A 144,179-nucleotide genomic window follows, 5' to 3' on the forward strand; every position below is an offset into this window, starting at 1 on the left:
TTTTCCACTTTCTTTGTGGTCAAAGTTTTCCTCCTGACTTCCTACACTCAGGAATCAGAATCTATTAGAAGACCACTAATGTTCCCGACTATCAGGTCATTGATAACGTCCATATCAGAGACCCTGCGTCACAACAGTGATTCTAACAGAATTAATGGGCAGTGATTTGGTAATGAAGCTGAAACGGCACCATTCCAGTCAATTTAACCGAAGCACCGTCCCTCCATTTGCATTGTGATCACGTAAACTGCAGAACAAACCTTGTAGCTCTTCCCCAAAACTCAGAGTTTGTGCTGTGAAATGTGCCGGACACGATCCTGAATTACACTGTGTGTCCCTAACCAAGACAAACCAGGCCATGCTCGGTGCTCACGACGGCTCTCTCACGGCCAAATGAGCTGCTTTTCCTCTTTTTGTCTCTTCACCTATTACAGGAAGGGCTTGTGCTAAATGATCCAGTTACTTTCTGCAGCTGACTTGTCTCATGTGACGTCTTCCTGCTCTCTTATGCTCCCTGTGTATTTGTGGTTGGAACAACGTCGACCAGGCGTTATTGGTATTCCCCACACGGTGAAATACCTACTGATCGAACAGCCCATCTCTCTCTGTGGCTGGCATACACACACACACACACACACACACACACACACACACACACACACACACACACACACACACACACACACACACACACACACACACACACACACACACACACACACACACACACACACACACACACACACACACACACACACGGACATACATACATACATACATACATACATACATACATACATACATACATACATATCTGCAGGGTCTCCCTGACTGCTGGCCCACCTGTCTGAACACCTGACTGCCAGACAATTTTCTAAATGTCTGCCTTTCTGTCTAAAAAGCTGGCGGTTTGGATTCCTGCCAGAAGGCAGAGAGAGCCGCGGGCCGTCGGTCTCACAGCTCCACTCCCCAAAGTGCTTCAATATTTGACTAGTTGACTCTGAACACCTCGTCTCTCTCCTCCGGCCCGCTCGTCTCATCAGCAGCTTCCCTCCTCCAGGACGTAAAGTGAATCGCGAAGGAGCAGCTACGATTGTATTTTATTTACGCATCTTGAAATCTGAAAGCCGACACTGAGTGAAGGGCAGGATTCGCTCTGGGCCGGTCCCGGTGCATCACAGGGCAAAAACAAACACGATATTGTGCTTTTATTCACACCTATGCTCAATTTAGAGACCTTTAGTAGAGACATAGAGACACTTCTTTGGACTCTGGAATGCAGCCAGAGCAACCACACACACACACAGAGAACTTTCAAGCTCCACAAGCCCGAGAGTTCATGTTCTGGCTGTGTGTTAACTACGGTGGCCCCGAAGGGTCAACGCAACTGCAAACGCCACAACGCAACAAATAGGTTTTTGCACACAGAAAAAGTCTTACATCTTTGAATTCAGCTCATGAAAAACAGGAGCAAAAATAAAAAGGGGTGCATTCAGCGTATTAAAACAAGGTTGTAGATATCAAGAGCTACACTTAGAAGAAACACATTCAACAAATTATATAAAAGAGAATTGGGAGAAGGAACTTAATGTGGAAATGACAGAAGACGATTGGCTTAATATGTGTGAGACACACCAAACAGCCACTAGTTCAGTGATCCAGAGGGAGAAAACCTGTCACGTTACTTTATCACACTAAAGTTGAACAAACATTTTGGCGAGAATGTGAAGAATCAGATGTGGATCATTCACATTTCTTCTGGAATTGTCAGGAATTAACTGTGTTTTGGCCAAAGCTGCAAGGAATACTGGGTTAAAAGATGCCAATGTGCTGCAGTGTACCATGTATGTGCAATTTCACTGAAAAGATAGTCGTTTGACATGATAGATATTTGATTCAATTATTACTAGCGGCATGTAAAAAAGCTATTACAAGGAACTGGGGGGAGATTAAACACCCACAAAGGACCAATAGATGAAGATCCTTAAAGAAATCTATACAATGGACAAACTGACCCACCAAGAAGCAAGTGGAAATAAATGGACTGAAAGCAAGACTGGAACTGGTGGAAGTAATGATTAGTATATCCCATCGTAATGTTGATACCAAGAAATACCATTTTTGTTCTATGTATGTTTATAAAAGCCAAATAAAAATTGTATGGCAAAAACAAAAAACAAAACAAGGTCATAGAGTAAAAAAAAGCCGCCATTGTTTTTTTTTAACACCAGTAACTTTGGTAAATGTTTGAAACTTATAGTTTTCTATAGACTCCTGTGTCCTCGGTTTTCTTAAACCGGCTTTTAACGGCTTTTTCTGAACAAAGTCCAGCACCTGAAGCGGGTTTCTCTCTCCCTGATGTTAGACCTGGAGTTTGACCGGAGGCTCCTCCTGCTGCTGTGATGCTGCAGTCAGCATGGAACTGGCTGCTGAACATTACATATAAGGTGGTCTGGGTTTTTTTAGGATCTATTTCCAGGAGGGTTAATAGAAATGGTAAAAATCTTAAAGTGCTATCATGTGAACAGCCACACATAAACACCTGTAAGGTCTTGTTCGCGCTGCAGGGACATGTGACCCAATTCAGATTTTTTTATTCAGTGACTCATATCCCACTGCTTTTGTTTTCATGTTAAAGTTCCAATTCAGACGTTTTCCCAGCAGACCCAGGCCTCGTTCACACGTGGCACCAATTAGGATATTTTTCTCCATGTGGCTGCTTCGTCATTGACGCGTGACTGACGTCACGGATCGGCTCCGGAGGAAGTGGCTCCGTCAAAATAAAAGCTGTGCTATCTTTTTATCATTTTTTATCATTCTCCTTCTTATTTCCTTTGTCCTGCTGTCGAGATTTTGGCAGCTCATATTTAACAACCACTTGAAAATGAACCTACACGCTGACCAGCGTTGCCAGATATGGTGGTATCCCCCAATTGGGGAGCCAAACTCTTTTACCTTTTTAACTTTGTTTATTTCCTGCATTTGTGTGTTTATGGTGTGTTCTTTATTACATATACTAATTCACTGAAGTGTGTGAGTTTTTCCTTGTTTGGGCTGGAAACAGTGAGTCACATCTGGCAACCCTGGTGCTGACTATGCGTAAATAGCGTGCTCTGCGTGACTTCACGTCGTCTTCTGGGGCCCGAAAACATCCGGTCCGATCATGATCAGGCACAAAAATTGGAACCCAGCAAGACGTGCAGGTTGTGACGCAGCCTCAGTCTGACTTCTGTCACTGAAGTCTTTTTGTTACTTTGACCATTTTTCATCGCTTACAGAATCAAGATCACCTCACAGCTTTCTTTCCGACTGAGCCATCGTTTTAATTTGAAGAAGAGTCTGACACAAACGCCTGCAACGTGGATATTCAAGGTTAAAACATCGGCACCGCTGTGATGATCAGAGGTGGAGGAACAGGCCACAGCAAGACCTGAAATGGATCTCTTGCCAGGGGGGAAAAAAATGGCACTTGGTGCATTATTATCATTCTATTAGGTCAAAATGCTTTGTAAAGTATTTGAAGCGAGAGATAGAAGCAGGCAGAATTCCTCCCTGGGATCATGTCCAGCAGAGCGATTTCCCTCCCGCATGTCATTTCCATAAATATCCGGCGCTCCGGAGCAGAGGTCGCGAGGAGCAGAAGATGTTCAAACAGCGTTTCACTGGCATGTTGCAGAAGGTCGACAGAGGTCGTGTTCAGACGCCATTTCTTCTGGACAAGATACTGGACTCTTTTTAACAACTCACACGTTTTCTAAACCGCCCATCTAATTTGTTTTCCTCAACTTTATCTTTTTAAAGGCGATGTAGGTAAATGCTAAATGTGCCATGGCCTCCAGGGGAAATCGGGAAAAGATTCAGATTCGATGCAATTATATTAAAAATAGTTATAAATTTTATTTGTTGATGCAAATATAAAGCAATGCCCGATTCATTATATCACTTTTTGTATTTAGTTTTTTCATTCAGTATTTGTAGTTATTACATAATTTTAATATTGCGAATGTATAATTATTGTGTTTTAGCAGTGTGGTTATTCAAAGTTTGATGTTGATTGTTGTCTTTTTTTCACTATTTTTATTTTATTCGGTTATTTACAAGAGTCCTATTTTGTGATTTCTTTGTTGTATTTTAGTTTGGTTTTTTTTATTTGTAATTTGCGAGGCAACACAAGTAGTGTCCTGCAACCAAAGCCAAAGGATTAGGTGGCCTAACCTAGTCAAAATCAATACACACCATCCATCCCATCACAAATGTACTCCAGATAAAGCCATTGCTTCTTCAGTCCAACAGTGAAAACATTTTGTTGTATTGTGTGTAAATCAACGTTGGTCCTGCAGGGAGCAGAGGAGCAGAAAATCCACCAGATAATGTTGTTTCGTCGCGACCGTGTGTTTCAGCAACACGATCCTATCTGCCATTTATCTCTCTATTTGTTTTAGAATGTCCGCCACTGACCATCAGATAAAAATCTACACCCTTCATCCCGACGTGCTTCCTTTATTCCCCGCTCTGTCCCTCTTTTGTCCCTCCATCACTCACCTTTTTTCATCTCCGCTATCTGCCCTCTGAAAGGCCCGGCCCATTCAATTAGCCATCTGCTAGCCCGGCCGGCGGTGGCGGCAGTGTGACGAGTCGGTTTGATAGCGCGACCTCTGGGATCAGGACAGGTGAATGGTCTGCAATCAGCCACTCTGATTACTGCCTTAACCACTGCAGAGCGGCCGACTTACCACAGGGTTACCCCTGAACCTATTAACCTGTTAGCCCACACAGCCGCTGCCAGGAAATTGGATGCTGCCGGCAGGATGTAATGTGTTGTTTTCTAATGGAAATCATGTAACGCGCGCCCTCGGGTGACGCTAAAATAACACCGTGGGCTGATTTGTGTGCATGCGATACCTGGTTTTCCGGGACTACGGTCATCAGATGTGTAATCAGGAAAAAGGTCATCATTAAAATGTATGTCGCTGATGTCAAACACCACTCCGGCATCTTTACGTTCAGTTTCCTCCCCGCAGGCCTTCACTCACACCCTTGTTTCTCCAGACAATTGAACCTCGATAGATCGGGGACTCGTTACTATGCAATATGCAGCACGATGCAAAACACATGAGATTAAGTGGAGATAAAAACAAGATCACCTCCATGTGTCAGTGTGTGGTTGACCTTGGTCCTCTGAACTGATGATGACATTAATAAAACTGCATAGTGACCCACATAGGGGCACTGAGGGGAGAAACACTGGCCTCATACATGCTTCAAGCTAAAGTTTAGGTACCACTAAGTTAATGCACTATCTGACCAACATTGGTTGCATTTCCACTGCAAGTCTTGATACTCAGATCAGACATGTACTGTATTTGATCTGATTCTCAGGATGTGCACATGACCGCCACGCCAGAAACGCTGGACAAGCAACAAATTTCAGGCTACCGCAATTTGCGGCGTATAAGCCGCTACTCTTTTCACACGCTTTGAACCCTGCGGCTTAAACAATGACTTCATTTAGGGATTTTTACGAGTTAACGAGCTTCATACCGCTGTTAAATGAGTGATGCGTTCAGGTGCATCACGTAACTCCGACCTGCTGCGCTCCTCAGAATCACAATCAGCAAATAACTGAGAGAATACTTTATTAACAGATATAAAAACAATAAGTGTATTTTTGCTGTAATTCACTTGCCCCTCTCTCTCTCTCTCTCTCTCTCTCTCTCTCTCTCTCTCTCTCTCTCTCTTCGTCTGCTCCCCCACTATGGAAGCTGCGATTCAAACTTGTTATTTCTTAACAAAAAAACAACAACAAAAACGCAATCCCCATAATCCCACAGTGAAATTCTTGCCCTACTACATTGTGGACACCTGCGACTGTGTATATGTGTGTATAGCAGTGTATATGTGTAAATGTTATTTATTTATCTATTTACTTACTTAACTTTAATTTGGTGGGTGTGGCTTCAAGTGTGCTCAACAGCCTCAAAAGTATGGTATTTATACAGTATATTTATATTTTTTCTATTTATTTATGCGCAAAAAAGAAAAACAAACTACAAACAAATAAACAAATAAAATTGACACTCATCCAAATGAGTGCATGAGTTGCATGTTAAAAATGGGGTAGGAAGATGTATAACTTTTTTAATCCTACTCCTTTATCCCTTTTATCATTGCAAATCACACAAAAGATATAGAAAGTTTGCCTCATTAACTTGCAGCGTCCTGTTAATGAGTCATATATATATATATATATATATATATATATATATAGAGAGAGAGAGAGAGAGTTTTTTATACCCCCCCCAAAAAACTTGAGATGAATCAAACACTAACTCCAAAGCTCACAATAAATACATAGACGATGAAATGTTTAATGCCAATGTCGCAGTGCCTGAGATGTTTGGCCAGGATTTTCAGGCAGAGAAGCAGGAAAAGAGCCATTATTTCTCCTCGAACACTGAGAAGTCATGTGACCTCCTCATCTCATCTCTGTCAGATAACCTACATAATCTGATTAGTCTGGTTACACGGCGTTGCAATGGCACATACGTGACACACGTCTGATTTGTTTCCACATATGAATGAGAGAGAGAGGGGGGGGGGGGACTACAAGGTCAGACACAACAGAACAGACACTAATTAGAAAACATTGAGCCCGTCCCAGCAATTATGCTAATAATTCTCTATTTCCATGACTGTGTTTGCGATCCTTTTTCTTTACGTGTTTGGAGGATTATTCCCACATTCCCAGCTAATTACAACAATTAAACATATTTCCTACATCCCCTCGTGGCGTTCCGGAGCTGGTACATGTTCATTATTGCCGTCGAGGAGAAACACTGCAAACATAACTGTTCTCATGTTATGAAGCGAAACAATACACAGCAATCATTTATAAAGGACTCCTTAACAACTGCACGTTGTCAGGAGAAGCTCACATCAGGGAGTCGCTCCAACAGTAATGAAAAAGAAAAATGCAGTAATGTGGAAGAGGAAAAACAAGAAGATTTTCTCCTCTTTATTAAGCTGTAAGAGCAGAAATTGTGGCGCTACTGTGAACAATTCCAACTCCACTTTGTGCTTGAAGTCAATTACATAAAGCGACACTCCAATGGGATAAATGAGCCCATTGGAGAAGAAAAGGATGTTGGCGGAGGGACGGGGAAATGAAGCTCTGGATCTGCCGGTTGTATTAACACAGATGATTGTCGGTTCACTGCTGTGTCAGTTTCTGCTGAAAACCAGATAAGCTGTGATTGTGTGTTTAACAAAGAAATAACAAAATCCTGTTATACCCTTCTAGAAAAAACAGAGGAATTTTGGGAGACAAGCACAGTAACTGAAACATCAAGTGTTATTTTGAGGCCGGGCAGCACGACACGGCGTCATGTTGCTGTGATGGAAGGAAGAAACCAAGCGATAACATCCAACTCAACAAAAAAGGGTCTGGAATCAGGAATAATCTCACCGAGAGTGCCAATGCAACCCAGTTTAAACTTGTGTTAGATTACGCTGAAACATGAGGGCTGTTTTGTGGTTAAAGGCTCTTTAAAGTTGAGGTGATAAGACTTTATTGCACCTTGACTCTTGGTGGTTTGGCCGGATTGGAGTCCCTTTCCATGCCGGTTTTGGCCCACAGGCCTTTTGTTTGACACTCCTCGGGGGGATATGGTCTAAAAATATTCTTTATGACTTTGGTTTTTCTTTTTTTTAAGAAAAATTTGAGTTTCGATTCAAGACTCAAAGACTGCAGCCATCAGATATATTGTCAAATGTGCACCTTTATTGCTGTGATTGTCCTCAGAGTTAAAAAATGCAAATAAACTCCCAAAATAAAACGTAAATGAGGCTCCGTCACTCAATAAATTAAACTTTAACCAGGTTCAACAGCAACTACGGAAACCCACAAGGAATGGTAGAACTGAATGCGAAAAATTACAAAAAACTTTGTGGGGGGGGGGGGGTGGAAGGGACATGGGAAAAAAAAAAGAAGAGGAAAAAAAAAACCTATCTTCAAAATCTTTAAACTTTAAAATTACACAACAAAATTCTAAGAAGAAGCTCTTTAAAGTTCATAGAGCATTGAGAGTATTTTTGTGGTTTCCATTTACAATACATCGATCGCAATGTTCTGTGTGGTATTTTTGGAATGTGACTTCTTGTGATTAAAATATATGTGAGGTCAGATGTGTTTCTGTCAAGAAATGTGTGCCAAGCGATCAATCGGATGGTTAACGATGAAGAATCTATGAAGAAATGAAGAAATGCTGCTCATCAGTTACAGTAACTTGCCCACTAGCAGGGCTTCACGGTCCTGTTTTCTGCAAATGTATTAGTCATAATATTCTCATCATCATAAAACTCCTAACTGAGTGTGTTTGGCTTTTCTTAAAGAAACGAGGCACAACTTTTACATTTGACTCATTAAACAATATGTTAATTAGTCGAAGTTACTTTGGGAAGATGGTTTGATTTAGTTCATCACTGTTGAACAGAGATGAATCGACAGTTTTGATTTGGGCTAAGGTGAAATTAAACTCAAAAATATACGTCATTGTCAAAATAACCAATTAAATCTCATCCGACTTTTCCAAATTTCCCTTTAAATAAATCTCTTTAATCGCTGCGACTGTGAATTCAGCAGTAACTGTCGAGGTCACCAGCAGGTAATCCTCCTGTCTCACACAAAGTAGATCAGACCCGCCTCCTGAACGTTCCCCCACACACAAAATATCTTAGAAAGTTTGCTTCATTAACTTGCAGTGTCCTGTTATCTATCTATCTATCTATCTATCTATCTATCTATCTATCTATCTATATGTATATATATATATATATATATATGCTTCTGTTTCAGACGGACTCTATCGACTCTATGCATGTCATGAATCCAGAAGTGCCTCTAATTTGGAAGGAAGAAAGGAGCGTGGCGGCAAGGTGACCCCGGCTGTGTTCCTAATCATCAGCTGGTCTGGATGAGGTTAAGAATGGAAATTGGTTTGGCTCTGTAGTGAATCTATTATCATATCTCCTCACCCTTCTTTGTTTCTCATCTCTGCGAGACACCATTTCGTCTCCTGTTCGTCATTCACTCTCTTTCTCTGTGATGTTAAAAACTGTCTCAGCATATTGATAATGAGTTTTATTTAAATGGCCCTCCTTTAAGCGAAGGACGTTCACTCTGACATCTGTGGTGATTATATTGAATCGTGTCGCTGGTTCTCCCACTGGTCTGTAGGACCTGCCATACACTCGACATTTTTATCATTCTCATCTTCGTCAATCAGCTTTCAGCAGCTGTACGTTAAGAAAAAGCAGCTCCACCCATTCGGTCCACCTCTGGAATGAGATTTCCTTTCAACAAAAACACTTGTTTATTCATTAGGAGACTTACTGACTGACTGAGTTGTTAGGCTGATTAAACCATCACGTCTAATGAGTGGCTGTACAACGCCTCAGCAACCGCAGCGTCGCAGAGATAGAGGATCCACGGCGAGTGTTAAAACGTCCATGTCTGTTTGCCATGCCAGCTCCGCTACTGTCTCCGCAACTCACTCCACTTCCTACAAACGCTGAGTGAATAAAAAAAAAATTATAATGAATAACTCTGGTGCCTGTCGTGGCAGCAACCCCCAAATGCGGTGGTAGAAACCGGAAGTAAGGGATGCCGTCAGCTTGAAGAAGGAGTCCTATCGGGCACTGTTAGCTCATAGGACTCATGAGGCAATCGACAGGTACCGGCAGGCCAAGCGAGCTGCAGCCCGGACTGTGGTGGAGGCAAAAACTCGGGTCTGGGAGGAGTTCGGAGAGGCCATGGACGAGGACTTTTGGTCGGCCTCGAGGAAATTCTGGCAAACCGTCCGGCGCCTCAGGTGGGGGAAGCAGTTCTCTACCAACACTGTTTACAGTGGAAGTGGGGAGCTGTTGACCTCAACTGGGGACATTGTCGGACGGTGAAAGGAATACTTCGAGGACCTCCTCAATCCCACCACCACGTCTTCCATTGAGGAAGCAGAGGCTGGGTTCTCAGAGGTGGACTCGTCCATTTCCCAAGCTGAAGTCACCGAGGTTGTTGTGAAGCTCCTCGGTGGCAAGGCACCGGGAGTGGATGAGATTCGCCCAGAGTTCCTTAAGTCTCTGGATGTGCAGGGACTGTCGTGGCGGACTCGTCTCTGCAACATTGCGTGGCGGGCGGGGACAGTACCTCTGGACTGGCAGACCGGGGTGGTGGTCCCTCTCTTTAAGAAGGGGGATCGGAGGGTGTGTTCCAACTACAGAGGGATCACACTCCTCAGCCTCCCCGGGAAAGTCTATTCCAGGGTACTGGAGAGGAGGGTCCGGCCGTTAGTCGAACCTCGGATCCAAGAGGAACAATGCGGTTTTCGTCCTGGTCGTGGAACACTGGACCAGCTCTATACCCTCCACCAGGTTCTCCTGATGGTGGAACACTGGACCAGCTCTATACCCTCCACCAGGTTCTCCTGATGGTGGAACACTGGACCAGCTCTATACCCTCCACCAGGTTCTCCTGGTGGTGGAACACTGGACCAGCTCTATACCCTCCACCAGGTGCTTGAGGGTTCGTGGGAGTTCGCCCAACCAGTCCACATGTGTTTTGTGGATCTGGAGAAGGCGTTCGACCGCGTCCCCCGAGATGTCCTGTGGGGGGTGCTCTGGGAGTATGGAGTCCGGGGTCCCTTGTTAAGGGCTGTTCGGTCCTTGTATTCCCGGAGTAGGAGTTTGGTTCGCATTGTTGGCAGTAAGTCGGACCTGTTCCCAGTGCATGTTGGTCTCCAGTAGGGCTGTCCTTTGTCACTGGCCGTCTGCAACGTTTTCAGAACATGTTGTTTTCAAGGTGTTTACCTTGGCAGCCATTCCTTTAAAAGTTGTGGTTTCACTTGAAATTGTTGCTGCATAAACAGGTCTTGACTGATCACCTAAATCCTAAAGTGCAGTTAATTTGGGAAATAGAAAAACTGTGGAATGAATTGATATGTTGATAAATACAACCAAGTCTACCATCAGCAGAGGAGTTGATACTTGTGGCACCACATTATGTAATAATGTAAGACATTTTTGACTCATTATGTAATAATCTGCTGCCTTTAGTAATGCAATTCTTGAACACATTTTCGAACATACCTTTCCACATTTTGTATTAACTTGTTATATATATTGTAACAGTTATAACAAAATGTGGGTGTTCTACATTTTTCTAAGGAATAATTTGGTGCATTATGCAATACATTTTGTTTTTCATCCATATACATGGTTCTATGTTTAATAATGAGAAGAAAATGAAGAGGATGCTCCTGTCCTGCCAACATAGCAGATCATAACAGCTCTAATTCAGGTTGAACCTTTTAGATCAGCTGCCATTGTGGCTGCTAGATTTTTAAAGTTACAAGACAATCAGTATTTCTTCTAGACATTTCTATTTTCTTGAAGAAAAGAAACCACAATGTAAATGAAACCAAATTGTAAAGTGCCACTGAGTGCATTCAATCATTTAACCCGCATTTTGTAATAACTGTTGCAATATGTCATGAGTTTTTACAAAGTGAATGTCAAGAATTGTATTACACAATGCGGCGTTATTACATAATGAGTTGAAAATGTACAACATTATTATATATTACACCATTATTGCATAATGCGGTGGTACAATGCTGGAAACCCAAAAGACTTGTGTCATCATCTCTTCCTCTGTTTCTACTGTGAGCCGAAGATAAACCACAACAAACACGATAAAATACACAACTTCTCGTATCCTTCCAGCGTTAACGGGTTCAGATGCTCATTCCTGCCAGAAATGGTCAGCCGCTCACAGAAACTAGGATACATTGGGAGGATTTTAATACCTGAAATTTTTCACCAATCACCCCCAAAAAATGACAGTTAATGTGTTGTTGGACTAACTGCTTAATCACCTTAATCACTGCAGCTCTGCCGTCTTACACATTCCTGATGATTCACCGACTCGATGCTCAGCCACCAATATGAGGAAACCAAACAAGTGTCTGAAGGGTTGGAACTCCGGCATGTTTGTTTGGAAAAGCTTGAGATAAAGTGTTTGTGCAGAGTCTGTTTCTTCGGCTCTGTCCGAACTCATGTTGTCACATTAGGATGCACATCTAATATCACAGAGATGCTCTCTGCTCTCGCTTTCTGGAGACGTTTGTTTTCTGTTTTTCTAAGGGTTTTTTTTCTCTCACCCCCCCAGAACTTGTTTCTCCACTCGACACTCCGGGATGTGATGTTCACCTGAGAGGACGTTTTCAGAGTCCACATCTGTGGCGCATCAGCCCTGCAGGGTCTCAGTTGTGAGGCAGGAAGTGAGTGTAGTGCAGAGAAATGTTCATGGTGTCAAGCTGAGGCCACATTCTATGTTAACCTCTTATTTCCTCCAGAAGCAGAATTCTGTGAGGTGAAAAGGTTAGAAACTAAAATGCAGTTGGTGCACACAGTCACAATCATGAGTGTTGTTTCATACTGAAAAGGTCTTTGTTTTTCTTCATGTTGAGTCCTTAAGATTGCTGGTAACGAGTTTATATGAATCCATTCATGAACATTATTGTTTGCATTCTTCGTCAACGCACACTTTAGCCAAAGGCTCAACTGCTGGACGGACTGACATTTTTAAAACATTCACATCAGCCCTTTGTGGCTCAGCAATGCAACACAAATCCGTCTATAATTAAGTAACCACCAATGAAATTAGATTTCAGAATACTGTTGTAAATATAAAAGGATTTTTTTTTAACACTTTGCCGTTTTTTTCGTTACCTCAATATTTGAACAGTAACGACTGAGCCTAAAACTGCAAATAAGTAAATAAATAATATTCGATTGGGGGAAAACTTAGATTTTTTTTTACATTGACAGCCACAAACTTGAGTAATGAAAAGTTTTCCCAACTTAGAAAACAAATCCATTTAGTACATGTACCAACCAATGCACACATTTGTCCCAGAAAACACATTTATATGCAACAAGAGATTCCCAGGTGTTTTTGTACGTTTGTATTGCCACAGCAGCAAATACAACAAATATATAATTCAACTCTACATTCTCGTTAATGTTATGACTGGCTCAGCAAAAGGTTGTTTCGTGCATTATTTCACTCGGTTCATGCATCACTGTGATATCAGGAGTTACTGCAAACTATTGTGACCTTTGTGGATCTCATTATGTAGATGTGATGTGAGTTTGACCACGTCACCATATGTTCCCGCTGTGAACGATGGGATCAACTTTTCACTTGAGGTCCATTCGTCTCCCGCAGAGCTCGCCGGGGACAGAAACGCACATGACAAATCCCAAAATAGCCGTTTGTGAATAACAGGAGCCGTCAAGAAAGTGAAGCGACGTTGATGAAACTCCGACTGCACTGATGAATTTGCTCTCAAAGGAGAAATTGTTTCGATAAAGGAATGACTGGATGATTAAACAACACTTCATTTGGAACGAGGAGATACAGCTGTCGATTACAAAACTAGTTAATTAGAAGGCAGCTTTATCTTTTATCATTTTACTTTCCATTAATATATTAATAAAATGTAATTCATCAAGACAGTCCAAATGGCAGCATGACTAAAGAAGGTAAATGCAGAGCGTATTTTAAATGCCCTCAATATGTGGATGAAGCAGTTTCTAACATTATTATGTGAAAAATTAAGGTTTCATATACATTTCTTTTAGTTTTGATATTTTATCCATATTTTGTTCGATATTATTTCCGACATAGATCCTTCTGCTTTGAGTGCATTTGTATGGAGGCACATTACAGTCACATGGAAAATAAAAATTGACTCTTCTTCAGAATTAATGAGACATCCATCTGATAATTATGAGAAAAAATTATCATAAAAGAATTCAGCTAGTAATTTCTGAATTTATGAGATAATTATGATAATTTATGAAATTCTATATTTATACTATACAAAATTCTGAAAAACAGAACCAAATTCAAAATCATGCGATAATTACTCTAATTCAGAAAAAGAGAACCAATTTTTTATAATATATTTTTCTCTCATAATTATGAGATCATTATCTCATTAGTTAGAAAAAAAACAGAGCCATGTTTTTATTATATAATAATTTTTTGTCATAATGACATAATTATCTAATTAATTCAGAGCAAGAGCTGAATTTTTTTCTATATTGTTTTCTAGTAATTGAGATAATTATCTCATTAATTCAGAAAAACAGTCGATTTTTCCTTTTTCATATGGATGCAATACGCTTCTGTACATTTTGTTGTAATCAAACCACTTTTCTATTTTGATAAACCTCACATATTTCTTTTTCAGTCTGTTTTTGACGGGATCCAAAGAGCCAATCAAACTGACGCTTCACATTGTGCCGGAGTTTCATTCAAATGTGGAAAGTGAATGAGAAACACGATTGCAGCCAATTTCCTGCTTCCCTCTTCAGCGTGAGGTGACGGCGACAGAGTCGAGTCCAAATGACGCTCGGGGAGGAGGAACATCGGCACAACTTAAAACTGGGTTTTGAAAGACGGTTCTGAAGAGGAAAATGTTCCTGGAGTCGACCACATCCACGCCGCCGCACGGGAAAAAGTCTGAATGCCCCAAAATGATCACAATTAACCCATTCATGTCTAAACGACCACAAAATCTGCTTCATCAGTGCGTTTGATCCGAGGGGCTTTTTTCCCTCTCGGGGGCCAATTTCTCATTTTGTTAGCCTGCTAGCACGGCGGCTAAAGCTAATTAGTCCTGGTTGTAGAAAAAAAAGAGAAAAGCTTGAAAGCTTCCAGACTGATAATACAAACAGATGCTACAAGAAAGGAATCACATCCCAAACATCATTTGTGCACAATTTACTTGATTTCCCGCCACTGAATGATTTCTTCTTCTTTTTTTTTTTTCCGGTGAGGAGATATCAATAGGAGGAAATAACATGACTTACTGCGCTGTAATTATAGATTCAGTGAGATGAAAAGAGATTTGCTCTTTGACACAGGTCACCCACAGAGAAACACAACCACTATCAAAATGTCATCATCCGCCGCCTCGCGTGAGAACGTTTCAGTCGATTCATTATTTTCGTCTATTTTCATCCCGCTGCCATGAGAACTCTTTCAAAGGGACGTGACTCACAGAAGAAGAAGGATTGGGAAGTGAAGTTTAAAGCCACAGCCAAGTAAAGTGTTGATTTTTTTTTCCATTTATTTTTTTCCTTCTATCCGTCGCTCATCTGAAACAGGAAACAAACCGAGGCTTTATATTAATTTGCTCGCCGGTGATCATAAAGGGGGGTGACCTCTTTATTATATATGACAAAGTGGGAGATTGAAAACTATCAGCTGCTTCATCTCTCCTCCTCGGGCTCTCCGGCTGAAGCTCTCGGAGCACGGATCAGTCATTACCGCAGGTCGTCAACAATTTACCACAGCGGCCACGCCGTCTCGGACGCCAGCGCCACGGCGAGCATCGAGTCTCTGGGTGGAACGCGGCTGCGCACAAAGTCCCAAAGACACACAGTCGTCAATGTGACAGTAGATTACCTTTGTGGGAACACGACACACCAAATCATCATCATTTTGAAGAGCTCTTTACAGCCCAGTCAGCAAAGTGGTTTCTGTAAATATCTTCTTTTTTCTTTCTCGTTCTTATTCAAATAGTTTCCATGTAGAAGCAAAACAAACCTTTTCACTTCTTGCTACATAACAACATAAAATAACATAAATGACAATAACATAAAAGACTATTAAACCACTTGTGTTTTGGACATTGATGCATTTTTTTCTGCGTATTTATCAAGTGTGTATGATATGATATGATATGATATGATATGATATGATATGATGTTATATCAAACTAAAATTGAATTAAAACAAATCAAATTAAATCAAATTAAAATAAGTGCTGTTTGCAGAATCTCTGTCAATTGTCAGAAGCTCTTTGGAAATATTACATTACAGACGGCTAAACAACATGACAATCCATCATCACATGGCTAAGGTCATGCTGTAAGTCATTTCCTGTGCGATTTACACACACACACACACACACACACACACACACACACACACACACCCTTCATCGCCGTACTGTTAAATCTGATATATGGAAGCTGACAACAACATCAGTGTTTTTAATTATTAACGGGGGGAGAGTCCACAGCAGTCGTCTCTCGATCCTTCGCAGGAAGGTAATCAGATTATTTGTCGTGTTGGAGGCTCTCGTGCGCCGATTCACTCGACAAGCCTTCCCTCATGTCAAGTGGACGGGCGGCGGTAGCAGATGTAAGGAGGCTATTCTCGGTGATCCGGTGACATTGGCCCGCCTCACGGTAACCGCACTCACAGAGACACACACTTGAAACCCGATTTTATCTTTCAGCCGGTGCTACAAGTCAGTGACACTATTCCAGCGGCTGAAGGTCAACGGGCGACCCCGATTAAACTGCACATAGGCCGGAGTGAATTTAAAAAACACGCACACATTAAGAGGTTAAATGAAAAGGTTAAGTGACGGCGCCAGTGCTGGAACATCCCTCTGTGAAAGCCAACGTCAGCTAAGTCTTGTTTATTTCCATTTTGAAACTGTAAGTGCAGTTTTTCCTGCCCGGCTGCCCCACTGTGTTTATCATTCAGGGCATCTGTCCTGCTGCACGCGGGAGGCGGAGGCACGGTGCTCCAATCTGGGCTAATTACAACCCTCCTGTGAAGATACGGCGTGCTCTCCAGCCTTCTCGCCACTCCTCTTGCAGGACGGCAGGAGCCCAGAACAAATTAGTCTAATAGCTGGAAAGTGCCTTCTAAGCAGCGGCAGAGGTCAACTGGTCGGGGACGGGCTGGGCTGCAGCGCCAGGACACACAGACGCTTTAGGATGTGAAGTGGACGCCGCCGTCCCTCTGGACTGTAAAACTGGAGGCTGATCAGAGTCACAGCAGCTCCGTCCACAAGTTCCATGTGTTAAAATCAAAACAGGCTGGAACTGATACGACTTTCATCCGTCACACAGGTCTCTTTGAAATGTGTGATTTACGATCAAGTCAGATTATGTGATGCCGTCATGTTGGACCTTCATGTGTCCGGCGCTCGTGTTGAGCAACATCACACAATTAGTCAAAACAAATGTTTTAAATGTGAAATGGAAGACTATTCACTCCCCGTGTCCATGGAGATGGACGAAAATGTGGATGAAAACGTTGTATAAACAGAACCTATTGACATGGCAGCGCTGAGTTGTTGTTTTTAAAAAAATCAAACCCTTAAAACGCAGTGAAACTTTAGTATTTTCACTTGAAACCACTGCCGCGTAGACAAACCTTGAGCTGCTCTGCTGTGAAATGGTGGAAAACATCTGCAGTTGTTTGGTCTCTTCGTTGACCCAAACATCCAGAGGTGCTTATTTATCACCAGCTAATGATCCACGGAGGCAGTTTGCCCTTTAACATTTTTCAATCAGTAAGTTTTCACTTTTGAAGACATGAAGAAAGAAAAAAAATCCCATCTTCGGCTGCTGGATTCCACAGTTCTGTCTTCACACCACAAACTTTTTTTTTTTTTTTTTACACTTCAATACAACTTATTTTAAATTGAACTGCTTTTTCAGTTGATCCATGTTTCCATGCGGAGCTACAGTCAGACACATTTCAACACACGGCGCTGGAACTGCAGTAAAAATGTGAATATTTCCATTAAATTAACTCTCCTCGCGAATCCAGATGTTAACCTGAGTTTGAATGTCATTCCAGCTTAAAAAAAAAAAAATCTCATTTTGAGTGTGATGGCACATCAACAGGCAGGAAATCCATCTCTGTCCGTCTAAGATCACGTCTCTATCTATTTATTTATCCCCCCAAAAAAATGCATCAGCAAAGCAAATTAAAAGCCGTATCTGTGCGCTCCAGCTTTCCCAACATTACTTCCAATCAGGGAAGAGAATTATCCAGCGACGTGTGACGATCTATCTGTTTATAATTGGTGAAGGTTTATGGACGAGCAGTCGGGACTAGATTATCTATCTAATTGTGTTATTCATATTGAACATTCTGACTTATTTGACCTGTGGAAACGTGCGTCGCTCAGCAGGAGCAAAAACAACACGAGGACGGCGTTTGGATTAAAAGTCAAATCGATATCGATGAGCCGGGTTTTGGTTAAAGCCAAACATTGAAATGTTGGGTTGCGGCGGGAGGAGCAGCGGGTCGGATCATCCTTCCAGGCGGGTTTGCCAAACACCTCACAGTGGGCTCTACCTTTAATTAAATTTCTGCTGACAGAAAAATGTAGTCAGCGTGTGTCCACCACTTTATTATCAGGCTTTCCATTCACTCTTTTTGTTCTGAGCAGCTATGTTCAGCGAGGGGTGATTAGGTTGACATTGTGGGGTTTTTTTAATGGTGGTAATCGCTTCGCAAAAACTTTCCCTTTGGGAAACTTTTATGGATGTAAAAGTAATACTTTTTTTTTTTTTTAAGAGAGAAGAGGCTTTTTTTCATAATAGAGACTTAAATATTTAATCCTGACTCCATATAACACTGAGTTTAGTTACTCCTTCACTAACCCTGTTTTTTTGTTTTTTTTTATCATCACTTATTTCAGTCAACATGTCATCAAGATGCTTTATCAGAGTCACTTCTTGACCTTTAGTTCAGCTCCTACTCATCACATCTCCTTGAGCTACTGCATCAATCTCAGGCCTCGTTCACGCTGCGGGGAAATGCAAACCAATTCTGAGTTTTATTTTGTTTCTCTGACAAGTGACCTATATCCGACCTGTGTTGTGTTGTTTATGTGTGAGAGCTCCAATCCCCATGTTTTCCCAGCAGACCCAGGTCTCGTTCATACGTGGAACCAATTCTGATATTTTTCTACATGCGACTGTTCGTCATCGACGTGTGAATGATGTCACGGAGAAGCGGCCCCGCCACAATAAAAGCTGTGCACGCTGACCAGTATCCAGGTGTCCAATTGGCTGCCAGCAGAGCTCACCTCGAGGTTTGTATTTTTATTTTTGTCTCCCGCCAGTCTGGCAAACGAGTTTCTAAAAGTTACAAGACAATCAACATTTCCGTTGCTGTGACTTCTTTGTTAGGAAACTAGGCTATTATCTGAACGAGGTTGATTACTGTGAAACCGTTTACCCCCCAAAAATGAAATTTACAATCCCAAAATATTATTAGTCTAAAACTTTATTTTTATTTTTTCATGTTTGAATAATTATGAGTTGCCGGCCCTGCTCACCGTGGCTCCGCCCACTAAAGCAGTTCTTGAGGGACTTATTGACAGAACCAAAGTTGAGGAATCAGGGTTTTGTAAGGTTTTATTTAGGAAGAAAACAGTCTAGGGAGAAATATTTTTTTATACAGCTTTTATTGTGACAAGATCAGTTTAACCTGATTAGAAGGCGGTGGCGGGTGTCAGCGCCGCTCCGCAGCAAGCGAGCAGTGGTGTGCAGTCCGGAGCAGCAGGGATAGCACTGCTAGCCCTGTTGAAAAGGATTTTTCTTTTTTTTTTAATAATGAAAAAGTGATCCTGAAATCAGTGTCTGGAATCAATTAGTGACTTTAGCAACTTTATCCAGAAAACAACTGATTCTATTTTGTGGAGCTCAAATCTCCAATGTCCTCTAAACGCAGTGTTGAACTGCCGGCCCCGACTGAAACATGCCACTGCAAACAAGCGACAATAGTTTCTGCTGTAAATTAATTCTGACATTCATGTTTTTGCTGTCATGTTCATCACTCGGTGCCTTTCAGAGGTAGTAGGTCTCCTTTCATCTGCAAATGCCACCGTGGAGCATGTTGTCATCACGCTGTTCTTTATCCTGTGGCTTTTTTCTTCTCTTCTATCGGTAGCACGGGAAATAATGAACGGCCGAACAATGGACTTGCGGTCGACTCGGTTTGAGATCAGTCTCTACCTTTAGCTACAACACCCATAAACTTTTTTATTTTGTTTGTTTCCTGCACTAAGGCTAATGTTTTGAAAGGAAATGCCATCCACTCATAAGAAATATCAATTTCAAGCTTCTCAGTCAGCTGTGAGACATTTTCCTGTAACTCAATTTGTCTCTGCTCCACTCGGTGAGGACCGACAAACCAGCCTTCTTTTTTCCCATCAAATGAGTCGCAGGATTGTCTTTCCCCAGCAGTCCCATGGACGAGACATCATTGACTTTCAATTACCAAATATGGGCTGGAACAGGCCTAATATGGAAATCTAGTTAAACGTTTCACTGGGGGCAGCAGGATGGGATTCTGTGCTTGATGTGAACATTGGTTCCTCCAATCGTGAGGTAATGGAGGATATATCCTTCCACGTCTCCGGCAGACAAAGGGATTTGCTTTCACTTGAAAATCTCTCCAACCTTGTTCCGAACCCATTTGAAGGTATAAATTCAGCCCGCTCTGCTCTCACGAGTCAAATTTACCCCAAGTCCCTGGATAATTCCTTCCGATCCATTACCCAGCATGCCGACGTGTTGTGGCGTTCGCAGCTGTGTCTGCTGCTCAAACATACAATCAACCGGAGGCCGACCTAACAGACACAGAAGAATTTATTTGGTAAACAGCGGTTTTATTTGACTTCCTGTAGAGCGGCGGCGTGCCGCGGCACAAAAAAAACCCCACACGGCGTTCATTAGCTTGTGTGCATTAGCAAAGAGAATCTAATGGTTTATGCATACGGGGCGAACAGAGGAGCGCTCAGATGATTTAGGGTGATGCTTGTTTTATGGAAATCAAAGTTAAAAATAAGACTTGTGTCTGCATCCCTCCAGTTCTGCTTTTCCTCGTCCCTGTCAAGACAATCCAGCAGCTCCCCCTCCCACCCTGCTGTATCTTCTCCTGCTTCTGTCAGGAAGCATTAGGACGTCGCTAACGATGACTTAAATTAGGATCCCCCGCAGTCCCATCCAGGTGTGGGTAATGAGGTGGGAAGACGGGAGATTGGGGCTCCTCCTCCACTGCCTCACTCACTAAACAACTGATAACACAAATTGATCTTTTAGTCTCCAGCTACACTTCCACGAGGCAAAGCCAGCTAAAGTGAGTGGAAGCATGGTTTTAGGCAGCGAGCAGTCATTTGGACGGACAATTTTCGGAAAAGACGGCTGAAAAAATAAGGGACGTGTTGCTAGAAGCCTCTAAAATAAGTGTAGAATTGCCATCACTGTTTGTTGCCGTCTCATTTTGTCTAAATTCATCTTTTTTTTTGCTGAAGTATAGAGAATTATGGGTTTGTGTACATAACGCACAACTGACTCTGGGTTTTGTATTACGCCCAGTAAAGAGCAACGTGATTGGTCAGTTGACACCACGTGGACGACCTTTTGAAAGGCGGCGTCTGATTTGTTGGTAATTCTCTGACTCATCCTGATGTGTTCAAATGCTGAAACAGATAGGAAGAACTTCCTTTCCAAGATGCTGAGGCATTCTATCTGCAGAAGGGTGGGACTAATTCTATACGATCTCATCTCATTTCTAAAATGAGATGAGAAAAGGAAATATATTTTGGACCCCCCAAAACACCAATTTCTGCCTAAAACCAGGAGTGAAAGACACACGTTTGTCTGTAAACTGACAAACACCAACACCGACAGTGTTGGATTCCCGACAAGCGTTTATTTATCACACCTTGCTGTGGATTTATGAAAACGAGCAGGAGAAAAATCTCTGACGCAGACAAGTTTAATGATATGGAAATTGAAGTCGTAAGTTGGTGAAATGCAGCCGTGAGTTCTCCTCTCAAGGCCATCAGTTAGATCTGAGCCGCGGCGGCTGATGGGCTGTGATCTGTTATCGTCCCGGTGGCCTGGCCTCTCGCAGACGGGCTAAATAGGCAGTCTCCCTCCACTGGAGGTGGAAATGAATCTGGCCTCAGATCCCCCTCTCCTTTCTGCTCCCGCTTGTCTGCCCGTCTACCTATCTAGGCCATCTCACTTTGTTTGACGTGACGGGTGCAAACAGCAGGTGTGTGTGTGTGTGTGTTCTTTTTCCAACTTTTCCAAAACTACAGAATGATCAACTGCGCCGTGGTTTTATTGAATCCAATTACCTTCGATTCTTCCCTCGGCTGATCCGGCGCTCCGAAGCAGCCGAGTCAGCGTAACACTCAGGGACTCACACTCTTCCTGCTCTTTATCGCCGTCCATCAAGCCGCCGCGACTTTATCATGAACAACCGAGGCCTTGACAAGAGTCACGTCGTCACAAACCCACGGCCACGGTCGACCTTGCGTGAAAGTTTGAGGAAAAGTAATCTTATTACCATGTCTCCGCGCTGCCTCAGCAGGTTTGTGGGGCTTTGTGCTATTTAAGTCGGAGGAGAAGAAGAAGCAGAGACACGGATGTGGATTTTCCATATATATATATATATATACACATGCAGTAGGTTTCGCTGGTTGCCTCGTCTGTCAGCGGGCTTGTTAAGCCGTCACTCCAGACACAGCCTCCTCTCAGCCTCCACACGCTTTTAGAAAACCCAGCGCAGGACATCCAGCTGAGGATAATAAGGTTAAGTCAAGTCAGTCAGTGTCTTTGTCAGTAAAGCCGATGTCAAATAAACCCTGAATCTGAAGCTTGTGGATAAAATAAGAACGAACATACAAGAAAGTTTTCATGCCAGTGGAATGTTCTCCACAGTGTCCCTTTTCAGAGATTGTAGCTGGAGCACGACAGAGATGTGTAAAGAAGCTCTGTTCAAATTTTAAAGAGTAAAGAAAACCGGCTTGGTTCAAATATAGCAGAGAAAGTATTTGCATCACGAGAAGGTTGATTGTGTCTCACGCCAGCCTGAACTCGGCTCACGTTTCCTGTCAGTGGGTGAAAAATCCCGCCGTTCAATTCTGTTTCACAAGGTTTCTGAGCAGCTGAAGTTCACTTCTTTAAACTCACACGTCGAAAAATAATAAGTGACCTTTCAATATATTTAGCAAGTGTAAAAATACATTGCGTATGAATTATTAAGTCATAAAGTTACCAGTTCGATTAGTGTTCAAGGTTTTGGGCAATTTAGTTCTTTTATTTAATAGTGAAAGGACAAAAGGACAAAAACACAAACAAGCAGTTTAGTTATCAACGACCTTATTATTCAAATCAGACAATCACATTCTTCCTTTTTTTCCCACCACCATTTTGACATGAAGGTTGTAATCCCAGTTCTTCATCTGCTGCTGCTCTAAAGTTCAGACTCTAAAAGCTGAGAGAGAAAAAAAAAACCTTTATAGTATATCTACTTGGATTGTTATTACGGTGACTTTCAAAATAAAACTACTATTCATGATACGACGGGGGAAACATTATTGTTCTTGTCCATCGACTGAGCATGTGCAGAAGAAATATTTAAAATGGCCACGGTAGCAGCGTCTCCGCCGTCTACATGAAGATGAACCCCGAGCGTTTTCATAAAGTTGTGTTTTCTGTGACTCCAAGCACCGTTGTCATGTACACGCACATCCAAAACGCCACAAAGGTTTTGCATTTTCACTTGAAAAGTCGTTTAAACGGAGCCTAAGAGGAGTGTGAGTCACAAAACCGAATGTCCCAAACTGCTTTTCTTTCTTTCTTCATGAGTCTGAAGCGTCCTCCTCACTCACAAGTTCTTAAAAACCTTCCCGTCCACACAGAGACGTCTGCACGCACGCCACACCACGAGAACTATTCAAACCACGTAGGACACATGCCAGGTCTGTAGGTGGCGCTGTAACTCTGCCACACAAATGAAGATGACAAACCCGACATCTGATGACAGCGTCAGGAGCTCCTGCAGCACCTGGAGCAGCTCGTCCGCCATCTTGTTGTTGTTCAGTGACGGTGCGGAGGGGGTCGCGGAGTTACAGGTCAAGAGGGTGGAGCGATGACATCATTTTCAGCAAATCTTTTCTGCCCACGTTAAGGGCGAATTTAAAATGTCTATTTTAACAATAAAAGGTTTTGCAGGCTCCTGAACGCCGTGTGAACGATCGCCTGAAAACAATGAGGTCACGTGAACACAGATGTTGTTTTTACACCACCAGGGGGGAAAACAGACGCATCAATCCCTCCTCTGGGTTCATTCATGAACTTGAAAATCAAATGTGGACTTTGAAAGTCTGACTTGATGGAATGAATCCAACAAAGTGCTTCCGGATCCATCCGACATTAAAGGACTTGTCGGAGCGGCCTCGGCGGCTGACGGACTGATTGGACGACGTCCAGCATGTTGTCGTGCGGCGGACCAGCGCTCAGGCAGCACCTGCTGCTTTGTCTCCACTTTCAACGGCTTCCGTCTACCTTGTTGGCTCCCGTCCTGACACCAGCTCCCTCGTGGAAAAACACCGAAATGAATCGCTGTCTGTGTTTCTCTCAGGTACATCCTTCACCTCCCTCCCTCCTTCCCTCGCTCCACTCACCTCCTCCTCCTCCTCCTCCTCCAATCCACTGCCCACTCAAGCAGCTGTCAAGGTGAGGCAGTTTTACATGGTGAGGCTCCAATGCCCTTGTCCAATTTCACTTTAGAGTGAAGCTGGGCTGAACATGCCAATCCTGATATTACCAAACAAATTAAATCACGCGGTTGGGCGCAGAGGAGAGGGAGAGTGCTGAGGATGCTGGGATGAAGGAGGGGGTGGGGGGGTGGGGGGTCCGATCAGGACATCCAGGCAGGGGAATCAGTAGTTAGCTCGGGATGAAGGAGACCAGGAGCAATGTGGAAGCTGCCAGCCATTCAAAAAAAAGAAAGAAAAAACAACACAACGGCCAACGATTAAAAGCTTTATTATTGATGAAGCAACATTGGAGCCACTGAAAATGCTACTTTTTAGAAACGGCGGCCGAAATGGAACTTTTTGAAAATGGTCAGACTCCGTTGCCGTGTCAAATCTCAAAATATTGTATCGCCGACAACGTGCAAACAGGAAGGATGAAAACAAATGTATTGCTTTGTTTTATTTTGACACAGCAGCAACATCCCCTGAGCTCACGTCACAACACAAATCCATCCAAAATAAACCAACTGAGACATAAAGGAATGAAAAAATAAAAATAAAAAATGGAACACAATAACCAGAAATCTGAGCTACGACGCGTAACCATGGCAACGGGCGAACAAAGCCAAGGGAAGCGTTTCCCACAATCCCCTGCGGTCGCGACAACACCTTCCTCGGAGAACTTTATTATAGTTGTCTTGCGCTTCTGGATGGATAGAAGAGTGAATGGAGTCAAAGCAGGTGTGACCAAATGAAAAAAAGATTCATTAAATATTCCAAACTGATACAATAGAAACCTTGTGGAGGGCCTTACTATCTCTGAACTAAAACAACAAAACTCCAACCCTGACAAAAGTCAATTCAGGAAGGAACTTCCTTTCTGGTGTCCTTTTTTTTTATCAACACAACCTCACCTATGTGCTTCTACAATTATTTATCAATTTTGACTTACTGTATAAACACACTGTTCCTAAAATCGCAAAAACAAAACAATGGGAACATTTTTTTACTTTTTTTATATTTAGAGACAAGAGCATGCTTCTTTTCTGCTTCACAACTTAGACAACATGTGCAATTAGTTTATTTCACAAACTAATGTACAATATCGTAAAATAATATATAAATAAATACAACTCACTGTATTTCATTAATCTTCAGTTTACAACGAGTTGATTTTAGCGGCTCCATCAGAATTTTAAAAGACGAGGCCAAAGCAAACAAGTTATTAATGAAAATGATGAAAAATGAACGTGAAATGCAAAGTATGCGTAATACAGTCACCCGTATAGTGAAGATTAATAAAGTATCTGAAGGAAACAATGGAGCGCAGCAGTGAGGCGCCACCTGCTTTGACCCACAGCCTTTGTTGCATTTATTCCCAATTCCAGCAGAACTGCTTGCTCTGTCTCACGGAGCACAGGAAAAAAAACAAAAAAAAAAACAGCCGGATGGAACCAATTCCGGTTTGGAGTGCTCTGTTGTCGAGAGTGATTTTTTTTTTTTGAGTCCCCGACTTCAGTGGAAACCTTTAAGTCAGGTGAAGAAAAAACCTGTATTACGACACTTCATCACAAAATAACTCCTGGAATTGACCGATCACAGCAGGAAGCGTCGTGGCGGGACGCTTCTCACTTTCTTCTACCTCAATTTTCTTTTTTTCTATTTTGTGGAAGTCATAGTAAAATGGCCTTTCTGTGTGGAGTTTGCATGTTTCATTGGTTATTTTTCATTCTTCCCGTTTTAGGTTGGTAGTCACCCGTCTTGTGCGACTCTGTATACCTTTCATTCTGATTAGTGTCTAACGTGTCTCATCTGTCTCTTCATGTGTCCACATCATCTTTATATCTTAGTTATATTTACATGTATAATACTATTATTAATACAGATATATAATTATAGAATATAACTATTAAATATAGAAGAAGTGTGAATACTCAGTATTGGTAAACTTAAACATAGATTATATGTTTTGGATAACTGCATTTTAATCAATTTCATTATTTATTTTATTTTGTATATTTTGGGATATGTGTGTGTTTGTGTATATAGGGATATTGGTTACGTACGTGATCGCACAACATGTTTAAAAATATCACGATTGAGTGTTTCTGGACTTCTACATGTTTTTGGATTAATTTGTGGTCTTGTTTTATAAACCGTCACCTTTACTTCTTAGATAAACTCTTTAATTTGATCTGCCAGTATTCAAGGTTACGTCCACTCCAACCAGAACAATCTTTTTCCTTCTCCCGGCCCACACGGGAAACCTCTGCGTCCACACAACAAAATAAAAACTGCTGAAATGTTGTAGTGTACATGCCACGCCTGTAGGTGGCGCTGTGACTGCCACAGAAATACACCAAAGATAGTGAAGAAAACAGAGCATGCCAAATCTGAGAAGTCGACAAATTTAACCCCTCGCCATATTAAACCGAAGAGCATCAGCCACCTGGAGGCTTGGTGATGTCACAGAGAAGGAGGCGGGGCTATGGGGTTGACAGGTGGAGCGATGACATCTTCGTCTTTAGTAAATGTGCATCTTGCCCGCCGACACGTCAAAGCCGAGGCAGCGTTTTCAAATTTCTCAACTCTGGGATCCGTGTCCTACAAAAAATGTGTCAGGCTCCAGAAACGCTGCGCCGCGAGGACGATCGGATAAAAACCATGTGCTAGCATGAAACAGCGTTCTCGTCTGCTCTTGTCTTCACCGCTAACATCAGGGCAGTCAAACACCAACAACTCTCAGACTAAAATGTAGCATTTTTAGACTCATTTGGTGTAATAATCTTTTTTTTCAAAGATTTTCATCACATATATTCAATAAAACAACAATAAAACACTTTCAAATTAAAGGTTATTAATACACTATTTCACCGGTCCGGTCCACCACTTTTTTTTTGGACACTACAGCACTAAAGGATCTGTATGTGGGCGTTTGTGACGTGACGGGCTGGTGACCCGGCCCGGCTGGTGACCCGGCCCGGCCGGACCCCGTCTTCACACATTGTACACTGGAATTGGCACCAAGACGGAAGAAATAAAGATGGATGACAGTTTTCACTCGTCTCAAAAAGCTATTAAAATGATGTAATTCATTTCCAACACACTTGATATTGAGAACATGTGACATAAAGTTCTTATCTTATTACAACATGGCTCATTACCATGAACCATAATGAGAAGCTGCAGAGGGATAGTCATTTTTCCACATCACCTTCAGAATAAGAGTATGTAGTTTTAAGTCATGATCAACACTGAATCAAGTTATATTGGGAAAACTAAATTGCTGTTCTCCTGCACTGAGTCTTTATTTTGTAAGCGGCCTTGCCGGTTGGAGAGGCTCCTACTCGTTCACGCAACACCGACGGCGACCAGCTCGTCTCTAACTTTGTTCTGAATCGATGCGAGCAGCGGGAGCGGCGGGAGCGGCGTCCCACCGCACGCCCATCGATTCCCGGGGCGGACTGACGCACTAAATAGTGTTCGACATCAGGAATCATGTGAACACCACTCAGCCAGCCACTCGTGTGATTAGAACAGCGTTTGATTTAGGCAGGAAATAGGCTTTCTAATCATGGAAATTAACCCCTTCACTTCTCTTGTGCCGAAGAAACGCTGAGAGAAGAAGTGTTTTTTTATTCCTTTGCTGGATTGTGACAGTGGAATTAGAGGCTAAAACAACAAATGTGTTTTTTACAACAGAGACGAAGAACTGGTGGAAATATTACTGCAGACTGAGTGGGAAAGAAATGTGAAGGCATGAAACCAGGAGGAATCAGTAAGAGCAACTCCAGAGGAACGTTCCAGTGAGATTTATACACAAATGAAGGGTTTTAGTAGCTTTTTACATGACACTTATTCTGTAAAACTCCAGTTTTAGTTTAAAAAAAAGTAAACATCTCATCAATTCACCAAGAAAATAAATGCATATAATGCAATAGATACCAGTAAAAGGCAACACGTTCGTCTTTAACACCAACACAAAATTACAAAGTCAAACTCGTGCATTAATGTAAATGAACAAAAAGGTGTCTTTTTTTCCAATTTCAGGATTAATTATCAGATTAGCTAAACTACATATTTGCTGTAAAATAGCAAAATTATAATAACCAGTGTTGGAAATCAGGTCATAAAGTAGCACAGCTACATTTTTGCAGTATAGCACTAGTAATCAATAAATATTCAAAATATAAAAAATAGCGCCAGAAACCAGTATTGAGGTTTCTGTGAGCTTGTCAGTCAAGACCTTCAGGTGCTGTTTACACCACATTTCAAGTGAAAATGCATAGTTTGGGCGTTTTTGTTTCAGAAAAGCTTCACATTTACACAGCAACATTTTGAAAACAATGAAAGTTTTACATGGAGATGTGCAAAACACTGAAAATGATGGCATTTACATGCTGGGCCACAAAGTCCACAGACAGGCCTGCCTCAGGATTTGAACCCATGACATTTTCACTGTGAGGGAAGAACACTAACCACTGCTCCATTGTTCAGGCCTGCCTCATCAACCCCACAGTGAAATTCGTTGCAGTTGCTCCAAATGGAATAGAAAAAGAGTATATTAAAATATCAAAAAGGTAAAAAATAAAATATTAAATATGTAAATACTATATACAGAAGGAAATATTAATAATTATAAGGCAAAAAGTAAAGTAAATATATAAATATATACACACTGAAGGGCTGGACAGTAAAAAGTATTGACAAAGAAAGCGATCAGCAGATCGATGTAAACAACCAGCCTGATACAAACAGCAAAGCAGAGTAGAACTCGAAATCTGGAAGAAAGAAATTAAAAGTGATGAAAAAAGGTTTTGAGATGGTAAAAAGACTGCAGCAACAGGCAGCTTCTCCTCGTAGACCATGTGATGCACATTTCATTTAAGAATGTTAGTATAGTCTTGTCCAGTGTGCAAAATAGCAGCACAACATAAAAAGCATACACACAATACATTTTTGCAAATCCAATATTTGTAAAGCACTGAAATAGGAGGCTAAAGTTTGATGTATTGTGTTGCAAAATGCAGACAAGACAATAAACTGGTGCGAGTGGCTAATTTGCATTATGCTGGACTGACTCTTACCTTTAGTTGGAAATGAAGTTTATCTGCAGATGCGTCTGGGCAAAAACCCTTGAGATGTAGCCTCCTGCTCCGATTAAAGTCCAGAACATGCAAAGTTAGACTCTCTCCAGTGTCCACAGTGTCCATGCTGCAGGATGGTGAAGGATTGTGTAATCAGAAAGGCCAGAGTCCTTGAACGCCTCATTATCGCAGGTTAATTAGATTCAGCACATACATTAATAAATTAACAGCAGAGATTTAGGCAACATTAAATGTATGTTGTATTTTTCACCACATTAATTAATTAATCACTGTCACTAAGCTGAGAAATATATCGTTATGTTCTGTAGCATCCGGGGTTTAGTAACCCGCCTTCTTCTTCTTTGATTGGCTGTGGAACAAAAGCCTGTAATCTGATAGGCTGTAGCATACAACGGCATGACTGACAGGTTATTGATCCAATCAGGACAAAGCTACTCTCAGCCTGCGCTCCTATCGATTAAAAAAAGTGTCCTATTTTTATATTTATATTAAAACTAAAAACTCGAAATCAACAACATTCAGCTCAAGTCAAGTACCAAATGTTGAACTTCCAAGTCGAGTCTCAAAATTTTATTCAAGTCAAGTCATCAGAACTGGAGTCAAGGCCAAGTCACATGACTCAAGTCTCTCGCTATGAGAGGAGCACATGCAGTAGCAGTGTTTCAGAAAAGTGTTTCCATTTCCTTAAAATCGGAGGCATTTTCAAAAAGTTGTGTTTTCAGTGATGCCGAGGATTCTGAGTACCGTTGTTGTGTAAACAGGCCCTCAAAACACAATGAAACATGCAAATAAAATAGATATAAACAGCAGTGGGCCTGCTGGGCTTCCCTGTTGTTCTCCCTTTCTTCACACTAACAATAGTGAGAACGTGACTTTGTGACATCTGGCTGAATTATCCCCTAGTAATTCAAGCCACCTCCATGATTATTAAAACCACTTGTGCAGCTGACAATCGCAAGTAAAAGCAGATAAATGTAAGAGGTGTTGCCTCTCAAAGCTGATAAAAGCATGACTCTATCTGTACAGGAAGGGCTTCAGATACAAAGCAAAGTGGAAAAGAACTCTGGTCACCTGAAAGTATTAAAAGTCCCATATTATGCAAAATTCACTTGATAATGGTTTTCTAACATCCCTTCATGACATCATGAGGGGAAATAGCCACACCCTGGGCTAGTAGGTTCTCACTTTGACCCTCCCTCAGCAAGACGGAAACTGATTTTTTAACACATTACTGATCTACTGAATAAATTCAGTTTAATATGAAAGTAAGTAAGTCGCAGTTTAATTACTATGATGATTCAATAACTAACATCCTGTTTAAGGTCCAGAAAACACAAAATCAGCTTTTTCTGATCATCAGAAAAGCTCCAGTCGCTTCGGGCTCGTCACTGTAAACCTCTCGGCTGCCTCTCTGTACCAAGTGGAATCCAGCAAGTGTTTCTTTTGACGGGCTGCGTCACCGACACCGAGACAAAGGAGCCAACTTTGATTGTGTACGAAGCTGCTGTGTGTGCAGCTTGGCAATTAAAATCATAATGGCAGATTTCAGACACACAACTAATGAGCTCAACCCCTCTGAGTGGAAATGCCATTAGAAGTCCTAATGGGGCTCATCCTGCGAACAACAAAATAAATCTTCAGCTGTTAGATATGAGGCCCCCCCCCCCCCCCCCCCCCTCCTCCACCCCCCGGCTGGAGATCAACACCCTATCTTTTTAATAATACTGTTTGTTTGCAATGAGATGCAAAGGTCTTCCTCCACCACAACGCCTCACACAATGGGACGTGTAATTGGACATTGAAAAGTTGGTGCAATCCAGATGGGAATGATAAATTGTGAAAGGAATTCAAACAAACAGAAAAAAACAAAAAAACACTAACGGGGATTAGGGCTTTAATTCTTCTTCACTCTCCACACTACAGAACTACAGATCAGTCTTGTATTACAATATATTCCAAATGTGCCTCCTGGGAAATCTTAGTTGCAAAAAGAAAAAAATCTCTGTGGCTCCTCCTCCCCCCTCCTCCTCAGCCATCCACCAGGGGGACGAGGATCATTGGAGGGGGAAGATTTCATCATCTGGACCTGCCAGGATCTATTTCTGCTTTGGTGTGTCCTCAGAGATCTCTGCTCGGTGCCAGAGCTGATGATGATCCAGCAGCTGCACCGCCACTCCCACCGGAGCACATCAATCACCCCCACCGCTCCCACAGGCCCGCAGAGGGTGGGTGGGGGTGGCGGAGGGGGGGTGGGAGGAGGGTGACGTAAAAAGCCTTTGCCTCCACTTTTAGGAGGAGGAGAGGAGAGAAATAATAAGGAGGAGATAAAGGTGTGGCTGCTGCCGGCATCACCTGAAGTCTCTCTCTCTCTGTGTGTGTGTGTGTGTGTGTGTGTGTGTGTGTGTGTGTGTGTGTGTGTGTGTGTGTGTGTGTGTTTGCTCTCTGACATTGTGGATTTCATATTTCACCTAATCTCTCTCAAATCGGAACTGACACCTGAGGCGTGAAATAGATGCTCGAGAGTCGACAGGAGACCCCACAATTTCAAACACAGGCGCTTAAACTGGCCACCCGTCACCCCCCCCCCCCCCCCCCCCCCCCCCCCTACCTGGGGCCACAGATTTGACATGAATGTCATTCCTTGCGACCACGGAGGGATTTAGTTTCAGGTCGTGGCGTCAAGCTGCTTTCTTAACTGTTGTGCCAGAAAATAAAAAACAAAAAAGCTTTTCTTTTGTTTTTACTTCTTCACATTTCTATTTAAGGATCACGTGCCTTAAAGGTTTTAGTCTTTTCTCTGTCATTTATAAGCCATATTGTTCATTAAACTGCTGCCCGCTTCTCCTCAATAATTGGATGAACAGTATCTGATGCTTGTTTTTGGTTTTGTTTTTCTGTAAGAACACAAGATCATTTCCTCATATCGTTACACATTTACACAGCTTTTGTATCTGAAATGTTAACTCTCTGAACTAGGATTCGACTGAAGCCCTATTTAATCCGATCCTATAAATTCTATGGAAAAGGGTGAATGGATTTCACCTATATAGTTCTATAAGCATAATCAAAAACCAAACCAAACAGTAATGCCTCCTGTCCAATAAAAGGTTTACTAAACTGCTCGACTTGCATTAGAAGCAGTGTTTCTACGAGAGCTTATTAAGAAAAACTAAAAGAAACCGTGCAGAACCTGGTTTGATTGTTGATGGAATTAAATAGTGTGAATTTAAAAACATTGTGCCATGAGCCCCGTGTGGTGAACAGCAGGAAGAGGTCAGTCATGTGACCTGCTCAGCAATATGGGAACTCAAAGCTTTAGAAAATGTCATGGAATAATGTGATTTTATTCTTCTTTGTAAACTATTTCAACACAACTGGAGTTGGTTTCTATGCAAATATTGATTAATTGTGTGTTATTTTCTTTGTTTCTCGTCACAACTTCTCGTAACTTCAACATCTCAGGTTGTTACACAGTAATTAGTTACACTAGGTTACTTAAACAAACAGTGATCTTTTGAGTAAATATGACATCCAATCAGCTGCAGGTTGGAGAAAGAGGAGTTTCAGGATGCTGAGCTGGAGAATAAAACGTTTAAGACTGAAATATTTGACCTTGTACTCTTCACCTAGTTATTTTTTAATTGATTGAGAATCCATCCTAAATGTTCCTCCGTCCTGGTCCTGATGAATTCTCCTGGGGAACGTTCCAGTGAGTGAAGACTCTTCAGTTTGAGTCTGGCAGCAGGATGTGTGTCCAATAAGTCAGTGGGTGACAGGAGGTGAAACGTTCTACCGTGTGAAGAAGTAGTGACGACGTTGTTCCACACTTCAGCAGGTGACATCCCAACGGGTGAGGATTATTCATAATGGAAATGCCTTCAATTCTTCAAGACGTCTGCTCTTCGATCGTGTTCAACATTCAAGTGACACATTTGATCAGAAGTCAGAACCACGACGGCGACGCCCCGGTCAGGTTGGTTGGAACTCATCACATTCACCAAACAGGCCGTGTGTGAAACACGTTGGGAGGCCGGGACTGTGGCTGGTACGGAGGCAAACAGAGATATAACCTTTGTTTATGAGCGAAGGCGGGCGGGATGACAGCGTGCATAAGTCAAGTGAGGCCAGCGCACTCAGAGATCTGCTGGCACGCATTAATCAAGCAATGGGGTGAGGGGGGGTGGGGGGGGGGTTAACACACCTCTGCAGACCAGAGGTTATTGCGTCTCCACCAGACTCAGGGTGTGTTCTAATAGTCCCTCATATCTCCTTTCCTATCCACTTTTCCTTAACACCTGGAAGTGTTTAAATGGCAGCCATGACGAGGAGAGTGGGAATTGTCAATAAGCTGAGGAAAGGAAGCTCAATGCTTCCTTTAGAGCCTCCTTTAGCCTCGGAAACACTGATGCTTCCTTTAGAGCCTCCTTTAGCCTAGGAAACACTGATGCTTCCTTTAGCCTAGGAAACACTGATGCTTCCTTTAGAGCCTCCTTTAGCCTAGGAAACACTGATGCTTCCTTTAGCCTAGGAAACACTGATGCTTCCTTTAGAGCCTCCTTCAGCCTAGGAAACACTGATGCTTCCTTCAGAGCCTCCTTCAGCCTAGGAAACACTGATGCTTCCTTTAGCAACGGAGACCAGCTCATGCTGCCCCACAATTCCTTGCGGCGACAACATTTAAAGGGCCGGCTCATCAGCAGATCATGCAAGTCACCAAAACAACAAGAAGGCCGTTGCTTGGCTAATCCCCCGCCGGAGGGCTTTATATTTTCTCACAAAGCAGCTCTAAGGCAGCACACTTGGTACACTAGAGGGTGTTCCATGGGTCCTAGTAGATCATTATGTAGAATCTGAAAGGTCTTCTTCATAAGCTATGTCAAAATACGTCTCCAGAGCCCAAAAGGTGTTTTTATGCACTTAGTGACCATGTGACCTGATATGCAAATGAGGTCATGGTCACCATGGTGCCCCTTCTCCCCAGGTGGAGTGTCCATGTGTGAAGTTTGGTGACTGTGGGCCCAGGAACTGCTGAGAAATGAGGAGAAATGTTTATATGAAAATACATGTATTGTGCAACCATGACGAGCAAACTTCAGACCCTACCAATCTTCAAGGTCAAGGTCAAGGTCAAGGTCAGGTCACTTGGTGTACTGGAGGTTATCCCTGGAGTGTGTATCATGTGTGTATAACATTTCAGAGCCCTAGCTCAAAAACCTAGGCCTCCAGAGCCCAAAATGTGTTTTTAAGCACTTCGTGACCCTGTGACCTACTTAATATGCAAATTAGGTCAAGGTCACCATTGTATCCCTTCCCCCTCTGAGATGTATCAACATGTGAAGTTTGGTCACTGTGGGCCCAGGGGTTGCCGAGATATAGGTAGAAACGTTCGAACGGACGGACGGACAGAGACTGTTTCAAGATCCCCCTTCGGGGCCTATCAGCCACGGCGGGGGATAATAATCTGCCTGGAACAAGTTTAAATGATCTAGAACTCAGATCCAAGCAGGAATGTTCTGGATATTGTAGAACAAAACACAGTAAAGTCCAGGTTTTTCACCATGGCAGATTACTCCGTCTGATTATTATTACGCCACCTAGTGGAAGTGTGGTCCGACTGTCACAACGTGATCACCTTTCCTTAACTCCTTTAGGAAGCCTTCTAACATTTCCTTAACCTCGTGAGGTCATCCACAATGTTAAGGAAAGGTGGATAGGAAAGGAGGTAGGAGGGACTATTAGGAAGCAGCCTCTGATTAATCAACACGGCACCAAAGCACTTTTAAAAAAATGTTTCAATGGCTCATCTGGAGTCATTTCACAGCAGTTATCATGGGAATATACTACGGAATGCGTCCTTCAGGGAGTTTGGCTGGAGATGGCTATTGCTGCCGTTTTGCAAATTAAAAAAAAAATTTAAAACAGAAAAGCTAATTGTGAGCTTTGCTTGATGGCGATTGTGAGTTTCCCCCATAAATCTTTTCCAGTGTGAAGAGAGACAGCAGGAGATCAAGACAGGACTGCTTCTGTATTACAAAGGAGCACTTTATTACAATAAAATGCTTATTTACAAGACGAGACAATACAACTGCTGGAAAAGGCCGGTACCTTTAGAAAAAAAAGGAGGATTCCACATCCACGGCCGACCTGGGAATGACATCGTTGCGTTACAGTCGCCGTGGCTTTTATCACAGGACTGATTTTACAAACGCGAGTTAAAATGGCTTTTGAAAACATCCGCTCAAGCTGTAGATAAAACTAAAACTGAAGTGCATCAGACGCTAGATACAAAACAATATTCCTAAATTGTACAGGCGTCGTTAAAGAACGACACCATATCCTTTTTTTTTTTTTTTGTAAAAACAACTCTAGCAAAAAAAAAAAAAATCTAATTCTAAAAAACCAAACTTGATGGCAATGAAACAATAGAGACAAAATAAAGCAAAGAGATGATAAACTCCGATAAGTGTGAATAACTGGCTCTGTTTCATGAAAGAAAGGGCACGTTCCGGTATAAAAATAAATAGGAGCTGGAGGAGTCGTCCTTAAAATAATAATCTCAAACTAACGCCGTGACGTTTTGCTTCCCGCCACACTTCAGTGTATTTTTTTCATCCAGACGAAGTTCCGGCGCGTCCGTCGGGCTTCACAGTAACGAACGAGACGACGGTAAAAACCAGAGCGCGTGGGCGTGGCCTCGGCTTGTGTGGGCGTGGCCTCAGAGCCAGGGGTGCCACGCCGGGTCCATTCGACACAGGTTGTCCAGGCTGTTGGCGGCGGCCACCAGGGTGTTGACTTTGCTCTCGCCGCCCTCAAACTGCGCCAGGTTGTGCAGCCGCGTCATGATGGCCGTCACGGCCTTCTGCACCAGAGACACCAGCTGCTGAGAGTCCATGTTCTCGGGCTGGCCGGCCGGCGACAGCGGGATGCTCGTGTCCTCCTGGGTCTTCTTGTGCCACGCGATGATCTCGTCGCGGAGGACCGCCTTCAGGATGCCGTCCACCTGCGGGGCGGGAGGGAACCGGCGTTTAGCACACGCTCTTCCTGGTTCAACGCTATTTTGCAAATCCACGTCCCGTTTACAGGACAATCACAGAAATATAGTTTAACTTTTAACACTATATCTGATGTCTGCAATTATTTTTAAGTGCATTGAGAAAAATAAAATAATTAATAAATAAATATAAAAATGTCTTTTAAAAATCCAAACGGAGTTTGGTACCAACCCTTAAGCTGATACAGAGTACCCATAGGAGTACTTATCAAATGCCATAAAGCCTAATTTATAGTCCTGTATTCTAATGAATTCTCCAGCAGAGATCAAATCTTTCGTTTCACTCTGAATTAAACCAACTTATGCAAAAGATAAATAGCACATAAACTTTTAGCGGTACTGTAGTGTGACTTTATTTCTGGTGTCTGGAGTTTATGGCTGAAACCATAAAGTCCCTCTGAAGCTGCCGACGTCGTTACGCCGCCGTGGGAATGAGAGCAGTGAAACGTGACCAAACCCCACTTTCTATAAAGTCGCCGTGACGACCTGCAGCGCCGCCACGCAAAGCTTGTTATGGCCTCACCGAGCGGCGGTCACCCTGGCTCCGCCCCCTCCCTCCCGGCGGCCTGATGGCATTCATACGGTTTGAGTGGATGATTGTTACGTGTCGGTTGTGTTTAATTCTGTTTCCTTCTCCCTCTCCCTCCCTCCCTCTCTCCCTCTCTCCCTCCCTCCCTCCCTCCCTCACCGCAGGGTGCTCGGCCCTCGCTGGTTCACATGGTGGAATGTTTCTTCAGCGCTCCTCCAGGACGAGCCAGAGTTATACATAGACGCCGCACGCCTGTCATTACCGCTCCCCTCCACAGATTATGCAACGCTGTAGACATTCCCCCCTGCTTTTATTGCATTGTTTGGCCGTTGGGCCTCGGTGAACCCGGACCGGGTTCAGGTCTGGGTTCACCGGGAAGAGGCAGCTGACACGCTGAAATATCTCCTCTGGGCCCAACGTCTCACTGGCCTTAAAACCTGCCCTCAGGTCAACATCATCATGTGTCGCTGGACATCTTGCGTGTAAAATTGGACTTGATTTTTTTCTTTTACGGCCGGACTCGGCTGGTTTTATCGGATGTTTTAACGAGGGAGCAGCGTAGGAGGCCTGCTGTGGATTCACGGGTTGTAAAGGCGAAATAATGATTGAAAATACCTGCCAGGAGCAGTGAGGAACAGCAGCACCGGAAAATCTGTGCGTGTGTGTGTGTGTGTGTGTATGTGTGTGTGAAGCTAAACCGGGAAGCGTCATTCACTTCTTCCATCCATTTTCAGACAAACTTAATCAGATACACCTTTAAATGAAATAGCAGTTCTTTAAATTCTAAAACGTTTAAATATAATTTGGACTCAAGGCCTCGTTTACACGACAACGTTTCGAGTGAAAGGTTTTGGTTTTTAATTTCAGAAAAGAATTTCGTATTTACAACACAACGTGTTTTCACAGCAACAGCGGAAGCACTGAAAACAGCGTAGTATTCACATGAGGCCACTAGTGGGTGCTGTTGGTTTGTTTTTCCCTAATGAGATTATACGCATGCAGCAGTGACTAATATAGTATAAACACTAGAAACGGTGAGTCCGCAGACATTCTAGTGGACAGAGGATGAAACTACGATAAAACATCCAAGTCACCAAGACACCACGGAGACCGCCATTGTCGTGAGTGTCCATCTTATCATGCAAAACAACTATTTACAGGGTTGGTGGCATGCATGGACAGCAGCTGCATGACGGCGCTCCAGGACGGGTTCCAGAAAGCGGGACTGTTTACGGTTCACATGGCGACGGAGCCCGAGCGTTTCCAAAAACCCGCATTTTCAGTGACTCCGAGCACCGTTGCCGTAGAAACGGAAACCAAAGATGCAACTGAAGCTTTGCATTTTCAGTTGAGGCCCTTAATTCAACATGGATCCGTGTTTATACAAGTCTTGTTCATAAACGTGATACTTCCATCCACCTTTGCGTCACGCTGCAGATGCACAGGGAGTACATGCAGCAGGAGATAATCTCTATATGAGACATTGACTAAACATCAATATATTCTAAAATGCATCATGACAAATTATATATTTATATCGTCAATACTCGTTACTGGACAAACAATTTCAAATCTCTCATTGAGGGTGACAGCTTTTCCCATAATCCTCTGCTTCAGATCGGACTGATGTGTGTGTAAAAGAAACGCCGACAATTTCAATAACTTTCTCTGAAGAGTATTAGAAACGACTGCCACGACTTCCCGCCACCGTCGCTCTCTTTGTCGTCCCTCCGCTCGGCAGACGTTTACCTTGAAGTTTGGCTGAGCGAAGCACCGGGCCACGGCGATCATGGAGGCGGTGAGCGGGCCCGAGACGCCGATGGTGGTCAGGAACTCGGAGATGTTGGGCGTCAGGCGGAACGGGACGGGCCGGTTGGCGTCCAGGTCGCCCGTGGCGTCGTTGATGTCGAAGCGGAAGTAGGAGACGTTGAGCTTCCCCGTGTCCTGGGAGCAAAGAGCACAATGAAGTTGACCTCAAAAAGAAAACGGCGGTACGTTGCTCACAGCGGGAGAACAGGTAGAAAAGGTCTTTTCTGAGACAAGCCGCCCTCCGCGAAGTGACTGGAGCCCTAAAACAAGCTCATCCCTACAAAATGGCCGCCATTATTGATCCTCGTGTCCCAGACACAGCGACTCGCCAAACTATCTGCAGCGCAGCATCTTCAGCCCTCCACTCGCTCTCCCCCTGTTGCTCCCAGCCGACTTCAACGTACACAACCCAGTTTTCATCCTTTAAACCTGCGCCAGAGAATCGCGACACAAGCAGCCCCTTCCAGGAAAGATAAGCTCCCTTATATGAAAAAGTGAGCAGCTCTGACAGCTTTATAGCAGAGCAGCATTTCATTCCAGCCCCCCCCCCCCTCTCACCTACTGTCATTTGCTCCTCCGGGCCCCAGCAGAGGCCTAAAGGCAGTGGGCTGAGACTCCAGCAGCCCCCGGAGGGTCAGATAAGCCTGCAGACAGTTGGCTGAGGCGGCACTCAGAATGCTAAATGGGCCGACTGGAGGCCGGAGACGGCTTCATTTGAAGGCCGGCCCGAGTGGCGACGCATCGTAAGCCGCTCACATGAAGCACAGTGGTGAAGATGAGAAACAGAAAGGAAGTGATATGGATTGGGACGATGCCGGGTTGAGGAATCCACACCAGAACCTCGAGCACGTCGAGGACAGAGAAAGATTTGAATTCCTTGTTGGGAAATGAGTCTTTAAAAATGGATTCGTGGGCATCGCCTCATGTCTCGTCCCTGACTAAAATAAGGTCAAATGAAGGAAATATAGAATTATAGAAAATGCTGTACTGTTTATAGTAATGGGTGAAGTAGCATTAAGACCATCGGCTTGGTGGCTGCAGCTCTGATGTGGTAGTCAGCAGGACAGGAGTTCCTCAGGGTACTGTTCTCTCTCTTCTTCTGATAATACAACCATTGTTGGCCTGCCTGCCTAATACATTTAAACAGCATTTACTTTTAAATGCACACTTAAAGTACGTCATGTTTAGTGCTCTTTTAGAAAAGAAAACCTTTGAAGTTGAAATGCTGATTCTGTGTGTGACTTTGGTCACTTTCATTAAGTATAAGTAGCAAGAAATTAGTAACTCATACCGACTAACATTTTGAAGTTAAGAAATATCCCTCAACTACAAATATTCCATTTACACATTGAGTGCTGTATGAAAAGTTAAAGTCAAATCAAATTGAAAATTCATTTCTCGAGTTTTGGTCCAGTATTTTGTTGTTTCAGTGCTGATCTATGACTTTTCTATTGGTTTCAATGATCACTCAGCATCATTTCTCTTGGTATTTAAGGTTTCTTCCACTCATTTGGAATCTTCTTTTTACAACTTTATGAGCTCTTAATGGAAGCTGGAGTACTTCCACACACACACGAAAAACTAAAGTAGGCGATCTGTTTTCTTCTTCTTCAATGAATAGATTCATAATATCACATCAAACCGTGGCACAGTGCAGCTACCGTTTCATTCCACCTCATTAAAAATGATGTGACAAAGCAAAAGGCCAGATTAGCGTCACTGGATGATTGGTTTGCTTTGCAGGACGGAGCTGGCCCAAACCGGCTCCAACTTTTAATTCAACATTTGTCACAAATTTGCATCTCCGTCGGTATGAACGGTTCCGGTGCCAAGTATTCACAGGCAGGCGTTTCTGCGCCGTTTGTTTGTTGTGTCACGGTCGTCAGGCAATATGCTGGGAGCAGGTGTGTGTTTCTGTTGCTGCAGCGTGCAGCAAGAGTGTGGCGAGGATGAAGATGCCAATCAAGCAGTTTAAATATAACTTTGGGAATTATTGTAATTTATGGGCCTAAATGTTGTTGAATAACCTTCCTTGCGTCTTGATTTAAAATCGCTCAGATTTGGTGACTCCAGATCTCATCGCCATCTTCCTCACTGCCATCTAAAGCATTTTCAAGCCGTTAAGTTTTCAGACAAGCCAATCTTATATTCTGACCTACATATCAAATACTCCGTTCACATTTGAAACGTGGAAATTGACCCGAAACTCTTCACATTAAACAAACAGGCAGGAATAAGCACAGCTGTTTTTGTGATTTTCGACCAGATGGATTTTAATTGGAGCTGCAAAACACGGTAAATATAAAACTTTATTTACATGCTAAAACCACAGGTTGCATTCATGATGTTTCAGAGCTACAATTTAGATATAGTTTAGGGAAGCACTGATCCAGATTTTTTCATTTCCGATCCGATCCTGATACCCAAATTTGAATATCTGCTGATACCGATACTATTGCGATGCCAGAGCTGTGTTTGCTTTATTATTATTATTATTATTATTATTATCATTATAGTTGATTTTATATGAGGCTGTAATAACCTCGTCTCAACAGTAAAGTATGAAAAGTACAAATGTTTGCATGTTTTCTCTCTAAAGACAACTTGAGGTTAGTAGAAGGTGAGAAAAGGAAGCAGTGCAAAGTATTTTAGTTCCATGTGGACAACGTGAGGGTCTGCATGACGTCATCATCTCATAACAAACTAGTTATCATTAAAACCTCACAATCACTTTACTAATTGCTGGAGAAATTATTTATCAACGCAGCACCAACAGAATGTTTCCAGCTGTAATGCAAGACAAATGATTGGGACTATTTTCATGGAGTTTAGCGTGGAGGAGGACGCAGCTTCACAGAGGAGTGAATCTCCTGCCACTGCGGTCAGTGACGATCTCCAGGAGAGCTGGCGTTTTAAAACACTGACGCCTGGCGGCAGAGCTTCCACCTCGCTGTACAACGGCTTTGCAAACATCCATGTTGATACTTTGCGGTGGTTTGAGTGTAAAATCTGCCCAAACAGCAACATGTTGTCATGAAAAGTCGCTACTCCCCTAGCATGCTAAGCTGGCTGCAAACTGTGGAATGGATTTCCTGACTCATTACTCCTCATCTCATTGAGACCTTCCTCCGTTCAGGAAGTCCATTCCACATTTTGCAGCGAGCAGAGCAGAGCAGAGCAGAGCAGAGCAGAGCAGAGCAGAGCAGAGCAGAGCAGAACAGAACAGAACAGAACAGAACAGAGCAGAGCAGAACAGAACAGAACAGAGCAGAGCAGAGCAGAACAGAACAGAACAGAACAGAGCAGAGCAGAGCAGAACAGAACAGAACAGAACAGAACAGAACAGAACAGAACAGAACAGAACAGAACAGAACAGAGCAGAACAGAACAGAACAGAGCAGAGCAGAGCAGAGCAGAGCAGAACAGAACAGAACAGAACAGAACAGAACAGAGCAGAGCAGAGCAGAAACGTGGACTCATTTCAGTAGAAGCACAGATGAAGCTTCATGGATCTGCAGGTTGGATTGGAATTTTCCAATCTGTTAACTACATTCATATTGGAAACCGATACCGGATCGGCCCCATCCCTAATATAGCCGATAACGTTTTTGCTTGCTCTTTTTTCTCTTTTTAGTGACGCATTTTTTGAAATTCTGGCTGTTTTTGCCTTTATTGAACAATAGAGTCATTTTCAAACAACAGAATGCCAGCTAAATGTATATTTCTACAGGGATCTGTGGGTTGCAGGCCCGTGTTCTCAGCACAACTGGATACATCTGCAGCCTCTCGTCTGAGACGTGTGGCGCCAGCGAGCACAGCCATTACGCAGCACCGTCCACCGTGGTTCTCTTTATTAAATCACATGTAAACCGAACCAGGCTGCTAACAAAGTGACTCCAATCAATGGCGCACACGTCAGACTGCTCCGTCACTACCGGGGACGTTCTACTGTGGGAGATGCTGGATAAAGATGACTTCGTCAACATTTATTCCCATCACAAGTTCAATAAAAAGCCATCTCCCTCTGGCTGCTGATTTGTTCACGTCGTGCTGCTTTGCAGCCTCCAGAACATAGAAATTCATACACTTCCATTGACGGAGCCGGCTGTGATTTGGCCGAGCCACTCCGCAGCAGCGACATCGGTGATGTGACTGACCAACAGCGAATTTATTCAACGGCGAATAAATTCGCAGTGAACCCTGCAGGTTTTTTTGTAGTCGGCCTGGAGTCGGTGAGTCAGTCTCGCTGCTATGCACTCGTCGATGAGCAGTTAAAGTCGGGCCCTGCAACTGTCTGACGCATCCCACAAAGCAGTGTGTTTCTATTGACGCCTCCCAGCAGCACAAAGCACTCTAAGGGCCAACTTAAGGGAACATAAGGTCCCTACTTAGGCAGGGCGAGGCTCAATGTTCTGGTTGTGATGTCCTGTCCTTGCTCCCTATTTCTCTCACGCTGTGTGTGTGTGTGTGTGTGTGTGTGTGTGTGTGTGTGTGTGTGTGTGTGTGTGTGTGTGTGTGTGCGCGCGCTCTCCGCACCATAATCCTCCTGTGTCTAATGGGATCTGTGGAGTGGAACAGGCAGAGAGGGGGCTTAATACCAGCGCTTAGCTGCCCAGAGGAATGCCTGTCAGCAAAGGCCGATTAGGATCAGAGGGGAGGGGTGGCAACTGACACAATCATCTTTAATAATGACTTTGAGAAAGCTGTCTGCAGACCCCGAGCGGCAGACGGATGTGTGCTCGCCGCGGGGCAGGCGCACCAACACACAGCCGCAGACTCCTCCGATTGAAACGTCTTTGATAGCAGAGCAGAGGGGCTGAATGTAACACTCTGTCAAAACAGCCTTCGCATTGACGGCGCCTTGACTGACTGATAGGCCGAGCGTGAATGTCATGGGGGAGGACTGTAATTCATACAGCGGCGATAAGGAGAGTGTAATAGTGATCTCTTAATGCATCTATGAGTGTGTATTTATATTGAATTAGCCCCCGTCAAATGGATCCCATTTGCCCTTGACGGGAACTGTGATGGGTTCGTGAGCGCGGCCTACCTGTGCTATCTGCAGCATCTCGGGGTTGAGTCTGTTGAGGTGCAGCATGAACTCGGCCAGGCCGATGAGGGCCAGCTGGATGGTGAACATCTTGCGGAAGGTCCAGTAATCGGTGGCGTTGGGGAACGTGTGCAGGGCCCATTCCTTCAGCATGCTGCGGGGAACCATGTTCCCTTGCACCTCTTTCAGGATGTCCCTCAGCACCTAGCAGGAGGGAGCAAAGGTCGGGCGGACTTCAACTGACCAGAACCTAGTTTCATGCCCAACATGCAAGCATGGCAGCGACGTGGCAACCTCCGGTTGTGTTGGCCCCCGTGGGCACATTCTTTATGTACAGACTGTCCGCCCACCTGATGGCTGGCCTGCGTGCCTCGAGCTTGAACCGTGGCCAGGCGGTCGTAGTACCGTGAGATCGGGTTGTCGTGCTCGATGCCCTTCTTGGCGCAGCGCTGTTTGTAGATTTCCACCAGTGACAGAGACGACGGGTTGTCCTCAACCAGCCGCATCTGAGGCGACACCGCCACCACCCGGGGCACTAGAGAGGGAGAGAGTGAGGAAAGGACGGAAAGAAACGACAGAAGGGGCAGTGAAGTTCACAGAATGAAGGGAAGCCCAGGAGAATAACAGGAGTGGCGGAGAAGAACCACACCACCGACGCAGACGACTGTAAACATGCGGCTGCAGTTTGCTGGCAAACAAACTCAGTTCCACCGCAGTGTGAACCGCTGATCTAAACCTACATCCAAAATACTCTGGAGTCGGGAAAGAAAGCGGCCATTGGAGAAAAGTTGAGCGGGGTCACACAAGGTAACTTGATGTGAAAGCAGTGTAAACATTGACATTCTGGGCAAATCAAATCAGTACCAGTCAGTCTGAAGGAGGGACGGCTGGATTGTCCGACCAAATTCCCCCTTAAACAAACTATAAAGTGTATAAAAAGCAAAACATCTGGCAGGAGACCAACCACAAAACAATGATGAGAGGAAATGGTACGTGAAAGCAGACTAAAGAATGTTTTGGTGTGATCGCAGGATGTTTGCTCGGCACCTCCGTGACGGACGATGGTACGAAAAGAAGACTCTGTTCCCTTCAGAGTTTGGGAACATTTGCACTCCTCTCGTCCATACCGGTAAAGAAGAGATGGCGTTTGGTGGTTTCCTTTCTCTTCTCCAGACAGGGGTTGAGGAGGCGCAGCAGCTGCAGGACCCTCTCCTCTCGCCGCGACTCCGTCAGGCAGGCGTCGTTCATCACCAGGTACGGGTAGATCTTGCCGTTGTGGCCTCTGATGTAGAGACGCCGCGCCGCCGTGTTGTGCTTCTGAACGATTTCCACCCGGGGCATGAACCTGGGGAGGCGTGGGGTGAAGGAGGAACGGTGACCGGAGACGCCATCGGGAAATCTTATCACAAACGTTCAGCAGCTGACGTCGGCGGAGTGTGAAACCAGCAGCATCTCTACCTGGCGATCTTGATGTAGTAGTGCGTTGGTTTGGGCATGAGGAATTCCCCCGGGATCTCCACCTCCGCCGTCTGCGCCGAGAAATTGCTGAGGAAGCGACACTTCTCCTCGATGAGGAAGAACTTGGGCAACTGCTTGGTCTTGGCCTCCAAGATCTTGATCCACTTCTTCAGCTTGGAGATCAGGTTGTGGAGCTTCATGGAGCCCGGAACGCTGAAGTCGAAGTCTGGTGGCAGAGGGGGAGACAGAAGGAGAGGTGATTATCACAGAAATCTCCTGAAATCACAAGCGTGCACATTGGCCAACTCCTTGCAACACCATCTGCTATCCTTCCACCCATCCAGCCCCGTGACATCCACACTCGTCTGTATGTGATGCTAACAAATCAAAGTAGGAATAAAGGAAGACCAGATAGCTGATCACTTTGATAGGAGCGGCGTTTCACTACAGTAGCTCATGTGAACCAGAGGAAACCAGAAACACTCATGCAACCTGTGCAGTTGGGGATTTCTGCTTTCACTGTCTGCTGTGAGATTTGAACTGAAATTCAGTTTGTCTGCTTGATAACCATTTTCTGACTTGTTTAATTCCTCTTAAAAAAAAAAAAAAAAAGCCGAACACCTTTTGGTTGTCGGCTGTGCCACAGTATTGAGGGAAAAAAAAATCAGTCCAGCTTTTCTGAGTGATGAAAAGGTAACGAAAAAGTTAAAGATGTAATGAAGATGGGGAAAATATCCAAACTAATTAGTCAGGATAAAAAAACAACAAAAAGATACCATGTACGTGCGTTTGGTAAGTAACTAAATCAGAAATATATGCGACCCGTGGACCAAAACCAGCCAGCAGGAGGCGCCAAACATGCCCGCCAAAGCAAAAACATTGTTAAAATGTCCAAGAAAACATTGTCATTTAAAAAAATAAAACAAATCGAGCTGAGACATCAGTAATACTGCCACGAAAGATTGCAAACCAGCATGAGCCTCAAAGCCCTGCTGGCAGGGGGGAGTTTGTAAAAACATGCATCATGCAACAGCTACAAGAGAACATTTGTTGGATTTTGCATCAGGATTTCATGAACATTGGCTTAAGTTTGAGATCGTAGTAATTTTCTTTGGTAATTGTTTGATTTTGTGAAAATAGACCTTTTCATCGTGTATACTCGGCACCACAACAAAGACAAAAGTCTGAACTTAGAGGTTATTATGGCAGTATTTCACCGGTCCGGCCCACTCAGGACAGTCTGTGGCCCCGGAAATAAAATGTGGGTGACACCTGTGGTTTAAGTGGTTTTATTCAACCACTAACAAAATGTTGTGACGTGTATAACCTTCAATCTCGCTGCGGTAAAATGAACTTCTAAGCAAAGCAGCTTTCGTAGATCAGTAAAATCTCGATGTAAATGACATACTGTGGATTATAAGACCTTTTGTGTTGCTATTATTCTTCCCACCCGACGTGCATTATTCCACGTTTTAAACAGCGACAACCTTAAAGGTTTATCTGCTGAGCGTGCGTTATAAACATTGCGTTGCACGGCGGTGCCTTGCTTAAGGGAACTCCACAAGATCGGTTATTGGTGGCAGGCAGTCCGTTTTGAGGCGAGCCGTTTGCTCTGTCGACTTGAGGCCGGGAGCCGATTAAATTAGAGCAATAAAAATGAGAGACTTAAAGTATTAAATTCCTGTTTGGAGTCACAACTCATATTGCACATAACATATTGCGATGAGCTGCGGCAATAACAACGGAAGGAGGGAAAGTGAGACAAGCAGGTTTTCCATTTTAGAGTAAAGCCCTTAGGACATTTCTGCAACATGAACGTGCGCACACAGAGAAACACACACACACACACACACACTCCCATTTCAGTACACCCTGTTGTGCCGCCTGTTATAATGAATCCATGAAACTGCAAGGCCTTGCCATTTCAAACCTGTTCAATCTCTCCCCGAGTGAGACCTCCTAATACTTTAAATAAGCCCTTTAAAACAGCCAATGTTCTTTTCGGAGTGGCCCCATTTCGCCATCTATCCGCCTGCAATTCACCTGCCTCGATAGGAAAGGTAAAATTGAAACAGTCCTTGCAGCCAGACAACAATTCAGCACCATAAAAGTGTATAACGCGGACAAATAGAAAAGGCGAGACGCTCCACTCGATGCTGCAGAACAGCATAATATCACTCCGTCGTGATCTGATAAAACAAACACGTTTTAGCCGTTTAAATCTGGAGACTGCCTTGCAAGAGACATTTTTATCACAATTCAAAAAAATAAATATAAGACACTCGATATTTTAAGTCATTAAGCACATAAACACAGAACAAATGTCTTTTTGGACCAGTTAATCAATGAAACAACTCTTTTTTTTGATCATTCATACCAGCTGCAATATTTGCATTGTGAACAATAGATGAAGTGGCAAATTAAAGAGTGGGTGTGTTTGGGGGTGGGGTGTCCACAGACTGATGCCGCTATAAGAAGGTAAACATTGATCATGAATATAAAATCATGCTATGCAAAAGACTTTCTGTGAAATTGCCTCCATAAACCAAATCCAGAGACTTTTAGCTGCTAAAAATCTTTTTTCAGCAGGAAATCTTGCGGGAAATGAAACGACAGAATGAAGGACTGAAAGTGTCTTTGGTGGACGTTGAGTAAAATAAACACCCCCGCTTATTGACCCTCCTGGGCTACGGCAGATACACTTCATGAGCAAACGCTGCAGCAGTCATTCAATCTTTGCGCCCTTCAGTCCAACGTTAGGTCGTTATCTTAGTCCGTCTTTAATGCGCATCACGTTTGAGCATTTCACCTCAAGTTAAACAATAAAAAAGGACAGAGAAAGGATAAAACTTGCAGCAATTGACACCAAAAGAGTGACTTTCAGTCTCCCATAACTAGCTTCTGACCACTGTGGCATTTCACTAGGATGCAGGGAGAGGAGAAATGTGCAGTGTGGCGAGTGGTCAGTGTGCTCTCTGACCCGGGCCTGGGAACTGGACTTGTGTCCTGCCCTGTGTGGCCCGCATGACAGGCCGGGACAGCGGCTCCACACCAAATGATGGATTCCGGCTCGGGGAGGTGGGCCACCTCCGTGTAAAATGACCCGTCATTCCCCCGTGTACCGCCCGGGCCCTGGCTCGGTGTGGCCGTGTTTCCTGGACGTTCCCCTGCAGTCGCTGGGCGAGCTGCACTCCGGTGTCAGGGGTCGCCCGAGCAGCGTGACTGGAGGAAGCGGGATCTCTGTCGGAAAAGCGTCGCATTTAAACCTCCTCGCTGACGGTGCCAAGCCAAACCATTATATAGAATTACACTAACATTTCCCCCATGTTGAATGCAATTCTAGCATGTCAAATGACTGCTCAATAGGCAGGAAATGCAAAAGCCAGGAAATGCATGAATATTTTCATAAGAATCTCTCTCCTGACAAAAGTCTCTGAAATGGATCCACTGCTAAAAACAGTAACTCATGCAAATAGCATTCTCCGTAATTGGATTTGAATGCCTCCCTGCTGCCAAATGTTATATGTGCACACATAAACCCATATTTTCCGGCCCACAAACCCTGTGAAAGCGAGTGAGCCACTAACGTGGTGGGGGGAAACGGGAGCCTGGCTGCTCTGCAGCTCGGTAAACCCCGTTTGTTCCGCTCCGGAGGGCTTGTGCGCTCTGGGTCCCACTCCCACGTCGCCGTGGGGAAAGCCGCGGCGGTGGCGGGCCGGCCGGCACCCCGCGAGGCAGACGCCCCGGTGACGCCCAGCTGCGTGAGCACAGCTGGCACCGCAACATCTGGCAGGACTCGCCGGAAAGAGAGTCTCGCCGTTTATGTTGCTCGTTCAATCAAGTCTGCGTGAAATTCACATGGTTTGTTTTTTTCTCCTGCTCATGCCGCCACACCTGCCTTCAGGTTTCCTCTCAGACGCCGATTGTTTTAGAATTTTGCTTATTCTTATACTCCTCGACTCAACTTCGCTCACCATGTTTTTGGGGAGGCGTCTACCTTAGCCAGGGGATCTATTTTTGCAGACTCGCTGAGACTCCTCCTCTCTCACCACAACCAGCCGCTTTCAGGACGAGTGAAAAGAGAAAAGTACACAAGAGCCGGACGAGGAGCTGGCACCAGGTCGCTCACTGTGTCCGTGGTCGGAGTAACACATCTGTGTGGTGAAAAAGATTTATTTGCACACACAGAGCCGGGGGTCGGTACAGAGGGCACTTGTTAAAAAAGTGGGCAGACTGAACTGGAGTGCAACTCCCTTATGTAATGTAGGAAAACACACACATGGATTCCCAAAACAGAGGGATGATTGTTTTGTTTGGGGGGGGGGGGGGGGGGGGGGGAGTCTCCCAGGGGGCCTCGGCTAAACCAAAGCAGCACCTGTCCTGCTGGATTCCACAGCTTGCACATGAATGTGAACATGTGGGCCAAAATGCCTGCAGGCTTCATCACAGCTTCACAAGTGCACACGCGCACGCACGCACACACACACCTTGTCGTATTTAGCGTTGAAGTTGTGTCCGTCCAGAACGGGGGACTGGATCAGAGGACTGCCTCTCGTTGTCCAGCGTCTTCTGCCCAATGAGCCTAGTTGTCGTATGAAGATGCGACACCTCAACGTGAGATTGGGGGAAACACACAGGTTGCCGTCTTGATGATTCACACTGGGTTTTAGTCTGTTTTCACGCCGGTTGACATCCAGCAGCTACATCTCAAACTGCACTCCTCCAGTGCACAAACTGAGCTCACTTCCAGCTGACTGATCTCACTAGGTAGACTTCAATGAATCCACACAGCAGGTACTGGTTATTTATGTCTATAATTAGCCAAAAACTCTTCCCTGCCATAAAACATTTTGCCAGCAATGAGAACAAAGCACAGGAGTTTCATCTCCATTTGAATACATCTGCATGTGCCAACACCTTATGAGCCACTAAACAATGGCAGGGATAGCAGCGTGAAGTTTCACTTGTGTAGTGAGAGTTGGATGCCTTTCTTCCAGCAGTCCAGACTGGTGGAATGAAGCTACGAGTGTCTGTGTTGGAGGAGGAAGACCTGCAGGACGGGAGCGAGAGCAGCGAGGTTGTACGGAGGGAACACTGAGGGTGAACTGGAGGTGGCAGAGCTCTTCACTTCAAGTAAGCAGGATTAAAAACGGGTGCACTGGAGGGACAGCTCACGCCTCAGCATTAATAGATGTGCGAGTGTGTAATGTGGTCTTTGGTTTCTGTGGTCGATTGCAACGTCCATTGCTGAACAGGGATATCTTCCACCAAAGCCACTCCCACTGTGAGGGCGTCGTAGATCGTGTAAACTAAAATGTGTTCATAGATAAACTACTTGAAATACGATGAGGATTTCACTCATGTTTTGTCCTTCATCCTTTTTGCTTACTGTGCATTTCTTCACGTAGTGATTGTGATGACCTTCTCAATAGTGCATTTTTAAAACTTAGAAATGCTCACCTGAAGAGCAATACGCTGTTCAACATGGTGGCGTGCTTCATTTATGAAATAAATGACTCCGCACAGGTTCAGAGGCAAAAGCAACATAAGGCTTCGTCAGTTGAGGAAACCGTGAGCACGACGCTGCAGCAGCTAGAAACGCCGGTGACCCACGTGCAATCAAAACAATTGTGGGGGAGGACGTGCTCAACAGAGACAGACATGATATAAACGCCTATTTCTGACCAGCCACCGTCCCCGGGGCCTCCATTAAATCTAATCAAGTTGTCAGAGACTTTAATTACACACAACACCGGAGCTCCAGCTGCTCCAGTCGCCAGGCCGGCTTCCTGTTGCCACTGGTACAACTTCACTGGAGCTGCAGAGCTGCAGAAACACAAACTTCGGGGCGGCAAGCCGAGCCTCCACCATCTCAGCGGTACCAATGAAAAGACACACAGACCTGTGGTGAACTGTCCCTTCATCTTCTGGAACACCGGGTCCTGGGCGGTGGCCTGGGCGCGGCGGGCCAGCGACTCGGAGGCGGCGCTGGAGAACATGGTGGAGACGTTGGACACGTTCTCCAGGCCCACGCCGAAGGTGCTGACCAGCTTCTTGACGAAGTTGAGCGTGTGCGGCGTGATCTTGGCGTCCGACACGGCGCCGCTCTTCTCGAAGGCCACCGAGTAGCATTTGGCCAGGCCCTGCTGAAGCTGCCTCAGGACCTGCGGGGTGACGGGGGGGGGGGGGGAAGAATTGGTTTGTCGACGTCGTCAGGTCACATGACGGGCCGATCCACTCCCCCGCAGGAGCAGACTTCAGCAACAACAACACAAGGAAGCGGTGATATATTGAAAATTCTAAAGTAAAAAGTAGCCGACGGGTCAAGGGTTGAATCCTTAAGAGGAAAAAGACGGTAGTGCAAAGTCACGGTCATGGCCAAAGCGAGGGGGAGAGGGGAGGGGATGGCGGTGGAGTGGAGCGTCGCCCCATGTTGCCTGGTGGAATGAAGCAGAGAGCTTCCAGCTGCTGCAGAGTGCCCCGAATCATCACAGGCAATCTCACACACACACACACACCAACAAACCTCAAGCCCCAAATCCCTCGCCCCATCCCACACGCTCACTGCACCCATCCATCACTTGTCTCGCACTCCTTCTCTCCTGCAGCCTCTCCTTCTCCCAGACTTCCCCTGCTCCGCCGCTATTAGCTCTAGAAGCTGCCGAGCTCGGCTAAAACTATTTGCTCCGGCACCGAGTTCACGCTGAACTTTTAGAGCAGGAGTCCCTCCTGAAATGACAAAGTAACTTCCCGAATGAGATTCAAGTCCACGTAAATAAAGAGGATGTAGAATTATACGCACCGAAACTGTGTGAACTGAAAGGAGAATCTGCTTCGTGTGAAACTGCTTGAGAAGCGCCGACAATCAAAGACGACGACACCCAGCTCGTCATAGAAGCAACATTTTAACAATGATATCTGTGTTTAAATTGAATTTTCCCCATCTTGTTCTGGAGGAGGGTTTTCACATTCCATTTTCTCAAGAAAAAAGAACAAACCATCGATTTCAGAAAGTTTGGGACACGTCAAATAACAATTAAACCAGAATGCAAATCTAATGACCCCATATTGCATCCTTGGATAGAACACATCCATCATTTTAGAAGTTGAAACTGAGACACTGGAGCATTTTATCAAAAACTTTAGGTCTGTTTGAATTGGAAGTCTGCGACACATCAGAGAGGCTGGGACAGAAGAGAAGAGAATAGTTCATTCACTGCCTATGGTGTACCAACGTTTGTGGAATTGGTTTTGTATAATAAAGTGTAAAAAAAAAAAAAGAAATCTGGGGGGTCTGCTGGGTTTCTCACTGTAAAAAGCACCTGGAAATGTCTGTATTTGGTTAATTAATAATGTTGAATTGAGTTTTTCACCCTCTACAACTGTTATGAACTGAACTTTAAATCTAATAGTGTTTCTAATAGTATTTATAGTGTTCAGTTTGAAAAAAATCTTCAAAAATATTTTTTTTTTTTAAAGTTGTGTGTGTGTGTGTGTGTGGGGGGGGGGGGTCTAATAATTTTTGCTGTGAAAGTAAATCAGAAAAAAAGAAGCGTTATCTCTTTGACCAGGTTGCATGACACACTTGTACACAAGATGTTCGCTCTAATCGCCGTTCTCCCTGCCAGCTGCAGTATTTTCTCACCATCTGACGGAGTGAACACACACACACACACACACACACACACACACACACACACACACACACACACACACACACACACACAGTGTGGTCTCACCTCCTCGTGCCAGTTCTCTCTGAACCACACCATCTGGTCCACGATGCCCTCCAGGGAGGAGAGCAGGGTGGGGTGGAGCTCCCGCTGCATGTGCATGATCCGGCTGCAGCGCCACATCGGGGCGGTGGCTCGGATGGGCCCGGGGTCGGAGCCCCCCGAGTGAGGCTGGGCCCCCACCGAGCTGGGCTGTTGCTGGCCAGATGAGTCTGAGGGGTGAAAGAGGGCGGCGATGACGGGGGATATGAAAGCGTCGGTGTTTGCCATCATGAAAGCGAGATCATTTTGTCCGTCTTTGATTTAAAGAGCTGAACACTCTGGAGGAGCGTTGCAGGAAGCTATATGTCCCATATGTTAGAAATGAATTTTCTTCCCCTATAGGTGCTTTCAGACATAAGTGGCCTGATGGCAGGGGAAAAATAGCACCTAATGTTGAAAGTGTGGTAAAGAGGCAAAGCAGTACAGCCAAGCATGTTTACTCACCACTCTTGTAGCGCTCCCGCTGCTCGATCTTCAGAGTCAGGTAGAGGGTGCGGATTGGGAAGTAGACAGCCTGGGGGTACACTCGCCCCACCTAGCAGATAAAAGAGGGTCACAGATTACATTTCAAAGACTCTCCCTCGGGACCGCAATGGGGGGGGTGAGAGAGAGAGAGAGAGAGAGAGAGAGAGAGAGAGAAAGCAAAGGGAGGTAAAGGTGGAGGGGGAAGCGATGGGGTGTGGAAGGGAGAGAGAGAGAGAGAGACACTGTGTGTCAGAGTGAGCAGGAGATCACAGCGATACGGCCAAAGGCCTCTGCTGGAGCAGCAGGGAGTGTTTGAAGCCTGGAGTCCCGGGAGTGAGGGAAGTTAAAAACACGTCATGGCCAAATTACAAAACTGAATGTGACTTGATGATGAAATTGCCTTCAAGACTTCCAAGAAAAGTCACTGACAACACTGGAAGGCTTAATGGTTGAAGCCGGGACACAAGAGGTTTCAGCTTTTCTATACATTGCGAATTGGCCTCAAACTTGGCGCAGTGGAATCCCTTTGATTCAACCAATGCAGCAGGTGAGTGACTGGTAGCGAGGATCACAGTTCAATGTGACGGTGAAAATATGCAGCCACAGAACCAGTAGTTCAGCATCCGTCATAAAAATGATTCAATGTTTGCTGAAGAGATCAGACTCCAAGCTACAAAACCACGTCTCCATTCCATCCCTGTCAACACTAGGCTCCTGACTGCAGCCAGTACAAGAACAATGAAGTGTACACAGAAGCGGTAAACGCCGCGGATACATTTGTACGTGTGAAACCTCACTTTGCTGGCACAAAGTGGGAGCCTGAAGGTGGAACATGAGCTGTGACAAACACAGGTCTGCCATTAATACAAACAAAACCAACAAGCCAGGGTGAAACGCACTGTTCCACACATGCTGCTCATTGCTCATTGGTCTTGAGGCTTTCGACCCAATGGAAGTTGGTGGGGGGGCTAAACCACCAGGTTCTCTCAGGTGTCAGAACATAATTCCGTGGACTGAAATCACAAAGCCAGCCGAGTCCCCCGGACCCTCCGTACGCCTGCAGGGCAGGAAGAGATACCGCCGCGCCTCCACAACTGAACTGAGCTCCAAGAGATTCCAGGTGGTCAGTGATGGACGGTTGTGGAGGAATATACAGGACTGAACTAAAGAAAAGAAGCCTTTCTCCCTCCATAGTTTAACCTCCGGCTAAATTGATTCGGGAGCCTCTGAGGTTTGGCTCAAGACTTTTCAACGATTCTCAAGATGTACAAGACTTGGAGCAGATTGGCCCACGACTGACTGGAATAGAACTGTCGGTCTTTTTAGACTACGGAGAATACTAAAATAGCCGTTAGACAGTCAACATCTTGCAGACTCGGATCCCTGAAGACATTTATCTCAATAATCTGGTATCATGGGTTGAAAAGAGAAGACTGACTCACTGATGAAGGACCTCAAATGTGCTTTAGGATGCAAAATACAGTTTATCTGTGGTAATGAGTCTTCTTGAGTTGTCAAAAGTATTATATTAATATTTTGATTTGAAAAAAAAAGAACTGCAAGTCCAGATAATGTGTATTTTTATATTCTGTGCTTGCAATGCTCTTTTTATACGTGTATTTTCATAATTATGTTTGCAGTTTTCAAGATATGATTTTTCTTCAGTGTGTATTGCTGCTGACGAAATTGATTTTCTCCACTATGAGATAAATAAGTTCATATTTCATCTTGTATCATAATTTAATCTACTGTGTGAATATTAACCTCACATTGTAGATTCTTTCTCGGAGCGGTGCATTTGGGAATATTTCCCTCAACGTACATGAGACAAAGAAGCAAGAGAGAGACTTCAAATGAAAAATACAGTACGGCGATTGAAAGTGAGAAGAATTCAGGAGTACGTGGAAGAGGGAGCACTAAGTGGCAGCTAACAGCTGCATTAAACATGAAAGAGAAATGGAGGCCGAGAGGAAGAGGAGGAAGTGAGGATTGCTGCACTAATGGGAAGATAAGGAATGTCACATTTTGGCGAAGCTGAGAGTGCGGTTGGTCGACCTCTGTAAGGTGGAGGCAACGGAGGCGATGCGTGAGTGAGGAGGAGGAGGAGGAGGAGGAGGAGGAGGAGGAGGAGGAGGAGGAGGACGACTGAGATTCTTGACTAACTTCTGATTCATCTTCCCGCCTGCCCTTCACTGGCTCTTCTCACCTTCATCAATATTTCAACATACGTTTTCTTTCTCTCTCTTTTTTTTAAAACATCTCGCTACCGCAGAGAAACGCTGAATAATTCAAGCGAGCGAGAGGAATAAAGAATACCATGCATTAAAATGTAGGTTTTCTTCCGTTACATAAAGAGGCTGTGGTGACGAAGAACCTTTCGCTCCGCCATCGTTGCAGGATGAAGCAGTGGAACAAAGGAAGGGCTGGATCTCTCCAGAGCAGGACAATCCGTACAGTCACACATTAGCACTCATTTATATTCATACATAACAAGATTACTTGTTTAACTGTAGCTCAAAGGCAGCAACTGTGAAACATGCATTAGGTCCTAATATCTTTCAGAGAGAAGAAAAGATCAGAAGAATCAGTGACGTGAAAATGAGCCAAGTGCAGAAATAAGAAACTCCACAACACTGAGGCTGTGGAATGTTCCTTCTTTGCTCCAAAGCTAGAAATGATCCAATTTCATGATGCTGCTTCCTCTACCAAGAACACTGCTTGTACTGCTTCCACTCCTCCCTGTGCACTCGTTCTCCCACATGCCCTGTACAATATTCCTCCTCATCTGAGAGAACGGCTGTTTGTTAGAGCAGCCTTCTCTTTGAAGATCACCCTCTTCAAATTGTGCGGAAATAATACTCCATTAAGCAAAGCAAATTAGTCCTGGGTTTAATTACTAGCTCTGTTCCCGCAGTGCGGATGCGTGCAATATTAACTTTATAATCATTTCTTGAACAAATAATTTAAAAACCAATTCACCAAGGACTGGTGGAAGCCAATAAATTGCTGTAAAAGGGGACAGTGAAAGAATCTGGATGCTTGATTTTGTAAATACAAAGCAGGAGGGAGACCACTTCTGCGTGAACGCAATTAATTTATCTCGATTAGAAAGACGTGCATGAGGGCTAACGTTGACGAAAAATGTGATTGATGAGGGCCGGAGACATCCAGACACAAAACTGAAGATTATTTTAGAAAGCCCTTACGATAGACGGCATCACATTTCTAAATCTGATGGTGAAAAATAAACCCTTTGTGTCCGGACCACGCCACGGGGGATTTTCCCCAGACGCCTCACCTGGCTGATGAGGTTGAGCAGAGGTTTGCCCTCTGAGCCGACCAGGCAGGTGAGCAGCTGAGGGATCCAGGCCAGCCACTGGATGGGCGGGACTCCAATGCAGTACTTGTCCACCGCGTCTGCCAGCGTGTTCTTGTCGTCAAAGCTGAGCAGCCACAACACCTGCAGGGGAACAACAGCACGACGTGTGAGAAGCAAAAAAGACAAGTGGAAAGGCTAACAGGAGGAGAGAGTAGAAACTTTTATTTATTTTTTGGCCATTGTCGACAGATTAGGTTCATCCATTTCAAAACAACAAAACTTCAGTGTGACACCAAGTAGCGTGGAGCCCGAGCCAACGTGGAGGTGACCTCTCCTCCCCTGGGGTGTGGACCGACACTGTGATGAAGACATTAACCCCACTCGGCCTCCCCGGGCTCCCTTTTAGGAACCAGGCCGCGCACACAGATTGTGTATAATTACTGATAATGACTGGTCATCTCACTCCATCTATCAGGACGACGTGCTGCCAGCCTGGTTTGGCAGCACAAAGCCTGGGGGGGTCGGGTCAAGAGAAAAAACAAACGTGACACTGGTGAAAGCCGTCGACAAATAATACTAATGGCAGCCGCCAGATGAGGCATGAACTAGTATTTCTCATCGAATCAGCTTGAGACATCTCTGGCTAACAGAGTGAGCATGTTTGCAAGAGGGAGGTCCGCTTGTTAGGAAGGAGTCCATGTCCTTCAGTCTGAGTCCGCCCGCTGGAGGCCGAGCGGCTCACGCAGAGGGTCAGGAGACAGGGGAAGCCATTAGTCTGTTAACCCCCCAGCCTCCACTTCACCATCGATCTACTGTAGGGAGCCTTCCACACTGTCCACCACCACACTGCAATCCATCACATTACTAGTCTCTGCTTGTAGCCGTGGCAGTCTGGGTGGGTGGTGGGTGGTGGGGGGGGTCTTTCCATTCATCAGCACTATTAATGTTTTGTCCAGATGAGGTCAGGCAACGAGGGAATTTGCCTCGACCCTTTCTGAAAGAAGCCATGATTGGGGCAGCTGATTATAGAGAAACACAGGTTTCCCAGCAGGAAGGCTAATAATTGATCAACAGCAGAAAAGAAGACGTCAGCAAAAGACAGGGATTGTTCTCACAATCTGTTTTCCCACCACAGATTCACTTGGCCAATCACACAAATCACACTCCTTTGCGGTTCTCTCATCACCTTGGCCAGGTACTTGCGGGACTTGCTCTCGTTTTGGTGCCTGCATGCGTGGAGGTAGCAGGTGATGGCGGAGACCCCCAAGTGGAGCTGGCGCTCCTTGACAAAGATGTTCTCCAGGTAGTCGCCCCACATGGCCCAGGCCTTCACCAAGACGTCATGCATTTGGACCGCGGCTGAAAAGGCCTTGTTGGCCTCCTCTGACCTACGACACAGAGTTAGGGAGGAAAAAGTCCTGTGTTTCAGAGCGTGCTGCTTAAACAAACAGAGTAGCAGGGAATTCAGAAGGAAACTAGAATGACATAATATAAAGACCAACGTGTGTTAGGAAGTAGGTTTGTGCAGGTTTTACTGTGCGTCTTCATTCATCTCCTGATTTGTGATAAATAATTGTCACATCGGGCTTTTCCACCAGAAAGAAGCAGGAGCTGGTTCAGGACTGGCGCCAGGGCAGGTTCTTAAACAACTGCTTCTTTTTCCACAACGCAGTGTGCGGCTGCATTGTGCTCCACTATGAGACGCTCCATTAATATTTTCTAACCCACAGAACTTTATAATGAAGCGATACTTTTGGTTCATCAGCAACTAAAAAACAAACTACATACTACTGTAAATGAAAGCTGGAATTTTTGGAACTAGAAAACTTGCCTTTTAATGGTTTCATGTGATAGAGAATTTTAATCAGCGTGTGTTTACGTATGTTTCCATTATAAACGGTTGTAGAGCTGCGTTCTGTCATTCTACACCTCCATTCCTCCTGATGCTGATGCTTTTGATTCAGACAATCCAGAAATAAAGTGAAAGGAGCAGAAATCCACAAAGTAATGGCCAAATGTTGGAAAATAAGCACCGGGCTTATTCACATGTTTTTTTTCTTCTCTCTGGCCACTAAGGGGCTTCAGACTGAAATAAGACAGACGTGAAAAAACACCAATAGAGCAACGAGGAGACTCAATGTCTTCTGTCTCTTTGGTCTGCATGTAAGGTTCAGGACAGACTAGATGCAGTGACCCAGACCAAACAGATGAATACAGTCCGTCTCCTCATTCTTCTATGAGCGCTGTCAGTGCTGATCGGTGAGATCAGTGACGTATCACGTTTTGGAGTGATGGAATGACGTGGCTCTTGCTTGACTCTGTTAACAGTGGAAAAAGAACCAGTGCTCATTTAAGAACTGGTCCTGAACTGGAACCTGGTTCTTTCTGGTGGAAAAGCCCCATGTTTGGAGAAGGTGACAACAATGACGGGTTCCACAAGAGGTCAGAGGAACCGAGGAGGGAGGGAGGGAGGGAGAGCGAGAGAGAGAGCGAGAGCGAGAGCGAGAGCGAGAGAGAGAGAGAGAGAGAGACAGACACACACACACACACAGACACACACAGACACACGATTTAGAAAGTGTTAAACAGCCGGTGAAATAAATAGACAGGTGAAATCTGGCAAGACACCAAAGTTTTGACTGCACCATTTATGCTGACGACGGAATATATTTCGAATCATCAGCTATTTTCGCCGTGCCTGGCGCCTTCTAACCGCTCGTTGGCACGCAGTCTGAATAACTTTCACACACCTTTCAGCCTCTGATTAATAAATAAGATGCAGGAGGCACCGGAAGACGCAGCACCCCGCAGTCCAAACACCGAGAAAGGCCGGTCAATGAAAAACTCTCGCTGAGCTGCTTGGTAAATGGACCTCCATTTTAGGAACGCTTCCAAAACGACTCTCTCCCACTTACTTACAGCGAAATGTCTCCCAAGCCAATCAATTAAAATGTGTTATTATAAAAGGCATTTTGGCACGTGATTAAAAAATGTGAGCGTGATTGCAGTGGGGAGCCGAGGACCCTCCAGTAATGCTGAACGGGGTTTCCTCCGCCGCTTTGCCAGTGTTAAAGTACATTAACAGTTTCTACTACCCGACTCAACGGGAGCACAGGCACCCAACAGACTGTCAGATTCTTGACACCCGTTTAATTGAATGATCCCAAAATCCTAAGCACGTTTGGCGATACACACACACACACCCAAACCCCCACTCCACTGTTAATTCTCCCCCGGTGCAGGGGGAGCCTTAATGATTGCAATAAACCCTGCTGAGGTGGAGGCAAGTTGTGCTGATCCCAGAGATTTCTGCAAATTGCCTGGAGTTAATTATTGAGTTGCATATACATTTAATAAGCTTTCCTCAATTTGTCTTTCACCCCTCAGGACGGCGTGTCACGTCAAAAGTGACGGGCAGAGAGTGGATGCTGTTAAAGGGGAATTCGGCCCGGCGGTGGATTTGCTCCGCAGGCAAACCCTGGAGTCAGAGACAAATTACTAACACCGACACAGCCGGACACATCACACGGCCTGGCTGGCAACATAAACTTGGATGTGCTGAGCTACAGGGTAAACAAAGTGACAAAAATGATTGCGAGGCACTGAAAGATTAAAAAACCTACACATGATAAGGAGCTGCTGCTGAAATGTTACAAAAATAATAATTAACTCGAAAAGTCCAATGCAAAGTGAGAGACAAAGTGAATTATTTTACCAACGAGGATGTAAGAACTAATTCAAAATATTCATGGAAAACTTCTGAATCCAAACATGACTCTGCATTTATCTTCAGTATATGTGTTATTAATGTTCATTGTGAACCAATGGTTTCATATAAAAAGGGGAAGATTATGTAACTTCATTCTTCTTTCTGCTTTGGACGTTTGGAAAGTTTTGTTTTGCATTTAATTTTTTATTTCCTTTTTGCATTTGCCAATTAATGAAATGAACTAAACAACAAAAATGTGTTCAGTGCAGCAGTTAGCGTCTGAAAGGACAGGCTTTATGACCCACAGTGTTTCTTCAGTACTCTAAAGAGATTTTCTTACTCTGCCTGTTCAACTGCGAACGATTTACAACACGATCAGAAGTGAAAAGATATTGCTGGGCCTCATCCTGACGTGCACACTGATGAAAGGAGACTTGCTAAATAAACACGACAGTACTTCTGTGCTTTAAGGATTGAACACGGTTGTACATACTTGTTGATTTGAGCCAAGAACATGCCTTTGAGGGCGTAGAACTCAGCCGTCATCTCCTTGGTGAAGTACTTCAGGTTGGTGGACTCAATCACCTCAAGACCCTGGAGGGAAGAAAGCAGGGGTTTAAGCCCCACGCAACACAGCAGGCGGGAAAACGTCCTCGTGGACACTGGAGAAAGGAGAAGTGAGGCACAAAGCATGACATTCTGCTTGAGTCAAGACCATAATCACAGGTGAAAAACAAACAACCTGCTCAGTGTTCATTAAGAAGCCAGAAAGAGGCGTTAAGGGAACCAAACTTCCATTACAGCGAGCCTCAGATTAGGTGTCCCCTACGTACTGCTGTGACAAACGATGTGGAGCAGCAGAAAGAGACGGGGGGAACCAGAAATGAGATAGAAGAGAGGAAGAGAAAGAGCGAGGGAAGAGTGTCTACTGGCACTTTTAATGACTTGTGGTGCGCCGAACTACTTCTATTAATCAGAGCACTCCATGGGCTTAAGAGCGAGCGCCTGAGTTACTCTCTTATAAGTCCCGGTGCTATAACTTGTCACCTTGAGGCACCCCACACACTCCTTGGCCTCCCTTCTTCTACTCAATGTAACCCCAGCCACGCCTCCAGCTGTTGCTGACAGAAATCAACTCAAGTGCTCAAATCACTCCCAAGTTGTTTATGCAGAAGAGGTGGAGCGCAGCACAGGTGCACGGAAATGAATACATGGAAAGCCGACAGATCAGAGACGGGGAAGACGGCGTCCTGGGATCTTCCGTCTCACCTGCATACATTCATTCTTGCCCATGACGCCGGCCAGCTGCAGGTAACACTTGACCTGCTGCCTGATCTTCTGGAAGCAGTCCACGATGGGCACGGTGGGGATGGTGTGGATACGACTCAGGATGTCCAGAGCCACATTCACCAACCCCTGGAGACACAACAAAAGCAGAGTTTTATGCAAGTTCTTCTCCAAGTGTCTTGTTGAACATGAGCCGGTAAACAAAAGTAGAGACTATCTGGCACGTCACTCTGGCTCACTGTCGGGTCACAAGGTTTATTTGGAGGGTCTCAAGCAAAGATTCTGACAGGACAAGTCCCCTAAAATTGAGTTTGACCCCACAACTGAGACAGCGACCTCTAAAGACATAGTGTCAGACTTTGGTATTCAGACCACTCACCTTCCAAACATATTTTTGAAACTCAAACGCACCGGCTGCTGCGCCGCAACGTATTCAGTGAACCGATTACCAGTTCAAACACCCCAGCACAGATAAGAGGGGGAGAAAAAAAAAACTTTCACCTTTTAACTACACTATGTTACTATTTATTTGTGGCCATTGCTTATCGGTAAATACAGCCAGAACATTTTAAAAAGCCTAATTTGACACTCAATGGCACATTTATCCATTTTGCTGGGGAAAAAAAAAAATCTGTTTGTACTGAAACGCCAATCTTTTGACTACACAAATTCACTCATTCATCTTTTAATATACACAGCTTATTTTCCACAGTGCCGCCATGCTAGTGGCTGGATGCAGGAAAGGGCGTAAGCCTCATCACTTTCACAGGAGGAGACATGGGAAAAGCCCAAGAGTAGAAACAACTGAATGGGGTTGCTCGATGGTTTGCGTCGCTCGCTACAAGTTCGCAGCACTCGTGTCCCACGTTTGTTGGACTTCATGTGTTGAAGACACAGTTTTGTTTACCTGCTTGCGGGCGATCTTTCCGTACTGAATGATGGCGGAGGCCGAGGCGTGGACTCCCAACATGGCGTTGTTATTGTTTGGGTCATGTTGTGTGTTGGTCTCGTAGGCCGTCACGATGGCTGCGGACAGACAGGAAACGGCCATGAACATGACGCATCACCTTTTCAGAGTGTAACAGTTGACAGATTGCACCAAAAGAAAAAGAAAAAAGAAAGAAAAGAGGGGAGCTTAGAGCGCCGCGAGCAGCGGGGATCTTCTAGCGCTCTGAAAGCCCGGCTGTCATAACGCAGACGAGGGCACTGGGGACACCGAACGTATTGAACAGTAAATGAGCCATGGCGATGAATTTCATCAAGAAAACTCCATTTCACTAGAAGTTTGAAGGCTGTCACGTATAAATGAAGTGGATTTCATTGGCACGGTCCCGCAGAACCGGCGCCATCATTATTCCAGCTCCGAGCTCAAGTTGCTTGAGACATCACATTTTGCGGTGGCTGCCTTTCTGAGCGGTTTCAAAGTCACTGTGGGAAAGAGTTGAGCACTGGGCAAGGTAAACGTGTGTGTGTGTGTGTGTGTGTGCGCGCGCTGCTGTCAGAGGGAGCGAGTGCTTTAGTCAGCTGACATTTGGAAATGCACCCAGAGGGGGTTCGGCAAAGAGTGGCCTTTTAAAGAAGACCCCTTCGTGGAACAAAAGCAGCAATGTGAGGAGCGCGTGCATGATTGTGGCGTCCTGCAGCACGACGCCAACGCCTGAAATTACACGCTTCAATGTTGCCTTCAGAGTGCAGAGAGTCAGCGCATTAGTCATACCTTGGTAGTGGTGCTGGCGCCACATAAATATGCTGCTCCAGTGGGACAAGTCATCAGAGACGATGGGGAGGCGATTCCTCCAGGTCTTCACCACCGTCTTCATGTCATGGAGGCTGGTGTTGCGGCCCAGGTTCGTCGGTTGAAGCCCCGCGTTAATCTGGGCCGCTTCTTGCAGCTCGATGATCTGCTGTGCCGCCTGGAGAGCAATGATAATTAAAAATCTGCCCGTCGTCTGTTTTATCTTTCACACAGCACTGGCTATTATCTTCAGCGTATCCTCTTGACTCTTGGACTCCCAACTTCAAATTAAATCTTCCATTGTGCAAGCAAACCACACAATGGCGTGTCCAGCTGCAGCAGAGCTTCCCAGTCTGTCTGTTATTATTTGCACATTTCATTGTGCAGTAGACAATTGGCAAATGCGTCTCTCGCACAGGTTGACAAACTTGTTTTATTGAAAGTTTAAATGTTTGTGTTGCCAGGCCGGCTCCACAGACTCGGCCCAGGCAGCACAGCAGCTGAGCTTAATCTTGTTCATATTTTGTCTAAACATCTGAACAAATGCAAGCTTCTGTAAAAGACCTCCTGCTCAGTTTGCTCTGCGACGCACACATGGCGTCCATCTGCAGTCTGCTCATCTGTGATCACTTGATTTGAAGTGAAGGGGTGTAGATTGGCCGTTTTCTCACAACACATTTGGAAGCTTTCAAGAGCTGATCTGAAATGGACCAGACCTCGACACTCAATGGCACATTTATCCATTTTGCTGGAAGTGACCTTGACCTGTTTCCCCCCTGTTTTGCTCCATGTTCTTACAAACACACAAATACATTAGAAATATTAATGTGGTAGGTTAAATTTAATCTATAGTTCACCTTCACAGCTAAAACAAGCTGAAGATGTAGACTTTAACACAAATGTTACAGGAGCAAAACTTTGGTTTTTCCTTCAAAATATGACGCAAAGACGTTTTTCATGAACATTTTATGTCGTCCCACATTGTTTTGATAGCTGATCTGCTCTGATGCAGCTGGAGACAAAGGAGATGGGAAAATGTGAAAACGATCAGTGAGGGCTTCTACCTTATTCCGTGGTAAGAAGCCTCATTGATTGGCCCAAAGCAGCTTTGTGAACATATAATCAATCATTCCATTATAACTACTCATCAATCAATATTAATGCCAGCCCTCATGATCAATATTGCGGGTGATAATCCATTGATCGTCAGCCGCTGCTGAGAGCTGGGATTTGATGATAACTTGATTCAAATGGTATTTGAGCCCCGCTGTATTTGCAGAGTCTGGGCTTCTCGCTCTGCGAGGCTCAGAGTCGTGAATGTGAGATATAGAGTGTGGAATGGAGATTTACAACTGGCCGCTTGGTTGCGTGGAGGAATAAATAGCTTGTTTTCCCTCGGCCAGGGTAAATAATTGCACACACACACACACACACACACACACACACACACACACACACACACACACACACACACACACACACACACACACACACACACACACACACACACACACACACACACACACACACACACACACACACACACACACACACACACACACACACACACACACACACACACACACACAATTCAAATACCCATTTTGAAAAGATAAATGCAGTGAATCAGAGCAGTGCCGAAGACCCCCCCCCCCCCCCCCCCCCCCACCACCACCACACCTCACCCAAACCCCCTCCTATGGCTCCAAAATGAAATCTCCCAAAACAAAATAAATTAGGCAGTACAATATTTTTCACAATTATCTGTTAATATCGGCTGATGGCCCATTTCTAACCTTCATTCAGACCAACCCATTCATCATGTAAATGTAATTCTGCTACAGGTATTTAATCAAATAGTATCTGATGGCAGGGAAGTAATTACAGCCATTCTAAACTAAGTCTTTCTTTCCTCTTCTCCCCCTCTCTCTCTCTCTCTCTGTTCTACTCCATGTCCCCCAGTCTGTTCGCTCGGCACCTTTTCCAATTTTTATCGCCTTAGCGTGGCTTCTTATTCCATTCTGTTTTCATCTTTGCCCTGTCTATTGTAATCTCTTGTGGTGGAATCAAAGAAGGCTGAAAGGCTTTTTGATTTTTTTTTTTTTTTTTTTTAATCATCTGTCTCAATTTTACAAAATGGAGTGAGAGACTGCGACAGCAGCCATTATCAGCGTTACTCAACAGCACGTTGCCTCGGGGCGACTGGCGATCTCCTGCCATGCGTCTCTTTAAGTGCTTATCGCACCAACCTTTGCGACTGGTCCCGGCGTTCCGATTACTGCGTCCAAAACAAAGCCGGCGTTTGGTAATACTGACCTGCAGCAGCGGCGTGTGCACGTGGGAGACGATGTGAGGCAGCCTTCTCCACTCGCGGATGGCCAGGCTGGAGGCCATCTCCACCAGACGCTCGATGAAGTTGAGCTGCTGCTCCTCCGGGTGGCAGATGGCCAGGTAGCCCCGGTGCATGTTCACCTTCCATGCCATCTCCTTAGGACAGCTCCGCTCCACCTGGAAAAGTTTGCGGGATTTAAAAGCCAAGGATCCAGAACGCCACGGCAAAATGAGACGCGTTCTTAGATTCGTTTTCAGATCGGAAGCAAACAGAGTCGCCGCAAATTTGGCCGAGATGGGTTTAAAACAGGAATTTGGGCAACAACTGTGTCTGTCACCGACGACATGGCTGTTTCTTTTAACTCTTCGCGTTGAATGCAGAGCCGTTTTACGTAGGTTCCACTGAAAGTCTGCTAAGCGAACTACAGCCTGCTGCCAACAGAGTGGACTGGGACGGAGTGTTGTTGTTGGTCTTGGACAAGAATTCTGTCCTGATCTGCTCCGTTTGCGATGTCAGAGATTTGGAGTTATTGGTCCGGAGCAATCCTGGCCACACCACGAAGTGTCGATATTTCAGGACTTCTACAGGGTTCCTGGACTAAATCGTATCGATCTTGTCTGTTTGCGGTCATCCAGGACTACTCGGGATGGATTAATTGATAAATGACCAATAGGAGCCACGCACAAGGAGTCTCGTGAAATCACTCAACACTCTTCTCTCCGTTTGTGACAATCCCGGGAGACTATTTGTCCTGTCTGGTCCTACAGAATCCACTCTGTTCGAGGTTTACCTAAATTGAACTAGTTTCAGCTTGAAATTAGAAAAGGCTTTTTATGTTAAGAAACAATCTATCCTGCACAATCTACGTGGGCAACAAAACGCCACGGAATGCAAAATCAGCCAACGTCATTTTCACCGTCTTCCAACGCTCCTCGGGACAAAGCAGGAATACATGGGAACACACACAGATCGATGGTGAGGGCGGAGCTCACCATCGACTGAAAGCAGCTAAACAGAGCATTTGATTGAATTTCCAAACGGTGGCATATACCTCAGAAACTGACAGGAGTTTATAGAGGCGGGCTGTTGTTTGTCCCCATGATGTCGAGCATTGAAGCGCACACTCCTGGCAGTGCAGGGCGAGTGTGGCAGAGTTTAATTAAATGAAAAACATCTGAGGGGAAAAGGGCCGATGACATTTTTCTTGCATAATTTTAATACAAACACAGACACACTACGTTGCCGTCTGCGAGCTGCTCTTTGAATGGTTTCAGCAGGACTTTTCTACTAATGACTAATAAACCTGACGAGCCTGACACGGAGGCGGACAAGTGGAAAAGGCCCCGCTATTGATTAAAATGCTGAGTGCGTCAACAGTAAACAAATAATAGCCGCGGGGAGCGGCCGACGTCACACCTGGGGCTTGCTGTGTTTAAAAGTAAAACAAATAGTGAGAAGGCCAAGGACAGTGTGAAAAGAGCAAGAGGGCGAGGAGGAGGTGTGTGTGTGTGTGTGTGTGTGTGTGTGTGCGCTCTAACGATGCTGGGGAAAATTACAGTGATCGGTCAGAGCGCACTTATCGGGGGTGACACTTGATGAATATCCCCGAGACAGGGCCGCCCTTATCAAGAGCCGGCCTTTAATTGAAAGCGGGGACATTTGGAGTTCGCTCTGAGCTGGTGAGCAGTGGGCAGGAGGCAACTCGACGCCTTGCTCCTCTCTGCCACGATAAAACAAATCACCCTTCAGCAGATGCCGGGGTAATTATTCATGCACGTGGCTGTCGTAAATATTAACTGTTACAGCCAGAGCGGCGGAGTGAGGGATGAAGAGATGGGGAAGTGGAAAGCAGAGAGGCCAGTAGCACCAGAAAGCAGACTGAGTAATGGCTGCAAAGGCTGTGAAAATACCAAATGAAAGAAATAGAAATGAGAGCGCAGGGGACAGAGAGAGAGAAGGAAGGAAGGAAGGAAGGAAGGAAGGAAGGAGAGGATAGAGTGGCGCTGGTGTGGCCGGCCAGACGATTTAATTAGATGTCACCTCAGGACAGAGCAGCTCAATGGATTGGTTCCAAGTCTCCTTGAAAGAGCAAAGCAGGGGTATTTGTTATACGCCAGGTACTATCACACACTGGCCACACATCTGCACTTTGTTTTAGGAAACATGAGGCTAATAAATCCACAGACGAAACAGCTGAGCTGCATTTCCACAGCTTCTTGCTGCCTCCCTCATGTTCCCGGGGGGGGGGGGGGGGGGGGGGGGACTATGTGGGGTTATGAAGGGGCTGGACGGCACCAATATGAAGGTACCAACACGGGGCCTCGCCTTAATATACAGCACTGGGAATAAAGTGGGGGGAAAAAAACAAACAAGTAAATCATTGGAGTCTCTCTGCTTCAGTGGGTTAAAGCCTGCAGGCTCCGCTAAATCCAGAAACTTTGGCTTGTAGTTTCAACTTTCTGCTCAACTGTTATTGCCAAACTTGGGACCGAGTGAGAAAATGTGCGCCGAGGTTCCCAGACAGGTGTGTTTTTCAATACGTGTTGCTTGTGCAGTCCTCACCTGTTCCAGAGCCTCTTTCATTGCAGCCCAATTGGAAACCCTCCAAGCGCACTCGAGCACCAAATACGGGTTGGAGTGGCCTTTGGACTGGCCGTACTCAGTCAGCGGCTCCCACTGGTTTAATTCTTTGGAACAGCTGGAGGTGAAGGTACAGGAGAGGAAACAGATTGTATTTTCAAATGTGCCGCAGCTGCCGTCAACATGCTTTCATCCATAAACATGACTTTTCAGAAGCTTGCTTCACAGTACAGTGTGGTTGTTTTGTTTTGGTTTTTTTGGGGGGGGGGGAGTTCAATTATACCTTTATTTTATAAGAATACACATTGTAAAATATACAAAAATCTAAGCAAATTTCGATGAATCCCGGAGGGACTTTCGTCATCCTAAAGTGCAGCAAAACATTTCAATTATATGCAAGACAGAGAAAGTGAACTTTGTTGTAATACTCTTAGCTGTACAGAGGAAATGTGACGAGGGAAGTTTCATCAATTAAAAAAAAGTGTAATTCTGCAGCATATACAGAAGTTCCCACAGTTAGTTTGAGTAAACTATAGTGTGCTAGGAGGGGCCTTACCGTATCCAGTGGTCCTCCCAAAGCTGGTACTCTGGGAAAATGGCCGAGGAGACGTTGCTCCTCTCGTGCTCTTTCCTGGCCTTCTCCATTGCTTTCTCATAGCTTTCCTGAGCCTGGACACAAACATCACTCCCTTTCAGAGAAGGTTCTTTGGGATGAAAGGCTTTTTGTAGTTTGCATATAGAAGCGGTATAAATGCAAAAGGGACTAGCAAGTCCAACTAAAGCCCTCTCTTATTTGTACCTGTTCAAAGAAGCCGTGCTGCTCATAGGCAATGGCCGTCGCCGTATCGGGGAACTTGCACCTCTTCTGCCACAATCCCGCCCACATGTCCTCCTCTTGAAGCAGAGAGTAAAGCTCTGCAAGGGAGTCCAGAATCTCCTGTGCAGACAAGAGAAATTTGACAAACTCAAAAACCTTTTAAAAATATTTCAGAAAATGTCCTCATGAATGTCCCGCTGCAGCACGTGCGACAAAAACATGCCTCCAGTGTCGAGAAGAGCGTGAGATTTTTTTGGGGGGCAGTTTTAATAAAAGCGATCATTACCTGTTGAGGTGGTGTGATGCTCTCTTGTTCATAGAACTCGGTGCTCTGCTTGGGTTTACTGTGCAGACTCAGACCCTTTTCGAAGGCCTGCTGTTCGAGCATCAGGGTGGAGCGCAGCCAGAGGTTGTGTGTCTTGCCCAAGTACTTCAGCACGCAGGGTCGGATGGGAATAGGAGGCACACATTGGGACATGGCTTCCACAAAGCAGTTCAGGGCACTGGGCTGGCAGTCTCTCTGGGCCTGGTGGCTGCCGCTGCACAGGAAAGGACTCATTTCTCCAGACAAAGCCTTAAAAATAAATAAATAAATTTGAGATGAGAATATCTACTAGCTATTTCTACTTCAGATCACTGATGCAGCTTATTGATAAAGGCATTCAGTCCCATATACAGGATGCAACGCGATGCTATTTTCCAGTAAAAAAAAGCTGTTAAGAAGAAGGAAAAGAGGTGGAGGATAAAAAGTAAGATAACTGAGAAGGGACAAATGACAAAGTGCGCAGCCTTCCCGAGGAAACCACGCAAAACATCAGCAACATGTGCCTTGTTGTGATTCAGCAGATCCATATCTATATAATAGTCAGAAATGAAAAACATGAATAATGCAACGGTAACGCTACCATTCAGCTCTGACGGCTGAGTCTTCACGTCCTCTACCTATTCAAGTCCTCACAGTCTTTTCACCAATTGTACTTCAGTTAAAAGTCAATGTGAAATCTGTGAGAAATGTGCAGAACTGAAGCTCTTGACTCGTCTACAATCATCCTCCGCTGACCGTATTTGAACAGAAGAGCGCGATCGCAGGGTTGGCGCCCCGAAAATCATGACTGACACACACCCAGGCGTTAGTAATGAATATAATTTTCATTCTACATTGACAGAACGGAGTAATTTATGCTATGATGGTCACTTCAATTAGGCTGGTGGTGGAGAACGCCAATATTCCATCAAATCCCTTCCTAAGTAAAATATGCTTTTCCATCATTCGCATGTAAAAGTCAACCCAAAGATATAAAGCCTGAGTAGCAGTAATTGCTTCATTTTCTCAATAAATTGGTGTAATGGTGGCATGAAATGCAGAGATAAGACATGAGGCATCAAAATAAATACATTTGACAGATTTGTGACACGAGTCCCTTCATGTTGGAGACTCCACTATTATGAATCTTAATAGTGTCTGCATCTTTCAGATGTTTTAAATATCAATTGCTTTAAATCGAGTCTGAAATACTCTATATGCAACTGGTTCATTAAACTAATTACGGCTTCCCTCTCGCTGCTTTCTCGTTTCCATATTTAGCATAAATGAATCAGTCCCCATTAAACACAAATTACACATATTGCATCAAAATAGGAGACGGCTCGAGATGCCACTTGCTTTGCTTATGATAAAGCGGAAAAAGATGAGGTGAATGAAGGTGAAGATGATGTGCACCATCAAAAATTATGTAAATAAGTGTGTGTCACCGTCACAGTGGATCTTTTTAATAAAGAATAGAATCTGGATTTTGGAAAAAGGAAAACAAAGTAGTCACAAGAGAAATATGTCATGTTGAAAATATAACAACACTGGATGTGTCAATTGTTCCTGATGATTTAAACAATCATGGAGAACCAGATAAAAGCTTATGCATTAAACATGACCGTACAAGATCAGTTTACTTTATCACGCCCATAAATCACACGCCTATGTATGCATGTATGCGTTGGACGCAACACCAACGGACTGGAGTAAATGACACTCACATGCTGCTGCCTGTCGGAGAGAATCTTCCAGAGGCGAGGGAAGAGTTGAACCCAGGACCTTTCAGCCAGCGGAGTGGAGATGTGACAGAGCTGGACCAGGGCGTTCAGAAGAGCCCCCGTCTGAACACCAAGCACAGAACGATTGAAGAAACCGAGTGCTGACTCAGCAAAGCACCTTTTGACTTGACAGCTGATATGGCAATTAGCTAGTTTCTAATAATTCAAATATGAGTCCCTAAAGTCCCTATAATGAAAATAAATAAATGGTTAACTTGTCATGGTATTTAAATCTTGGCAGGACAATAAATTCTCAAATCCAAACAGGAAACTTGGACACTGGTGGACCAACCTCACCTTGACCTCCCGCAAAGAGTCCAGAAACTTGTCGTGACGGTTGGTGAGCATGTGCAGCTGGTTGCCGGTGTCTCTCTCGGCCTGCTCTTTCGTCTTGGGAATCGCAGTCTGGTCACCCGGTGCCAACTCGATGTCAATCTCCACATCCTGCCGGCGGATGAAACAAGAGAGAAGGAAACTATCATCTTCAAGAACAGCTTTGACATTTAATCTTCACTTCAGACAATGTGCTGCTTTGAAAAGCCTTTTCATGACATTAAAAATCAACAGCCTGTTGGTAATGGGCAGAAGATGAAAACACGAGGCTCATTTTGAAGACAAAGAGTGCAAGCCGAGAAGCAGGGCTTTAATCTCGCCTCAGATCCTCAGCATGGAACGCACTTCTTAAGGGATAATGTCCTAATTTATGCAAGATGCATTTCGAGCATTGTGTGTGTGCATTGGCTTTGGATGCTCCACCTCCTCCTTGGTCTCGCTGTTTTCCCGCTCGCGTGGCTCCTGCTTGACATGCGTTGCCATTGCGAAGGCGGCCCGATCGTGGCTGTCGGCCAGGTTGATGACGTTGGTGATCGACGGCAGCATGGATCCCTGGCAGCTGGTGCCGATGATGGTGTTTCGCTCGCACACGGCCAGCAGCAGCTATCAGACACAGGTGCAAAACGCAACACGGCGACTTAGACGGGAAACACGCACGACAAGTCCGGCCGAGGCCAAATATTTCTGAACAAAACGAGCACTTTTATCTGCATGTCAACGATACATTTTCTGGGAGGCAGGTCGACAAAGGCTTGGAGAGGCAGAGCCCTTTACCTCGATGCACTGCTTGATCCAGAAGTGGCTGCCCATGGCCTCCCAGTTCTGAGAACAGCAGATGTAGAGGAGCCTCTCGTAGACGCGCCGCTTCATGGAGCCATCAAACACCTCGAAAAACTTGGCTCTGATCAGTGGTTGAGTGCAGCGGAGCCCAGAGAGGAAAGCTGGCTCCAGTTTGGACGTGATGTCACTTCCTGAAAGGCTCTCATCCCTGAATTATATCATGGACAAAATATTTGAGAGACAGATGTTGGCTACTGGCCATTAGAGTCAGACAACAGGCGGGCAAAACACAAAATGTCATCAGTGGCAGGAGAGGCCACGAGGCAAGAGGAGCAGGTTGAAATGCTACTGCGGATCCCCGAGGCCTCGAACCCCCGACTACAGGAGTTAAGAAAATGTCAAATCAAGGTAGGCTAAGAGAGGATCAATGAATCGTCTAAAGCGGACAAAGAAGTGTCTTCACCACAATACAGCGGGCGATTGCAAAGTCAGTAATAACTCACTGTTAAGCACCTGAGAGGCATCTGATGTTGACAAAAGTCACATTCTCACACAAACACAGCCAAGGAGCGCTGGGAGCACGCTCTGCTCTGCTCTGTGGCACATTATTTGTTTTACACAGAGTCAAACAAAGGTGGCATAAAGCCACCCCAGAGTGCTGCGTTACACAACAAGTCTGCTTTCTCAGAGCCAAAGCAAATAACACAACGGCATCAGGTACAAGATCCGTGTACTGTACTCCAGATCTCCTGTTCTCCTGTGCAACTTGCCTCCGTTGTGTCCTCTGATGTCGGCGAGGAAGTGAAATGATAAATGACCTGGCGAGTGCTCCTGCTGTTGTTTTTCTATACAGCCGCACATTAGACTAAAAGGTGCAATATTCTGTATACAGCACAATAGAGAATATATCACCTTTAAAATAATGCTTGGAATTTAAATAAACTACTTGATTAGTAGCTCCGCAGTCCCAAACATTATACCGCCACTGCAATTTGTATTGAGAGCTCTATTTGGGCTGGTATTTAAGTGATGTGAGACTAAGTGACAAATATGGAACGCAAATAGAATTCAAAATTCACCGTGAGCAATCAAAACAACGCACCACGACATTTGACTTGAAAAAGTCTTGGGAGGACATCAGTAACATCAAATAATGGTTGAGTCCTGTAGCGGAAGCCGGTAAACGGTGAATATAGGCCAAACTTTCAACACGACCCTCCTGCGCTGGACAGACTTGGTGTGAATCGCTCACATACCAGAACGTGAAAAGGGGGCGAGGGAAGCGCCGCTGCCACAGCTGTGCAACGCTTGTATTTGTGCCGTTCTACTAATCGCACCGTTGTGGCACAGCTGCTTTATCATCCTATTATCATTACTCACTGTCCACGGTGGCGACGCCGCCCGTCTGAAATCTTTTGGCACGAGCAGCCGGTGGTGTGGGGTTGTGGACGCAATGATCTGATTAAATTGTGCGCGTGCGTGACGGAGAGATGGGACGGGAATGGAAGTCGGGGTTTTGATGAATAGCAGGCAGAACGACGGCGTCTCCCCTCTGACTGCCGCGTCATGAGCCGAGCGGATTCCACTGTAGCCCTGTGGACGCATCCTGGCACGTGATCGGTCTCAATAACTACCTGCTGGCTCTCCAACCACCTCCTCCTTTTACTGCCAGCCTCCTCCTCTCCACCTTTTTGTCTGTGTACAATGACTAATAATTAGCTCGTCCGCGCCGCAACTCTAATCATCCCCATCTTTAATTATGTAATCTCTCGACATCTTCGCCAACATCTGAAAGATGAACGGTACACCCCTCTCCATCTTTATTTTCCATTGCTCCCTGACCCAACCTGCCACGTGTCTCCATGCCTCAACCTCCCGACCTTCATCCATCCCCGTTAAGATGGATGCAAGGGCGGCGCGGCATCGGCGGCATGGCCATTTGGCCACGTGATGAATGGAGGTAATTACCTGTAGACGTAATTAACGAGGTCCAGGAACTGGGCGTTTAGCTCAAGTTCATCGGGGAAGCGCTTCTCTATGTAGGTCATCATCTTCACCAGCAAGATGGACTTTTCACGCAGGTTCGGCATCTGAGAGGGAAATCAATGTCAGCTGCAGCGATTATGAAAAGCAAACTGTCAAAAAGAGAGAAGAAAGCTTCCTATAATTCCTGTCACCCCGCCCACTTCAACTGTACGCTCTCCTTTTAACGACTTGAAATAAAATACACCTCTGTGGGTATTATACTAATAGAACATTGTTGGATTTAGAAAATGTGCTTTGCTTGCCGTTTTTTTTTCTTTCTCTCCCCCAAATGTTTTCCCACCTTTTCAAACTTTGCTGATTCAGTCTTCAATTCACACCTCAAACAATATTCTGCATCCTGCACGTTGTTTCTACACGTATCTGTGTCAGCCGACACTCTCACACCGTCAGCAGAGCTTCCCCCTCACCTGATTGGCAGCCATGGGAGAGTTGTTCTTCACCCACTCCTCCACGATCTTGACGACGGCCCGCAGGATCTTGGGGTCGGGCGACTTCTCGATCAGGGAGGTGAGGATGACCTGGATGAAGTTCTTCCTCATTTCCATGCTCATGACAGACAGGCGAGTCTTCACCAGGTCGAGGCTCAGCATCACCAGCTCACTGGTCACTGAGCAAACAAGTAGAAGGACTCCAGTGGTGACGGGAGCCGAAACGCAGCAAACAACCAGAGCGGTGGCGGGTAAATGTCTTTGTTTCCACAAGTAGTCATGTGGGACCCATTTAAAGCACCGATAGCATCTTACAACCATTACCTGCTGTCTGAGGAGAATCAACAAGAATTATGTACTGCCGGACTTGTATAAACCTCCCGTCGAGCTCAGAGAGGGAAAACAACAGAAAATCTTTATAAAATATGTCGCAATCACAACGTGAGCAATCGGCAATCCGCTTTTTATCCATATCGATAAACTCAGGATGGTAAGTTGTCAGGAGGCTTTGTGTCATGAAACGCCCATATTTCTACAGACTGACAGAGCTGAAGACAACACAAAGTGAGAATTCGTATGTTTTTCTCTGCGAATGCTCCAAAGCTCTGACTGTCATCTGGATCTTCCCCCGCCACAACACACAACTGACAACGCAGCGGAAACCCTTCATTACAACGTCTGATCAGTCCTGTAGCACCGACATACATGGAGCTCCGACTCAGGCAACGGATTAACGCGACCCTGAATAACAAGCAAAAGGAATTTACTTTCCTGAAAAAGAGAACGACTCTGGCCCTGTGCATTTAACCCTTTCAGAAACATGAGTCCCTGGGACAACTTGCAGTGCTGACTGATTCAGCTTTTCTCCACAACACACTCCCTGGTATTTCCCTACACTGAAACAGCTATGATGATGAGGCCCAACCCAAAAGGTTTTTCTTGTAGTTCGTTTAAGTGGTGGTTAGAATAATTCCCAGGCAAAGATCCCTTAAAAGCCGATGTATGACAACATGTCGTGTTGTAAAATACATTTTGGGTTGGTGAGTCCTCTGATTCCCTGCCCAGGTGCTGGTACCTGTGGTGGTTTCGGTGACGCCTGGATTGGCCGGCTGGGGCCCCAGGTGTTCTCGCACCATCTTCTGCAGTGAGCGCATGAACACGGAGATGAGGCGATCGATGTAGCTGGCATTGTAACTGCAGGCTGACTTCAGGATCATCAGCGTTCCTGTAAAGACGAGTGAAGAGGAGAGACGGGATGAGGGTCAGCAATCTGACACGCAAACAAACCTGTCAGGGGTCAGGGAGCAGAAATACACCAGCAGTCACCTTGTGTTCATTTACACAGTGTGTGTCTGTATGCCGCCTGATTTCTTTATTTTTTTTTCCCTTCCCAGTGTCACACAGCCAGGAATAAGAATGAGTAATGCCCCCTCTCTGTTACTGCTCCCTGGAGGGGAGGCAAACGTTACGATGTCAGCGCCTCACCTCACATCAATGCCACCTCTCAGAAAAAGCAGCGGGCGCTTCTTATTGACCACAAATGTAACTCTGAAAAACTGCATTGCGTTCTGTGAAACCGCATCATTGCTCTCCAAAAGTAATTTTTCACCTTGAGCACCCCATTTTTTAGAAATCTGTATATCACGTAGCCACAAAAAAAAGAAAAAGCATTATAAAATAAAATAACTGTCTCCCTTGAACATAATCTTGAATGTAAGGCTTTTCCATAAATTGTCTGACATCTGGATGGATAACAGTAATGTTTGAGCAGGGACTGTCCACTAAAGCAGCGATCCTTCCCGAGCCAATCTTTCCCACAACCGCTGGACTGTGGCCTCGGTTTAAACGGGCCAGATGTTAGCCGGAGCAGTGGGGCTGATCGGCTCGCATTTTAATCACCCACTCATGGGCTTAACTGCTAACAGGGACAGTGAAGCCCTTTGGTTTATTTGGGAAAAAGTAGGAGTGGAAAGGTTTTTTCCCCCTTGATTACAGGTGTTATAAGCAAAAAAAAGAAAGAAAGAAGTGAAAGTCACAAAAAACAAGTGGAATCTAAAGAGGGGGGGTACTTACCAAAGAGCTGTGTCGGGTTAGTGTTGCTTGTGGCTTTTTCATAGTTGGTAAGTCCTTCATAGATGACTTTTCCCACGGCAGCATACAGACACTCCAGTTCTTCATACTTTGACGCCACAGTCGATGTGCCTTGAAGCAATGATTTCAAAGAACAGAACAGTCGTCTTTCAACACTATCAATGATATGAATCCCTAACCCTTCACTTAAAAGAGCAATGGTGGAAACACTTCGTCAACCACTCCATCAACACAAGAGGAGGATAAAGACATGAAACACTTTCTTGCATTCAATAGAGAAGCACAGCTACTTGGCATCAGCAGCTTACTGGGCTCAGTGGGGAAGATGCTCATGAGGCGAGAGAGAAGGGAGTGGACGGCCCGCAGCACTTTGGTATTGCCGCAGGTCATGCATGCTGCAATGCCCCGCTGCAGCGGCTTGAAGTGGGCCAGGATGGCCGGCGACTGCAGCACCGGCAGCAGGAAGCAGAGGATCTCCAAGCCGGTGCAGATGTTGGAGATGTTGGCTTGTGCCGGCTGCTCCTGGGAAGTCAATGAGACGAACTCAAGGTCACTTTGAGGAACAGACGGATCATTCTCGGGTGTCAGTTAAGCATTAACTTGGAGGCAGCGGCTGGTTGATAGAGAACGTCTATTTGGGACAATTTCACCTCAACTGTCATGAAGAGCTTTGCCTGTCAGCACAAGAGAACTGCTGCTGAAGGGGGAACTCTGGTTCAGTTTCTGGCCCAAGGACCCGGGCATGAGGAGGACTCAAGTATCAACCTTTTATTAGAAGATGAGCAACTTAATGTGACAAGATTTTTTTTACAGTGAGTATTGATTGTGTGATTTTGCATCATTGCTGGATACTTTTTAACATGTGAGGTTCATACAGCTACTTCCTCCTTTCACAGACACTATTATAAAAAAAAAAAAAAAAAAAAAAAAGTAAAGTTGAGTTTCTTTTAGCAAGTTCATGTAGTGTGCAGATTAAAAACAAAGCAGCAGACTACCTGTAGGACAAATTCATCTTGTGATGTATTGACCAGTCCGTTTTTTTTTTTCATTTTTTTCAATACAAATTCTACAATTCAGAAATCCATATTCTATTCACAGAGGCCTTTCTCACAAAAACAAGGTACTGTGATGGTTGCTAAACTAAAAATCAATCTGCAACGTCGGGTTCTAATTCTGTCCAAATTGCAATCAGGGTTTTCAATGGCAGGACCAAGAGGATAATCGGGGGCAGATCCATGGCACTAATCTCACCTAATGAACAAGGTGACTCCGGTGATAAGGCTCCTGGTAGATATTAGGCTGGTATTGATCTGGCACTGTATTAGCAGAATGGGAACTCGTCTGTGGAGCGGTGCAGATAGGCCATATACATGCATGTGTGTGACTGTGCAATGTTTTGCGGGTCTGTCTTCACACTCCTCATTTGCCCTCTCACGCCCCCCCCCCCCCCCGACTCTTAATCACTGCCACTCCAGTACAATGAGGTGATAAAAGGTAATCGGATTAGGAGCATTGTTCATTAGCCGGAGTGAGGCAGGTAGAGCATGATCCCAGGGGAGGGCGGCCTGTGCATGTGCATCTGCATAAGACCGACAGAAAAGCCTTGTTTATTAGAGCGTGCCCGTGGAGATGCGGAGGGGCTGGTCTGTGTGAGCCGGCAGAGAGAAAGGCGCGGCCGATGCACTGATCCCAAAAGAGAGTGGCGGAAGTACGTGACAATTGCTGGCGCGCGGCGATAACCTTGTCTGAACGGCAACGGCGAATCAGACCAGAGAGATGAGGGAAAAACAGGAGGGGGAAAGGATAAAAAAAAAAAAGAGGGAGTGGGAGATAGAGGAAGAGAGAGAAGACGGGCTGCGATAAGGCCCCGGATAGAACAGAAGAGATGAGAGTTGGAAATGCTTAGAGACCGAGGGGAAAGGCGAGGGGAGATACAGAAGGCAAGGATGAGGAGTTTGGGATGAAGAGGGGTTGGGGGTTGAATGAGAAGGCACAGGCCAACCCGGATAGACTCCCGTTATCTTCCCACTGTCATTATTTTGTCATTATGGCGGTTGGCGCTTCACTTCATGTATTACCGATAACAGACAAAAGACTCTGAGGTGTTCGAGCAAACACCAAGAGCTCAGGCGCAGAAACTTCTCTTGTTATACTTTATAGTGTTTGCTGCTTACCGCAGCAGGCCTGCATATTTGGAATTTCGTTCAGAATTCTTTGCCTGTTGAAGCGCCTTTGCAGCTTCAAATAATCCGACATCCTAACATAAATAAATACTTTTCCAAATACAAAAACAGACCCCAAAATAACAAAGCAGGGAATAAACAGGGTTTTCCCCCAGTGAGCTGCAGGTTAAATTGAATGCTCACTGCCTCCATGCATTGGGGATTTTAAAAAGTACTTTTATTCAGAATCGGAATGGAAGCTGCATGAACACGGCCCCTCGACGCTGGAGAAAAGTCCCCTTGTGGCATGACTCCCAGTGTGGCGCCTTGCAGTGTCAACAAATGGGCAGGTGTTTTTCCCCGTTTGCTGCATTCTAACATCCGTCCCCATTCGACGACCATGACATTCAAGGAAACTTTCAAAATGCATGAAGAGAATGACAAAATTTGAGAGAATCCAGCTGACTGTGGAGTTTTTTTTTTGGTCCAATAACTAAATAATGTGATGTTCTATGCTGGTCGCTGAATGATTTTCAATGACGTTAAATACGTGTCATATTTTCAGAATAAATTGATCAACTGCCACATGGGTAAACACTTTCTGGGTCAAAATCAGCTTAAAACACACAGTTTGGGATGAAAAAAAACCCAAAAAGCACGAGCTTTGTTTCAAGTAAATCTGACGACAAGACAGCTAAAAATAACAACAAACAAACAAACAAACTCCAAACATACCTGCATTTTGACATTTCTTAATAGCAAACTAAAGTCATTCCAAGTGTGAACGCAGGGAGTGTTGATGCCATGAGGCAGACTAAACGTAGTGGAGGATAGTGAAGGCTCCTGCCATCTTACCACGGTCATGAGGAGCTTGTCGAACCACTGCAGCTTGAGTTCAGCACGCGGCCACATGTCAGGCCGGAGGGCAGTCTTCATCAGGCTGACGCAGCGACGGGACAGCAGCTCGCCCGGGGACCCGGCCACATTGGTGCTGTCGTTCACCTGCGGGGGGGAGAGAGAGAGAGAGAGGTGCGAGGGAGACCGGGGTCGTCATTATCGCCGCTGACAACAGATCTTCATCTTCGGTATTATAATGACATCCCGAAGAGGTAAGAAATCACACGGAGCAAGACGAGGCAAGGACTCTCGGCACACAGTCATTTCACTCATGCAGTGGAGGTTCACCAGTGGCACACTGAGAAAGGAGACCATCAGTCAAGGAGCCCCTGTACGAGCCTTCACAGTGACGAGCATCCAGCCTGGAGAAATATCCTTGACCGACTCAATGCATCACTATCAGCTTTAGGTGCAGTGTCCTTTGGCTGATGGTAATCCCTCCGGCTATAGAAAACATAGAATTTTTCTACAGGGATCAATTTGGCATCACAATGCACTGTTATCAAGTGGGGCACAAAGAAAAGATTATGTTCCCATAGACCGGGCCGTGAGCGCCGAGTGATCCCCGGCGGCTGCACGGAAGGCTATATTCAATAGAGACGGTCGGGTGGGCAGTGAGAATGAAGTTTGGCCTCAAAAGAAAGTAGCAAAAGTCAAGGTGAGTGAAATCCAAGCGGTCTATTTTGGGCATAGAACCAAGGTTAGCGCTGCCACCAGACCAAGGGACAGCTCCGAGAGGAAGCACACAGGACTGCGTCGTCTGCGTTTCTTATTTTAGTGCGTCCAGCGCTCACCTGACTAGGCGCTTGGAACGGTCCTTCCTTGCAGCCACAATAGATGGCAGAGCTGGCGTCATCTGTGTGCATTGAAGTGTGTATGATGGACGTCGGGAGGGGGGGGCGTGTTTCTGGTGGTGGGCCTACCTGGCACGCAATCCTGATGAGGAAGTTCACCACAGTGTCCGTGTGTTGCTTCTCGACGGGTTTGGTCAGCATGGTCTCCGTACCGGGCATGGACTGGCTGCGGCCAAACACCTGGGTGTAGAAACGTTCAGCAGTCAGATCGGAGGGGAAAGCATAAAATCAGAACACTGCCGGCATTGAGTTAAAAAGGATTTTTAACTTCCACTGCTGCACAAAGAAGTCTGCACTTATGATTCATTGACAGTTATTAACCAACATGAACCGGGCAGCTTAAAAATCATCAGCTTGACTTTCCACCGTCTGTTAATATTTGTTACACCAACAGCTGGCTCAGGTTCAAATCAGTGAATCAATACTTCAGATGAAATGTGTGTGTGCCTGCTGACTCACATCCCCTCCATTTTGTGTGGGTTTTTTTGTTGTTTTACCAAAATCTCACCTGCTTTGACTGCCCAGTCTTTCACAGTATGTTTCAACAAGAGACACGACACACTATTCCTGAATTTTCCGTACGCTCTGTGTACATGCCCCCGACGGTGTGGGACGAGTTAAACGCTGGAAATCCGGCAAAAGAAAAAGGGGAAGGACAAAAACCTGGGTCCCAGAATCCCAGAAAAGAGGCGGGAAGTAAAAAGACAAAACAAAATAAAAACCTGAATATGACACCATCATATCAACTCATTTTTAAGTATTCAAACAATGCTTAACTTATCTGAACAGCCTAAAGAGGAGGTAGGGCGTTATTAAAGAGACACTATTGTGTAAATTAGCCAGACGCCTCGGGGGAATGAAGAAATTTCATCCAGTTCTTGAGACGTCAAAAACAACAGGCCACAGTGGGACACCGGGTGAAACAAATAAGAGGCTGCTGTACTGCTGCAAGGCAAGAAGCTGCCGCCCTGCTGTCGTCTCCTCTTGGCATCCTTTCTTTCCTCAAGCACATTAAATAAATTACTGGTAAAAAAAAAAATAAAAAATGTCTGTCTGATCAGTCGCTCTGAAAATGTTCTCCAACCACTCAGAAGAGACGGCGAAGACGAGGACAGCCGGCAGGTACTTTGAAGGTAGGAGGTAATGGGGGGGGGGGTTGAGCTCACCGTGGAGGCGGTGCCGGCTGCTGTGCGGAACCTCTTGACGTCCTGCCCGGCGGCGGCGGCGGTGGCGTCCAGCGACAGTCCTCTTTTCACAGCCGCGCCGCTCGGCCCTTCACCGGCAGGCGCCACGTCGGCCTCCGACTCCGGCTGTTGTGACCAGAACAGACGGGAGACGTGGCCGTCGGTTAAAAACCAGGAGTGCGTGCGGACTGAAACATGAGGCGACGTCCATGACTCCTGCACATCTACAGAATATGACTGGGAAAGTGTTTTGATCGCTGAAATTAACCAGCGTCTCCGGTCCATAGAAAAACACGCCCCTGCGAAACAATCCTTTAGAAAACATGCATCCCCAGAAGTGGAAATGTTCTGGTTACCTGCTGGTCTTTGATTCTCTGCAGTTCCCACTTGATAACCACCTCAGCCAGATCCACAGCCAGCTTCCGCTGCTCGATGGTCACGCTGGGGGTGAAGCCCAGACGCTGCATTGCACTGATCATGTGCTGCACCAGGTGGTGGCGAACTGGGTAGTATACCTGGGAGGGGAACGGCGCAGAGTGAAACTTCACAAAACAACAATGGGTGAACATGCCCACGTCAACCCGGCAGGGATTCAGCACAGTATCAGCAGCCATGGAGCATATCTATCTCACAAAGGCCGTGGCCATGTTGCCATTCCAAACACAAGCTGTCAAACCGCATTTCCTTTCCTCCTCGAGCTCCAGATGGACGTTGATGCCGGTGGCGGTTGGAAATCAGCCGAACAAGCACAAGGATGGCCACTAAGGCCAAACAGACGACATGAGGGTTTGTGCAGAACTTCTCAATGCGACGTCACTGTGACTCGAGGCGCACAATTCGCTTTCTTTCATTTTTATCTGGGTGACTCGCAACGGGAATCAACGCTCCATGCAAAAAGCAGATGCTCAGACGTTCTCAAAAATTAGCTTGTGTTGCCATAAATTAAAAAAATGCACACTATGGGGGGGGCTTCCAGAAAAAAAAAAAGCTGAAGTTTAAACACGAGTTTGGTTGATTTGAATTGTAGAAGATCCAATTTAGTGTTTCTGCTCAATCACCTGACAGACAACAACCCATGCACATCAAAAGCTGCAGAATTCTCGTGTGCCTTTCCTGGAAAATTACTTTAAACAAATCTATTTAAGATTCCAATCGTCTGATGGCTCATGTGGCAAGAAATCAATCAGTGTGCCTGCGCAGATCATCAGTGTTGTGATTATGGCCCAAACAGTTAATCGACTGGACGATTTAATCGGCTGATTGCAGCTACGAGACAATAGTTGACAAGAGGCCAAAGGTTGGCTGATTGACGCTAATGTTCACATTGGTTTTTTTTTTTTTTAACTAATAAAATGCAGGTATTGTGGCGTTTTCATGATGCCCTTGTGCCCTACATATCATTCCACGCTCCAGTCAACGGCGCTTTTACGGAACCGAAGTTTGTCAGCTGTTGAGTTTGTGTAATAAACAAACTCAAAATGTCCGTTGTGTCACCCACAGCGACTGATGTGTTAGCGCGTTCTCCGCCCGTGCTTTTATCGCTGACGCCACATTGACCGGACGACATCATCATCTCTTACAAATAAATGTATTTATGTAAACGCATCACCCCAGCATTAAAAAAAAAGGAATTGCCCAATACATCACTAAAAAAAATTAATAAATAAGTGAGGCAACAGCCATTGCATTAACTTATAGTAAATGCACATTTCAGTTGCTCTTGATTTTGGGGGACAGAACACGTATTGACGTTAAAATGAGCGTTCAGTCACTCAGAGGTTGAATCACAACAGGCAAACTGACATCATATTCTCAGTCAGTCTCAAGGACATGATGACACACACTTAGCCCTCAGCATTCACACACTCGAGTGCTGCACTCAAGAGTCACTTAGCCTCCAAAACCGAACGGGGGACCCTCAAACACGTGTGCAGACAAAGCGGCAAGAGATGAGATGTCTATCTGAGGGCTTCTGTCGGTGTCAAAGAATATTAACGCTTCTCACACGGAGGGTAATTACAGTGGAGAGAGCAGGACTTCACGTGCCCACGAACCACGGAGTGGCTGAGCCCCGTCCATCACATGTGCACACAAACCCTCTATTCCTTTATCAAACACACGCACACGCAAAGTCTCTCATCTGCCTGTCATTATCTCCTCCCCAGTGTAATTATGCTGATGTGATTACATTAGATTAGTCATCTGGCCCAGTGAGAGCAGCCTGTCAGCGAGACGGAGCAGCAGCCCAGCAAAATGTCAGTCTTCTGCTAAAAGACCCGACTCCAACTGTCAAGGCGGCAAACACGGGCTGAAGCGAGCGACGGCCAAAGCGTATTAAAGTTTTGGGAGGGAGGGGAGCCAAACGAGGGATGAGCTTTCACTGCTGCAGTTGTCCGGGGATGAGACACGTTCTGGCTGCGCTGATCACACACACACAGGCATTCAAGGCAAATTCTAGGCTTTTCAAAACTGAAGTGGTCCGACTCTCATAAACAGTATTAACTGGGCCTTATGAGACACCCCGACTTTTAATAAGGATGTTTCTTCCTATTAAGACTGTAAAGAGGTGTCATGTAATTTAGGGCACTCAAATTATCAGCAGAATTAGCTCCTCCGCCGTGTTCCAAAGTGAACACGCTACAGTGAGCCGAGAAGAAACGGCTGTGAATAAACTCTAAACTAACCTTCAGGTACATTAATGTCCACTTCTCAGGTTTTAGACGTTCTCACAACCCACTAATGCAGCAAATCTCGATTCACAAATGACTCAACCCTCTGTCTTTATGTATTTTCTCACTTTGCTCAACACCTCACTTTCTCCGTCCTCAAACACCCTCAGTTATCTTCTTTTCTTGTTCTGTGTTCACTCTCAGGGAGCATCTGTATAACAACACAGAGTCCGACGGCGAGCAGCTTCGAGAGCTGCACTGTAATTTGACACGGGCCTCTTTGCCCTCAGGCACTGCTGTAACTCGAATAGATCCCATAAGAAACCTTGGACCAGCCAGCGATGCGCTCGTCCAGACAGACTGCAGTGAACCCTCTGGAAATCTCAAAGTTAAACATCCGTCTGAGATCAACATGAAGCCACTGGACTTCCCGTTCAATAGCAATGACTTGACAGGAGGAGGAGCCCCGGCAGGCTGCATCGGCTCACCCTGAAGTGCTGTACGATGAGATGCAGTATGTGCACCAGCTGTGGCACGGTGTGTCCCTCCTCCACAATGATTTTCCGAGTCCAGTGGGTCAACATCTGGTGGCCGTCCTCCATGCGAGCCGGCACGGCGGGCGTCAGGATGGCCATGGCCTGGCGGACGATGGCCCGGGCCTCCATTGTGTGAGCCTTCAATAAGCTGTGGAAGACCTACACAGAGCACACATACAGTCTCATTTGAACACAGACTCTGGCTAGTTCTTATGATAACCTGATGACCACTTGCAGTATGTTGGGTTTTTTGTTTTTTTTTAAACACTTCACTGAGTGCAAGATTTTCAGACACACGCTCGATATTTTCATCAAAAACACACGAGATGTTGTGAATTTAGCAGAGCTCTGGGTTACAGAAACGTTTTGATCAAAACCCAACGTTTCAGTCAATACTTTCAATTATTTATTTTTTTTACATAAATCAAGTTGTGTTGATCTAAAAATGAGTTTGACACCACAGAGAGTGTTTCTGGATCATTTAAGATGATTAAGGTTGTACGCACCAGGTTATTTTATTCGATTCTGGTTGAATGCAGCAGGACTGTGGATAATGGGAGGTTGGCCACAGGCTTCATTCAGCATTTGTTAACCAGATTTGGTCCCGTGGAAGCTAATTCAGCCAAATACAAAAATCACTGCCGAACTGATTCAAACAGATTTTCATTTCAGGTTTCCTCTCGACTATCAGCAGCTGCTCAAAAGGCAGACATCTTTTATGGAAAAAAAACCCTCTCATTTGAATTCTTTTTTTTTTGGAAATGCAGAGTCTGCGGGGGGATAAAATCAAACATTTCACTGTTCAAAGCAACACGGTTGAAGTGTTTTTCTGATGGTTTTTTTCATTCCAGGAAGCCATTTCACAAATCTGCACCTTCTTATCTCAGATGGTCCTCACACTATCTATATCAGATGCTATAATTCCTTATTGTTTCAAAGTGATTTTAATGTTTTGTTCCGAGAGCTCCGTGTATTTCCAGACCAGCTGTTTGACAGTTCCACGCCCCACCAGCCTCCTCCATTTATTGCCACCCACCTGGAGGACAATCTTCTTGTGAATGGCGAACTTTGCAATGATGTGGGCCAGAAGCAAATGTCCGCTGTATTTGCAGGCGGGATCCACGCAGGCCTTTGGCAGCAGGCACGGCCAGGCGAAGGTCATCAGGCGCCGCAGCTTGCTGTTGCGCGACTTGTTGTTGTCGTGAATGTGGTGCGGCGCGTGCTCCACCAGCAGGGTGGAGAACTGCAGCAGACAGATCCGTAGCGAGTCCAGCAGGTCGGCCTGCTTCTCTGGGTCCAGGACCTTGGAGTGGGATTGAAGAGAAGCGGTGTTGAAACACTCACTCGGCTTATGCTTCACACTGCACTCACATTTCAATGGGTCATTGATATCACTGACTTAAAGAATAATTAAATAAACTTGTTCGAGGTAGTGATATACTTCATGGGTTTCATGGGCTCAGGATACTTTTATGTGAAGTTTGCATGACCTCCATGCGCATGCGTGAAGTATTTCAAGTCCAAAGAGATGCCTAAACTGCTGGTGGGGGTGAATGTCAGTGTGTACAACACCAACAGCCATCGAGAGCCGTCAGCGTCGCCAGAATCATCGCTGAATTCAGCTAACTGAGGTCAGTAAAAGTCTTTCTGCACTTACACAAGAAAGAAACAAAGAATCAGTCTACGGAACTCCTGCCTATCGTTTTCAATGCCGATGCACAACGCAATAGTAGATTAAACCTTTACAACGAGGATACATAGTTCATATACTTTAGCTGACATCTCATTACATTTTGGGGTTTTTTTCTGCTTTGACTTGCTTTTTATGACTCAAAAGTCCTTTTGAGAACGCTTTGGGTGTGATAATAAAATAAAGAATGTAATTTAAAAAAAAAGAAGTTTATAGGAGCCATTATGGAGTTGCAGACCACTGCAATAGACCATCACACGTTTCAAAACCCTCATACATTTTCCCAATCAAAATCAAAATCACATGAATTCTCTTTAGGCGAGATAAAAAATTTTAAAAAAAGATAGGACAGAAAATTGTGAGTGAGGTAGGAGAGGAAATGAGTTTTAACCAGACTGTTGAGGAGCCATTACATTAGTGGCCATTAGGACTGGTGTTAGTCAGAAATGAGATCTACCGCAGCACAAACAAACACGCTGACCTTTATCATGGTTCCACTGTGACATTTATAACAGGACTGATGAATAAAGTGTGATGGGAGGAGAAGGACTGAGTGGGTTCTGTGCGCAAGACAGAAAAAACATGGACAGATGGTGCAGGAGCAGGAGAAAATGACAACAACGAAGTAGTAAAGTATTATGCAGAGGCCATAAGAGAGGAAGAATCAGACTAAGTTGATGATGACAGAGTGTGGAGAGGTGTGAGCCTGAGAGGGCATTATGAGGAAAAAACACAGTGGGTAATGAAATCAGAGGCAAATTGAGATGCAAAGCTATTGATTAATACTCAGAGAGATCAGATGACTCGATGCAAAGAAACAAAAGAAGACGTTTGCATGTATGTACCTTGGTGATGAAAACACTGGTGATGCTTTCAGGATTGTCTCCCTCAGGATTGGGCGGCCCAAGCAGCTGCTCGCCTTCCCCTTTCTCGAAGCTGTGCAGGAAGGCTGGATTCAGGATGTGCTGCAGAACCTTCACAACAAGAAAAACAACACATATGAAAACGACATGAGAAAGCACAACCTCACACTGCCTAAAAACATGTTGGAACTTTCAATAACTCCCTACTGGAAAGTTCTCAGAAGAAAGGGCTCGCCGTGAAGAAAGGAGACGCTAATCAGTGGGATCACCTGGCGTGGTCTTTCAAACGCTGCATTAAAGAAAAAAATCTGCACACTCTCAGCGGCATATAATTAAGTGATGAAATACTAATCTCGCCAAAAGTCTTTTTGAAAAATCAACGGGACTCGGGGCTTTTTGATTGAACCTGGCGAAGGAACAAACTTTGGTTCATTAGAGAGAACAAGCAGAGATCAAAGCCAAAGGAGACTTGGGGCATCGCAATGTCAAAATGTGACTCATAATAATGTTCATTTAAATTCCTTGAGCTGTGAGATTGGACGGAAACAAGTCTGTTCTCTTATGTAACCCCTGCATATAAAGCACAAAAAAACAAAACATAATCACATTGCCGAAACCTGTAGAGGTTGTGAATAAAGGTTTGATTAGTCGGTAAAATGCAGAATAATCCAACCACAATGGAGCCAACGACTGTAATTATTAAATAAGCTGCTATCTATTAATGCACAGCCCAATTCAATCCATCACAGGGACGGACGGGGCGTCGCTCAGCATATGTTCCAACTACTCCATTAGCACATTATTCACGCACACTCGGCGCAATGCACACCAGAGGCTGACGGCCTCACCAGCACACATGAGATTAGGCAATGAAAACACTAAAGAAAATACTCAGCATTCTGCACTGCACTGTGATCTCGTCCCATTAATTCATTCACTGTACGTTAACGGCACAGTTTTGAAAAGCCGTCGATGATCTGCTTCTGAACGCGTCTGTGTCTTGCTTTGCAGCACGACACAGGATCTTAACTCCTGCTGCCATTCCAGAAGAAGAAGAGTGGGCGGACGCTGCAGTCCCACCAAGACTCGGATCTCAAAGTGACAACCAGTGAAAAGGTGGGTGCCGATATTTATAACTGCACAATATCAAAACATGGCACTGATATTTCTCAGTGATTTTAAATATATCAAAAACATCTTTAAATATCTATTGGGGATAGTGTGCCTTCACAAAAAATATAGGAAGCTTCAACTTTGTAATTTTCTCTGTTCCCATGTCCCCCCCCCATAAAAAAAACAAAGTAAGTCTCAAATCAATGTGAATCTTATCTGAAAAAACAAACAAACGAAAAAAAAAAAACAATTACATTTTTGCAGCAAAAAGCCACACGGGAGTTCTTTTCACAAAAATGGTGTTTTTGTCCAGAAGTTTCACTTGCACAAATCATTTCAATCACATTTGAATAACAAAGGGAATGTATGAAATGCACCGTCATGACAAAAGCAAGTGTTTGAACTTGACACACAGTTTGAGTGGACTCGTGCGAGGACACGGTGACGGCGCAGCATGTAGACGGACTGTGATGCTGCTGAAAGTTTCAGCGACGCGGTTCTTCACCATGTCGACAAGAAGAGCAGAAAAGCAGGCTGGGAAACAGAAGCACTGTGCTCCATAAATGTCATACATTTGTTTGCTTGCTTGTCTGTATGAGATCCATCCCCGAACAGAAGTGTAAGAAGTGTTTGGGTAAAACAGAAAGGAGCAACACGGCGGCAGCATGAGGTCAGTCTGAGCTTCTAGGGATGATTCACCGCCGCCGTCTCTCTCTTACTTCTGACACACTCTTTGTGCTCGCTCAAAGGGGAAGATTCTCCTGGATCTTTGCGACGCAACGTAAGAAGTGGAAATCCTCTCCAACGCTCGTGTGATAGATGCTGCTGGGAACTATTTAACTGTCAATGGAGGCAACTCCCACTCTCCATCTCGGCGACATCACTCACACACCAATCAAAAGCCATTCTCAGCCCATGTGTGTCTGCGCCTCGGCCGCACGGCGAGCATCTGCTGCTCACCAGCAGAGGGCAATTAAGGAAAAAACAACAATAGAGTGGATTTCTGATGTGGGGGTAGCGAGGGGGCACAAAACTCTACTCCGCACAAAAAAAAAAAAGGAATTTACAATGCAGGATTTGTGCCAGAAGAGATGCAGAACAATGAGTTGGCTGGCTTCACGCCTTTGCCTTCATTGTGTCTCTCAGGCTCGCGGTCCATATGCCGGTGAAGTAATGCATGATGAGCGGTAGAGTGAACGCCACCGCTAACAACACGGCATGTCCTCGGGTTCAGGAGTGGACTTGGCAGCTCCGTGTGTGTCTGCATGCGTGTGTACAGTTGTGTGTTTCTTCCACGCAGCCATTTGGCAGTGTGCCACTGTGAGCCGGGGCGGGCCTTCCCCACTGACCCGTTTGTACTTAACAGCAGTGCCGCTGCTCCTCTGTGCCAGGCTATGTGCCTGTTACAGCTGTGTGTGTGTGTGTGTGTGTGTGTGTGTGTGTGCGTGCGTGCGCCAGTGAGCAAGCTTAATTAAAAAGCAGCCTGAATGACTGTAACGCTTGCAGCAGCAGCAGGTCAGGTAGAGAGGACGGAGGCATTCATCTGTGAGCCTCTGAGGGTCCAGAACCAGACAAAATGACCTTCCTCACTCAATCACAGGAACTTCTGTTACAAAAACACACCAACCATAAAAGTCAGGAGGATCGGGTCCCTAAATGCTGCGTTTCCCACATGGTCCCAGCAGGCACCAAGCCCAGGACACAGAAAAAACACCCAGGGTAGGACGCTTACAAAAAGTCTAAGAAGTCAGTGCTACTTTTCTTTGAATATCTAGGATGTGGCTGATTGAAGGCGCCAATCAATTAATGTCTGTGTTGTGGCGTCGATGTGAATCCGCTTCAATCACCTCCAGCAGCACATGAAACCCACTTTAATAACCCGGTATAGAAGATAGATGGATGGATGGACAGATGTTTATAAGGATATATATATATATTTATAAGGATATACAAGACTAACCAGTAAGCTGGAAGCCGCCCAGTCTTATAAATACAACATCCACTCTGTGCTTGGTAAAGAAGAAAAGCTGCCTCGATAGTAACCAGGGTTAAATGCTGCAGCTCCAGGTAATCCTCGACGCAAACACAATGGAACAAAACACTCAGATTTTAAAAGGCTGGGCTGAAGGTAAGTTTTGCACTACACCCATTCGCTATTCCCACCTGATGTCTAAACGACGATCCGAAAAATAATAATCACGTAATGTCCAGGGAAAAAAAAAAAGTTTCCTCTTCAACTGGAAAACAATCCGTTCCAAGTGACCATGTTTAAGGTTGTAATCACTACGACTTCTTAAAGCCAGAAATTACCAAAAGCAACTTGTAAAACTTAAATAATTTAATCTGCTCAAACAAAACTAAAAAATTTTTATATTTTTGCCGCAAACACACACACACGAGGGGCGACACCTGAGCAAGGCAGCAATCCATCAGGCTGCTGACGGACTGAGAGACCGTCGGGAATTTACAGGCAACCTTTGAGAATATTTAAATACACGTCGGTCCAGAATAAACGCGGCATGTTTTCTCAACGTAGAAATGAACATGTAAAGAATCCCAGCACTGTTGGGATACCAATTACATAAGTACACCATTTGCCATTGTTCTGATCTCCCTGCGTTGTACTACTGCTCGTGGCTGCCACCAGTCTTCAGTGTGTTAATGGGAAAGCAGTCTTCCACCTCTAGACAGCACATCAATGTTAATTTTACAAGAATGTTCACAGCGCTGGAAAAGTAACTGGAAGAATTCGAGCCGATGAGCCATACAGTCATAAATGGAGTTTCCCCGCCCCGCTCGCCCGTGTACATACCTTCGCTTTAAGCTCGTCATTGAAGTGGGGGTCATTGAACTCGACAAAGCGGAAGAACAGGGCACGTTTCTGGGCGATGGAGTAGTTTCTGGGAATATCCTCCTCCATATACTCCTTGAGGAAAGTCATGTTGCAGAGGAAGCGACCAGTGAAGGCCCGGAGCAGCTGGAACAGCAGCTCAATTTCTGAATAGTTGCGCCTATTGGTGAGACGGGGGGGGGGGGGGGGGGGGGGGGGGGAGATGGAATGAGATGCATCTCACATCCACAACAATGACCGTGTGCAAAACAACGGTAGATAGCCATTCTGTATTCTTTCTGCATAAACTCTTGAAAAAGCTGTTGAAAAGACGAACACTCATGTATTAGAAGCTGGACTGCTCTGAGATAATTACATAGTCCGAAAAAACAAACAAACATGTGTCTAATGTCTAAAGCACCAAGTGTGTTCCAGCAGTCTGAGAAGAGAAGGTCATTTATAATCAGAATGTTATTCCCTTAAAATTGCTCAACTTTATACAATAAAGACTGAACTAACTTTGGATATCATCATCATTAGCTTGACGTGCTCGCCTGGCGAACGCCTCAAAATAACACCCGGGGGTGGGGGGGGTCATTTTGGTCATCAGGTTTCACACTCCGCTGGCAACACGGTTAATTTCAAAGTAATGGCCCATGTACAACAAGGCTTTCCAGCGTGGAAATAGCAGGAGAAGAACTACGTACTTGCAGTAGCTTAGCAAACAGTAGGCCAGCAACTTGGGCTCCTTCCAGTTGGTGGCGGCCATGTTGTCTTTGCGATGTCGCTCCTGGAAGGCCTCGCTGACCCACACTCTCCTCAGCTGGCTGACCAGGGAGTGCTGCCCCGCCAACCAGCCTTCGTCGTTCTTCACGATGATGCTGATAATCTGAACAGACGGGAAGTGGGGGGGGGGGGGTTAAGTTATGTTAACTGGATGAAGGGCCAACTGTTTTATTGAGCGCGGCAAAGAAAAAGAGGATTTTACCAAGTGAGAATCTTAAGAGAAAGAACTGCTCCGTACCTTGATGGCTTGAAACTGCAGGTCCAGCCTGGCGGTGGTGGTGGACGGGGAGCCGGGTCGGACCGTCGCTGCAGTGCCGGCGGGAACCAGCAGCGGCACGAAGCGGTTGGGGTTGGAGGCCAGGACATCCCGGAGTGGTTTGGCGTCTTTGTGTTTCAAGAAACTCTGCATGTAAAAAAAAAACCCCAGTAACTCCCCACGGTGTGTTTGGGCTGCTCCAGAAGAGAGGAGACATCAGACTGTTGTGGTCAGACAAAACTTTAAACTGAGTCGCACTTCCGTCTTTCAACAACATGACCTTCCTGAACAAAACCAACATGGCCGTGTGACCAAAAGATGACCTTGTCGCATTTTCCACCAAATCTAATCCGTCTGGAGCCACAAAACATGTCAATTCTCTGGAATTAAGAAAAAAAAAAACACCTTAAAAAGGTTTAGAAATTAAAATTTAGGTTACATTCATAAAGGTACAATTTAAGATATATTTAAAAAAAATTATGTACCTCTTGTCGCCAGATTTTTGGGAGTTTTTTTCATGCTTCTTCCTTCGTTATTTAAATGCTATACTAGCTATGTTTCCTTTTCCATCACTACTTTTTAGTTGATTTTGTCTTCCCTTTCTTTTCTTTCCCTGGAAAAGAACCCCTCTGTCCTCGGTTTTCCTCATATTAGTTCAACCCTTTTCACTGTTCATCATTTATAATTAGTTTAAGCAGTTGTATACATTTGTCAATCACAGCTATTCTGGACGTCTCGGTTTATTTTGCCGTTTTCAGCCAAGATTAGACCATTTCTGACATTCAGTGTGGCCTGAAACACAAATACTTTTCAGAAACTATCAGGGAGCCGCCACATGTGGTTCCTGACCTCTCACCTAGGCTGCATATATGAAAAATACACACAATTCGACACCAGAATTTGAAGAAGCACAACATAGAATCATACAGAGATCGGAAAATGACACAGGGGTGATACATCTCACCTAAATGTCAAATATTCTAATGAAAAGAGTGTGACTTAGAGCCGTTCTTGTCTGACCATGAACATGCGGCTCCACTGGGGGTCGTTGAGAGTCGCCTCCATCATGAACAACTCCACCGTCTGAGACGGGTGACGCGTCAGGAACTTGATCAAGGGCTCCCTGAATGGACTGCCAGCCTGGCGCGAGACAAATTAATGAGGGGGGGGGGGGGGGGGGGGGGGGGGGGGGGGGGGGGGAGGGAGGGTGTAAAGAAGACAAAGAGGAAGAAGAAGAAGAAAAAAGGATTTTCACAAAACAAGGCAAGGTTCGCAAAGGAAGACTTTCCTGGAAAAGGTTGGTATTGAATATCCGTCTCTTCAGCGGGAGATTTCAGGCAGAAAAGCATGACGTGAACTCGCTGTGCAGAAACGTCTTTAGCTTAAAAAAAAGGTCTTCGGTTATGTCACAGACACTTTGCAGATTTACTGCTGTTCATTTCATCTTTCGGCGTCTTTTTTCCCTCTCCTTTATTGTACCAATTAAGTAAGACTAACCTCTTTCTCTCTCAATAAAATCCTTCCTCCCACACAGCAGTGGGAAGTCAGGATGGCATACGTTCAATTTCTGGAGCAATAAAATCACCATTAAATATAAGAATCCTCTCCAGTTGCAAGTGGGAAAGCAGTCAAGGATTTTCTGACTCATTTATCAGCATCAGAGTGGCATTGGAAAAGTCAAAGCCAGGATTGAATCGCAGATTCATGGGTGAACTGGACTTTTATTCTTTTTAATAAACGGATGAAACATGACTGATTAACTTTAAATAAAAGAATCTGAATCCAACACATTGAAATTGGTCATATTAATAATTATTGTCATGTTAGCACTTACGATTGCTTATTCTCCCCTTGCATGCTGGGATTTTCACCCACATCTGACTGATCTTATATTTTTGAGATTTTAAACGACACTGGACGGCACGAATCTAACAAACTTTGGGCAGTTTGTTGTGTGCAGACTGCTTGATGAACATACAAGTTGAATAGCAGCTCTCGATATACGCGAGTCGACGTGAATTGGGAAGAAAAAAACCGTCATTAGCATCCGCCGCCCATCTCGAAAAAGAAAATAACGAAAAATGAACAGTTTCACTCTTGTGATATGTAGGTGTTTAGAGTTAAACCCGCAAAAAAGGTTTTGTTTACATCCCACGTACGTTTCTTTGACATCTTTTGTCTTTGCAGCCGTAAAGCATCGATTTGGGTTTAGTGCCAGTGTCACATTGAGCAGTACAGCATTTCTATTGGTTAGTCAGTTGACGTAAGCTGCAGCAGCAGCAGCAGCAGCAGCCACCTTCATCCTGAATGTCTGACACACTTTGATCGCAGGTTATCTGGTTTCAAAACCGTGAAAACGGCCATCCTTTAGATTCGTGCAGCGGACATTATGCTCATTCCATATCCAGGCACTATTGCAGCTTGTCCTGAGGCTACAATCTATTGGATTTTGCATAATTTTGTTTTTTTTTTTTTTACTTCCATTTTATATCTTGTCGCACTATTTTCATGCCTATATTCTTTATTTTGGGTGATATATTTTGTCTCTACGTTTATTTTTGGGGGTGGCGTGTGTCTCCGCTGTAGGAGAGCATGCAAGATGACATTTTAATTCCACTGTGTGTCAAATATGTAGAGCAGAACTGAAAATTTAATTCCATTTGACTTTGATGGACCCGGGACGTGTTCATAGCGTACCCCGACTGAGTTACATGTGCTTTTTGAGATGGATGGAGATAAAGACATTCATTCTTCATTATGTTATCCCTTCACTTGGTTACTATAACTAGTAGCTTGTCCTCAGCATGCTTCTCACTATTATTACTTTAAACGTGGCGGCAGTAACGTGCGTAAACGCTAGAGTTTGACCCACAAAGCTGCTCATCAACTACTATTAATTTCCATTTGCCTTCCGATGAAGTGTGTGCTGGTACCTCTATGAGCATGGCCCGCTCCGTCTTCATGACCACCTCCAGCAGAGGTTTGACTAGCGTCTGAGGTGCAGCTGGGATCAGGTGGAAAAGGTTAATGATGGCAGAGCAGATTTTCATCTCCTACGAAGAGATTGAGAGAAAGACAGCAGAGGGAGGAAGGACATGAATTAAACTCCCGGACTGATGAGCTGCACGCCGACATCGGATCTGACACACGCAGGTCTTGACGGACAGCCACTGTGGGGAAGACGAGGATGGGTTATAGTTAAACCGCTGAATAAAAAACGGCAAATATTCAGGTGTCGACCTCCGACAGGAAAGGTGCAGAGCTCTTGGATTACATTTGGAGAAGAACACAAAGAACTGTGTGCATGGTCAACGATACAGGAGAAAACAGGAGAATTAGACATTTGTAAGCTAAATGTGAGATTAGGAGCTGGGATGACAGTTGTGAAGATGACCACAGACACATGGATGCAGAGATACAGGGGCAACTTCACCACGACCACGACATTGGTTCAATTCACCAGCACGACATTGGTTGAAGAGAAGTTTCAATCACTGACAAAAAGCCACCAACAGAGGGCGCAACACCGGGTCACAATCTCACCTCAACCCCCTCCAACGCAGGCTGCACCAGAACGGGAGACAATGATCAGAGTCAGCAGAAGAGCATGTGTGCATTTTGGTGTGGCAGTGAGGCGTCTGTCTCCGTCTCTCATTGAGGACGAGCAGATGAGACACGGTGATAATGGACAGGAGAACAGCGGCGACCTTTACAGGGGACTTTTGGGAACAATTGCTCTCCCCACTGGTGAAATGACAAGGCGGCGGATGTGAGCCGAGCAACATGGAATCCACAGCATCAGAATGAAAACGCACGTGTCTGATGCCAAGAATGGACCAACCCAGCGGAGGTGTTTGCATTGTGGGTGGACGCCGTTTGTCAAAATTGAGGCTACTTGTTCTTATCCTCCGTCATCGGCTTCTCCTCGTCAAAAAAAATCCCCTCGTCTCCACGGCATCTTGTTCAGTCCCTCTTCGTGTCGCCTTCCCCCTCTTCCCGTCTTTATCAGGCTGAGCTAATTGACTCCCTGACCCTGGCCGGACTGCCGCTGCAGCCTCGCTGTCAACAGGCACAAAGACCACCATTTGGAGGGCGGCAGAGACAAAAGGCCAATTTGCATCTAATTAAACAAACCATTTTGTGATGGTCAGGATGAACTTGCATAAAGAGGAAGGGAGCAAGGAATTGGCTTCATTTCTAGGAGGGAAAGGCAGCTGCTGCTGCTGCCCCCCCCCCCCCCCCTCACCTTTTCTTTGCCTTTACAAGGTTATCTGTCGGGGAGATAATGAGGAGACGCAGTGCTGGACCCCACTACCGCCTGCCTGGCGCCTAATTAATCATTGATTGTAATATGGGCACTCACAAGTCATCTGGGAGGACGCCACACAGTGAAGGTGTTGACTACATGCTACGAGAAGGAGTAATTCCCCTCCTCCCTCTGACTGCGTGCCATTTAGCACAACGGCCCCACCGAACAAAAACTGAGGCAGGAGTATTGACCCGCTGGCCGTGAACGTGTCTGTGCTGCATTTTAAGCGAGGCCGACAAAAACAAAAGTCACGTTCGAGCTTCGGCGGAGGATTAAAATGTGTAATTCGATTGGTCAATAGGCCGGGTCGATAGCGTTGTTGACTTACACTGCCGTCGCTGCGCTGGCCTCCTTTGTGTGTGATTACAACTACCTCCATCCACTTCCGCAGGTGTTGCTGGGAAAGAGAAAGAGAGAGACATGAGTGAGACGAGAGCACACGTCTGATTATGTGTAGATTTGTTGAGCCCAACAGGGAGAAGCTGACACCAACAGAGGCCGGTATTTACTCAAGAGATCCAAGTGAACAAATTCTTAACTAGTAATTTAATTCAGGGCTCAAACCATTCATTATTAAACTGTAATAGAAAATAAAAGGATGCTGACAATCACAACTGTCACACAGTGTAAATTAACCACATGAGCCCGTCTGGCTTTGTTGCTTTAAGATGAATTCAAATGGATTAAGGTACCTGTGTCACAACTGCCAGTCAAATAACACATTCTTGTCACAGTAACTGAACTCGGCAGTTTTTTTTTTCAGGACGTCTGTTTTTGAATTGAAATATCTGTACTATGAATTTGGGAATTCTGTACTTTTTTTAAATACCAAAGGAGGTGAATCTGTACTTTAACTCTAACCTAAGTGTCTGTACTTGTAGAACATGGGTTTTTAGCCATATCTACAAAAACTGCCTTATGTTGTATTGACGTTTCAATAGTAAAATATAGAGGGGTACACTTCATACTTTCCTTTGATTGTCGTTTAATTTGCTGTGTTAAGTAAAATCAGTTTAAAACTTGAGCTTCCGTTTGTCTCTCCCTTCTTTGTCGTGGCCTAAACGAGCAGGTCAAAACAGCTGGGCCATAGTTTTTAAAAACATTTTAATGAATTGGGTTTTACCTCTTTTTTGTCTTATCTGAATGTTTTTCATTCTTTTTTGTGGCTTAAACAGTTTTATCGATTCAAGCCATTTTAGCTTTTTTGTCATCAATTTAAGGACTTTTTTTGTTTCTGTATTTACCATTTTTCTTCCCCCTGCAGCAACTTCAGCAAATTAAAATATTTTGGATGTATTTTACCTTTACCTTTTTTTTTTTAAGATCCCTTTTAACCACGATACAAGAGTCCTTTTAAAAATGAGTCTGGTGTGTAATTAAAGATCTTTATTACCACATAATTTTACAAACCCTTCTGGGAGCCACAACAGAGAGGCTGTAGAGCCACATATAAGGCTCCAGAGCAGCGGGTTGCAGACTTCTGTTCATAAAAAATTAAGAATGTGAGCACTTTAGCCAACTCTAGTCCATTGCCATGCGATCTTATAAAAATCCCGAAATGGACCATAGTGAGTCAGTGTTGAACACTAATAAAGATAATAGAAGCTACTGCAGCGGCTGGATGTGCTTCTGTGCATAAAAGTCTGTAGTGTGTTCTTCAGTGAGCTCGTAAACCTGAAATCAAACAGTTCTGGAGATAAAGTAATAAAAGTATTGTTTTATAACAGACTGATCTCTTTATTTAAGAGCACTTGTTTATTTTTAATCATCTTTTTTTTGTTTTTTTGGTTTTTTAAAGGTGTGGTTGATGCCACGATATGGGCGGAGTGAAATAAGAGGGGAATGTTGAGGCAAGGAGCGGAGGAGGAAACGGGTCGCAGCTTCTCACCATCATCTGGTCACAGAACTTGTCGTTGAAGGAGTTGGGGAAAAGGCGCGTGACGGAGGTCAGGCGGTTCACCACGTTGAGCGTCAGGCTGCGGTAGTCGCCGAGCATCATCAGCAGGGGGCGCATGTGAGTGTGGATCTGGTCCACTTCAATGGTTGCGCCTTCCAGGAACTGCAACCGGGGAAAAGGTGATATGCTGAAGTTTCTCCGGTTGAATGACTTTTTTTTGATATTTCATAGACCAAGCACACTCCCACAATGTTTTTCAAGTAGCAACTGTAGATATTAAATATTGATTCATACAAATATGAGACAATCGGTCTTCAAGTATTTCCTGTGATGTCCTGGTGAACTGAACTGGAGAAACGGATGCATTTATTTTCCTAAATAAAATATTTAGGGACGCAAGATAACGGTACCAAAAATTATCGGACTGATATTGGCTTTTTTTGGGGGGGGGGGTGTTTCTGAGAAAGATGACAACTGCAGGAAGAAAAATGATTGCCATATTAATTGTACACTTATATCACATTTCTTGTAGTTCAGTTTTGAACACGGCTGATAAAGAAAACCACAATGATCGAGCATGAGAACCTGGCCACAGACGTGATTCAAGCTCTGGTCCTCGTCTCTCAAGATCCAGACTTTAACAGACACCAACAGACCAGATTCACAGAAATCTGACAGGAGTCGTTCATCAACTCCAATAATTAAATATGACTTGTATTTCAGCCAAGCCACCCCCACCCCCGATGTGTTATCATAATCATTTTAACTTCCCATCCATATTTCTCCGTCATCATTACAGCGGCTGGTTTTGAAGCTCCGCCAGCAGCTCACTACCCCTCGTGTCTCCATTAAAGAGCTAAGACTACTCAAACGAGGGCACGGCTGTAAACAAGCACACATTGCAGCCAAACCCCGATGACGCACCCCCACACCTCAACACTGACAAAGAGGAGGGGGGGGATGCATGGCAGCCACATTCATTTTCCTCTCAGCAGCGAGAACAAACACTCCATCCTGCATCGATCCAGCCATGGCAACGCTCATTAGTGCTCGCAGGGCAGAGATGAAAGAATGGAGAGAACAGAAAATAGCAAAAGAGAAAAGGAAGAGGACAAAAAAAAAAAAATCACAGGATGTTGAAAAGGAGTGACGTGGTGGAGGGGAAAAGAAAATTAAGGACAGAAATAGAAAGGAAAGGGGACAAAGAAGTTGGAACAGATGGATAGAGGCCAAGATAGTGGGGATGCTTTGATGAATAGAGGTGAGGCGAGCTCAGGGAGAGCGTGACCAAGCTGAGGGAGGTCCACATGAAGAGAAGAGGGCGGGGAGACGACATGAGGGGAAGATTAACAAAAGGATCTCGAAAATGGCCAATGACATGAGTAATGCTGATGAAAGACTGAGGAGGAAACAAGGAGGACGACAAAAGAAAACAAGGAAATGAATAACTATAGTTAAAGCACTGAAAAGGTGGAAGGAACGACCGCGATGCAGGTGGAGGGATGGTTCAAACCAAATTTACTGGTGGGGTCGGTGGAGATCAGGTCAGAGCTTGAGGACACAAACTAATCCACATTTAGAAGTTATGGCTGCAGGTCTCAAACTCTGCTTTTGGCTCCAAGGAAGACGCAGCTGAAGTGAGTGATAAAACAATGGTAGGAGCTTTGGAGGTGATCGATAGTGGCAAGAAAACGCCTCCGTATCAATTGAAGGGGGGAGAAAAGAAAAAAAAAAAACACCTGCTTAAAAATACCAATGAGGGAGAGGATAGTACAAAGATGGTATTATTACCAGGGTGCAGAGTTTTACCCACGTCAAAACCATACCTGTATATTCTAAACTATACATTTGAACAAAGCACTTCTGAGTGAATCGCCTGAGGCTTCGCATGAACGTAGTTTAACTGGTTGTGACAGTACATGAGGAAAAAGGAGAATTCTTTCTCAAGATCAAACAATGTAGTTTGACTAAATGTTACAAATTCTCATCACAAACTTAATCCAAAAGTGTTTGTTGTTGACAGAGTTGATGCCTTTGTGTTTTTTGCCGTCGCTAAACGGTGCAACGGGATGTTACCGTTTTAAAAAGGCAATAAGATTATTTATCACAATTGCTTTCTGGCTTTCTCATTCCCGGGACTCTTCACGTCTGACAAGTGTCTCCTGTGACCCAGGAACTGTGGAGATACTCGTACGAGAGATGTCACACCGACCTTCCTCATGCACGCCTCGCCTGCTTCCTGCAGCTCATTGTTGGTGGAATTCAGTGCTTTGAACAGAACTGCAATGATCTTCTCTCGCGACTGAGGGAGGTAGTTGCAGGCTGCCAGGGCATCTAACCAGAAAGGACAATAATAACACTCTGATCCGATTAAAATCAAACACAAAAGCAACACAGGAAATATAAGAAAACAAACAAACCAAAAAAAAAAAGTAGAAGCCAGCTTTGTAGGATTGCTTCACCTTTTATATGATGATCAACTCATGCAAGCGACAAATAACAGGCAGGGAGATAAACTCACTGAGGGCGGCGATACGCAGAGGAACCAGCGAGGGAAGGCTCTTGTAACAAGGGAGCTTCATCAGAGCGGCGTCCTCGGCCTCACACAGGTTCAACAGCTTGGCACAAACAAACACAAATCTTATTTTAAAAAAAAACAACTAACTAAACTGAATATCATCCTAATTAGTTTGGTCATGATCAACATGCTTTGAAAGGTCAGTTTGCTCTGTGCCTCCAGCATACCTCCGTGTAGAAGACCTTGTGCTCCATGACATTGAGGTCCATGGTGAAGAGGCGGGGCTGCAGGGTGGTGCAGAAGGTGTTGCCCTCCATCAGGCCGATCTGGGCGTTGGCAGGCTGGTGGCGCAGCAGGTGCTTCTTGGGTGGAACCATATCTTGCAAAACCTGAGCGAGGGGGAAAAAAAAATTAATCTATTTTGTCATGACAAAATAAACGGATTACAACAGAAATGGTGCTCTAAAACTGCTCTGAAAAGCTTTTCAACGTCACCTCCTTGTGTGGCTCCATGATGACGGTCACACTCTTGCCGGTGACCTGTGCGAGCACCTGCAGGGAGTGCATGGCCTGCTTCCTGACGGTGGAGTTGGGGGAGGTGACCTCTCGGACCAGGTCGTGTGTCACCATGTGGAACGACTTCTCCTGGGCCGCGAGCAGCTCCTCCGTCTTTTCTTCATCTTTCAGCGGCGTGGCGCAGCGCACCAGCAGCTGCTCCAGGGTGGTCTTCGCCATGGCGACCGCTCCGTTTGACACCTGTGTGAAAAATCAATAAGTTCATAAGGTAAAATAGGTGAAAGCTTGAGGAAAAGACAGGAAAGCGACAAGCTGTGACACTAAAGTTGCTGTGAGATACATGTACTAGCTGTCAACCAGAGATGGAAGCACACATTTGACCTCCCTGGCTCACAGCATTACTTCTACCCAGTTAAACATCATCACTCAGACCCCGTTTACACGACGGCGTTTCAAGTAAAAACGCTTCACTTTTAAGGTGTGTCCCCCCCCCTCACCTCTCCTGTGAGGTCCATCATGACGAAGAGCAATGCTTTGAGAAAGGTCAACTGGTTCTGGAGCACCCAGATGAGGGGCAGCCTCTCCATCAGGAACTTGATGGACACCACGCCGCCCAGCTTGGCGTACCAGGCCTGCTCATAGCAGCAGGCACACAGACGCTCCACGATGTAGGAGAACAGGGGCAGCTGGCAGGCCTGAGGGTGGAGGAGCCCAGGCCATTAGGGGTGATTCCCTTTAAAAACTAAACACTTCGGCATTAATTAAACAGGTGAGATAGAAGGCTATAAAATGATTTTTAAAAATCAACTTGAAGGATGTGTCAAATGTTCAGCTCAAATTCCAATATGCAAATGGGAGCAATCCATTTCTTCCATCGACTTGGACTGAGTGAAATAATGATCTTAACAGCCTCAATGGCACAGTTGATCTTACGTTTTCAGAAAAAAGGCCGACTTCGTTGCAGCAGCTTACCCGCTCCTTCGAGCCCAGAATGATGCTGGCCACATCAAAGATGACAGCCAGGGCCACTTCTCCGATCTTACACAGCTCCTTCTCCTCGTAGGCCATGCAGATCGCTATGGCGTCGATCAGGACCAGGGGGTCCATGCCCTTCGAGCCGTTCTCCTCGCTGTGGAACATGGCTGTGCTCGGCTGGCTGCCCAGCTGGTAGCACGGCAGCAGGAAAGGACCTGGGACAAACCAGAGGACGCCTTAATGTCAAATATGGAACGTTTATTGATACTTTAACAGCCCAAGGCATGTGTAACTTTGAGATGTAGATGATTTGGATTAAAATCAGAACATAAAATGAGAGTAGAAAACTATGAAACGAAAAGAGAAACAGATCACTAAACAGCTCCAGTGTTCTCACCGCACTGTTGAGCCACAGCGACCATAGTGTAATGGCGAATGAGGCTGGCTACGAAGGGCAGCGCGCTGGGCCTCAGGTCCTTGATCACAGCCGACATGAACGCCCCGGTCAGGGCCTGTTCAAAAGTTCTGCGTGCCGGCGTATCCTGAGCCTTATAGCGGTGAGAAATGATGACACTGGGGATCCACTTCTCCGTAAAGCTAATGGGGGAGAAAAGCACACAGTGAATGAGCGGAGAACAGATTAACAAGGACAACATTAACGCCTGGTGGCGGCGATGACATTTTCTACGAGACCAAAGCGCAGAACGTGGAGGTGTAAATATCTCCGTCCATTGCCTGTCAACAGCCTCAGCACCTCGGATTTTCTTTGTCATCAACTTTTCTTATTTTCCCCCTCGCCTCTGTTCTGCTGCCTTTCTTGGTCCCCTGCTGGTATTTTGGTTATTTACTGCAGCTGAAGGCAAGTGGGCCGTGATGTGATCGAGCAGCTGTTTTCTCCATGCTTGAGCTTGTGTTTTATAATGCCACACGCCAGGGGCAGACCTGATGGATCGCTTCATTTTATTATTGCCATCTCAAAAACTGCTCTTTGGAGGAGGAGGAGGGAAAACAGGAAGGAGAGGTGACAAATGGGGGGGGGTGAACAGCATGTCAGATCAATTGCCCTTCTGCCCCATTAGCCTTGGCTCAAATAGCTCTGTCTTTATTCTGTCGGTTTTTTTTCTTCTTCTATATTTAGGCAACAAAAGATGATTCCGGGGGGGGCAAAGAAAAACAAAAGAGGTTTTTTTCGAGAGCGAGAGAAGACGCTGCAAATCAAGACGTCTGAGGAGGTGGCAAGCACAACCCCCTCCTGATCATACCTGACACACTTCATTATCCCCACGCACACACAGATGTATCCGGGTGCATGCGTGTCTCACATTGTAATGACAGGCGAGTGTAAGGGGCATGGTGGAGCATAAACAGACGGGGGGGAAGTCAATTAGCTTCTGCCCGGGGATCAATGATGGTAATGTGACGAACCCACCCGACAGCCAACCCCTCTCACATTCTGCCGTTTATGAATGCAGTTCCACCTTACAACAAAAAAAAAAAAACCAGCCCACCAGAGGGGGGGCCGGAGTGTGTAATTAGTGATGCCCGCTCTTGAGAGGAAATTGATGAGGCGGTGAGTGGTGCTGATGAGATGGGGAAAGGCAATGAGCGGGACGTACGTACAGGACGGAGAGAGGCGACTGATGAGGATGGAGGACGACGGGTGTGCAGGTGTTAACGGGGAAAGGTGATGAGGAGTGCGAGGGTGAAGGTCAGCGGGAGGCAAGTACAGGAACCTCAGAAAAGGGGCAAACGATGGGTTGCTTCTAGTTTCAGAGCAAACTGCAACGGCAAGGCTGAGTAAAGGCAAGAGTGTGGCACAACGATCGATGCCGCAGTGCAGATGTTCACGTGTAGAAAACACTGTCGGGTGAGATATCAGGAGTTTTGTTCAGATCTAACTTTGGGAAACTGTGAATGCAAGATATAGTAACTACATTGACTATTTCACTCTACATTTGACTTCGCACACAAAACGATAACATTTCCTGGTTTTGTCTAACTCGACACGAAGAGACAAGAAACCCTCAACATAGTTCATTCTAAGACTGAAGGCATCCCCGTGTTCAACAAGATGAGAAAAGAAAAAAGAAAAGAAAATAATATCAGAATGACAACATAAAACGTACTCAGAAAGTCAAACATGTCAAACTTTGTGATGTTTGTGAAGATCAGGTAAACCCATCAGCCCTGATCTCATGACTTCCAGTTAGGTGATTTTTATGGAGGCTCTCAGGCTCTGAGCAATGCCAAACAAAGAAGACAGTGAAAAATCTGAATGACTGGAGGGCACATTCCAGCCTTTAAAGATGTAAACAACACTGCTATTGGAATCTTCTCAGAACATTCTGAATGCGAGAAACTTCGCCGAGACCATCAATTAAAAGAGAAAACAAGAATTCCATGATATTCAAATTTTCCATCTAAAAAAAACCCCCAAAAAGCAAACATTTGTTTCTGCAGTGGCGAGCAGAACCCTGGAGAAAATCCCCCTTCCAGCCATTTATGTCAATTAAACTAGTGATCTAAAGTAGCCGACACTGTAAAACCCGACACCAGGATGTGCCGGGCCCTGGCAGACACAGTCCTTCCAAACAGTCGTCTCCACTGAGTGAAGAAAAATGCCTCCTTGAGTGACACCGAGTAATAAATTATGCATCGCGAGAGGAGCGACAGACAATCCGATAACCACAATAGCGAGGCATATGCTACAGACGGACCAAAAGCGGGAGTGTGTGCTCACTTGGGATGAGACAGAAGCTGGTAGAGGGCGTGCTTGTTGTCGTCCAGGCTGGTCATGGCCACGAGGAAACACTTGATGACCTCCCAGGCCTGTCGGCGGTAATACGGCTCTGTGTTGGCGCTCTTCAGGCAGTCCAGAGCCGTCTCGATCGCCTGAGGGAGGGAAAAAAACAGCACACACGTTTTACTCAAAAACCTTTCCCGTGTTAACGCTGAAACACACGTTTCTATGGTACGACTGCCAATATTCCTAAATTATTAATAGGAAGAATCAGATTGCACATACAGGGTATTCAATCTATCGCATGAAGTAAAAAGACGACCATCTTGCCAGGGAAAGGTCATTATCATTTCTACATTATTGGCCGACAAGCCACATCAGCCAGGCACTTGAAATGGAGAAAATGAACTAATTAATGTCACTCAGAACAGAAGAAGGAAATGAGAAATAATGCAAAAACAGAGGAAGGATGGGAGGAAATAAGGACACAGAAAATTGAATAGTGAGAGCATGAGAGTATGAAGGTATCGGGATATTTCCGTCAGGAAAAGGCTTATTGACAAATCACGAGTTGTCAGTCATTTCCAAACGTAGAACATTTTCCCCACTGCCCGTAGATTTATTTATTCATATACCAAATTAGTAAGATCAACATATCCAACAACTAAAATGTACATTCTTAAGCTTGTTTTGCCATAGTTTCTCCAAATATTGTCAACATCTGGCTTGGCTCAAGGTGGCAACTTTAGATTTAAAAATCCAAACAAAGGTTGTTTTTTTTTTCTCATGGTCTGATTCTTCTGATGTTTGAGTGTCACACATGGAACACGAAGACTTAAATCATAGGCCACATGTCATATTTCATTGTGTTTTTAACCAGCATTGTCAACCAACTTTTTAGATTGCTTCTTTAAATTCAAATAGCTGTTGATTTTAAATGTGTGAACTTAAAATGAGAAAAATACTGGCTTTTCTTTCATCTTGTCCTCTATTTAAAAAGTTGTATATCATGAAAACGTGAAACATCCAGCTTGAATAATTTGAAGCCGATTTCTGAAACTCATTCCTATGTAACGTTAGTTCTTCTTACCCAACTTGATCCTCATATGGAAGGACACATCTTATACAATAGTCAGTGGGCACAGTGGAAATATGGAAGTTCTGTGTCAAGGTGCCTTGGCTGAATTTACGTGGAGTAACCCAGTGGTCAGGAAGGCTACAAATAGGATTCCCAATATTTTGAATAGGACCTTCAAAGAAAACAGACTTTATCCTCTGGCCTTTTAAATGTACAGACATACAGGTGTACATTTCTTTCTGAAGTGGCCGGAAGACGAAGAAAAAAAACAACTTAAAAAGTGTAAAGGAGAATTGGAAAAGAGCTTGAAAGGCCGAGGAAATCCAAAGAAATGCAGCTCAAACCCCATGTGAGTGTTTCTGCGCCTCTCCGTTATTTGAGCTCTCAGTCTACCTTGCAGCACTTTGAGCAGTTTTTCCTTAATGTGCCAACTAACCGTATGGCTGCTGCATCATGAGCCGCGAGAGATCCGTGTGTGTGTGTGTGTGTGTGTGTGTGTGTGTGTGTGTGTGTGTCCTACACCCATGATGACGGCAAACACACAGACTGATAACCAAGAAGAGCGAGGAGCCATTAGTGAGAGTAAATAATGCCGTCATGGTGGCCCACACTAGATTGATGATTACTGACTGGGGATGAGGAGAAAAGAAACAAGAGATGAATTTAATTACCTGGAGGACACACACACATCTCCTCACTAACTCTCTCACACAGACACACCTGTGACAGAGATATATTGTTCTCGGTGGAGAACAATAATGAAGAATATCTTGCTCTTTTACCTTTAATTCTTTCTTTCTCAAAGTGAAATACAAAAGGCAATGAGGTCCAGAAAGGGTCGCCAGACTGGTCTCAGCCTGTGCTGCAAAGTGGAGTCGTGCAGAAACTTTCCCTCCAGCAGAGACTTGGGCAAGGCGGACGGGCCTACCTTCTCCATGGGCAGCTGTATGGACGCTTTGCAGTCGGTGAATTCGGATTTGATGCTCGGCCCCTGGACCTCGGTCACCACGTAATGCAGCCTCTGGGACTCCTTCAGCATCTTCCTGTTGCTGCCGCCGAACTTGCCCAACACCCGGTAGGCTACGTGGGATATGCTTTCAGCTGGATTGCGGAGGGTACGCCACAAAGCCTGGAGAAAGTGAGGGAGAGGAAATATTAGCCTCGGTGTCAAAAGCAAAAAAAAAAAAAAAGGCATCGGATTTGATTGCAAAGCATCACATAGGCCCTTTAAAATGGCCTTAATTAAAAAAAAAAGACATTTAAATGAAGTGTTTATGCACTTATGCATTGTGCCAAACCTGTAGAAAGTCTTAAAATGTATAAACCGGAGTGTTAGTACGTGGTAGCAGCTATGCCCCAGATAAACCACTAGGGGGCAGCTATGTTAAGTGATTAACAACAGATCACAGGACTGTTGAGACTTTCATGAACCAACCACAGAGCAACAGGCCCACCTGCATCAGCTCCGCCCTGACAGGCTGGATGTGATCGTACAGGAAGTCGGGCTGGAGGTTGTCGACGCACAGCTCCAGGGTCCGGAGACCCTGGCTGACCAGCGTCTGGGAGCCGTTGAGGGCCGACACCAGTGGATCCATCAGCATGGGCAAGTAGGGCAGCAGGGAGCTGAGGCGCACCGGCACCGTCAGACACAACTCCACGAACAGGTCTTTCATGTGCTGCTTGTGGAGGCCGCTCTGCAGCATGTTCAGGCCTGAAGGGGACGAGAAGCCGTGATGCAACGTCTGAAAGGATTTCACCGGACAGCGATACCTTCTGTTCAGTGTTTGAGTGTGCGAGGGCGTCACCTTGCAGCAGGTTGGGAAGCAGAGGGAGGAACTCCTGGTAGAGGAGGTCGTGGCTGCCGCCACCGATGGAGCGGAAGAGGGCCCGGAGGAGGAGGAAGTAGTTGTAGGGTTCTTTAGCAGACTGAGCCAGCTCCATGGAGCTGTTCACAATCTTGTGGAGGTGAGGCTGATGGAAAAGAGGAGCATATTAGTAAAGTAACTACCAGTGATTTGTTGTTTAACCCCTGGATGCACAACCTATCAGTACCTACACTCTTCCACAACTGGGGTCAAAAATGACCCCAATTCAAATCAGTGCGTTTTTGCAATATACTGGGTTGTTATTCTTCAAAATCTTTAAAATAAAGAGTTCGAATATCTTCATATTCCAGGTATTCCTCAAAAAACATGTTTGTAACATGAGGCCATTTGCATTTTAATTTATTTTTTTCATTAATTTTAAGAAATTGCAGTTTTTGTACCACAACCCACTTACACATGTGATGTCAGCAGTCTCACCACCCTGGAGGTAAAAATGACCTCCAGGGTGGTGAGACTGCTGACATCACATGTGTAAGTGGGACAGTATTGACAGTCAAAGTTGCATCAGATGTGAGATATGACATCAGATGTGTAAGTGGGACTGTTAAGAGTTGCTAAGAATTAAAGTTTCATAGAAGATTCCATAGGAACTGCTTGGGGTCATTTTTGACCCCACTTGTGCAAGAGTGGGGTCGTGATACAAAAACTGCAATTTCTTAAAATTAATGAAAAAAATAAATAAAAATGCAAATGGCCTCATGTCACAAACATGTTTTTTGAGGAATACCTGGAATATGAATATACTACAACTTTTCATTTTAAAGATGTTGAAGAATAACAACCCGTGTGGTCATTTTTGACCCCACCTGTGCATCTAAGGGTTAAAAAAAAAAAAAAAACAATAGTAATAAAACACCTTGAGCATCTGCTCGTTCTCGGCAGCAAACAGTGAAACGGAGCCAAAGACCAGCTTGAAGAGCTTGAGGTAGAGGTTGGAGAGCTCCACGTTGGAGCCCATCTCTGGCAGCCTCTCGAGGAGATACTCCACCAGGATGGTGGCAAACAGAGCCGAGGTGGACAGGTTGGCCAGGAAGGAATTCGCCACGATCTACAAGTTCACAAAAAGAAAAAAGAAACAGGATTTAAAATGAGTTACTACTAAAACCATTACTGTGAAAGACGTCACGTTTGTGATAGAAAACACCGGGACCAGTTTCAACCTCAAGACCGACCGCTGGAAGACCCCCGACACAAACGGCATGAAATCTTTATTCTGTGTGCGTGTCTGTCTGAACTCGTCTCATCTGTTGACGAGACTCTTGCTTCTCATCAGGAGAGAGGCACGCAGCACTTCTCTATTCTCAGACCTGGAGCAGGAGAGCGGCCGACTCCAGCCAACACTCAGGAGAGCGAGAGAGAGACAGAGAGAGAGAGCGAGAGAGAGAGAGAGAGAGAGAGACAGAGACAGAGAGAGAGAGAGACAGAGAGAGAGAGAGACAGAGAGAGAGAGAGACAGAGAGAGAGAGAGACAGAGACAGAGAGAGCAAGACAGAGAGAGAGAGAGAGAGAGACAGAGAGAGAGAGAGACAGAGAGACAGAGAGAGCGAGAGAGAGAGCAAGACAGAGAGAGAGACAGAGAGAGAGACAGAGAGAGAGCGAGAGAGCGACAGAGAGAGAGAGCGACAGAGAGAGAGCGAGACAGAGAGAGAGCGAGAGAGCGAGAGAGCGACAGAGAGAGACAGAGAGAGAGACAGAGAGAGAGAGAGAGAGAGAGAGAGAGCGAGAGAGAGAGCAAGACAGAGAGAGCGAGAGAGAGCAAGACAGAGAGAGAGACAGAGAGAGCGAGAGAGAGCAAGACAGAGAGAGAGACAGAGAGACAGAGACAGAGAGAGAGACAGAGAGAGAGCGAGAGAGCGACAGAGCGAGAGAGCGACAGAGAGAGAGAGAGACAGAGAGAGAGCGAGATAGAGAGAGACAGAGACAGAGACAGAGAGAGACAGAGACAGAGACAGAGAGAGAGAGAGAGAGAGAGAGAGTCACTCGCCCTCTCCAGCCCGGGAGTGTTAAAAAAAACAACCGACATCTTTCTCTGCTTTTAAGGCAGCTGACGCAAGATACTTTCCAATGCACGCCCTCTTCCTGCTGGTGGGAGTGTGCTCGTTAGTGTGTGAGTGGATGATGTGTGTTTGTATATATTGGTGCTGAAGAGCAGAAGCCAATTCTAAACACGTCATCGTAGAGGCAGACGTTCCATTGTGTCACTAATGATAGAAGGCGGCTTAGTTTGCTTATTAAAAGGACACAATACAAACCTGTTCCATCAGAAAGACAACATGGGTGAACAAAACAACAAGCTTTTGTTGGGGAGCTTCCTGGGAGAAGGATCAGTCTACCTGCAGAGCGTAGTTTTTGGAGATCCTCTCCACCATGTAGGGCACAGTGGTCTGGAAGATCTCCTTGAACGTCAGGGGGTTCATCATGGTGAACACTCCAGCAAAGTGCTCCAGAACTTCCTTCTCCTCCTTCATGCGTACAGTCTGGCAGTTTGCCACCCGGATGTACGTCTGCTGGTTGTTAGCCACCTGCACCTGGTCGGGGACCCAAGACACACTGATCAGGGACATTTTCTTCTCTTTATATGACAATGTTGCTTGCAAATCTGTACGTTTTTAAAAAAAGGGACCATATAAATGAGCACACTTGTGTAATTGTCTAGTACCTGGTAGATGTCCAAGGCCTGCATTGCATATTTCACTAGTTTAATGTAGATTTGAGTCTCTTTTGGCTGAAGCTGCTTGTTAGGAATGAACTGAGCCTCTGCAGGGGAGATTAAAAAAAACAAAACAAAACAAAAGTTACGCGGTGCATTTTAGCAAGCCCACGCAAACCAAGGACAGCTGCAGCATATCAACAAACAAACAAACGAAACGACAACAAAAAAAGCCTCTCCAACTGTGTCTTCCTACCTCCGGGGGCTTTGCAAGACGTGATGCCCCAGGTGATGGTCTTCACGCCGCAGACCAAAGTCTTCACTAAGCTGCGGCAGTCCGACACCTGGAATGTCTGCTTGTCCTCCTTCTCACCGGGTCTGTCCAACGCCGCCGCCGGCGCTTGGGGCGGCGCGGCCACGGGTGTCGGGGGAGCAGGGGGCAGGATGGCCGGGGTGGTGGAAGGGGTGGGGGTGGCGGGAACGCCGGGTAACACCCCGGGGTCCACCACACCCATCTCCGACTGTGGTTTGCATTTCTTGAAGATGGAGACGAGCTGGTAGCGTGCGATGGTGTGAAACTTCAACACGAACACCTGTTTTATGGAGACAGAGGAGGACAATTGGCATCTCCCCACCAGTGTTTCTACATACTTTTATTTTGAAGCCACCTACTTCCAGCATCCTCATCAGGATGTCCCGCCCGTTGCCGTTCTCCTGCTCCGACTTGGAGCGGATGCAGTCCACCAGGTTGAGGAGGAGCTTGCAGGACATGGTTTGGATGTTACTGGGAAGTGACTCGTCGTCAATGTTCTTGGCAAAAAGCTGCACGGCGAGGGACAAATCTGTCAGGGGCAAGTTCTGGCGGACGTGATGCACCAAGTCTGCGAGCGTGCTGTAGGCCAAGGGTCTGACGAGGAAGACAAACACATGGTGTCACACTTACAAAACACAAGAAAAGAAAACTACACAGTTAAAGATTTAGCACCCAAAAGAAACACTTAAATTCCAAAAGGCTGTGCTTTAGTGAACCCAGATGTATTTTTTCAGAAAGCCACAAGTAGTAATTAGGGATTCTGAGGGCTGAAGAAGCTTCACAGACATGGAAAGCAGTTGAGGAATGAAGGAGGGGGGGAAGAAGGAGAGAGAGAGGTGAGCTAATGAGTGACACTGATAGTCCTGCCAGATTCCATCCAGCTGCCTTGTTTCCCGTGTTGCACTAATGCAAAATGACAGCTATTTTGTTGATGAGGTGAGCTACTTTGGCAAGTGAGGAGGGTCAAGGAGGTTTTTTGCAATCGAACTCTGGGAGGGTGTGCAGGCAGCTTGCCCGCTGGAGGCGAAGGCGTACATGACAACTTGACAGTGTGATCAGTGCGGCGGCGTTCGCAGTCGGCCTCCCTGAGAATTTCCGCGGCGCCGAGGAGTGCCTGATTAATATGCAGAGACACTTAACACGCACCTGGCTGAGAAATCATCCATGAGAGGGAGACGGCGCCGACACCGAGGAGTTCACATCATTGAGCGGTGATCGTGAGCACACATACAAAAGAACTCACCTCAGAGTCTCTCGAGCCGTGTAGCCAGAACCAATCAGGATGGACTCGTCAAAAAGTTTGTCCATACAAGGAATGAACTCTGAAACACAACACGCCAAGAATTCTGATGACAACGCAACCGAGTGCTGTGGAAAATAAGAAATATATAATGATGTAATAACACATTTCTATGTATGATTTTTCTCAGATTTTTGCAATAATAATAATTACCACACAAGCATCAACTTGTGGTTTTGATAAACTCCAGTTTTTTTTAATTATTTTTACAGCGCAAGACATGTGACAGAAAAACAGCCTGAATCAGTGAAAGTGGTTGGCACACAAATGGAAGACTTAACTCGGCATAAAATGTTGGAACAAAATAAACCAAACTCATTGTGTGAGAGCTCAACCATCCATCAGGGAAATCTTCAGTCATTTCATTCAGTCTCACGTTCCATCTTTCAGTTCCAATATCAAAACCAGGCTCCACGGCCACTTTGACGCCAAATGAAAACATTATTTCACACGAGTGAGACGTGAAAGGTGAAGAAACCGTTTTGACCAGCAAGAACAAATCCAACCACAATATTTAGAGTCTGGAGGGTTTACCGAGAAGGAAAAACAAGCCTTCTCATTATTCTGCATCACAATAGCCAATATGCATGCACACGTGCGTGTGTGTGTGTGTGTGTGTGTGTGTGTGAATACATACGGCTGCGCAGGTCAGTGGTGAGAATGTGCTTAGCTGCAATCAGCAGTTCCTTGCGGAGGTGAGCAGTCTCTGAGGGGCAGTTGGACAGCAGCTGCAACATGCCCTTCACCATCTGTTGAGAATACTTCCCAACCAGGTCCTGACAGGGCGCACAAACACGCAAAATAAGATTTATGATTAGTAGCTTTTGTTTTTCTTTTTTTTTAAACCATTGTTCTCTAAGGGCTTCAGAGCATCTGAAAAATAAATTCTTTACAAGCAGCAAACACATATTTGAGCCAGTGAGCAATTTAAATTAGCCTCTGCTTTAATACAGGGTGTGACTAAAGAACTCCATAAAGCCAGAAGGCCTATTAATGGTGGTATTACAGATCGATTATTAATGACAGGTGCCGTACAGCGGCGTCACGATGAGCCCAGGTCACCGGTCCGAGTCTGGGTTGAGCCGTTCTCAGCGTCTGAACCATCAACCTTACTGCGCCGTCTTACTCAGTGTGAGAAAAGTTTCAATAAAGACTTTATCTTTATAATTCCTATTTTCATTGTTTTGTTTCATTGTGCACGTAACCACAACAAAACCGCCACAGCCGATCATCCACCCCCCCCTCCTCCTACTGTTACACCATCTCCATGTTCTACTTCACTACACCTCTGCCTCCATCGCCGTCATCCAATACATCAACAATATCTCTTCATATCTATTCGTCTGCGCACGTCAAAACCATCTCAACCCGCCTCCTTTAGGCTTGGTCACCAAAATGCCCAGCCTTAGCTGAGAGTCAAGTATTCCTTAAAAAAAAAAAAGTTTTTAAAAAAGACCCATGATTGTCACTTTGAACTTTTGAGGAGTTTTCCCATCATTGACAGTGAGGACACTCACGTTACAGCTGAACAAAAACAACCTTTTAAGGTCTTTTTGGTCATATTTAATAAGGAAAACATTCCAGTAAGATGAAATAATGTGAAAAAAATGACAAGTCACCTTTAAAGCAAGATGAATAAAAAAAAAAAAAAAATAAGTAACTGTACCTGGTAGATCCGGATGATGTAGGCCAGAAATGACAAAGTCTTGATCTGTGCAGCAATGAAGTCGGCGTACAGCTCCTTGTTATAGAGCTTGTGTTGTCTACAGGGGAGACAATTTACAGAGGAAAACCATTTATTTTATGACCGAGACATTCGTGATTTTGTTAATGATGTTGTATACCTGCATTAGTGGCAACTGCAGAGGTTGAAACTGTGCATCTACATGTGGGAGTCAATTCTATATGGGTGACTCGTCTGTCTGCGTCACAGCTGCTACTGAACGGAAGACAAACTCTCTCTCTCTCTCCCTCTCCCTCTCCCTCACTCTGTACCTGCCAGTGCCAGAAAGTCCTGAGGTATTTTTTTCTAAATTAACTCAGCTCCATTTCCCTCCTGTTCAGAATGCTTAACGCAACCCCCTTCCTATCTGGAGATGTTTCGCCTCCTGCGACGCCAATTTCTACAATTTTAACTTCCCCGGAATGGAATTTAGCTGCAGCGTTTGCCAGGCATGTGCCCAGCAGACCCATCTAACACTTGATCGGAGGGAAGGGGAATTAAAAGTTAAATTCACAAGAGGCGCACTCTAACTTCCAGACACACACACACACACACACACACACACACACCTTACCTTGCCTGCGGAGACACCTGGAGCATGATGGTGTTCATGATGAGGGGGACAAACTCCGACACGACATTGTGAATGTTCAGCTTGTATAGCTGAGGAGAAGAGCAAACACACAACACCGATGACCCAAATCCAGTTATCCAACAGCTTGAAGGAAAGAATACAGGAGGGTGATTTCGTTCAATCGCAATGATTTTCAAACCTCATGTTCGGTTCAAGTGTTGCACCAGATGTACTCTTCAAGATGCAACTGTTAAATAAAAAAAAAACCCCAGAGTTTCGAGTCCCAACCTTTAAAGCCGCCGCCGCTGCCCTTAAAGGGTGCCACATGACATTTGTCCATGGACACAGAATGCTGTGTTCCACATTCATTTGCAAATGGCTTTGTGTGTGTGTGTGTTACACAAAATGGCTGGACGCGGTGGTTTGGCACAGAGGAGACACACTCTGATAAGCATTTCTGGTGAATGCAGAACTAGTGAACACCTGTGAGTGTTGGAAGAGCGATCGGGAAGTCACCACTGCTTTACAGGGGGCGGGGAGGTGTGGGGGGGGTACAAATAAATATTCTCTTGACAATCATTTGGCTCAGATGAAAGGATAAGCAAACAACATGCCCACAGAGACGTGATCAAAAATAGAGAAAAGCATCTTTTATTTCACAAGGCCTTTCATAGATACCTCTTGATAGGAAAGAAGCACCAGAAAGCTTGTTTATGTACTTTTCTTACTCACATTTTACATTTTTCCAGCCAAGAACATATACGTCTTGAGATTATTTATACAGCTACATAAGCTTGAGTTGGTCTTTTGTATCTCCCTTTTTTCCTCCAAGGGAAACGTTGCGCTCGATGCAGCTGCGTGAAGAAAAAGCCCTCATGAAAGCACAGATCCAGCCGCACTTCACTCACCTGATACATGAGCACCACTATGATGGGCAGCTCTGCCAGCACCTTGAGAGACAAGGACCCTCGAGGGATGATGGTGTGCTTCAGACAAGAAACAACGCAGAAATGTAAGGACACCACGTGAACCAAGTTGCCCAACTGCTGGAAACCAATCACGGATCCCAACAACACACATTACTGCTGAATAGGGAAGAGACCGACGTCCTCATTCAGCGTTAAATGATTATATTCCTCAGCGAGGATTCACTCCACTAAATCACTTGCAGTAGAAAGACTTGGGTTAACTGAGGTTCTTACAATTGCAGTGATTATAGCGGTATCATTCACAGGTCTCTTTATGCACTTTCTATTCTTGTCCCTGTAGTTCCAGGTATTCTGCCGCAGTGCTCTACTGCCACCCTCTGGTGAGAGCCCATACTGGGGAAAAGAAGACGACGCTAAACATTGGGAGACTCACCGTTCGAGTTTCGCTGTCCTCCCTCTCCGGTGCAGTTTTCACCAGCACCGACGTGATCATCCCCACCATTTCTGGAGAGGGAACCGTGTTCTCCGCGATCACCTGCGGATTCTCAAAGTACCGCGCCTGTGGGGGGGAGGGGGTGCAAGAAAACAGGAGCATTTTTAAAAAAAGAAGAAGGATGAGGGTAGGAAAGCAGTCCAGCGTCACATGCTGCTGAGGTTTACTGACCACAACTTTGGGAAGATCTTTATAAATCTGCTTCACAAAGTCCAGAAAATGGTGAATCTGAGGAGAAATGATAATAACAAACGAGAGGACACCAGTAAACACGTCTGTATGATTTTTCTCTTCAACATAGTTCATTGATCACTGTAGACACCCAGTTCTAAATGGTAAGCACAGCCGGTTATTCTATATGAAGGCTTTCTGTCTTGAACAACGGAACAAAAAATGTGTCTTCTGTGGCAAATAGCAGAAGAAAATCAGTCTGATCTTCATGACTTTTATCAATTCTTTAACATTTAAAGTGCTGAAACAGCACAAACAGTACGAACTCACCTCCTGAGAGATCGGGGGCCGGAACTGCTTATGTAGTTCAATAATGATGCGAAGGCATATCAGCACATTTTCCTCACTTTCAATCTGCATGCAAAGAAGAGAAAGTTTGAGATTGTCGTGCAGAAGCTCGTCCATACATGTTAAATGTTGATACCTAATCCTTAATCTTATTAGTTTGACTGCTACTGAAGGGGAGTTGAAAACATTTCAGTCTGTTTGGACACTGTTTTGTTTACAAACCATATATGACTGATGCTGAAAAACATTCTGTGCATTTATCAAGTGGGGAATAAAACTAAATCAACAGTTGGTAGCACAATAAATCTTGAAGAATACTTTTAAAACTCCCTGAAAGATTTCAATCCAACGGATGCAAATACCTCCAGGAAGCAGAACATCAGCGCCAGGATGTTCTTGGTGTGGGGGCGGAGGTGCTCGTTTGTCGGAATACGGTGGATGATTTCAAGCACAAGCTTCCGTAGTTGCTGAATCAACGAACGAACGAATGAATGAATGAAAGTTAATCAGTTTATAATGCAGCTTTGAATACAGTCATGTCATTTGAGGCCATCAAGTCAAAGCGATTCAGTTCAGGAGATTTGGAACACACACCTGTGTGGGTTTTTCCTGAAGGAACTGCACCTCTCCATCCTTAAGAAAGGTGAGGAAGCGAGGGATGATGTGTTCCAGGAAGGTGGAGTATTGAGGGGAAGAAGTCACATTCTGAAAAGACGCGAGAAAGCGGTTTTGGCACCGTCAACCACTTTTAATCAGCCTGTGTCCGTTCCTGTGCGCCAACTTCCAAACATCAGAAAGGTTATTACAAACCCAGGCTTTTTTTGTTTTCATCACAATCCGACACTCAAATTTAACCCACCTCATCAAAAGATGAAAAACGTTCGTCAAACTCACCTCAAAGTTCTCGCTGACCTCCTGCATCATCTTGAGTTTAGTTTCATCAGCTGGAAGTTGAAGGACAGAGTGTCACCATCAATCACTTCCACTTTTGGGAGAACTCTCCGTGTGCTCAGCAGGGGCGCTCAGATCTTATCAGTTTTACTTTCAGCGTCCAGATTGATCACAAGGTACACCGTGAAACACACTCAATCACATTCTCTCTCTCTCACACACACACACACACACATTCACGGGTACCTTGAACTGGACTAAAGCGTATCGCTCTCATCACATCGCCCAATGACGCAAACATGTGCCTCAACTAAATCATTTAAATAGTCAAATATTGGGTGTACTATTATGTCTGGTCCTCATTACATGTTGAGCCAATTTTCCTTTGTAATCCAATTAATTCTATATACATCTATTGCTCATGAAACCCCAATTACTTGTCCTGCACTGACAATCTTATTGCAAATAGCAACACTAGAAATAACTAACTGGCATTCTACTGAGATACAGCATTGACATTGTTCCACACTCCACCTGCTTTTATTGTAGATTTTAAAGAATTCAAAAGTGGACGTAATACGTATTCTTCACTACACTCAGAATTGTGATACATCACGTTTTTGGATTAATATGAAACTCATGGATCACGTTTTTTTTAATCAGAGGTGACAAAGGTAAAAACACAGTTTCCTTAAGTAGAAACAACGATACTTGTTTGGCAGCAAAAAAATAATAATAAAAAAATTACTAAATTCCATACTTCCACTTGAGTAAATTTATTTTAAGAAAAAAAGTCACTGACATTTTTCACTCATGGCCCGAATGAAGGTTAATCATTCTAATATTCCCAATTTTCCCCACTAATGTGATGAGACAACAAGGTGCTAGACACAATCAATATTGTAATAAAAGCCAATTATTACCCAATAATAACAATAATAATAAAATATTCATTTGATTGTTTCTCAGTGACACCCTGAGGGCCGGTCAAGCAGAGGAGGTAAAGGGCCACATATTCCCCAGTCCGTTTTAAAGTGTCATGTTAATATTATGTGTCCCACTTTTACTTTACTCAAGACGACTTCAAAATACACCAACAGATCATTTCTGTGAACTTACAAACTATTATACGCTGCTATTCGGAACCCAACATCTCGTAAATATTTCAGTAACTGTGCTGTTGGTGAGGTGTCGTTTGCCATATTGTGATTTTACTGATCACCAGCAGTGCAGGATGAGAACTTACGTGTGTTAGTGTCAGTGAGTGCAGCCACGAACTGCAGGTACTTCTTCATCAGGGTGGTCTGGTCCACCACGGTGGGGCTGGGCGCCGGGACGAAGGCCATGGTGACCGCAGGCCAGGGACAGACCGGGCTGCAGAACCGTCTGGTCACTATAGCCCCATGCAGGCTGCACAAACGAAGGCCAGAAGCAGCTTCGGTGAAAAGGGAGGTTCACAAACAAACCGGCGGCGGGTCTATGAACATGCCGACTTCCAGGCGCGCGGTGATGACGTAATCAACGCGCCAGCTAGCACAAATTGTGCGCCCACCAACATAATCCCTTTATTTAACTTGGTATACTGTCGGAGGGGAGCACCTTTTTGTGTGTGAAATGTCTTCCATGCATATGCATCCACGCAAGAACGCGGTAAAAGTTGCACAAAATAAGCCTGCAACGCAGGATCATTGAACCATTAGCTAGCAATGGTTAGCTTTCCGATAGAAAGCGCACACTCCCCAACATGGAGCTCAGTTTAAAAGAATCACAGCGCACACTGCAAACTCGAAAGTTCTTGGTGCCGATCAAAACACTTAAGAAGCCAAGGGCTCTCCGGGAGTTACGCGAGAGGTGCAAAATTTCCACAAACTTTAAAAAAAACCCAAAACGAAGCGGCAGTACTCACCCGACAAAACCGACAGGAAGCTGTCGCTCGACTACGCGCCGCGCTCGCCTGAAGCTTGCGCTCAGGCACTTTTGTGTGAAATGTCCGAGAGTTCTACAATAAATATTTCCTATGAAAGTATAACCATAGCGCAGTAATTACTATGTATCCTTGTAATTTATATAAAAACTAACACCATTATCATTGAGCAATGTTGGCGGCAGTTCATAGCATAAATGTATTTGTTCTAGTACGAGTGGAAGGATATTGAGCAAAAACGGTGGTTATAAGACCATCGTTTTCGATGGTCTTCTGTCCCCTCGAATCAGCACAGGGTGAAGAGGGTGAACCATCTGCAACATGATGGTCTGCAGAGCTTCTGGCTTTGAGAGGACCCTTAGTTTGTCAAAATATAATTCTCTAGATTGTCTTCTGACAACCGCATATATTAAAATTAAATATCTAATTTTGCACCATTCAGCGAGTTAAAATGAATTCAAAAAGCAACCCGTAAAGCAATGAAAACAACAATCATCCATACTTCAAAAAATATGACATAAACTATGAGTTTTAAAAAAAAATGTTTAATCTAAATACAACCAACATCTATTTTAATTCAAAGTGCAACAATGAAAACCAATCTACACCAAATATCACATTGTCTCACTTAACAACATCACACTCAATAAAACTTTCTCGTGAAGTAATAAAGGGCATATCTAAATCTACCATATAGTTCATGTCATCATTATTATCCACTCATTCATCCAATTGTTTTTAGTTCTTCTCGCTGTTTTAACCACAAGATGGCAGCACAAACTTTTCATCATCCGAAGTGACATTTAAAGCTAGAACTTTCGTTTGTCAGAAACAAAACACGAGATTTCAAGTTGGTCAGAGATCAGGTGACAGGAACTGAAAAAAGAATTCATGTTTTGGAGGCCGGAGAAACCGGTCTTTTATTTTATAATCATCCTACTTCTTTCAGCACTTTCTATTATGGGTTGCCACTGTAGGTGTTGCCCTTCATCACCTCTTGTCTAACATCTCCCTCTTCAGCATCCCTTGTCTTAGTTTTCTTTGTCTTAAAAATAGATAAAGATTGAACATAATTATGTCACGAAACTACTAATTTCAAGCGTCTACATTAAAACTGTCTAATCAATTTGAAAATGTTTGGAAAAAAATAAGCAGGAGAAAGATTGTCTATGTATCAGGCGAAAGAAAAAGAAGAATCAGTAAAAAAAATATTCTAGTGACATAGAATATGTCTTAATAGAAGTAATGAAACAAATTACAGCTCAATGCATCTTTTGTGGTGAAAAACAGACCAAAGAAAGTTTGAAAGTTCAAGCTGAAGTGACACCAAAGTTCATCCTCAGAGAAAAGAAACTCGTTGTCACAGAATAAAACAAAATAAACTGTATTTCATATATAATGTGTTATGAGGTTCCTTCAACTGTTTGTTTGTTTCTTTGTCATTGTACAGGCTGCTCTGAGGGGTCACCATAATAGTCTTAGTATTAGCCATATACCAAACCTTCCTACTTCACCTTCCCTTGGGCTCTTATATCACAGATGAGATTTGATATTTGGTATATTATAATATTCACATTCACTGAAGCATGTGTTTATTGTGCTGCTCTCACTTGGTCTTATGTTATATTTATGTTTCACAAATGAAAGTATACAGAAATGAGCCTTGAAGATTTTTTTTTTTTATTATTTCCTCCATATTGCTTGGTGAAATAACTTTGGAAATTATGACGTCATGTCCGGTTGAAAGTCTATAGTATATCCATTTATCCAGCTTAATCGATCAATTTGACCAAAAAGTCCCCCTATGAGCTTCAATCCTCTCTTTCACGGTCATCCTCCTTAACCCACTGCAGTTCTTCCTCCACAGAGCGTCACACACGGTGAGGCGCTCATTTGACGTATAATGTGACTTGCTGTGTCTCTTTCGCACCTCCTGTTCCCTAAGTAATAATGATCTGCTAAAGGATGTTTGTCTCAGCCTTATTGGACTGTCCTGTGTTGTTTCATTAGTCTCTCTCTCTCTCTCTCTCTCTCCCTCTCTCTCTCAGGTGGGGGCTTTATTCTGAGAGTGAAGAGTGGATAACACGCTGTTTCTGCGGCTTTCCAAAACCACTCATGTGTCCATTAGAAGTGTGTTTTCTCGCTGCTGCTGCCCCTCGTGATGAAGCCGGATCAGGCCTGCATTATTCCTTCTATAGAAAGAAGTGCACTTTCCTTGAGACCAAGTCTGATTCACCCTGAAACCCGTCCACGCACCTGGAGCTCAATTTGACTCTTTTCACTCACAGAGGGACAGAGAGAGAGAGGACAAAGACGAGCAGTCCTCACACTCCTCCATCTCGATGCATCCAGTTTACAATGAACATGGTCATTTTTGTGATCTGATCAGCGGTGATTTATTTTCTTTCTTCCATTTCCAGCAGGTGTTTCCAGCAGGTCGCCTTCCTCTGATGCTGCAGAAGAAAATAAGTGTGAACGTCAGGGAGGAAATATTCCCCCTTGATCAGCAGCAGCTCAGACTGAATCCAACAACTATGTAACAACACCCCCCCCCCCCCCCCTTCTTTATTTTATTTTTTTTAGCAAACTGAAGGTGTTGCTGGTCAATCAGTTCTACTCGATCCTGCATTCTTTTCTGTTCCTCTCTTAGAAAGTCGCTGGCTATACGTGTGTTAACCGTGCTGCACTTTTATTTAGAGTTTAAAGTGAACCCTTTCGGACATTACGTTTGTTTTTCAGCAATTTGTGCTGGGAACTTTCGTTTTCAGTTGTTTTGTCATCCTCTCTTATGGAAACATTGGCCTCAGCCATCTCCCTTTGTTCTCTTTAAGGCAAGGCAAATGTATGTATAGGGCAACCACTCAAACGTAAGGCAATTCACAGCACTTTACAAAGAAATACATTAAAGCTTTCTAAAGAAACGAGGCCCCTTTTTTCATCAAGAAGACTAACTGGGATTTTTAGTCATTATATCTTAAGTTATACTGGAATACTGCATACAATTCATACAGAAATCACAATGTATGTATCCCAGGATAGTGTGCAACGTTTTGGTAGAATCCACACAAAAGTATTTATTCTTAAGTCTCCCAATATGCACGCATTCTATATTTACACTTTGTAAAATTGTCATTAATCAATGCGTCACAGAATGAATCATAATTGTTGATATAATCGATATTGATGCATACAGACACAAAAAGCATTCTTTAGTGAATTGTAACTTGCACATAAATGCACAATAATTTAAATATGTTAGATTAGTTAAAATACATCTAAATCAAGTACGAAACACACATTTGGATAAATGAGTTTTTGACCCATGTGTGTAAAATTGATTTAATCATACAAAGCCAATTCTTGTTCATAACATAAGAAAGGATATGGAAATAATGACATAGACTGATCAAGAACAAGATATTAAAGGAATACTTGTAATATCCAGTCATAAAATAAATTGAATTAAAAAGATACAGCAAAGAGTGCATCAGAAATATATTAAATATATTGCGCATCAAAGGGTTGAAATTGTTGCTTTGGAGCGTTTTTCCTTCCAATATTGCAATTGTGGACTTGCTAATGAGGTTGCAATATTGAGTCGGAAGCACCTTCCCTCTTAAATTGTCCAATATTCTATTTCCACCAATATTGAAGTGTTGAACTGATACACAATTTCAGCAGTCTACGTTTTAAACTCTTTAGTTTGTTCAAAAACAAATGTATATTAATCAAATCAGGGAAACCTTTAATGTCAGATTCGTTATTAAATTATTTGTGTTGCCTGGGCTGAAGCGTGAGAAGGTGAATACAGTGTAAACATTGACAGGCCACCATTCCATCACAGGAGATTTCATCCGAGTCAGCAATAATCCATCAAACGTGGATTGTCTGGAGGCTCCTGGGGATCTGAGCAGCAACCATTCAGGCCCAGGAAGAACATGGAACCTCCAAACAAAGAAGCCCAAAGCCATGATTTCGACAAGCTGGGATGAAAAAGGTTTCCCTTTAGAAACGTTTAATTACATTTTTAGCTTTTTGATTTAATTATCCCGAAAACTATTTTCAATCAAGGTTTCCCACAGCCGAACTCTTTCTATGAAATACAATTACACAATGTGCACTGATTTGAGTGACTGTGAGTGTTGGTGTTGGTGTTGGCCTGCTTCTACTTTGTAATTTCTCACTGTTCTAATTAAAAATGAATAAACCCCGGTTGACTTCGTGATTTGGTGCATGGCTGGACGTCTTGTTCAAAGCACAGTGTGACGTCTTCCAGTCTGCACTCCAGGCTTTATTGACCTTTTCACGCTATGCAGGTAACTCTTGCTAATTGTTTACCACAGCATCCTGTGTTTTCATGGCTTGAGTCGTTGAAAACAAATATGCTTTCTCGTGTCCCACGCAATCATCTTCAACTGGTGTGATGAAATATTTGAGACGTTCTCATATTAATATTCTGCCAGCAATTGTCTAGTTATTACAATATTGAGTACACATTAAAACCGGTTGAAAATTCTGACGCCAATAATAATAAGACATAAACAGAATTGCATTTCTCGGAAATCAAACTTCTTTTCAGGTTTTGTTGTTGTTTGCTCATTAAAAATAGATGGAGTATAGATGGCAAAGATTGAAAAAAATATGGAGGATAAAGTGCAGCTCTCTCCATTAAGGGTAGGATTTTTTTTTCTTTGCTTGGCCAAGTAATTACATTGTTGGTCTTATTAGAATTGAAATGACCAAAACAGCTTCATATTCACCACATTAGTTGCTGCATGCGTCTCCACGGCCTTGTTTACGAACAACTTTCAGTTCAGCCACTCCTGCTTATAATAGAAATCCGACTGGAAAAACGACCTGATATTTTCCTTTATAATAATGCATGATCCATTTACGCGTAACAATTGAACCTTATAACACATTAACCATTAAGTTGCGGTTCAGGTCTGTAATCAATTGTAATAATACCAAAAAGACGCATGAATAGATTTTGAGGAAACGTAGAAGTTCTTGTGGGATAATTACCCCCACAAAGTCTTTACAGATTAATTAAATTGACACATGTTTAAATAAACAAACGTTTTACCCGCCTGATCAGTGACGTCAGCCTACTACAACCTATCCACAAGCGCTGGCCAACACCTTTTTTGGTAATCCTCTTTCCTCAGTAGAGCTGTCTGATCGACACCATACTGCGCGCTCGGAATAGTCCCGGTGGCACAAACCACGTTAACGGGCTTACGCTGTCACACTCACTCGTTGATTGGATTTCTCGCTCGGAACGTTCCAGATTTTGCAGGATGGACGTGGTTTTTTTGTAGAAATGCTTTTAGATACATGCTGTTTCAAGGTATCTGGTCAAGGGAACTTTTACGCACTGAAGTGAGAGAGGCACTGCGTGGACAGAACTTAGGTTTTGGTGTTCATTTTATTTATTTTTTTAAATCATAATCAGCCATAAACGCCTGCGACATGTTTTCTTTCTTGCATGGATGTTTAATTGTCTGCGCGCTGTGTTGTGGCCACCGAACGAGCGGCCAAGCGGACGATGGGAAGCGCTACATCTGCCGGGCAGTTCCCCTCAGCGGGGACGAAAGTTGCCCCGTCACACTGCTGCCGGAGCTCAGCGCCGGGAGCCAAGAAGAGGAGCTCAGAAATACTGTCATGCAGCTTCGAGAGACGATTTTGCAGCAGAAGGAAACGATGTCCAAACAGCTGGGCGCCATCAACGAGCTGACCACCAAGCTGTCCCTCTGCGCGTCCGCGTCCGACGATCGGAAGTACGACAAAGGGGCTTCGTGGGGCAAAGACAAGCAGAACACGATGGGGGACGTTCCCAGAGATCCAAACGACACCATCGACAGTCTTGGGAAAATCATGCAGGGTCTCAAGGACCGACTGGAGAACCTGGAGGTAAAGTGCGCATTGTGCCGAAGCCGTGCGTAAAACCATAGTTTGATTTCTGACCGGATCAGAACAACACCGACATCTGACAATCCGGTACAGAATGTGTCGTGAGGACAAAAGAAGAAGAAGTATATGGGGAAAGAGATTAATTGACTAACAGGTCAACCTCAAACTACCTATTAAGTCGGGCCGATTAAGTGACTTGTATTCAATTTGGCTTTGCGTAAAGGTAGAATAGTATCTTCTCTGCCTCAAAAAATACAGCTTACCATCATACTGAGCTTTCAAATTCTAATATGATCTTCTTAAACGATTGAATAAATTTGGTACAACAGTCACGGTTCTGCCAGCATTAGAAAAGTGAATTAAAAACCTTTTTCTTGACTTAACTACTAAATTAATTTGGAGAATTTCATAAGCAACCTCTTGTTTGAAAAGTATTCCAGTTGCTTTTGGTCGTGATGTAAGACATCAGTTGGATTTTGTGTGTGTGTGTGGGGGGGGGGGGTCCCAGATAATCATTGTGTACTTCCTGCTCTCATAATCTTTTATTCATCCTCCCTTAGCAACAGCAGATGAGGGCCAACATATCTGGCGCTGCATTCCCCAGTGATCTCCGGGACCTGCTGCAGCGACGGCTGGGCGAGCTGGAGAAACAGCTCCTGAAGAAAGTCAGCAACCTGGAGGAGGAGAAGAGCATGCTGTCCAACGCCACAGCTGCCTATAGGCTGAAGACAGAGAACACCCTGAACGCCCTGGTGGAGCGGATCAGTGAGCTGGAGAAAGGTACACAAGGATTCATCCAGCCATCACCAAATGCAGTAGGAAACAATCATACAAAGGGTTAGTGATGCAGCTGAGAGGGCAGCTAATGCAACACAGACATAAAATGCATACATGAGCTGTATTGACGTATTGGGTTTTGTCCTATTTTACAGTAATGAGTCAGGTAGGAGAGCAGCTTTTAGAGGAAAATTCTTCCGACTGACATGTGCATTAGTGACATGAAAGGGTCCTTGTTAGGAGTGTTTTTAGGCCTGACGATGGCAACCTAAAACACAAAAGGTGAGAGCTACACTGCGCAAACAAATCCAGGAGAAAGCATATTGACCTCACTCCCTCTGTCGCTGCTCCCTGTTTCTCTGCTCGGCTGCTTACAGGAGGTGATTTCAAATCCCCGGAGCAGTTTAAGCTGTCCCTCCCCCAGCGGACCAACTACCTGTATGGCCGGATCACCAAGAGCCTGCCGGAGATGTACGCCTTCACACTCTGCATGTGGATCAAGTCCAGCGCCAGCCCTGGCATAGGAACGCCCTTCTCCTATGGCGTGCCGGGACAGGCCAATGAGATCGTGCTGATTGAATGGGGCAATAACCCAATTGAGCTGCTCATCAACGACAAGGCGAGTTGTCCTCCGCCGTGGCACGGGAAATTATTCTCAGCAACGTTGATGTGCAATCTAACCACGTATGTGGATGTCAGGTGGCCCAGCTTCCCATAGAGGTGCGCGATGGCAAGTGGCACCACATCTGCATCGCCTGGACCACACGAGACGGTCAGTGGGATGCGTACCAGGACGGGGGGAAGCTGGGAACCGGGGACAACCTGGCAGCTTGGCACCCCATCAAACCTGGAGGAGTCATCATCCTGGGGCAGGAGCAGGTGAGGACGCACTCTTTTTAGCTGGAGGCATCCATCTCTTGCATCCTCATTCAAAAAGGCAAAACACTTTGCCTAAGAATTACCCTTCTCGTCACTCCTGTGCTTGATCACGGTTGCAATGTACCCCGTACCGTCATTCTCACGTCGTCACCAGACAAACACTTCAAAGTGCCAAGTTTGTGTAGCGACGCTGCTATTTCTGATGCTGAGCAGCGGGACTGAGGCGGCGGTACGTTATCATGACAATGCAATTAACAAAATAACAACAGACCTGTCACCCCCTCAGTGGCGCTGGGTTCTCCATCTGGACCGGGAAGGGAATGAAACAATAAAGGAAAAAGATGTGATCAGTGCTGCTGTTGATTTTCACAGAGGGGGAATTCAGCTGCAACGTTTTCTTTTATTGTCCCTGAATCGTACATTTATTCAATAGTTTTTTTGATTTTTTTTACTTTAGTTCTACCAAAGTCAGAAGCAAAACAAACTATTTATACTTACTTATTTACTGAATTTGTACTTGAGAATTTTTCAAGTATCTTTTCTTTGATTGTTTAAAAAAAAAAAATTAATTCCCTGCATTCGTACTTTCTCTACCTGAACATCCTGAACTTACTTTCTTCAACCTCTGTAGAGAGGATTCACAATTGCAGAGCGATGGGAACAGTTTTACAAACTGTATTTGCAGAAATTGTGGAAAAGGGATCAAGTTACCCTGCTGAATACCAAGACGTCCTGTTCACATTCAAATAAGTGTTAAAATAAAATAAACAGTTTAAATTGATTTGTGGTGTTTTGAAAAATAGCCCACTTTGGCCCTTCTCTTTGTTTTATAATTGATTAAACAATAAACTACGACACAAGTGAAGTTATGATCTGGGTCCCTGCTAATGATGACACACAGTGTGTGTGTGTGTGTGTGTGTGTGTGTGTGTGTGTGTGTGTGTGTGTGTGTGTGTGTGTGTGTGTGTGTGTGTGTGTGTGTGTGTGTGTGTGTGTGTGTGTGCATATGAGAAAGATGAAGATGCCATTAGGAGGAATTAGTTAAGTTAAAAGAATATTACTTAAATTTGTACTTGTCTGTATTTGTAAGTAAAATAAGTTTAATATGTACTTTCCCCCCTAAAATATTAATTTAGTATCTGTAGTGCCACTGGAATAATGAATAATAAAGTTTGCTTCAGAAGTACACATCATTAGTAACAAATAGAAAAGTGAATTGTTCAGTTTTTCGAGCCGCTTCATGGTGCTGATAGCGACAATGTAATTGTTTTATTAAACATGTCTGCAGCTGTTTGCAATTACTTTGCTTTTCGACATGTATGCCCTCTTCAGGATGAACAGTTTCTGTTTCCACTTTACTCTTCTCAGTCAGGTCACGTTAATGTTCTTTTAGAATCTAATTGATCACAGTGACTTGTCGAGGCAAGAAATAAGGGATTAAAAAAAACCACCCAAAGAAAGTTAAAAACTTTAACCAAGGGTCATTTAATAATCTGCTGATTGCTTCATCTGCTCGGATAATGTTGCTGTCGTTGTAAGTTTTCCTCCTGCTGTTTATTGCGCCTCCAGGATGTGGTGGGCGGGCGCTTTGACGCCGGGCAAGCGTTCGTGGGCGAGCTGAGTCAGGTGAACATCTGGGACCGCGTGCTGAAGCCGGTGGAGATCCAGTCGATGGCCAACTGCAGCGCCTACCTGGCCGGGAACATCGTCTCCTGGCTGGCCAGCAATGTGGAAGTGTTCGGGAGGGGGGCGTCCAAACGGCCTCTGGAGATGTGCCAGGAGCGACTGCCCAACGCTTAAAGTCTGCCCATACGCTCTCTCATACGCTCACCTGATGTTTTCATCCGTTCAACATTTTGAAAAAAACAAGAGAAAAGTCAGCTTTAACTGTGTGGACTTTGTTTGGTGGCTCCAAGTGTGACAGTGTTGCTTCATCTGGTGTGCCTGCCAAGATATTTACAGTTCAAATGTCCACAAAGCTAAAAGGTTACACTGGCATTGGTGAAAACATAGACAAGTGAATGAATGAACACACCAAAGTGCAACTGTTTTGAGGACAATCACTGATTGCTCCTGCAGAACCACACTTCTTATCCTTCGACCTCCATCATGAAGCCCATTCAGGTATTAGTCCTGGGCCTTACGGTCACCCTCCCACCCCCGCACCCCTGTGGTCCCCCCGCCCCCACCCCCCTCCCCCTCCCCACCCCGCCCACTCAGGAGCTCAGAGGTGATTACATCTACTTACCATGTCACAGACGGACACACGCACCCCGCCCACTACGAGTCCGTCGTGGCCCGGGTTGACTCGACCGTCGACATGTGAGCCGGCGTTGCGTGCGGCGAGGGTGGAGGGGTGGGCGGAGGGGGCGTGGGCGTGGGCGATCGGCAGAAAAGATTACAGGTCTGACTTCATGTTATGTCTGTTCCTTAGCAAAAGTCGGCTTAAAGCCAACTCCAATCAAACCCCTGATCCTGACGAGTTCAGCCAGTTTCAGGACGATGTGGGAACTGGAAGAGCAATCTGTGTTCCACGTTCTGACAACTATTGTTAACTTCATGCTTTACTGATGATACCAGATGCGATTTGTGATGATGGGAGGGATTTTTAATATTGAGAGGAAATAACACACACAAAAAAAAGGGAATAAGTGCAATAAGTGGGAGTTAATGATGGACTTTTTTCACCTGGTCTACTTGTGAAGTGACGTTACTCACTTGTCAAGAAGCAGATTAATTTCATTGCTTATTGTGATGAACAGTGGAAGTGTAGATATGTAGACCAGAGGGAGACGGTATCCCTCCCATTCTCTCAGGAAAATCGCCCTCTTGACTAGATCTGTCTCGTTTGCCTTTTACGTTTGAAGTGGTTTCAGTGGAAAATCATGCTGGAAGTATATTTATAGTATGTACGGTGTATTTAGTGTTGTGAGATACTTTAACTTGTGATTTGGAGCGATGTCGCTGTAACAGAGCATTCAGTAAGATCTGACAAATCCAAACATGCTTGTACTTGTATGATTTAGTTTGCCTCTCCTGGATTTTATGTCATATGTTTTAATGTCATCTGTTTTGACCTCCTTCTGCGGCCTTCTTATTGATGCTTAAGTGCCATTAAAACGTTTATTTTCCTGAACAATCATTTGCTTTGCCAATAAGTGAAAATCTGTAAAATAAAGACACATGCTGCAAAATTAACCTTTGTTTGGTTTGGTGTGTTTTACTTGGTATGGGGGTCATGTGAGATCACTAACTTAATCTCCAGGTGACTTGTTTGAGCACACGGCGATGCTGCCACCAGGTGAAGACGTTCTGCTGAGGCGGCGAGGCGACACGATCAGGATCTGTCGGCTCTGATGGGTCAAGACATCAACAGGTGCCGCGGGCGGCATTAGCAACTCTTAACAGATGAGGGAGGCTGAAAGGTCAGGGGTGACGTCACGGACACTCTCCCTGGTAGAAGGTAACTCCTTCTATCCGCTCACTGCCCTCAAAACATCCCGGCCTGATCCCCAGCCACATTTACAGGCTCATTGGTTATTCTTAATGCAGGACTTTGCAATCGATTAGTTTGCAGAAGCAGAAGGAGCCTTTTCTTTATATCTGTGAATGTGTCTATTTTATTTGTGAAGTGTTGTTTTGAGCAATAGTGTCATTGGTCTGATTATAAAAAGAATCCTCCAGACGGTGCTTTTTGCAGGGGATTGTTCTTTTAATAAATTACGCAGACACTTTCCCGTCAGCCTTGTCTGAGGAAAGCATTTATGCAGCTATAATGTTCTTTACAAAAAAGTCCTTTTTCTCAGTACAAGCTATAACATGAAGGTCTCAGATCTGGGAAGAGTCAATAATGTTCATGGAAATGGACAAGACGGTGTGGATTTTTCTTCTTCCTCATTCGTTATCAGTGTTTTCTAAACTATAAATCTGGTTAAAACCAACTTGGCTGGTGAAAGTAGAGTTTATTTGAACTGTGACAAAACTACCAATGACATCCTCTCACAGACGACAGAAAAAACACAAAGACGTTGAGGTATTTCTCTGGAAGGTACTGTACTCTGAAACATGGACAATATAGATGTGATGCTCACGACCTTGACCTTTGTTGTGACCAGTGAGTGACCTCAGGGAGCGCCCCCTATAGCCACGGTTCCACCGAACCTTCTCGGGCAGAGCATCGCGGGGCGGGGCGGGTTTTCACACAGTCTAACTGAAAAGTTAGAACACCGTGAACACAAGTCATGTCGTTGTTGAGCAGAAGAAAAGAGCCGTGCCAACAATATTGCACTGCAGGGTTTTCCTATCGTATTTATTGTTTGACCCAGTAAAAACATAAAGCTTTTGTTGTGTTTTGGGCGTCCGTTTACAGGACTACTGTGTTTGGTGCTGAAAGTTTTTTGAAAGTGACTACCAAGGTGAAACTCTTTGAAAACGTCTCTGTGGAAACGGGGAAAACACCAACTTCTAACAAACGTAGGCCCACATAGATCGCAGGAGTGCTTCTCCTGTCGATGAGAACATCTGTGTGCTCCCATTGTTCATGTTAACCGCGTATTGATTTCTGCACGCATTCCACTAGTGGCTCGAAATGAAAATTAAATCGCTTTCAGCATTTCTTCCACTCATTTTAAGAGAATTGCAATATTTTTTCACAAGATGTGCATAAGACTACTTGCATAGCAGGTTGTCACCACATACAACAGCAAGGGTGGGAGGGTGGACGGACAGCTGTGTTCACCCAGAATGAACTAGTAACCCTAGAAACCATTGAAAGCGCATGTTCTATCTATCTATCTATCTATCTATCTATCATGTATTACACAGGCGTGTCACTACAATGAGTAAAATGCAATATTTCCATGAAGACTAAAGAAAAACACAAAATAGAAATCAGAAAACACAGCATGGACGTACATTTTTGACTGCAGTATATATTTTTAAAGTCTTGTGAGTGAGGGCAAAGACATACATCCCACCACGTACACAGCAAATGTACACTCTTTGGTTGGACACTCTTTGGTTGGACACTCTTTGGTTGGACACTCGGGACGGAGACTGTGACTCCATTGCGCTCCTCCAGGAGAGTCCAGTGGAGCTGGTTGGAGCAGAGATGCTCACGAGGTGATGGGACATCTCTCCCTCCTTTCTATGTCCTTCCTCCTCTCTTTCTCCTACCATTCCCTCGTCTGTTTCTTCTGCCTGTCCCTCCCTTCTCTCCCACCTCTCTCCCTCCCTCCCTCTTGTGTCTTTCCTCCTCCCTCCTTACTCCCCTGCCTCCCTCCCTCCTTGCTCCCCTGCCTCCCTCCCTCTCTCCCTCTCATGTCTTTCGTCCTCCCTCCTTGCTTTCTTGCCTCTCTCCCTCCCTCCTCTCTCCCTCCTCTCTCTCTCCCTCCCACGTCTTCTACCACTCTTGTTTCTCCCGTGTCACCCTCGTCTCTCACCAGCCTCTAACTCTTCCCTTGTTCTGGCCTCCCCCTCCTCTTCCTTCTGTCTCTCCCCTCTTTCCATCACCTCTCTCACCTACCTCTTTAGGATCTCCCTCCTCTGTCTCTCCCTTTTTTCTCTCCACACTCTTTCAATTCAGTCTCTCGCCTGCCACTTTAGTCCCTCCTCCTTCTCCTTCTTCTCCCCCAGCAGAATCTCTCTCCACTCCTGTGTCTCCTGCATCTTCCTCCTCTCTCTCTCTCTTGAATGTCGTCTCTCTCCTGGCTCTCTCTCTCAGTTGTGGAAACACCGGAGAAGTTTGTCAAGACCTTTTGGAGTTCAGAATTATTTTGTTAAGAAGTTGTACCAGTGTTCTCACCAGTTCTTATGGAAACTACTGCAATAGTTAGGTATGTGACAAAACATTGTTAAGCGCTTTGAAAAGGTTTTGGATCAGGACAACATGATGCAGCATGGAAAAGCAACACAATGACACCAAGATTTTTTAAAATCAGTTGAGAAACAAAACAGTTATGGTAGTTTTACACAGTAAAATCAGCAGTGTTGAGTTAACACTGAAAGAGTCCACTTTAACACTAATTCAGTGAACATATGGTCCTAATCTACAGAGTAGAAGTTACACTCAACTTGGTGTTGAGTTTCCAGAGTCAATTTAACTCTCGTATGAGTTCATATTTTACATTATTTGACACTACACCACACTGAAAAGTGTTGATCAAGTTTAACACTGTAAGAACAATAGCACCAGTAGTGTTACTTACAGATGACTTTAAAGCTTTTTTAGTGTTAATCAGGATTGACTCTTTTCAATTTACTCTTCATAAGTGTTAAACGTGTGTCAGACGATAGAGAACTTATGAGCAGCTAGCACTGTACAGTGTTAGTATAACTTGACAATGTTTCTGTAAGTATCTCTCAATCAGTGACAACCCCGAAGACAAGAGATGTCCAGTCTTGTCACATGCCTCCAGTCAGCAGAGGCTTTTGTTTTGACATCTTAAAACAGGAACAACATGGCCGGATGACATGGCGCACAAAACCCTCTGCACTCCTCGTTGCCAATTTACAAATAAACTAAACTAAATTAGATCAACTAACTAATTACATGAACTAAGCAACAAAAACACAACACAACACAATCCTTACCAACACTAACAAGTCCAGTATACCTCCTATTAAAGACATTTGAAACACTGCCAACCCAACTCCCATGATGCATTGCAGCATTCAGCTCTGTACATTATGTTTCTGCTGGCAAGTGATAATCTAAACAAAATCAAGATTGTAAAACACCGTGAAAGAAACTTTAACTAACTAAAACAATTCAGCCTTGGGTCGACACTGCCTCCCCTGACGGCACGTCGCTGCTCTCAATTATGTTATTTTTTACACTTAATTTACTCTTTTGCAGTGTCAAATGAACTCTCTTCACAATACTTTTAACACTGCCTCATTTCACTCCGGAAATTGACACCAACACTGGGGGGCGTTGTACTCAAGCTGGTGTTGTAATACCTCTGAGAGAGTCACTGCATATTTAACACTGTGGAATTTACTGTGTAACATCGTTTTCCACGGTGAGTATTTTCCAATGTTTTTCCTTGAAAACTGTGATCGCAGCTCACATGATAGAAAATGTATCATCATGTCTTAGTTTCTCAAGACATTCAAGTGACATTTACATGATATTGAGAATATAGTACCATCATATGGAAGCTAACTGAAAATAAGAATTTGAGACCCCTGAGCTAAGTAGATTAACTAATTAGTATAATAAGCATCAATCCATTACTCGGTGATCCGTGAACACATGCGCCCAGCAGCAGTGACATTGTTGACAAAACACTTTTGAAAAAGGCTCAGCTATTATCAGCCTACGGGTGAATAGTGTTACCTGTTGGTGCTTTTTTGAGTGTAATTCAAAAAAGCACCAACACAACATGACAGCACAGCATTAACTGCAGACCAAGAGCATTTGTTCCTCTTCGTCTGTCACTTCCACATTCCTCTCCAGTCTCCGACCTCCCGGAGGACAAATACTCTTACAATTTTCATGTTTGGAAAAAATAGAATTGTTCCTTTTGGTGCAAAAGACTGCAAGGCAGAATTGACAATGCCATTGATATTGATAAAATCTTATCAATTCCCACCCCTACTAATCTACCTGTTTATTCTCCTTTGTTTCCACGCAAGTAAAATCGATAAGAGAATCAATAAAGAATTGAATTGTTGAAAAGAATCGAAAATGGAATCAGAATCGGAAAAATCTTATCAGTTCCCATTCTGAGCAACCACTGAAAGTGTTTTTGTATTTTGACACTTGACAATAGTATTTTCATTGAAGTCCATCGGGTAATTATTTCTTTGTAAAAGTATTGAAAGGTCAAAAAGGGACATTCTTTGTTTCTTTAAGACAGAAAAACCCAATGTTTCCCAAACCTTCTTTATCCAGATGACATGATATTTCTTTCAGTTTGTGCTCAAATAGTGTATTAATACATCATAAATATATTCCAAAGTAATCAGAATGGCTTTGTTTTGGGTTTTAAACCAGCATATTAACTCAACAGCATGTAATAGGGAGCCAGGTTCCATCTAGTGAGGTATATGCTGCATAAAAACTATATATATCAAAACACCAGATACCACAAATATGGTGTTTCAATTCTTTGTGAGTTGGGTCCAACACATTTTTTGGGTAAATCCTACCTGATATATATATATATATATATATAATATATAAACCCACTAGAATAACAACTCATAGTGCCGCACTGATAGACAACATATTTACCAATATCCTGGACAACAACATAATTATTGGCTTGTTACTAAATGATACTCGTGATCATTTACCAGTCTTCATTGTGTATGAGGTCAACTGTAAAACAACTGTAAAACAACTCAAGACGAAGACACTTTTAGTTACAAGAGGGTTATAACTCAACAATCAATAATGGAATTTAAGAATGATCTGGCTTATCCATCCATCCATCCATCCATTGTCGACCGCTTATCCGGGGCCAGGTCGCAGAGGCAGCAGTCTGAGCAGAGTTGCCCAGACTTCCCTCACCCCAGACACTAGAGCAGCGGCTCTACTCCGAGCTCCTCCCTGGTGGCTGAGCTCCTCACCCTATCTCTAAGGGTGACTGAGCTCCTCACCCTATCTCTAAGGGTGACTGAGCTCCTCACCCTATCTCTAAGGGTGGCTGAGCTCCTCACCCTATCTCTAAGGGTGACTGAGCTCCTCACCCTATCTCTAAGGGTGACTGAGCTCCTCACCCTATCTCTAAGGGTGACTGAGCTCCTCACCCTATCTCTAAGGGTGACTGAGCTCCTCACCCTATCTCTAAGGGTGACTGAGCTCCTCACCCTATCTCTAAGGGTGGCTGAGCTCCTCACCCTATCTCTAAGGGTGGCTGAGCTCCTCACCCTATCTCTAAGGGTGACTGAGCTCCTCACCCTATCTCTAAGGGTGACTGAGCTCCTCACCCTATCTCTAAGGGTGACTGAGCTCCTCACCCTATCTCTAAGGGTGACTGAGCTCCTCACCCTATCTCTAAGGGTGACTGAGCTCCTCACCCTATCTCTAAGGGTGGCTGAGCTCCTCACCCTATCTCTAAGGGTGACTGAGCTCCTCACCCTATATCTAAGGGTGACTGAGCTCCTCACCCTATCTCTAAGGGTGACTGAGCTCCTCACCCTATCTCTAAGGGTGACTGAGCTCCTCACCCTATCTCTAAGGGTGACTGAGCTCCTCACCCTATCTCTAAGGGTGACTGAGCTCCTCACCCTATCTCTAAGGGTGACTGAGCTCCTCACCCTATCTCTAAGGGTGACTGAGCTCCTCACCCTATCTCTAAGGGTGCGCCCAGCCACCCTATGGAGGAAGCTCATTTCAGCCGCTTGTATCCGGGATCTGGTTCTTTCGGTCATGACCCAAAGTTCATGACCATAGGTGAGGGTAGGAACGAAGATCGACCGGTAAATCCAGAGCTTCGCTTTTTGGCTCAGCTCCTTCTTCACCACGACGGACCGATACAACGTCTACATAACTGCAGATGCTGCACCGATCCTCCTGTCGATCTCACGCTCCATCTTTCCCCCACTCGTGAACAAGACCCCAAGATACTTGAACTCCTCCACCTGGGACAAGGGCACTCCACCGACCTGGAGGGGGCAAGGCACCTTTTTCCGGTCGAGAACCATGGCCTCGGATTTAGAGGTGCTGATCCTCATCCCAGCTGCTTCACACTCGGCTGCGAACCGTGTCAGTGCACGCTGAAGGTCCAGGCTTGATGGGGCCAACAGAACCACATCATCCGCAAATAGCAGAGATGAGATCCTGTGGTCCCCAAACTGGACCCCCTCCGGCCCCCGGCTGTGCCTAGAAATTCTGTCCATATATATGATGAACAGAACCGGTGATAAAGGACACCCCTGCCGGAGGCCAACGTGCACTGGGAACAGGTCCGACTTACTGCCGGCAATGCGAACCAAACTCCTGCTCCGGGAATACAAAGACAGAACAGCGCTCAACAAGGGACCCCGGACTCCATACTTCCGGAGCACCCCCCACAGGACATCTCGGGGGACGCGGTCGAATGCCTTCTCCAGATCCACAAAACACATGTGGACTAGTTGGGCAAACTCCCACGAACCCTCAAGCACCTGGTGGAGGGTATAGAGCTGGTCCAGTGTTCCACCATCAGGAGAACCTGGTGGAGGGTATAGAGCTGGTCCAGTGTTCCACGACCAGGACGAAAACCGCATTGTTCCTCTTGGATCCGAGGTTCGACTAACGGCCGGACCCTCCTCTCCAGTACCCTGGAATAGACTTTCCCGGGGAGGCTGAGGAGTGTGATCCCTCTGTAGTTGGAACACACCCTCCGATCCCCCTTCTTAAAGAGAGGGACCACCACCCCGGTCTGCCAGTCCAGAGGTACTGTCCCCGCCCACCACGCGATGTTGCAGAGACGAGTCAGCCACGACAGTCCCTGCACATCCAGAGACTTAAGGAACTCTGGGCGAATCTCATCCACTCCCGGTGCCTTGCCACCGAGGAGCTTCACAACAACCTCGGTGACTTCAGCTTGGGTAATGGACGAGTCCACCTCTGAGAACCCAGTCTCTGCTTCCTCAATGGAAGACGTGGTGGTGGGATTGAGGAGGTCCTCGAAGTATTCCTTCCACCGCCCAACAATGTCCCCAGTTGAGGTCAACAGCTCCCCACTTCCACTGTAAACAGTGTTGGTGGAGAGCTGCTTCCCCCGCCTAGGGCGCCGGACAGTTTGCCAGAATTTCCTCGAGGCCGACCGAAAGTCCTCCTCCATGGCCTCTCCGAACTCCTCCCAGACCCGAGTTTTTGCCTCCACCACAGCCCGGGCTGCAGCTCGCTTGGCCTGCCGGTAACTGTCGATTGCCTCGGGAGTCCTATGAGCTAACAGTGCTCGGTAGGACTCCTTCTTCAGCTTGACGGCATCCCTTACTTCCGGTGTCCACCACCGGGTTCGGGGATTGCCGCCACGACAGGCGCCAGAGACCCTGCGGCCACAGCTCCGAGCAGCAGCTTCGACAATGGAAGTGGAGAACATGGTCTACTCGGACTCAATGTCTCCAGCCTCCCTCAGGATCTGTGAGAAGCTCTCCAGGAGATGGGAGTTGAAGACTGAATGGACGGAGGGCTCGGCCAGATGTTCCCTGCAGACCCTCATAGCACGTTTGGGCCTGCCGAGTCTATTCGGCCTCCTCCCAGTCCAGCGCATCCAACTCACCACCAGGTGGTGATCAGTTGACAGCTCTGCCCCTCTCTTTACCCGAGTGTCCAAGACACAAGGCCGGAGATCAGATGACACGACCACAAAGTCTATCATTGACCTCCGGCCTAGGGTGTCCTGGTGCCACGTGCACTTATGGACACCCCTGTGCTCGAACATGGTCTTCGTTATCGTCAAACTGTGACTAGCACAGAAGTCCAATAACAGAACACCGCTCGGGTTCAGATCGGGGAGGCTGTTCCTCCCAATCACCCCCTTCCAAGTCTCACTGTCATTGCCCACGTGGGCGTTGAAGTCCCCCAGGAGAACAATGGAGTCCCCAGTTGGACTTACACCGCGGGCAACTCCAGAGAAGTGGAGTATCCAGCCCCTGTCAAGGAGCTGGGTTCCAGAGTCCAAGCTGTGAGTGGAGGTGAGCCCGACTATATCTAGACGGTATCTCTCAACCTCCCTCACAAGCTCGGGCTCCTTCCCCCCCAGCGAGGTCACATTCCATGTCCCAAAAGCCAGAGTCTGTGTCCGGGGATCGGGTCGTCGAGGCCCCTGCACAATGCACCCGACCCCTACGGCAGCCTCTGTAGGTGGTGGGCCCACAGGAGGATGAGGAGGAGGGGCCCGCGTCGTCCCTTCGGGCTGAGCCCGGCCGAGTCCCGCGGGCAAGAACCCTCCACCAGGCGCGCGCATGCGAGCCTCCACCCCGGGCCTGGCTCCAGGGTGTGGCCCCGGCTGCGCCAAACCGGGCGACGTCTCTGTGCTCCTCTTATGTGTGTTCATATGGGTCTTTTGAACTGCTTTTAGTCTGACCCGTCGCCTCGGACCTGTTTGCCTTGGGAGACCCTACTGGGGGGGCAAGCCCCCCGACAACATAGCTCCGAGGGTCATTCAGGTGCTCAAACTCCCCCACCACGACAAGGTTGCAGTTCAAGGGGGGAGATCTGGCTTATCTAACTTGGGAATTTATCTATAATAAGTGTGACGTGAACTTCGCTTGCAACTCCTTCTTGAAAACATTTATTATGCTTTATGACAACAATCGGCCCACTATAAAGTACAGGAAAAAAGAGGCCACAAAAACTCCATAAGGACTATTAAATGCATGCAAAAAGAAAAACCTATATAGAATCTATATAGAAAATGTCTTAAGTACAGAACCAGTGAGACTGAATTAAAATATAAAAAGTATAACAAATAAATTAGCTACTATTATGAGAGAAAGTAAAAAAAAAAAAGTATTACACAGAATTATTTAACAGTAATAGAAATAATATTAAAGGAATGTGGAATGTACTGAATACTGTCATTGGACATGTTTCTAATAGTTCATGTTATCCTGATACTTTGTGGAAAATATTTCAATTATTAGGGACAAGGAGGAAATTGCTGCAGGGTTTAACAATTTTTTGTTAATGGCCCTAAACTGGCAAAGAAAATTCCCATAAATAATGAACCAATGGAAAACTTAAATCGTCACTCTAGACCAGTGTTTTCAAACTACCGTGTAGCTGGAAATGACACAGTCAGCGTGCAGAGTCATCATGTATAATTACCATGACGAGTGCCGTAGAAGAATTGCTCTGAGTTGAGATTCTATTCTGCCGGCTGAACAACAGACACTTTTATTTTGACACGAACGCACGCAACTGGAACTTCATAACAGGATGACACTCCACACAACACATTTCTCACTCATGGTTGCACACCAACATCCAACAAACCAAACTAGACGAAATAATGAACTATCTGAACCGAGGAACAAAAACACAGCACAAGCACAAATCAACACACACAACAACCCCAACAATAACCCTCTATAACCTCTGGCAACACATAACCTGAACTCCCATCATGCCCTGCAGCGACCAACTCCCTGATCGCTACAATACTCGCATTGGCGAAGAGAATGTTGCAATGTTGTAGACATCAGTGTGGTTCATCTCCACCTCCTGCTACCATCTTGTATCAAAGTACTGTGTCAGTGACAGTGAGGGAGACGTTTTAGAAAAGGAAGAATGTGAACCAGGATCTCAGCTCTTCATCCATCAGGTCCAGGTTTCACACTGAGGGAGTCAAAATAAGAAAAAGGAATTGGGAAATACTTTTTCTGTATTTATTTGATTCCTGTTGATAAAACTTTGATGAGAATGACTTTATATTGTTAATAGAGGCTACAGAGTTTCACATTTGAACATTTTCAGGTGGTGGTGTGCCTCCACATTTTTCCAAAGAAAAAAATGTGCCTTGGCTCAAAAAAGGTTGAAAAACACTGATCTAGACTTGCACGCAATATTTAATTATTTTATCGGCCGTAAACCCTCCTGTTGTTGTTTACATGTGCCGCTTTGCGCTCACTGGTAGATTTGTTAACTGGGTTTATTGAAACGTTGGAGCATCGGCGGTGTTGTGTCACTCCTCTCAGGAACAGGAGGCAGAGCTTCAGCAGGAGCTCCTCCTCTCAGGAACAGGAGGAGGTAATATCAAGCCACGTAAACATGGAGCAGCAGGAATGCTGCTGTTCACAATCATAAAGTTTAACAGGAGTCACAGAGAGCGCGGTGACAGCCGCCGGCTGCTTCCATGTTATTCGCCGGACGTCTCCGAGTTGTTCACAACTCCGCCTACATTTTCGGTGGAACAGCGGCTCATGTCAATTGAAATGAAACTCATGACAAGTCTGCCGTTTCAGCCACCATGACGTCTTGGCTTGAGGGAAAGCATGTGCATTTAGACTGTGACTTTAGATTTAAGCTCATGATGTCAGTAAGTTTGAAGAAGATGTAAAAATCCTGATATTAGTGGTTGTTGAAAGAAACAGATTATGAAAAAAAAACTAGAGCAAACAGAAGATGCCCTGTAACAGCTGTGATAAGCTGCAAACAAGCAGTAAAAGGAGACATAATTCAATATTCCTCAATCATGTGTGCAGACTTGTTCATGTTTATCCGCCTCACTCCTAATTCCCTTAAGCTGTGTCTCGTTTCCCTCTTGATTGTGTGTCTGTGCACCTTGGTATGTCCGAATGCCATTATCAGTTCATCATAGCATCCAAGAGTCTGTGTGTTTGGGATTATCCTTGTCGACTGTGTAGCCTCTGGTTTACCTTGTCAAGATCTATTTTGAGAAGCGGAACATTTTTAATACAGTTTCTGTGACCGGTGTTGGAAGAAGCCAGGCCACTACCATACAGTGAGGCATGGTGGTGGCAGCATCATGATGTTGGGATGTGTCTACAGCTGCAGGAACTGAGTGACAAGTCAGGACAACAGGGAAGATGACTGAGCTTCTCTGGACAGAACAGAAAATGGCTCTGCACCAAAGTTTCTAATCCAAACCGATGGAGCTTGAGAGACGCTGCAAAGTGTTATGGAAAATCTTAAGGCCTTCTTCCATGACCTATGTGCACAGAGTCAGTCTTTGTGCTGGTTTATTTAAAGGAATTCACAGATGTATCTTGATCTCAACAGCCCCGGTGTGCCCTCTGACCATATTTTAGGCTCCACTCTGTGATCGGTGTCCAGCTTGAGAAGGCTAAACAGTATTGTTTAGCATCCTGTTGATGACGACTTCTACGGTCTGTCTCTGAGGCCTGGACCAGGCCTTGAAGGAAGGAGATTAGGAGGAAACAGCTTTAATATTCGGGCATGAAGCAGACTTGGGCAGAGAGAATCTGTGTGCGTGAGTCTTGTCTGTGTCTAAGGTTTTGCTGTGTGTGAGATCTCCAGCTGCACGATTGAATAAACACCCTCTCTAGCATTTGAGCTCTGAGTCTCTGGTCCTTCTTTCTGAACCCGAGCATCACCGAGGAGCAGCAGTTTCCCACTACACAAAGAAGAATGGAGCGAGTCGAGCGATAGAAGTGCCAAGCTTGTGGCATCATGTTGAAAAAGACTTGAGGCTGGAACTGCTGCCAACAAAGTATCCAACAAAGGCTGTGAAAACGTGTGGACGTGTGAGTTCTCATTAATTTTGTTTCAATAAATTCATAAACATTCCAAAATAACATGTCTCACGTCGTTATTATGGGGTGTAGTGAGGAGGATTTTGAGGGAAACAAGGACTTTCATCCAATTTGGAATAAGACTTTAACTTGACAAAATGTGGAAAAAGTAAAGCACAGTGAGTATTTCCTTAGTACAGTACATCAATCTGTCATCAGGATGATGATAACGTTCAGATCCAAGCGCTACACAAACGCACACAGTATGTCGACCCCACAGGTGCCTGATTAAAAAATACCTCAGTGTTGGTTAACACCACGTACACTTGAAGTGAAAAGGTGAAATCTCTTCACAGCTTTTGCAGAAACGTCCTCTAATTCAGTTATTTCCAGAAACAAACAGAGCACTATCACGTCTCTGATTTAAATTTTCAGGTTGTTCCCTCTGAGAGACAACCAAGAGCCTCAAAATAGACCTTCCCACTCAAAATGGGAAACATCTGTAGAATTAAGCACGGCAGTGTTGTAGCTCAAGGTCGGTCGTCTGGTGGAGGTGATATTCCCTTTAGCGTCCCCACCGCTCAGCGCCGCGACTGCGACAGCTGGCATTCATCAAGAGACTCGCACTTAATAATACAGCGACATCTCTAACAGCGGACAAGCTGCCATTAGACACCATCAAGGTGCAAAACAGCTCCAACACTGTTGGACTGACGTCAGGAAAGCTGGAAATAAATCCAAGGATTTAGTTTTGTGTAAAGTTATCCATCACAGTTGTTTGTTTCATGGAAGCTATGAAATGGTGTCTTCATATGTTGTCGTTGGTGTATCTCAGTGTGCATACAGCTTCAGTTACTTCATTTTTTACAGCTTCTAGTGCCATTAATGGAGTGGCTCTGTGGATGGTAATCAGTAGGTTCAATATCAGACCAAAATTAATCAATGACTTAATTAATTACCAGAAAATAGTAAAAGCCAAACATATTGTGCACATTTTGATAGTTCATTGGGAAAGTTTTAAGCAGAAGGTTTGATTTCTGATTTTCAATTCAATGTATTGATAGCATGAGGCTGAAAAAGCCATCATAATCATAATAATCATAATCATAATCATAATGGCAACACAAAGAGGAATACACAATC

At 44.9% G+C, this 144,179-nt stretch overlaps 2 protein-coding genes across 5 annotated transcripts; one reads left to right on the top strand and one right to left on the bottom strand.

Moving 5' to 3' along the window:
• Positions 1–35,634: 35,634 nt before the first annotated feature.
• trrap (transformation/transcription domain-associated protein) lies at positions 35,635–119,758 on the bottom strand. 4 transcript variants are annotated; one of them, XM_080517825.1, is made up of 72 exons: positions 119,634–119,758; positions 118,391–118,440; positions 118,091–118,201; positions 117,859–117,963; positions 117,479–117,562; positions 117,149–117,205; positions 116,918–117,043; positions 116,464–116,541; positions 115,556–115,644; positions 114,925–115,021; positions 113,896–114,034; positions 113,202–113,280; positions 112,318–112,552; positions 111,902–112,238; positions 111,655–111,752; positions 111,329–111,517; positions 109,852–110,043; positions 108,915–109,080; positions 108,564–108,820; positions 108,038–108,238; positions 106,032–106,183; positions 103,689–103,888; positions 103,289–103,506; positions 102,814–103,011; positions 102,296–102,556; positions 102,028–102,189; positions 101,804–101,900; positions 101,495–101,616; positions 99,274–99,444; positions 97,714–97,782; positions 96,620–96,640; positions 96,010–96,129; positions 94,097–94,216; positions 93,059–93,223; positions 92,742–92,923; positions 92,017–92,215; positions 88,074–88,202; positions 86,575–86,841; positions 85,491–85,697; positions 82,690–82,848; positions 82,316–82,459; positions 81,219–81,329; positions 80,254–80,400; positions 77,545–77,758; positions 77,219–77,347; positions 76,221–76,370; positions 75,125–75,324; positions 74,640–74,761; positions 72,666–72,879; positions 72,315–72,494; positions 71,856–72,002; positions 71,502–71,621; positions 69,757–70,044; positions 69,453–69,590; positions 69,210–69,322; positions 68,636–68,771; positions 66,058–66,249; positions 63,724–63,919; positions 62,914–63,032; positions 61,989–62,135; positions 61,213–61,313; positions 58,197–58,398; positions 56,990–57,151; positions 53,674–53,761; positions 53,191–53,396; positions 51,354–51,615; positions 45,452–45,677; positions 45,121–45,338; positions 44,344–44,528; positions 43,994–44,197; positions 38,884–39,078; positions 35,635–36,554 (listed from the first exon to the last, which is right to left on the bottom strand). In XM_080517825.1, the coding sequence occupies exons 1-72, from the start codon at positions 119,731–119,733 to the stop codon at positions 36,270–36,272; spliced, it is 11,550 nt and encodes a 3,849-aa protein (XP_080373951.1). In that variant the 5' UTR covers positions 119,734–119,758; the 3' UTR covers positions 35,635–36,269. The 4 variants fall into 4 exon arrangements, with proteins under 4 accessions (XP_080373951.1, XP_080373950.1, XP_080373949.1 ...); XM_080517824.1 differs by having other exon boundaries at positions 111,329–111,523; XM_080517823.1 differs by lacking the exon at positions 96,620–96,640 and having other exon boundaries at positions 111,329–111,523.
• A 5,906-nt stretch (positions 119,759–125,664) lies between these two features.
• nptx2b (neuronal pentraxin IIb) lies at positions 125,665–130,038 on the top strand. The gene is made up of 5 exons (XM_080517390.1): positions 125,665–126,224; positions 126,785–127,004; positions 127,379–127,620; positions 127,701–127,880; positions 129,450–130,038. Exons 1-5 carry the CDS (start codon positions 125,784–125,786, stop codon positions 129,678–129,680), a joined length of 1,314 nt encoding a protein of 437 aa, XP_080373516.1. The 5' UTR covers positions 125,665–125,783; the 3' UTR covers positions 129,681–130,038.
• Positions 130,039–144,179: the final 14,141 nt, after the last annotated feature.

Source organism: Blennius ocellaris (assembly GCF_963422515.1).
Source record: "Blennius ocellaris genome assembly, chromosome: 21".
Taxonomy (NCBI): Eukaryota; Metazoa; Chordata; class Actinopteri; order Blenniiformes; family Blenniidae; genus Blennius; species Blennius ocellaris.

What these genes read in the sequence shown, in the direction of transcription:
- trrap (XM_080517824.1), bottom strand. Translation starts at nt 119,733, where the DNA reads ATGGCCTTCGTCCCGGCGCCCAGCCCCACCGTGGTGGACCAGACCACC. An exon ending in TCAGGGCGGAGCTGATGCAG is followed by an intron (nt 108,239 to 108,563) that starts GTGGGCCTGTTG and finishes CACTTTCTCCAG; the next exon opens with GCTTTGTGGCGTACCCTCCG. An exon ending in ACAAGCTCCTCATGACCGTG is followed by an intron (nt 77,759 to 80,253) that starts GTAAGATGGCAG and finishes TTGACTTCCCAG; the next exon opens with GAGCAGCCGGCACAAGCCAA.
- nptx2b (XM_080517390.1), top strand. Translation starts at nt 125,784, where the DNA reads ATGTTTTCTTTCTTGCATGGATGTTTAATTGTCTGCGCGCTGTGTTGT. An exon ending in GATCAGTGAGCTGGAGAAAG is followed by an intron (nt 127,005 to 127,378) that starts GTACACAAGGAT and finishes GGCTGCTTACAG; the next exon opens with GAGGTGATTTCAAATCCCCG. An exon ending in AGCTGCTCATCAACGACAAG is followed by an intron (nt 127,621 to 127,700) that starts GCGAGTTGTCCT and finishes TGTGGATGTCAG; the next exon opens with GTGGCCCAGCTTCCCATAGA.